The 124,137-nt window shown below is 41.3% G+C and overlaps 3 protein-coding genes across 4 annotated transcripts; 1 reads left to right on the top strand and 2 right to left on the bottom strand.

Annotated features, from left to right (window-relative positions):
- Nucleotides 1-6,648: 6,648 nt before the first annotated feature.
- On the bottom strand, nt 6,649-18,333 carry LOC119655504 (pre-mRNA-splicing factor syf1 homolog). The gene is made up of 3 exons (XM_038061407.1): nt 18,187-18,333; nt 17,423-18,120; nt 6,649-8,491 (listed from the first exon to the last, which is right to left on the bottom strand). The coding sequence occupies exons 1-3, from the start codon at nt 18,232-18,234 to the stop codon at nt 6,670-6,672; spliced, it is 2,568 nt and encodes an 855-aa protein (XP_037917335.1). The 5' UTR covers nt 18,235-18,333; the 3' UTR covers nt 6,649-6,669.
- Nucleotides 18,334-18,968: 635 nt separating this feature from the next.
- On the top strand, nt 18,969-105,746 carry LOC119654390 (CDK5 and ABL1 enzyme substrate 2). 2 transcript variants are annotated; one of them, XM_038059763.1, is made up of 9 exons: nt 18,969-20,053; nt 82,743-83,072; nt 83,138-83,258; nt 83,327-83,460; nt 94,133-94,168; nt 94,731-94,842; nt 94,911-95,095; nt 104,836-105,040; nt 105,103-105,746. In XM_038059763.1, the coding sequence occupies exons 1-9, from the start codon at nt 19,644-19,646 to the stop codon at nt 105,241-105,243; spliced, it is 1,674 nt and encodes a 557-aa protein (XP_037915691.1). In that variant the 5' UTR covers nt 18,969-19,643; the 3' UTR covers nt 105,244-105,746. The 2 variants fall into 2 exon arrangements, with proteins under 2 accessions (XP_037915691.1, XP_037915692.1); XM_038059764.1 differs by lacking the exon at nt 94,133-94,168.
- A 6,840-nt stretch (nt 105,747-112,586) lies between these two features.
- Nucleotides 112,587-114,120, bottom strand: LOC119655712 (dynactin subunit 2). The gene is made up of 3 exons (XM_038061745.1): nt 113,963-114,120; nt 112,968-113,889; nt 112,587-112,906 (listed from the first exon to the last, which is right to left on the bottom strand). The coding sequence occupies exons 1-3, from the start codon at nt 113,996-113,998 to the stop codon at nt 112,719-112,721; spliced, it is 1,146 nt and encodes a 381-aa protein (XP_037917673.1). The 5' UTR covers nt 113,999-114,120; the 3' UTR covers nt 112,587-112,718.
- Between the last annotated feature and the right edge of the window lie 10,017 nt (nt 114,121-124,137).

Below are 124,137 nucleotides of genomic sequence, written 5' to 3'. Positions count from 1 at the left end.
GAAGAAGAATGATCTTTTACGATGAAAGATCCATAAGACCGAGAGGTTGTGTCCTGATGTCAAGACGGTTACAGGCAACCTGCTGAGGCAGTTCTCTTCCCAGGATTTAGTTAGGGGTATCTTACAATACCAGATGAATGGCGGGAGGGATAATATCATAGTTGCCTCTGCTTACTACAAAATGATTCTTTGTGTCCTCCAACGACACAAGAACTAAAGGATCTGGTAGCGTATGCAGAATCAAGTAATCTCGTGCAGAGCATTGGAAGAGTTATTCGCAGAACTGAATCCAATTCTTACAATACCTTCTGGTTATCGGATCACCGTATATCTGTTTGGTAGAAGATATGAAGTTATCCTGAAACAGAGATTAAACTGGGAATTCTCAGAGGAATCCGTATCGGAATATATGGAGCTCTTCCACACCGCTAGCTCAAAAACAGAACAGGGTTCTGGAGCCAGAGTTTACCTCTAAAATAAAAACGAAAAGTAAGTTTTTCCTTTAAGACAATATGCAACGGTTATTCAAGCTGAAGTATATGCGGTCCTAAGTGCAGCAACCTGGATGATAGACGAGCGGTTGAAGGGTAGTGCATCGCAATCTGCAGCGATAGCCAGGCTGCATTGAGGACGTTGAGTAGCCCTTTGATCACCCCGAAAAATTTTCTTCTAGATTCAATACGGTGGTGCTACTCTGGGTATCTGATCAATGCGGCGCAGAGGAAAATCTGGGATGCCTTAGTAAAGGGTGCCAGTAGCATTCGCTAAGGCTTCTTCCATAAAATGAGAACAGGCTTCCCATAATGATAGGTGGCAGAGCGTACATGTTGCTAGGCATACCAAACTGTTCCTGTCAGAACCTATCAAACACACTGCAAAGTTTATCCTGTCGAAAATCAGGAAGACTTGCAGAGGTATTGTATTCAGAATATGAATTGTAAAAGACCCCTCCATGTGTCCCTCCTGTAATGTGTAAGCAGAATCCGCAGAGCATTTTCTATGTGAATGTCCTGCCTATGGACACATCTGATATTTGGTGCTGATGTGTTCCAATTACAACGAGTACCATCACATCCACTAATAGAAATCTTTTGATACATAAGCGAATCCGGGATACTCTGTTAGACTCAGAAGGTATGCTTCTCCCTCACCACAAACACAACAACTCGCCACCGAACGCATTGGGGTGGTTTGTGGACCCTACATCGGGTACATTCTTACCACCAGGTGTAATCATACAGATAAAAACATATACTTTTACGTGGAGAAGACCAAATTACCACAAGCCACCCCACTTCGTTTTAGCCGCAAACTAAACAAACCCTGAGAGATTATAATTTGTTTAATATGATCACATTTTAGTGTTTCTTGTTTACTCCTTGGTGGAGTATAAGGCACAGTCAGATTGTGCTTCAATTTCATACCATCACACTTAACGCTGTCCATGTTATAAGCTCACAGCAGCGAGACAAACACAAGACGAACACAAATACCCATGACGACTGGGATTCCAACCCAGAGCAGCGAGATTGGGAGGCTGACGCTCTACCCCATCAACTATCGCGCGGTCTATTTCTTATTTTCGCTTTTTTTAAAGATTTTCTGTGAAACAAAATCTTATTAAGTTCACCCCAAGCTGAGGTCGAAAAGTAACTAACTAAACTTGCCCAGGTTTTGCTTTTGAAAATGTAAATTAAGGAAGTGCAGTGAAAGAGGAGACTGCAGAGTCGGAGAAGGATACCTTCTACGAGGCAGTAGAACGAACCCTGGAAGCCTGTCCCAGATATGATATCAAAATCATCATCATCATCAACGGCGCAACAACCGGTACCCGGTCTAGGCCTGCCTTAATAAGGAACTCCAGATATCCCGGTTTTGTGCCGAGGTCCACCAATTCGATATCCCTAAAAGCTGTCTGGCGTCCTGACCTACGCCATCCCTCCATCTTAGGCAGGGTCTGCCTCGTCTTTTTCTACCATAGATATTGCCCTTATAGACTTTCCGGGTGGGATCATCCTCATCCATACGGATTAAGTAAGCCGCCCACCGTAACCTATTGAGCCGGATTTTATCCACAACCGGTCGGTCATGGTATCGCTCATAGATTTCGTCATTGTGTAGGCTACGGAATCGTCCATCCTCATGTAGGGGGCCAAAATCAAAATCATACTTGGGAATTTTAACAGCCAAGTAGGGAAGGAGCCCGTATTCAGGCGAAACGTTGGCTCCCATAGCTTACACGAAAATACAAATGATAACGGACTGCGGATTATTCAATTAGCAGGGTCACACAAAATGGTTGTTGGAAGTACATGGTTTGCGCGGAAAGCGGTCCACAAACATACGTGGGCCTCTCCAGACGGGACTACTTTCAACCAAATTGACCACGTGCTGATCGAACGCCGCCACCTCTCAGCCTTGATGAATGTCAGAACATATAGGGGGGCCAATATAGACTCGGATCACTATCTCGTTGGCATGGTGCTCCGAGTTCGAATAACAATACCATCTAGAATCCCCTCTGACAATCAGGTGAGAGTTAACACTGAAGCCATCCACAACACAGCCCTCCGCGACACCTATAAGAGGGAAATGGATGCCGCAGTAACCGCGTTCAGCAGAGGACCTGGAGATGAAGCATCAACAAATGATCTTCACAACCACCTGAAGAACGTTATCATGGATACGGCCACAAACATACTTGGCCCCAGCCGCAAAAGGAGTCGGAACGGCTGGTTTGACGATGAATGTAAGCTAGCAACGGAACGGAAGAATGCCGCATATCGAGTAATGTTGCATTCTCAAAGAACGCCGGCACGTGCAGAGACTTATCACGAACTCCGTCGAGCGGAGAAGCGACTTCACAGACGGAGGAAAAAGGAAGCCTGGGAGAACCAACAAGTCTGTGAACTAGAAAAGAACAGGGAGCAACCACACCAGGCGCGCAAGTTTTACCAACAAGTCGGCAGGCTGAAGCCTTATACACCTCGATGCTCATCCTGCCGAGACAAAGAAGGAAATCTGATTTCCGACAGAATGGGCATATTGGAGCGATGGGTTGAGTACTTTGATGAACTACTGAACAACCAGAACATCGGCGAGTTGGAGGTCCCGCCAACTGAAGACGACGGACAAATACTGTCACCAGCAAGTTTAGGAGAAACAGTCCGTGCAATTCATCGGCTAAAAAATCATAAGTCGCCAGGAGCCGATGGAATTACAGCCGAATTGGTTAAATATGGAGGCAACCAGTTACTCTAAGTGGTTCATCAACTTGTGCTCAAGGTATGGGACAGCGAATCAATGCCTGACGACTGGCAACGAGGCATTATCTGTCTCATAAATAAAAAGGGAGATATCACACAGTGCAGCAATTATAGAGGTATTACGTTGCTGAGTACCATCTATAAGATATTCTTCACTATCTTGCTAGGCCGGTTAGCCCCATACGCCCCCAACAGATCAGATTTTCTCTCTGCGGCAAGCGGTGAAAAAACTATTGGAATATGGACAACAGTTGCACCATCTATTCATCGACTTTAAAGCCGCCTATGATAGCATAATAATAATAATAATCGTTGGCGCAACAATCCATATTGGATCTAGGCCTTGAAGTGTGTTAGAGCACTTCATTCAAGACCGTAACGGTACACTACAGTAGACTGTAGGAAGCAATGTGGTCAGCATTGCGCTCGCCCGATATTATTACCCTGATTTGACTCAGGTACTCATTCACAGCTGAGTCGACTGGTATCCGACGTCAAATCACGATATAAATTCCACTCTCACCAGTGAGATTTGAACCGCGATCTTCCGTACGGTAGCCTAGTGCTCTAACCACTCAGCTACCCGGACACTATGATAGCATAGCCAGGGTAAAACTTTACACGGCCATGAGAGAATTCGGTATCCCGACGAAACTAATAAGACTGACTAGGCTGACCCTGACCAATGTGCGAGGCCAGATAAAAGCAGCAGGATCACTCTCAAGACCATTCGACATCAACAACAGTCTACGACAAGGGTATGCCCTATCATGCGTCCTCTTTAACCTGGCCCTCGAGAAAGTGATCCGTGATGCTGTGGTAAATGCAAGAGGTACGATCCTCTTTAAGTCCACCCAACTACTGGCCTATGCTGACGATATCGACATCATGGGAAGAACCACCCGAGACGTACAAACTGCCTTCATCCAGATCGAGCAGACGGCAATTGACGCGAGATCTTGGGCTGCACATCAATGAAGGCAAGACAAAATATATGGTGGCAAAATCAGCACCGAAAACCAACCAGCCAACATCAAACCGCACTGGTCAAACAGGAAGAATAAGGATAGGAGAATACAACTTTGAGACCGTTGACAATTTCTCCTATCTAGGGTCGAAAATCACAACCGATAACAGCTACGATGATGAAATCCGCGCACGGTTGTTGTCAGTCAACAGAGCCTATTTCAGCTTACAAAGACTGTTCCGCTCGAAACGTCTCACCATAGGGTCAAAGCTCTTACTGTACAAGACTATGATCTTGCCAGTCCTCATGTATTCCTCGGAGACTTGGGTTCTTAGCAAGAAGAATTGCGAACTCTTGGCCGCGTTCGAGAGAAGAATCCTCCGAAGAATTTTTGGCCCCCTACATGAGGATGGACGATTCCGTAGCCTACACAATGACGAAATCTATGAGCGATACCATGACCGTCCGGTTGTGGATAAAATCCGCCTCAATAGGTTACGGTGGGCGGATCACTTAATCCGTATGGATGAGGATGATCCCACCCGGAAAGTCTATAAGGGCAATATCTATGGTAGAAAAAGACGAGGCAGACCCTGCCTAAGATGGAGCGATGGCATAAGTCAGGACGCCAGACAGCTTTTAGGGATATCGAATTGGTGGACCTCAGCACAAAACCGGGATGTCTGGAGTTCCTTATTAAGGCAGGCCTAGACCGGATACCGGTTGTTGCGCCGTTGATGATGGTAATGAGTGAAAGATTCAAATAATTGAAATTCCAAGATTTTTATTCATCTTTTGATATAGCACAATCATCTGCCCTTTTCTCATTTACATTGTCATAAGTTGGAGTAGCCTTTTGCCATCCCTTGAAGTATCCGCCTATCATCCATTGTTACGCATTCCATCCATTCATTGTTATGCATTCCATCCATGAGAAAATTCTGATTAGAACCACATTCAATTCGAATTTATGTATATAAAAATGATACTTAATGATTATATTCATTAAATAATATTTACAAAAGTGAATGAATCCCAGCACTGAATAACGCGACCGTCTGTCGTGCAAATATCAAATTTCAACTCCATTGCAAACGCATGCAGCGTTAGTAGCTTCATCATAATTGAATTCCCCCCTCCTTGGGGTATATTGGTTCGTTATTCGATATTCGCCAAGTGGAATAAAAATTTAGTGTTTAATCGCAAGCATTACATTACTTGCAGCATGAAAATGGATAGAGTTTACAACAATCGGCTCCCAAGAGAATTTTTATGGCAAATGTTTACACAAAAGTGAATAATATTTTTGTTTAATTCTTTTTTTTTAACTGAACAGGCATTTAAGAGTATGGAAGGGAACGTAAAATGATACTCTCCGAGTTGCAGCCAATTTGTTACACACTCAACGATGCTTTAATTAGCTTAAAAGCCTGTCGTTGTCGTAATCCTTCGGCGCTCTCATCACCGTCGTCATAGACGAGTGGAATTTGCCCGTGGATACTCCAGCTACTATTGAGGCTCGTATATATGCGCTCATTTATTCCCGTTCATAGTCACATTTCCACTTTACCAAAACATTGTTTTCAAGAGTTTAGGATGTAAAAAAATAATAATGATAACAACGAAAACAGTAAGAAGTCACCTAGGGAAGATGATGTTGACAAGTTGGATGAGATTGCCATGTTGGTGGCATGTTGAGTAGGTTTGTCTATGACTCATAGGAGGTATGGACTAACTTCCTGGAACGAGTTTCCAATTTACAGTTCGTGGAGTAATAAAAAGGATTTTTACTCCGGTAGAAGCCAGAATCACCGATAGTCAACTCACCTAGACTTCTATGAATCACCAAAACGTATGTTGACGACGCGCATTATTTTCAAACCTTGCGTGCCAACTTTCAAAGCGAGGAAGCGGAATCACCACAAATAATTTCTTCAAACGTAATTACTCAGTCGAAACTGAAACCTGTTCCAATAATAAGCGCATCTAATGTACCTGCAATATGTCGCGTGGCCAGAGACAGGACATGAACTTGAAGAGGCTATTCATGCGAAGCAATCGCGTCATCATGAGTGCATAAGATGTTTACGATTGCAGTGAAGAATGTCATTCTAACTCGTCCTTTTGTTCGCATCCAGTTGCAGGAAGCTAAACAAGTGAAATGTTTACACTGGGTTCGTAGTTAATTAGCTCTTAAAAAATATATATCGTGAAAATGACGAAGAGATAAAAACACTGCACGCAGATTGGAAGTTTTTACAGCGCTTTTACCCTCTTTGAGAAAGCATTCATAATGTATGAAGAAGGTGCTTCTACATTTGTCGCGCACACATCAACCTGAATGAATTGAATGTGCTTTCAAACGACCCCAAATATACAATGAAATATAATAAAAGATAATGAAAGCAAGTGAACTTACATTGGATACAAATAACTTTATTCTTCTTCATCCACAACACTCTTCAGACTACCGAAAACCTTAGCGGGTATAGATTGTTTCTCGATCGGTACATTCTTCATAACATCAACATCTCCCTCATCCTCTTCTTCTTCATCACTCTCATCGCCAATATCAATCTCATCCGGATTAACAACTTTATCCTTTTCTCCAATACCTTGAGTCTCGCCACGAACAAACATGATATTACTATTCTGTTGCGCCTTTTGAGCTTGTTGTTTGGACAATTCTGCAGCCTTAGCCTCAAGCAATCGCATACCATCCTTAACTCCCGGAGCGAGGTCAGCAACAGTTCCAGCCGTTGAGTTAACCATTTGAGCTGCCATCATATTAACCTGCGTATTATAAGTGGCCTGGACACTGCGTTTAATTCGTAACATTTCACGCATCGTATCTTCGTTGCCGTGACGAACTTCAAACTCCTTCCAGGTTTGCCAGAACTCGGCGGTAATTCGCGGGTCACAAAATTGACTGCAATGAGCATATATCGCTCGGGCTCTATCGATTTCACCCAATTTAGTCTCCATTTCAGCGAATCTCGTACACATTTCTCTTGCATTGTCCTCGGGAAGGATTTCTATGGCCTTCTCGTAAATCTGCCGCGTTCTGGGCAGACCATATATTTCCGCCGCCTTTTTCAGATAAATATTAAACATGTTAAACATTTCCTCACTTCGAACTGCAGTTGTTGCGCGTTCATATACAGCCATGGCGTGACGAGCTAAACCGTGTTCCTCCTCTAGTTTCGCATACAACAAATAGAAATTCTTTGCATATTCCGGCGGGCAACTTTCCAGACATTGTTCGAATAAATCTCGAGCTCGCTCTAGCTTGGTACCACCGTAACGTTTCAGGAATTTGGTCAAGTATGAATTCCAAATGTCATAAACGTTTGGCCATTTGAATAACGAGATCCCTTTTTCATACGCACGGAATGCCTCTTCAAAATAATTGTGTTCTTCCAAGAAAAGACCATAATTGATGATAATTTGAGGTGTACAAATTTTCAAATCAATTATCCGATCGTAAACAGCCTTGCATGTCTTTAATGATCCAAAACTCTCTTCCAGATCGGCGTACATTGACCATAATTTCAAAGATTTGTAGACTCTCATCTGAACAGGCTCGGTATCGTCATGATATGCAACTTTTCTCTTCGGCAAAACCGTCGCTTTTTGCATAAGTTTCAAGGCATTTTCATACTTCCTCTGTCGAATCTCCATTTCAGCCCATTCACACCAAACTGAAGCCAATTCATCAACTTTCACGTATTCCACTTGGGTTGCCTTTTCAAAAACAACTCTGGCATCATCAACTTGTCCATTTTTCTCGTAAAACTTTGCGAATTCCACCCATAATGTGTGCAGTTTTCCAACAGCTAATCGAGGTTGCACGGTTTGTACAGCTTCTGTGTATGTATTGATGATTTCTTCAGGTTTTGATTCGTACAATGTCACTCGTTTATGCCATTCATGAACATTGTGTGGATTCTGACGAAGCAGGACACTGTTTAGGAGAAGTAGACGCCGCTCCATTAAATACTCGAATCTAGATAAACGCAACTCGATGTCTATATCGTCTTCTTCGGTTGAATCGGGGTCATTGGCGACATCTTCCATTCTCTTACTCAGACTTAACTCTTCGAATTGAGCGTAAGCATCGAAAACTTGTGTAAAATCTCGGACAGTTGTCACTGTTTGTATGGCTTCCTCGTAGATATCCCGAGCTCGATCAAACAAACCGCTGCGGACGTAGTAGTCGGCTAGAGAGTTCCACAAGTGACCTAGCTGGTCGGTATATCTGGAAGAAAGATAGAAAAGGTTTTTATTGGTGTAAGATTTTACGTGTACTTAGAGTAACTCTTCATCCGGCACAACTTTAGATGCATTTGCAGATCTACATACATACAAGGCGCCGCAATGAGAGCAGCTCATAGACTAATTCACTTAGATCCATGGAGAAGCAACAGAATTGAGGGCCTTAACTGCCTTTCAATTCTCCGGTACCCTTACATCTCTTTGGTAGAAGATATGAAGTTATCCTAAAACGTAGAGAAAACTGAGCGGTCTCAGAATAATGCGGGACGGGATACACGGAAACATCCTACACGGATGGCTCAAAAACAGAACAGAGTTTTGAAGCAGGAGTCTACCTCGGGAGTAAAAATGACAGTTGGGCCATTGGGATGAGTATGAGGGTGAAAACCTGGGTGATTGATGAGCGGTTGAAGGATAGTTGCGTCGTAGTTTGCAGCGACAACCACCTGCACTGAGGCCGTTGGGTAGTCCTTTCATCACCTCAAAAATCATTCAAGAATGTAGAAGCCGATTGAACTCTATTTCTAGATTCAATGCGGTGGAGCTTCTCTGGTCTCTCTGGTCATTATGATGTAGAAGCAAATGAAATCTCGCATGCCTTACCGAAAGAGGGTTCAATTGCACCAATGCTGCTGGGCACACCAAGCTTTTCCTTCAGAACCTAACAAACATGCTGCAACGACAGGATAATCTAAAAGCAGACGTTTTATAGGCATTCTGACTGGCCATAAGTCACTATTTGGACATATGTTCAGAATAGGAATCGTACAAGATGGTAGGCGTCCCTCCTATAATAAGGAAGTGGACGCAAGTTGCAGCGGGTAGCATCACATCCACTATTGGAAATTCCGTGATACATCATGTATCTGCGATATTTCGTTAGACGGGGGAGTCGGGTACAATGCGCCACCATGAATGCTCAGAGGATATGCCTCTTCTTCACCTCATATACACACACACAAGTCCTTATTTGATTAAAGCGATGGAGCCTTCAGTTCGTGACCACTAGATGACATACCACTTTATTCAAACTGATTAAAATGCACAGCTGAAGATAAAGCGCCTTTCTCCGGTTACTTCAAAGTACGTTTAGCTATAAATCTTGAGAGCCTTCAATTAAGGCGATAGGTCTTCAAGCTTAAAAATAACTGAGGGAATGCCCAGGGCCGACGGGGTATGGTTATCTGGGGTATACTATAGAACCCATGAAGAAAATCCGAAGAACGAAAATACATGCAAAACCACAAAAAAAATGATATAATGCCTTTTGTTTCCGAGTTATCACAATCTCGGCAGATGCCGGATTTTACCTAATACTAGCACTAAGTGCCAAGCATTTAGGCTCGGACGATCCTACCTACTTAAAAACTAAAAGGGGCACTGGTGGTGGTGGCCGGTGGTAGGTCAGTGGGAGAATCCGTCGAGTACTCCCCGCAACATCGACCACGTATGCAGAATGGTGTACTTTTGCATGGTTTGAACCAGACTGTGCGAAAGTCCCAGGACATCAAGGGAAGCCGTCAGAGATTTAGGTACAATACCTGTAGCTGACAATATTATGGGAACTACAACCACCCACTCGAGACGCCAAATTTCTTTGATTTCACGAGCCAATGGCTCATAGTTCACCTTCTTCTCCACGTATTTCCGTTCAATGTTGCTGTTATGGGGGATAGCAACATCAATAATATACGCGGAGCGACCCGTCTTGTCAACTAGCAGTACGTCAGGCTTATTGTGTGCGGTATGGCGATCAGTCAGAACTTGCCGCTCCCAATACATGCTGTAAGCAGAACTATCAAGTACTGCTTGCGGCTCATATCGGTAAACCGGGCATGTTCCCGTGATCAGCCTATGCTTGTATGCAAGGTTTTGATGGATAACCTTACATACAGCATTATGCCTGGTGATGTATTGCACCGGTGCCATAACAGTACAGCCAGAAATGAGTTGGTCCAATGTCTCTAACGCCGAACCACACATTCTGCACTGGTCGTTCTCCACCCGTTCTTTCATGATGAGCTTTTTATAAGCTCGGGTGGCGACCACGCCATCCTGAATGGCACATATGAACCCCTCCGTCTCAGCAAAGAGCTCCTCAGCACACAGCCATCTGTTCGACAGATGCAAATCGACAAATGCCTGCCAAAGACAATTCACGTGTTTACCGTGCATTGCCTTCGACTTCCATTCATCGATCCGCTCTTGGTCCGACTTCACCCCACTCAGAGGATTGAAGGATCGATCCTTCAAGTTAAGTGGAGTCAGTCCACAGTCTGCCTTACAGACAGCCGCATGCAAAGGACTCGCCTGCTCTTTGCTGTAAAAATAAGCGCGCAGCGAGTCGACTTGGCGATGATGTTGTGCCACCACGTCAACCACGCCTCTACCTCCGATGTCACGAGGCAGGTTCATCCGCTCCACGGCAGACTTTGGGTGATGCATTCGGAATTTGGACATAGTTGTCCGTATCCGCCGCTGGACGTTTTCCAGATCGGTCTTCGTCCACGGCAATATTCCGAATGCATAAGCCAGTGAAGGGATAGCGAATACATTCAACGCGCTTATTTTATTTCAGCACCAGCTTTACACGTCGCAGGAATTCGGACAGCAGGGCTTCTTTCAGATCACCAACTCGAGCATGGGTTCCTTGCAGAATTCCTAGGTACTTGTAGAAGTCTGTCTCGATCATAGCTTCGATGTGGAGGTCACCAATGCTATGTCCGGCATGTGGCTCGTGATGACCTTTGCGGATGGCTTGAATTCGACACTTGTCTAATCCAAACTCCATCCGAATATCACGGCTGAACATGTCTATTATTCGCAACAGACTTCTAAGATGGTTGTCAGTACCAGCATACAGCTTGATATCATCTAAGTACATCAAGTGTGTCAGTTCGCACTTAGCACGTAGGCCATACTTTATTGCAAAACCATGCCCTCTAGCATCATTCAGTAGCCATGAAAGGGGGTTCAGTGCCATACAAAACCAAAGGGGACTCAATGAATCCCCCCTGGAAAATGCCCCTCCGTATACGGATGGGCTCTGAGGTATTAGCACCCTCAGATGTACGGACTGATAAGGTGGTATGCCACCCTTCCATGACTGTCGCCAAAAACTTTATTAGTTTCGGATAAATGCGATACAGATGTAGGATATCGATCAGCCAGGTATGCGGAACGCTGTCGAAAGTTTTGGTAATGCCTTTTGTTATTTGTGACAGTTTTTATTGAATTCCTGGTTTAATTTTTACCCTGAATCTATCATAGTTACTGATCTATTTCAATTGTGGGTCTAGCGAAAGCTAACGTGTAACAGTCGTTGAGCTGCGCTAATGAATACGACCGATATTGTTCAAACGGTTGGTTTCAAACGTGCAGGTGTTCACAGAGTCGTGGAACGTTTCACAGCAACTTGAGGGACTCCAAACGGTCCTCGTTCAACCAACTCTACTATTTCTGAAAACAACCATAAAAATCGTTATGGAATTCAATGAAATCCGGCGCTTTTGGTGCGCAAAATGGCAGAGGAGCTTAGAATCGAACCCAAACATAGTAACAAAAAGCCGAAGATACGCAGCTACAAAATCGTCGGTGTTCACTTGCTTAATGAAACGATGAAAGCGAAACGGCTTGCGAAACCTCGTCGAATGATTCGATTAATGCTAACTTGTTGAAGGTGTCTTTAATCGATGAGACGATTTTTACGACCGAACCACTGCACAATCACCAGAATCGGCCAATTACCCAAGAAGAACCAGTAAAAGACTGCGACTACAAAAACCTTCGGTTGAAATTATTTCCAAAGATGCCGCTGGTCCTCATCGAAAGAAACATGAAGATCTAAGCCTCCCGAATTTCAACAGCGATTCTGGCCGGTATCCCGAACTACCAGACATCGCATATATCAAAATGGATCGAAAATTCCTGCGACTACTACTCCATCTTTTCTAAGTATGAGGTAACCCTTCCTGCTTTCCTATGGACATAATCCAATGGTTCTTTGAAAATCAGCCCGGCATCGACTACTTTCCAAAAGTATTGTATGTTATTTTTTTTTGCCGATGGTAGCAAGAACTAGATCTAGGTTGACCATTCATGATTGGCCATGACTGGATGCTATGATGATATGGTTGATACTTCATATATTACGTTCCAAAAATCCCACCTTAAACATTGCGTTACTCCTGCCATAACAATATAATCCTCTGAGCATACGTCCCTTTCCTACCCGCCTTTCCTAGCCGGCCTGTGAAACTATGGTCACAACATTCCAGCCCACATTCTTAGATTAAAAGCATTTTTGAAGTTCAGCGTCGGTACCGCGGAACACTTGCCGGAGCTTGTCGTATCCCGAACTAGATCCAAAACCAAATCCAGTTGCTTGGCTTGCTTACGATTGACAGTTCTTTCCTCCGCATAAGTCTCTTCTTTCGCCTAATCAGTTTCCCTGCGAAGCTGCCACTAATCCTGTTCTAATCGGCTATGGCCAGGATGTCTCTCTTTCCATTTTTTACCTTTTTGTTTCATTAAACAGAGAGATATAAATTCAAAAGATCATGGATGGAATTGAAGACGGCTACAGGCGGCTGTCGAACTTCCATTTTCATGGTACATCCTCGCGAGTGTTGTTGAGGAGAGGATTCTGCTTTTTGTGAACTGATAAGGACAAGAAAATTGTCTACAAATTTTACTTCAAACATTCGAACATTCTTCATGAAAACTTGTAATGACATAGGAGCTTTCCCATGCGACTATTGAAGTCCGCTTGCAAAGCCTCCCCCTAAAATTGAATCCATTCTCTTCTTGAGGAATTCCTTTTCTAGATGATACAGCACTTTCTTTTTACCGGGAACCTAGAGAAAAATATTTTTATATCAAAAGACACTCATATCTCCCCATTGGATATCTCCATCTTCATTTCCGGCATTCTTTGCTATTGCTCATTGCGTTTCAGCCCATTAGATTTTACCAGCTACCACTTCCCTGCATCTAATGAGCACGCGGAGATGATTTTAAGAGATAGTGCAATGAGTTTGGTAAAAGGCCAAAGCGATGCCTCCTCACAGTCTTTCAAACCGACTGCTACAGCGGCAACAGACTTCGCGGTCGAGATTGGCGGAGCAGCTCTTTTCTGCAATGAAAATGTGTCCCATAAATTTTTGTTTATTCTGATTTTCCCCATGCCTGCAGAGCCTTACGAGGGACAAAGGTTTCATAAGCGGCAAAAATCCATGAAATTTTATTTACTAGGGGTACTGCTACATTTGAATAGGTAGATATCAGTGGCCGCTCCGAAGAAACCAATCAGCGCTGTTTTGTACCATTTGGATGCCACAAACTCCTACGGCCATGACTGCTATGCAAGGGGAGCAGAATCCAGCCAGCTCAGATTTTCAGAGCCAGCCGGTAGCATTTACGAAGGACAGCAGCTCTCCTCGGTACAACTACAAATGTTTTTGAGGTTTTCAATGTCCACAGCCTGGCTCTAGCTAAAGCTAAGAAATTACAAAGGATTTACCCATCCTCCCCGTAACTTCGGCAATGTCAATTGTAGGGTACTCCGAGTCTAGGAACATAGTCCTCTACAGACCAATATTTCTTACAAACCGGCTTAATTCCGTCCGCCTTTCCTCTCAGAGGTCGTCAGCGACTTTTAACCGGTCGTTTACGATACGGAGTGTGACGTCCCCGAGGTGCCCGAGTAAGTACTTCTGACCCACTAGCTGACAATATACCTGCATCCTAGCTAGTAGCCTTGAGAAACCCTCTCGGTGAAGAGCGAACCGCGAATGACCGAGTTTTAAACACCGGATCCACGTCAACGTTTCGGCGCCAAGCTGTGAAGGAACACACAACACTTTTACGTTGGAATCTCTGGCACCATCGGAGGACGAATTTCGAGTCCTAGAAGACTTCTCGGCAAGTGATCACCAGTACATCGCGTTCGAAGTGGTTGACGCTACTTGCCGGCGAGCAACAATCCGGGACATCGGAAAGTTCGTCGAAACTCTTAGAGAAGGCAAAGCCGCGCTGGAGGGCGCTCCGTGGGTGTTAGCTCTAGCATCGCTGACACCGTCGTAAATTCAGTGATGAACCTAATAACGACGTCGTCTGAGGCTTTCATACCCCGGAGGAGCCCCAGCCGCGTCAAGCCTTCTATGTACTGGTGGACGGAAGAAATTGCCGACCTACGGTGGGAGTCATTAGTTCTGCCGTTTGGCACAACGTTTACACGCCAACAATGAGGCATACGCCATAAAGGAGAAGTATAGATCAGCAAAAAGGAGACTCCGCAGGGCGATAAGCAAAAGCAAAAGAAGTGAATGGGGACCCGTGGAGCTTGGCTATCAGTTTGTCACTCGGAAAATCGGGGTTGTGCGGAAGCCCTGCATTCTAAGTACCGACCAGATGGATTGCATTGTAAGGGCATTATACCCCAGACACCCTGTACGGGTTGATGCCAATAGCGCGGAAAGCGATTGCCCCGTTTTCAATAAGAGAGCTCGAAGAAGCGGTTCTCACTGTGAAAAAGAAGAAGGCACGAGGTCCTGATGGCATCCCGGGGGAAGATTACAAACTGGTGTTCCGCCAACGACCAGACTTGCTGCTTGGGACGTTCAACGCTTGCTTGAAGGAGGGCATTTTTCCTTGTCGCTGGAAGGTGACCAGACTCGCGCTGATCAGTAAGAGAAAAGAAGACCCGGAGCTCCCGTCTGCATTCCAACCGATGTGTATGCTTGACCCGGCCGGGAAAGTGTTCGAGTAGCACATCAGGAGTAGACTCGCTCAAGCGATCCGCGCTACCGGGGACTTATCCCCAAGGCAGTTCGGGTTCAGAACAGGGAGATCCACAGTGGATGCTGTTATGGAGGTCGTAGATGCGATTCATCGAGCCGAGGCACATATCCGATCTCGAGGGATAGTGCTCCTCATAACGCTTGATATCAAAAATGCCTTCAACTTCGTAAGATGAACAGATATACTAGGCACATTAGAAGTCTCATTCCAGGTGCTCTAGCAGATATTGAGGGATTATCTGAAAGATCGCTCCTTGCTCTATGAGAAGCTAGAGAGCCAGCAGAGGATGGAAATCACGTCGGGACAGGGATCCATCCAAGGCCGGACCTTTGGAAAACTTCCTACGATAGTCTGCTGAGACTCGATCTGCCTGAAGAGTCGCGTCTGGTCGGTTATGCAGACAACATTGCGGCACTTGTTGCCAGACGCACTGTTGAACTTGGCATAATGATACAACGGGTAAGCGAATGCGCGAAGTGGTCATCTTGACCAAAGAGAGAAACCCGACCCTGCGTCCCATATCGATCAGCGAGTTGACTATAGAGTCAAAACTAGCAGTTAAATGCCTTGGTTTAATGCTCGACTCAAAGATGAGCTTCTTCGAGCAAATCGCAGCAGCACCGGTCAGGGCTGCAGCTGGTTCGAGTCGGCTAATGGCAAATGTTGGGGGCCCTACGTCTACTAGGAGACGTCTCCTTATGGAAAGAACGCAGTCGTTTCTGCTCTATGGCGCGTAGGTATGGGCTGATGCCTTTGACCAGGAGGAGCATCGTAAACGCCTTGATCAAGTTCAGAGACGGGGAGCTTCGCGAGTGGCGTCTGCTTATCGCACTGTCCCAAAACTGGCAGTGATGGTGATCGTGGGAGTGATCCCCATTGTTCTCCTTGCCAAGGAGCGTAAAGCTATCTACCGCCGTAAGGGCGAAAACTTAAGAGAGGTGATTGCCCGGGAAGAACGTCAACGCACCCTTACTGAGTGACAACTCTGTTGGAAAAAGGAGCCAAGGGGCAGATGGACTGCGCGGCTCATCGACAATTTTGATCCGGGGCCGAACCGAACGCCTGCTGAGATTGATTACTTCCTTACCCAACTTCCAAGCGGGCATGGAGATTTTCAGTCTTACTTGCACAAGATTAGGAAGGTGCGATCTCTTGATTGTGTGCTCTGCAATGGAGTGGTGGACGACGCTGAACACACCTTTTCCCTTGCGAAAGGTGCGACGGGTTTCGTCAGCAGCTTCATGCAGACACAGGGGAGCGCTTTCCAGACAACATTGTCAGAGAGATGCTGAAGAACGCTGGCAGCTGGAATCGTATTGCGCATTATGTTCGGGCTCTTCTTACTACGAAGAAGATTGAACTCGACCGGCAGAGAGATCGGATGGCAAGGGATTCCCTGAACTAACAACCCTTCCGTTGGTGAAAGAGATTCCCTGACTTGAAGGCTCCCAAAGCCGGAAGAGCGGGAAGGTTGGTCCGAAGGAGTTTATCAAATCGTTCCAGGCTAGTTCTATGATGACAGAGAGGTGTTTAATTGGTAGTCCGACAACGTACTGTTGCAGGAGTCCAACACTGTGCGTAATCGCATTCAAGTACCCTCTCTTTACTCATTTGGTAGGAAGACAACATCCTCTTTGGCTTGGCGCAGCACCACAGCCATCGACAGATTTCCATATTGTCAGTAACTTCGCGTGGATTGCACAGCCGAATCCTGCAAGACTAGGACTCGCATCAGTATCAAACCCAGCACCAGAGAGATGACCCCTGGGACGACATTCTGCTTAAAGCTCTGCGGTTCTTCTGGTTAGAGCCTCTGTAATGATAAGAGTGGAAATAGGAGATCAGGTCGATCATCCTGAGTGGCCGAAAACGACCTAGAGGGCATAGCTATTCCAAAAATCTAAACAAATTGGCTAAATGGACCGTGAAGGTCCGCCCACAGAGATTGAAGCTCCATCAAAGTGCTCGGTCGACACGTTCTTGCACGCCTCTGTGCTAGCCAGGCTCGGGAATGTGGGGGGGTCCTTTGATCGCTTTGATCCCTCACGCATCGGAATAGACACGTTGTTTTGAGTAATGAAGAGAGAAATTGAAAGAATTGACTTGTCCCTACCTTCTTAGCCCTCCTCGAATGATGGCGTCTACATTCAGTGAATGTACTTTATCTGGATTTTTCGATATCAGCTCACAGAGTTCATTCCACAACTGATGATTAGATTTCCCGTGCTTGGAGACAAAGTTCTCATTGTCCACGATATTCGCCAACTGTTGCGCCGCCTCATCCAGTCGCCCCACCGAGCTCAGGTAGTCCACATAGTCCTCAGCATCCTCCGGAAACAACTTCAAGTATCTCCTGTAAACCCTCACCGCGGTCTCAGTGATATCGAACTTCTTCAAAAAGTCAATGTAAAGCGGCCAAATGCGATGATGTTGTGTGATCGGAAGCGCCCTCAGAGCCCGGTCGAAGACATGTCGCGTGCGAGTGATTTTACATTGTCCCGTCATGAACACGCCATAGTCCATCCATATCCGTGGCATTTTATGCATGAAGACCAGCGCGCGTTCGAAGCAATTGTTGATTTCCTCGTACATTGGATCCGTCAGACATTTCCCGCGCACTTGCTTCCGGCGAGTCCTTAAGTAGTTGTACCAAATTTTGTAGGAGCCCGGCAGCTCCTTGAGGGCTCGTTCAAAGACTATATTCACACCATTGTTGGGCGCTTTGGATTTGTGGTCAATGTAGCGTAGCCAGTGCTTCACGGAGTAGGCATTTCGAAGGATTTCCTCTTCATAAGGGACGTCCTCCTCGGGCTGTCAATGGAGAGATTTAGGTTAGTGAAATGAAATTTCAGATTTTGTAGGAAATGAGTTGCTTACGAAGTCAATGTCCATATTCATGGATTCAGAAGCTTTGTCGACGGTCATTTTGTATATTTGCACAAATAATAATGAAACAAACGAACTTAATTCATGAGAAACGGCCCCAAAACGTCCACAAGACGTACCGCACAATTACAAACTTTGCAGATTTTTCCAAACGTCAAATTTGCCCAGGGTTGTCCAAATGGCCGGTTGCGTGAATACTGCGAGGTATTCCGCACTCATCACTGCATACCTCGATTGCTAAGAAAAAGCAACCAAAAAAGTGACTGCAATTCCATTTGTGTTTTATTCTTGTTTTCTGAATTTTCGGGTAATTCGTAGAATATATCTGAATCAGTTTTATGTGTTCATAACATTGCATTTCCCCAAAACCCAGATTGGAAAATTAAAATTCGCAGGAAATGACCTAGTCAGTGGCTTACATCTGGCAACGTGGCAGTCATGGGATGGGAGTTAGCAGCTGAGAAGCCGAAACCAAAATCCAAGCAAATCCTCTTATTATCTAAGATTCAACCCATCTTATGGTTCCCTCACGAAAGGTGAAGAAACTTCCGCCGAAGAAACCAATCCTCGCGCAAAACACCAGTCGGACATGCTTTTGTAAACAATTACCAACGCCATCTCGCGAACAGACACGGATTGACCTTTTGTAAACAAACAGCCCGTCTGTTCAACTCGGTCTGCAAATGTTTACGATTCTGATTGGTCGATGACATCACAGCCCCCTCCGTTGGCAAATTGTCATAAATTTGAAGTTTTCCACTGACATTTCTCACTTCACCGTGGTCTTTTCAGTGTCGCTGTTGTGCGATTTTCCTCGTAACGGGTCACTTAGTGTATGGATTTTTCCGTGGAATAGTTTGACCAATCTTGCGAATCTGCTGTTGCCAGGTTGAGCGTTGCACGTTTGATAGTTGATCGTGTCAATAGTCTACGTCAAGTGCCTTGAAAACGTCGCGAAAATGGTTCGTCTAAAATTATTGTGATATTTGTTGTTGTGGCTGCTTGCGGCTCGCGGAAATTTTCTAGAAAGGACCCCGTCGTGTGTTTGTTGTTTCTTTGCCGGCTTCCAGTGACACGAAAAATCGATAAAAATGACTACTACAGAGATTTTAGTTTGTCCCGCTGAGTCCATTTGATGATGGTCCACTGAAGTGCTTGCATTGTGTCTCGTGCTCACGGACGATACTCGCTTTTTTCACCTTTCAGTTGTTCCGGTTAAAACCAGATCTTTGAAATCTACGCACATTGCGCGACCACTCGCCCGACTGCAAGCCCCGCTTGACTGCTGAACAGTTGGCCGTCGCGACTGAATTTTGAAGACGTTACCCGCGCGGGAGGTGGTTCGCTGGCTGATTCTGGGAGAACAGACGAAAATCCTTGGGAAGCAAGCGAAGACCAGGAACTACTCGTGTCCAACATATTTTCCACAATTCGCCGCTCTGGCCTAAATGGCAAGTTCCCTCAATAAGACGAGACACAGGCGCAGATTGGCTGCGATCTCGTTTCTATCGAATATTTCTTTGGATGGCACGCATCGGGATACCAAACTCGGAACCACAATCGGACTGTGCTCCAACTGTCCGCCCCAACAGACCCAAAATGGCACGATCGGAGGCTGCGGAACCGATAATTGCCTTGAGATGGCTGAAACGGATGATGTTGACGGTAATTTTAGTGAAATTGAGAATATGGGTCCACACTTGATAGCGGTGGATAACCACAAGAAACGGGTCAACAAGAGACCGGTCGGAAAAAGTCCTGACAAACTGTCCGAGAGTTCGGATTCGGACAGTGCCAAGATCCCCGTGAAAATTAGCAGCGGCGGCGGTGGTGGTATTGGCGGACCGATACGAGACAGGTATGTGCACAAATCGATGTTTATTATGCACCTGGAAGTCAGCAATGGCTCTCTGGGGTTGAAGTGTTTGTTTTTAGGAATTGGGTGTCCCAAAACCCAAATGAAATTGCTGACCATGAAGGTGCGATGCCAATTGTCTGCAAAAAGGTTATTCCACCTTTCATTTCTGGTATCATATCAAATATAACAGAATGAAATGTGTTTAAGCCTAGGGCGATTTTGCTTCTGAGGTTTGTCGTCAGCAGATATTTACAGCCATCACTTCTTGATGGAAGCGCACAATTCCAACATTAGGCCATGATACCAACTGCTTCGAGGAAAAAACAATTTTCTCGATAGCATGACGTGTCCTACTGGAAGAAAGACGTCAGCCTGTCTAAGAAGACCGCCTTGAGCTTGCCACCGACGTTCAAACTGAACACGAGCTCCCCATGCTCGAGGACCTTATAGGGACCCTCGTATGGTGGCTGTAGCGGCCTCTGGTTGGCATCAGTCCTCATCAGAATATGAGAATAGCATTCAACCTCCCCAGGGTTCGGAGGCGCCTTCAATCTCAGAACGGCCTCCCGTAGGAGACAACAATTCAGTCTCTCCAAGTCCGTCTTTCTTGCCGAGGACCAGGTCGCCAGGTAATCATAGGTCCTAGATAGGACATGCGTAAAGGATTCGAGATCCCTGGTCACGTCAGCCATGGTTTTCGCGTAGTTGGTGAATCGGCATCGCGTCCTTGAGCAAACGGACCAGACCGGGAACGTTGTGTCCCAACCTGATGTCGAGAACAGGCTCTTTGGGGAGTCTCAGATTCCCCCTGTGTACCAGTTCCGCGGGACTTGCGGCAAATTCTTTGCGATTGGTTGTTCGGAGGCCAAGTAGAACGAGTGGCAGGACCTGCGACCAAGAAGGATGATCTTGGGTCGTTATAGCAGCCTTCCGCGTCCTGCACCACCTTTCAAGATTCCCTTGGACGCGGTACTCGGTTGTTCGGTCCGAGGAGTTTGCCTGACTCTGAGGAAAGAGAGGACTCAAACTGCATTCCCTGGTCAGTGATTATAATTGGCGGCACACCAAAGCGTGGGATCCATTCTCGACAGAGGGCCTCTGCACAAGGTTGTGCCGTAATGTCTTTCAGAAGTATCGTGTCAGGCCACCGCGTGAACCTATCGATGATTTTGGGGCAACACTCGAAACCGCGCGAGTCTCAGCAAAAGGCCAATTTAATCGAGGTGGATTGTGTGGAAACGCTTGGTGGACCGAGGGAACACTCCTACCTCTTTCCTCACATGCATTGTAGTCTTGCACTTCTGGCATGCGATGCACTGCCTGGCCCAAGAATTACCGTGCTTATTCATGGACGACCAGAAATACCTTCCGGTAACGAACCGATTCGTTGTCCGAATGTCTTGGTGCGTCTGATCGTGAACGGCGTGGAATGCTTCCCTTCGAAAATTGTCTGAGGTCTCGCAGTATATACTGGATGTTGAGCCGAAGATAGGAACTTTGAAATTGGTCCACAAGCTCTGAAACACTTCGTTTTCTTTCTACGCCCCGGCGATGGCCGGAAATCGGAAACGACGGTGACGAAGATCTTGACCTTTGCAACACGTGACAAAGCGTCAGCAACCACATTATCTTTTCCAGACACGTATTGAATGTTGGAAGTGTACTGGCTAATAATGCTCAAGCGCCGAAGTTGGCGAGGGTACGCTTAAACGGGCTTTTGTTCCAAAGCAAAAGTGCCTTCAAGGGAATATCAGAAATATTTAATTGCGAGATACGCTGCAAATAACTCACAATCATAAATGCTGAGGTTCCGTTGAACGGGATTAACCTGTTTGGAGAAGAAGCTCAACGGCTGCTCGATTTGATTCACTTTTTGGTGAAGAGCAGCACCTACGGCAACGTCTGAAGCATCGAGGAATACGGCTAGGGGAGCATCTTGCTGAGGGAATGCCAGAATTGAGAATCCACCAGCTGTTGTTTGGTCATCACAAACACCTGAACAGCCTCTGTGAACCACACAATCAGACGGGAGTTTTTGATCCAGCAGAGTTTTTGATCCAGAAGATTGGCCCATACCAAAGAGGCTTCACTCCAGGCAAATCAGCAACAGATCAGATTTTCTCTCTGCGGCAGGCGATGGAAAAACTGTTGGAATATGGACAACAGTTGCACCATCTGTTCATCGACTTTAAAGCCGCCTATGATAGCATAGCCAGGGTAAAACTGTACACGGCCATGAGAGAATTCGGTATCCCGACGAAATTAATAAGACTGACTAGGCTGACCCTGACCAATGTGCGAGGCCAGATAAAAGCAGCAGGATCACTCTCAAGACCATTCGACATCAACAACGGTCTACGACAAGGGGATGCGCTATCATGCGTCCTCTTTAACCTGGCCCTCGAGAAGGTGATCCGTGATGCTGAGGTGAATGCAAGAGGTACGATCCTCTTCAAGTCCACCCAACTACTGGCCTATGCTGACGATATCGACATCATGGGAAGAACCACCCGAGACGTTCAAACTGCCTTCATCCAGATCGAGCAGGCGGCGCGAGATCTTGGGCTGCACATCAATGAAGGCAAGACAAAATACATGGTGGCAACGTCAGCACCGAAGACGAATCAACCAACAACATCAAACCGCACTGGTCAAACACGAAGAAGAATAAGGATAGGAGAATACAACTTTGAGACCGTTGACAATTTATCCTATCTGGGGTCGAAAATCACAATCGATAACAACTACGATGATGAAATCCGCGCACGGTTGTTGTCAGCCAACAGAGCCTACTTCAGCTTACAAAGACTGTTCCGCTCGAAACGTCTCACCATAGGGTCAAAGCTCTTACTGTACAAGACTATGATCTTGCCAGTCCTCATGTATTCCTCGGAAACTTGGGTTCTTAGCAAGAAAAATTGCGAACTCTTGGCCGCGTTCGAGAGAAGAATCCTCCGAAGAATTTTTGGCCCCCTACATGACGATGGACGATTCCGTAGCCTACACAATGACGAAATCTATGAGCGATACCATGACCGTCCGGTTGTGTATAAAATCCGGCTCAATAGGTTACGGTGGGCGGGTCACTTAATCCGTATGGATGAAGATGATCCCACCCGGAAAGTCTATAAGGGCAATATCTATGGTAGGAAAAGAAGGCGAGGCAGACCCTGCCTAAGATGGAGCTGTGGCGCGGCAGGATCTGCAGCATTCGAAATTTATTTCGGATGTTGCGGATGCGGACGGGTAGATGGCGCTGAACGTGGAAACTCTCCACTCACGCGTTTTCAGAACGCACCGGGGAAGTGGAGAGCCAGCGGTAAAAAAGTGCCGTTGGTTGGGACAGTAAGGACCGCATGGAAATAAGTCGGTCTCTTCTGTTCCCAACCGCGACACGGAACACTTCAGCGCGATCATTAAAAAAATATTATAATCAAAAAATCTCGACTTTTCTATTTACTGTCCTCGACACCCGAAAGTTACAACGAAAATTCCCCGGGCATCTCACAAGAGCCAGCTTGTCGTGCGAACGGACAATTTTCGATTCCGCCTCGTGAAGTGTGAAAAATTCTGTTTGATAAAAGTTTGAAGAGTTTCAGGGCTCCATCGGTCAGTCTCCTACAAGTGCGGAAAAAGACTATTACTAAAGAGCGATGGCGTGGGCCAGGACGCCAGACAGCTTTTAGGGATATCGAATTGGTGGACCTCGGCGCAAAACCGGGATGTCTGGAGTTCCTTTTTAAGGCAGGCCTAGACCGGATACCGGTTGTTGCGCCGTTGATGATGATGATGAAAGAAGGCATTACGGATCGATTGATGGTTGCCGCTTTCGGCAATAACCGACGATAGAAGTTTAACATGCCCAATCACCTCCTTAAATCCTTAACAGTTTTCGGAAGCAGGAAGCCCAAAATTGCTTGCACTGCTTACACTGGGCCAAGTTGGATGCCTTCAGATATAATCAGGTTGCCTAGGAATATAAGCTGCGATTGTAGGGATTTGTACTTTTCAACGTTAAGTACTAGGCCGGCCTCAATGACATGTTGAAAATGTACTCGAGGTGTTCCAAATGCTCTAAATGCTCGGGCTCAGAGGAAAACGCGACCAGAACATCATCCAAATATACGAAACAGAAGTGGAGGTTTCGCAGCACAGAGTACATAGTTGCATAGTCCAAAAGTCATCTTAGTCAACTCAAAGAGTCCGAAAGATGTGTATATTGCTGTTTTCGGTAAGTCTTCGGAATCTACAGGAATTTGATGGTATGCCTTAACTAAGTCCACGGCAGTTTGTGATAGAGTGCGCAAAATCCTTGATGAGGTATCGATTTGGCATCCTCTAAGCATTTAGACGTCTGTAGTCGCCACAAGGTCTCCATTCGCCATTTTCGAACTCCCTCCGCGCAACTACGAGCTTCTGCGTTGCTAATGGGCGCACCTTTGAAAATATCGGAGAGCCAGTAGTGTTCATGTGGTGCTGAACATCATTCTTAACGGGCTATTTTTGAAGAATTGCACGAATACGTACGTCGGCAACGGCTTCAAAAACAATGGAAAGAGTGTTGGGTGAGCAGGATGAGATTTTTCCTGATAACCTAAGGGAAGTTATGGAGTCATTGAGGGATCAGTTATGTGGCACAAGAAATCCGCGCCTAAGATGGGTATGCTGATCTCCGCGATAATGAAGTGCTAAGAAAACGCCTAAACTCAAGCCTACTTCCCTGTAGCCTTACGTGAAGATCGACGAAGAATTTGCTGCCGTGAATTTTAACGATTGCAGTATTAAATTATAATGCTGGGATACGGAAAGAACCGAAACTTCAGGACCTGTATGGACCAGGTAGTTGAGGCGGCTCAAGGAGTCGTAAATTGTGAGGCGACGTGGTGCTGCCTCCCGGGAAGTCTTGATTTTTCTCGGTGCAAAATTGCAGGGGTTGGTACATTTCTTTGTTTTTTCAGCGAACCTAGGATGGTACTGTAATCCCGTAGTGGACCGTTACAGACTTGAATGAACACAAACAACTAACACAATTCAAGGCCCTGATCCAATTGGATTATTGCGCTAACGATTATTATTAGGTTGTTGCAAATGAAATGTCGGATATTTGAGTAAAATTTCAAAAAACTATAACTTTTATGAAAATTAATTTTATTAGTCAAAATAAGAACCAGCAGCTTCAATGCACTTCTCCCAACGAGATACAAGGGCATTTATTCCAGTTTCGTAAAAGTCTGGGTTTCTAGAGCTAAGAAATTCTTCAAAGGCACTTTTGACAGCTACTTCATTGCTGAATTGTTTCCCCGCCAAAAAGTGATCCAAATGCTTAAAAAAGTGGTAGTCGGTTGGCGAGAGGTCGGGTGAATATGGTGGATGAGGACGAGTCTCATATCGTAATTCATTTAGTTTTTGGACCGTCATTCTGGAAACATGAAGTCGGGCGTTATCATGGAGCAGTATCACTCCATCTCTGTTGACCAATCTAGGCCGCTGAACACGTAATTTCTCGTGCATTTCATCAAGTTGGGCACAATATTTCTCTGCATTAATTGTTTCACCACGCTCCAAAAACGAATAATGAATAATTCCAGATGCAGACCACCAAACAGTTACCATTACCTTCTTCGGGTGAAGGCTCGGTTTTGGCATGTGTTGTGGAGGCTGATCGGCATGTAGCCATTGCGCTGATCTGCGACGGTTGTCGTACAATATCCACTTTTCATCGCATGTCACTATTCTGCGCAAAAAGGGATTGTTCCTGTTGCGGTTGAGTAGAGAACTGGATATTTCCATTCGCAGCGCCATGTTTTGCTCGTTGAGTTCATGCGGAACCCACTTATCAAGCTTCTTCACCTTTCCAAGCTGTTGTAAGTGCCGAGATACTGTTGAATAGTGTACGCATATTTTGTCTGCAATGTCACGAATCGATGATCGGGGATCAGATTCCACTATCAAACGCAACTCGTCGTTGTCGATCGATGGTCCTGGGTGTCCACGAGGTTCACTTTGGAGGGTCATGTCGCCTGATCGGAATTTTTCGAACCACCGCTGTGTCGTTCGTTCGTTTGCTGCGTCAGCTCCAAATGCTCTGCAAATGTTTCTGGTTGCCTCCGCTGCGTTGTGACCAAGTTTAAATTCATATAGAAAAAGTATACGTTTTTGACTCCCTTCCATGCTTTTTTCTTTGAGTTTTACTTGGAACTTCAATGACGATTGAAACTGAAATGACTCCTTGATCGAACGAACGACTATTTATACTCAATTATCCCATACCACCAGAGTCACCTTGCGGCAGTTTTAAACATTAAAATCATAACTAACTTCACTTCATTGAAAAATCCGACATTTCATTTGCAACAACCTAATATTACGATGGTACCAACATGCCCCGGTACTTGCCGAAGGTCCCGACAACCTACTATCCAATCGCCCATTTCCAGAGGCTGATCTAGTCATATTTCCCGAACGCAAGGCACGAGAGAGTCTCTGCCAACTCAGAGACGGTGGTTGGTAACGCTGCCATTATCTGTTGCAGCTGAGCCACCTGCTTGAGTTCTCACCAGACACTTCGTCAACAATGGGTCGCACGTAGACCTCATGAATTTTGTCCGCGGTGACGGCTAACATGTCCAAAGTCTCAGACTCCGCATGTGCTAGAATGGCCTGTGTGCCACAAAGACTGTAACAGCTCGGTATCGACTTTGTCAAAACCCAACTGCCTCATTTCACGCAGCAGCTGGCTTGGCGCACGGTCACCTAGCGTTAGCTCTGTCAGTAAGTGATAAATTTTATCCGTCTCATTTACTGACAGACGTTTTATGAGCTGGTCTTTTAGTCGCTAATAAGAACAGTCCGCGAGAACGTGGGAGACAAACTGAATCGCCGGTTAATCTTTCCAGGATTTAAATTGTTTCATCTTCTCATTTTTATTAGTTCATTTTATATCTAACTGTCGGGTGTGGTGAAAGCTTCTTCGGTGAATAATTTGCAAGACCACGAAGTTCCCTTGAGACGCTGCGGGGACCTACTGAAGCTATCCGCTGAGACTGGCTACGAAGGAGTTTATTACTTTATTAATATGAACCTCAAATACCTCTGGAGTTTGAATAAAATCAGACGATGAAGTCATCAGATAAATTCTCCTTCCGATAAATTTTTTTCAATATGAAATCTTTTGATTAGGTTACATCAGAAAGTTATCAGTATGTCGTTATTCAACTTCCTCACAATTACAGTTTCGATTCAAACAAACTTATCGTTACCTTCTCCTTATCAAAGTGTTCTTAAAATATTTCTTTATCTGGAAAACACCAAACAGTTGGCCCTTAATGTGGCTCCTTCACGTGACATTAAATGCGTTCACATCTGTTAAGTTGTTTACGAAAACTACACTCGATTGTACAATTGCGCATAAATCTTGATTGTGAGCTTATCGATAACATTTCAATTTTGATTAGAACCATTTAAAATTCATATATGTCAACTTTATTACCGTGCGTTTTTCTAGTCACCAAACAAAGAAAAGTGCAAGACTGATAAGAGGGTTCGGTTATAGTGTGTGTATATCAAGGTCCATTTTTTGGGGTCTTAGAATTTCGAGCGTCTATTGAAAATTGGGGAAAAAAGGACAGCATGAATCAGGAAGCACAGGACCTTGTTCGCCAATGTCGAACCCAATTTTAAATTTAGTATATAAACAAGAATGGTTTGCAGATGACATTGAATTCCATCGTTTCACAAAGATCGCATACTGTTCTATTAGAAGATAGCTCCTTATCGAAGAAGCGATCAGGTTGAGGTGTGTAAAATTCAACATCGTTTCTGCAGCTATTTTGAACCAACTTGCAATTGCCGATATTTCCGATAAACAATTCAATGACCTTTGATGATAACTGCGTTTTTGAGTTGACATTGAAGTGGAAATTCCTCAAATCGACGATGTGAAATCACCTTTTTGGTTAGAAATCTATTTGATTTTTTAACAAAATTTCTTTCAAGAAATAGGTTCCCTAACATATTCAAGCCCTTCGTAGAAATACAACAAATTTAGCCTTCATTCGTCCTCTTACTTTTTAATTCGAGTAAAACTTACTTTTCTGAAGGCATCAAATGAATAGTAATCACCAGTGACCGGATTCGGAGAGTAAAGGGGATCGAAAAACAATTCTTTCCCTATTCCTTGTTATTTTGCAGTTAGTTCTGTGTTCTTACGTTCGGCATCCTGAACAACTTTTTTCTTGGTCTCTTTTTTTAAGGGTTCTGTGAAAAACCAAGCCTTATTGAAGTCGGTTAACTGTCCAGCTGTCTGCCTTTTTTTGTAAGGAGGTAGAAATCTTCAAAAGACTTTGGACTGGACACGCCAGAGTGTGGGATTTTTATCCACTGAAACCACCCCCGACTCCTCCACTTGGGCGAATTGTTCAATTTGAACCTGTAGAGGTACTGGCGATACCCCTCTTTCCCCGTCAGAAACTGAATGAGATTATAATTAATCTCCCCATGTTGTCCCCCCAGCCAATCCTTGATAGTAGGGATCAGCCCGTGTGTCCACTGGCCCTTTTCCGAGTGATCCCAATGCTCCTGCCATCTGTTTACAGATCTCCATTGGATTTTGTAACATCACATCAGTCAGACTCATGGCAAAGTATCTCCATGTACAAGTTTGCATGTCCTGAATTTAGGATATCGGACATTGGCAGATACTTGTATGGATTGGTTTGGTCACTCCTTTCCAATGTGTCACAATGGTTTAGTAACATCCTGTTGGCATATGGAAATATGATTCCTTCACATGTTTGTGCACCTTCGGATGCATAAGGGAGAGAAGGGTTAGTGTGCATCTGTTCAGATATTTGAAAATTAAAGATTATTGCAAGAAATTTTAATGATGGATTGGGCACTAACGTTTCTTGCGCGTGGTCTTGTTTGATCTGAATTGCTGAATGATAGCTACTCGCCCCGAGGAGTAGGTACGGAGGGTACACTATGCATAGTATATACTATAAACCCCAATGAGGCAGCGAGCTCGTTCACTTAAGAAATTAAGCTAAAATACGTCGTAGGACTTAATTGAAAATGCAGTATTTTGTGATCCAGCAATCTGCGATTGTCGAAATGGTGAACATCACACTTGTTTTGCTAATGAAATGTTATTCGCACTTCATGAGCACAGAGTTTTAATCCCAATGTTGGGCTGCGGCATTTCCTTCTCTAGTTTTAGCCATTGTTCCCTTCGATGGCGGACTCTGTCTGTCTGGATCAGTTTGACCATTTTTGTCGACCGAAAAGTTAGTCTGGGTAGAGCTACAGAGGTTTTAAAGTCGATCATCCACTTGGAGGTTCAGGCCGATTTTAAGCTTTAATTTCAACGCTGATGACATTACAATTCTATCCAAGGCACTTCTCTCCGAACTTCTCGGCGAAGGTGGTGATGCCGTTCTGACCGACAAGCTGATTTTGGACGTGGTTTGCTTGATCACCTCAATAGATGTGGGGAAGCTTTATTGGACGACTTGCTTTCGGTAGCTTTTGATAGGACAACAAAAACAAAAAAAAAAACAGAAAAAAACAGCTCCATTCAAATTTTAAAATAGAGTTACCAAACGTTTGAACAAATAAGGATGCCAACAGCCCTGTCTTTACACGAGTCCAATGGAAGATTCCATTTTTAAGCGTGATTATGGGGTGAGATTCCAAAAGGGATTTCTCTTTCGAGTAAGTAATGGAAATTTGTACTTTCGTACGTTTTTATCAGTAAACACCAGACTTTTCCGCTCGGAACGTCTCAACATAGAATGAAAGGTCTTATTTTGCGAGGGAATATAGAGGCTTAGATTCCTAACAAGAAAAATTGCGAACTCTTAGCCCATTTCGAACGAAGAATCCTCTGAATTTTTGACCTTTTGGTCGTGAATAAAATCCGGTCCAATAGGCTCCCATGGGCGATATCGAATCAGCGGATCTCAGCACAAAATCGAGATATCTGCACGTCTGGAAATCCTCACTAAGGCAGGGCCAGATCGGAAACAAATCGTTGCAACAATCGATACTAATTACGGCAGCCGCCAAACGCCTTCTTATATACTTGGCGTTGAGTTTTGATACCAGCCTGATCGCAAGTTTCCAGACGAAGGATAGATTATATCCTATGAGATTCTATTGCCAGGAAATGATCTAGAAGTATTATTGTGATCGTAACGTAAACTCTACGGAGAATTTGGACAGCATTCGTTTGCAGTCGATAAGGGATTTTGACAGCATCAAAATGATAGTGATACGTATGCAAACTTTGCCAACTTACATCTTTTCATTATTGACAGAGAAGCTACCATCATATTCGCAAACCGATATTTTTTGATGAGAGTGGAGCAGAAGTCTTTCATTTATGAGGAATTAACGATGATCCCAATGAAATTAGAGACTGCTCTGCAATCGAGACCACTAACTCTGCTATCACATGACCCCAGTACTTTGGTAGCATTCACACCAGGAAACATTTTCACACTTATAATCAACTCAACTTAACAAAATTGCTGTTGGAAATTACATAATTGCACGAAACTAAGCGATTTAAGTATCTCGCATCGATACTCTCGACCAATGGCGAATTTCTCTATGGAATTGCTTCATGCATTAGGGAACCTGCATGTCTGGCGTTCCATAGCTAGTACTCTTTACGATTGCCACATCAACGACATTCTCACATTCACAATCTACCTTAGCGTTGTTTAGCCAGTGATACTGATGGAATCGGGAAACAAGGAGAGACAGCAGTCCAATGGTCTACACGGAAGATAGTCTATATCAGTGTAATTAGCCAATTTTAGGTCCCCTTTTGGTGTTTTCAATCGATCCAAAGTGCCTGCTCTCTCAATACAATCAGAAGCCAATATTAATGGGTCTCCAAATAAGTTTCAAATCCGACACGCCAACGGGCGTAAGAATCAAAAGGCTTGAACGTAGCTTCCAAGGACCGCTTATGGTCTACCAGTACTTAATTTGCCATTCCATCCCTTGGATACCTCATCAAACACGGTATACAGTACATCTGCATACAAGGAACCAAGGAACCTCATCATCATCAACGGTGCAACAACCCGTATCTGGTCTAGACCTGTCTCAGTAAGGAACTGCAGACATCCCGAAATCCACCAATTTGATATCCCTAAAAACAATCTGGATCTCCCGTTCGGTGTTGGTCGTCTGCGACAAAGGAAAGATAGACTTCAGATTGTATATATTCGACACCCCATCTGCCAAGATGTCAATTGGCATCATTCCGGAGGTGACGATTGCAGTCTTATCTAGGCGGTTCTGAAGGCAAAACACACCCTTAGCGCTGTCTTCCAAAAATACTACACTCAGCTTATGCGCATTACATAATGTGAAAAATGCCTTTCCCCAAATAGAGGTGGCATAAGGCAAGACCACCACCCTATAAGGTTCCAATTGGCCGAACTAAATGCATGCAGTAATCGGAGTAGTCTGTTGTAAATTACTCGCTCCAACATTTTCCCCATGATTTACCAGCCTTAGGCAGTAGTACCAGCTTCTGCCGCTTCCATGCTGTAGAAAACATCCCTTCAGACATGCACGCTACGAATACTTCCAGTCTAGATTTTCGGAATGCCGTCCATGCCCGGAGCTTTTCTTTTCGTTATGCTGCAGACCTGCAACAGCTCATCCGTGGCTACTGCAGGAATTGCCATCACATTCAAAGATATCTGAAATATGTCAATGCCCCTCTCTTGCTGACGGAATAACGCATCGGTGATTTCCAACAAGAAAGTAGGGCACGTGATCTGTGGGATAACCGGCCCCTCAACCGTCTCGCCGCAACTCTATACGCTTTCCCCCACTTCATTCACTTCCGGTCAGAGTTCTTTAAAACATTGCCTCTTGCTCCGCTGGATGACAAGCTTAAGCTACCTTGTAAACAGGCTCCTTTTATCCCTGATCACTCCTACCTATCGCCCTCTGAGCCGCTCGTTTGGCTCAGTGGCAGGCTGATCGAAGGCTGGCCAATTCACTGTTCCACCAGTAACTTGGTCTTTTACTGGGGAATGGACGCGTCACGTGCCTTGGCGATACATTGTGTAGCATGGAGAGCTAGCCTAGCCACACTTCCAAGAAGCTTCCCTCCTCCAATGCTTCAATGTTCCTAGCCGGTGGCTCCCTCCTCAGTTCAAAAATGATTGCCTGGTGATCGCTGTTGATGTAGTCCTCGCTAACGTGCCAGGACATACCACGTATCAGTGTAGGGCTGACAAAGGTCAGGTCTAGGATTAAGGAAGACCCCCCGACTTTCATTGGCCAAAACTAAATCCAACTGGATAAAAGCCTCTAATAGAATTCGGTGGTGCTGCTCTCTCTGTTTTCCCACTCGAACGCTCCCCACTCCACCAGTCGAGTCTGTGACCCATACATCACCATCACGGCTCTTTAGGGTTCACTTATGATGGCAATTTCTATCTGAGATTTATAAGTGGTCTGCTCAAGTAAGTCCTGAGCGACCCTGCAATTATTAAGGTTTACTTGAATAAACCTCATTTTTTCATTGCAATCAACGCCTTCATGAATTCTGAGTTCTGGTTATCCCTTCCTTTGTTTTCTTCATATAATAGGCATTTGGGGTCCCTATTGCATTCTTTGGCAATATGTCCTTTCTCCCCACACATTGGATCAATCAATGCCGCTGGGGTATACCTTCGCGAAGTGTCCGAACATGAGGCACTGTAGATTTCATGCTTTTGGGCTCGAACTTTAACACTCTCCCCGAGCGAGTTTTTGACTTGGGTGCGAAAGCCTTCGATTTTGCACAAGCTGCATTTTTTCAGCTGAAACAGGAGAGCGTCTTTCTGAGTCCTCCGGATCTTGCTGACATTTCCACCCAGATCTTTTAGGTCAGGATCATACTTCACTTTTTTAGAATCTCCGCGTACGACAAATTGCTCTTACTGGATATAATAATTACCTCTAGGCGAATTGGTACTTTTGTTCCTTACGCCTTTTTATTAACGACCTCTAACCATTCATTATTTTCGTTCGCCTCAGGTTTTCCTCCGGTTGCTGATACTGCACTTCGGGCACAGGTTTTTTACCTTCGGTGCTTTTAGTTCCATTCTTCGGAATCGCTAGTGTACTTTTTTTCTTTTAGGCGCCTGCTGATTCCCTAGAAGATTACCGTCTTTCTCTCGGACCCTTTTATCTGCTGGCAATTCGCTAACAGTATGGTTCGGTGTCAGTTGGGAAGGCTGTGACACTGTTGGAACTTGGACAATTATTTTTGCTCCAAGCTACTTAAACGGTAGTTTCTCCGTGTCAGATCTCTGTTCTCTATGAGTCTAAGCCGGATTACTCCCTCTAAACGCACCTTTACTCATTGCTTTTAACGCGCTTTCCTGCGTTTTATTTTTTGCCATCTGGCATTGGTGAAGATCAAGGAATTGAGGCGCTTCTTCTCAATGGGTCAATTTTTTGGTCTCGGAGTACCTTCTGTAGACATTGCTCTTGGACAAATGCGGTGGTTGTCAAAACCGCCTTAGTCGGGCAGCGATCTCCTTTCAACCCATCATTTTTGCCTTCTTGAGTGGTGTTCTTGGCAAGGTCTTGCTTCACTTGAACACCTCCTTCTCAAACTCCAAATAACTTGTAGTATTACATGCCATGGCGATCAAATTGTCTGCCACCGAAGCACTGCGGTCCAGGGATATCAACAATCGGGATCCCACTTTTCGTCAACCGTGGTCGTGGTGTCGGGTCGGTTTTTGTTGACCCATACTGCGACATGTTAGCTATTGTACGTATGTAAAGTTAACTTATGTGAAAAGTCTCACTCTAATTGCGAGCCTAAGGAGAAAATTCACTAGGTACACCTAATCGAGGCCTGGTGGTATGTGATTCCATCGCGAGGACGCGGAACAGTCGAATAAAATGTGGAAGGTTACATCCTCCTCTTCATTCCAAAGTCTACTTAATGAGTCTTTAATATAGATACCCTTTGTGTGCAGATGATTTCGTAGAGGACAGTGATCTGTGTAGTGATCAGTTATTCTAATCCCCCATTTCTGGAAAAGCTAAAGAAGAGAATGCTGCCATTAAAGCTTGGTTGACGCGCTAGGCTCCATTTAGTGGTAAATGGCAGCCATATGCAGGGATTCGGTTGCACCTAACAAAACAAACACACGCGAACCAAACTTGAAAAATTAAAAAAGAGGGCTCGACCGCGCGCGTGGAGCCCTAAAACTCCGAACCTTTGTGCCGCGATCGAAAAGGAGGATTCACAACGGATCACATCCTCAATTCTCAGATGTTCCTCCTTTTTCTTGACATCTTCAGGCCATGATTTTGGAGGATGTATTTATTTGTATTGATAATTTTATGGGGGTCACGGAGGAAAAGGGAAGAAGTGATAAATAGATAAATAAAACTGAGAGAGATCTCTCCGAAAAAAGTAAGTAATAAAAAATAAAAATAAATATAAAATGAATACCTCACCCAGAGCTCTGGTGATCACATTTTCTTTTCCTAATAAGTTTCCTTAATTACTACTACAGCTAATGAGTCGAAAATGTTCAATAATCAAATGAAAGAAAAAAAATATTAAATCTTGAATCCACCTAAACTTGCTAAACTTAGAAATTTATTCTGTAACGCTATGGTTACACTCTCGCAGGCTGCTTCAATATTTCTTTAACTTTCTAGTTTATGCGCATCTTGAATTCTTTAAAAATTTGAATTCAGCACGATACACGTCAAAAAACCCAAATTTTCAGTGACTATCAGGACAAAGTGGGTAGTTCCGAGACAGTCTAACTAGTAACATAATTGCATGGGGTTATCGGGACTAGCCGGTTCTTCGCGAGTCCTTCCGTGCTGGTGATTTCTGCAATCAATGCGCAGGTAGCTAGGTTGCGTTACTTGTGGCTGTCCTAAGTAAATACACATGGGATTAGGAAGGAATTGAAGGTAAACTTCCGTCGAACGCCTACTGTTTTGGTTCTAGACGGAACCGAAGGAGATTATCCTGGGCATAGAATAGCACTTCAAATATAATACAAGTGGACGAAGGTACAACCTTTACCAACTGCACACTCTCCAGTGTGGGAAAACTAAACAAATTTTTTTACTTTTAATTTGCGTTAAATTCTTTAGTGAAAAAAAAGAAGTCCATACTGACACGTAAAACCGTAACGCACTCAATCCCTTTCAATGGCCCCCCTCGCTTCACATCTGATGTTCCCCAACATAAAATGAAACTGAAATGCAATCCAGCGAACTGAAAATTATTTTTCATTTATACAGCACTCCGACATGCTATTAACATAGTATGCTGGTCCCAAGCTCAGGTAAAGGAGGAGGGTTTGAGGCAACGTCCTCTATACTATCCTCAGTAAAACAAAAATAAAATGCTGAGATCAGGGAAAGAGATGAATAGAGTATAGTTGGAGTTATTCTACTATGCTGAATCCTACCTGATCTCTCTTGGTGACAGGCCCCGCGACAGGTAGACCAAGAAAATGCATAGAATGTCGTTACAAACATGATGATCGGATTGAGTCACAAGCCTCGGAGAAATGCTAGGGCGTCCACCTCAGTCGACGCGGCAGGACGGGCCCCGGTCCTGTCGAGAAATGGGCAAGGGTTCTTGACGCATGGACGGCGTCAGGACGTAAGCAAGTTAGTCCGCACACAACGAACAAAACAAATACGTGTCTGCACGTTAAATGTTGGTACCCTAACTGGAAAGACCGAGGAACTCGCAAGAGTCCTTCGGAAAAGGCGCATTGACATCTGCGTTCTGCAAGAAACCCGATGGCCTGGTGCCAAAAGCTGCGATATTGAACGCGAACGCGGTAAAAATGGCTACAAACTTCTCTATTTTGGTAACCCACACACTCAATATGGTGTTGGCATTGCCATCTCAGAGGGTTTCCGTGATGCCATTAAAGAAGTCGAACGATTTGATGATCGGCTGATGAAGCTCACCATTATATCAGCTGATCGCACTATTCACTTCTTCACCGCGTATGCACCACAGACAGGTCGACCTGATGCCGAGAAAGATGCCTTCTGGCAACTTCTCGATGAAAAGACTTGTCACGTGCCTGCTGACGATTACATAATCATTGGCGGCGACCTTAATGGTCATGTGGGTGAAAAGGCAGACGGTAACAGGTGCCATGGGGGAAAGGGGTTCGGAGCGCGCAATGAAGGTGGCGAGCGTATAATCGATTTTGCGGACACCCATGACCTTGTGCTTATGAATACATGGTTCATCAAACGATTGTCTCATCTTCCCACATTTTATAGTGGGAACAATAAATCGACTATATTCTCATAAGACGCCAACATTTTACCACTGTCACTGATTGCAAAGTCGTTCCCTATGAGACCATCGCACCTCAACATCGGCCGTTGATTGCCGTCCTGCGAATTAAGCCACCGATAAAACAGCGTGAGGAACGCACTGGTCCGCCGCGCATTAAATGGTGGCGATTTGATGAGAAGAAAAAAGAAACGGTCTCACTCATACGAATGCCAACCATTACGAATGTGGAAGAATCATGGAACCAAATGAAAGACACGATCCACAAAACGGCCTCTGTAACCCTCGGGGTCACCAAGCCGGGTAAGCGGTACATCAACCGAGATACTTGACTTTGGAATGATGTTGAAATGAAGGTCCGTGAAAAGAAACGCCTCTACCACAAATTTCTCGACGATAAAACGCCTGCTAATGGGCAAATTTATAAGAATGCCAACCGAGAATCAAAGAAAGCGGTCGCTGTCACCCGAGGATAGACGGCGAGAATACTTCGAGCAGATTTCAACTGAAGAATTTGCTCATCCTCCACTTCCACAATCATTGCCGACATTTGGAGCAGTTCCATCAGTCAGCGCAACTGAAGTCGAGGAGGCAATAAAACAAATGAAATCGGGGAAAGCAACAGGACCTGACGACATCGCAGCTGAGTTCTGGAAAGCGAAGAGCTCGAACCCAACACTGTGGCTCAGTGAATTCTTTAACCGGGTTATTCAGGAAGGAAGAACACCATCTGACTGGCAAGAAAGTACCATTGTTCCAATATGGAAAAAGAAAGCTAGCCCAGCAGAATGTTCAAATTACCGTCCGATCCGGTTACTTTCCCATACCATGGAGATTTTTGAACACATTCTTGACAACCGTATTCGCGAAATCGTTGAAATAACCGTGAATCAAGCCGGATTTGTCAAGAACTGCGGAACTACTGACGCAATACACGCTGCGCGGTTACTCATGGAGAAACACCGTGAGAAGCATCGCCCTCTTTACATTGCCTTTCTGGATCTAGAGAAAGCGTTTGACCGTGTACCACACGAACTCATCTGGTATGCTTTACGACAACACTTCGTGCCAGAAGAACTCGTGCGCTGGGTTCAATTGCTCTACCACGATCCGAAAAATAAAGTTCGAAGTATGGCGGGTGTATCAAAACCGCTTCGTGTCTCTGTTGGAGTTCATCAAGGAAGTGCCCTCTCACCACTCCTCTTTGTCCTTGTTATGGACACTGTGACACGGGATATCCAACGTCCAGCGCCCTACACACTGCTTTATGCAGATGATGTTTTCCTAGCATCTGATAGGAAAAATGATCTCGAGCAACTTGTTCAAAAATGGAATGATCGCCTCATGCAACACGGCCTCAGATTGAATTTAAACAAAACTGAATTTTTGACGACCGATCCCCATGAAACAGGCACAATCACTGTCAGCGGCAGTGATCTGCCCAGAACTGAGCGATTTAAATACCTCGGGTCAACGCTATCAGCCAACGGAGAACTGCGTTATGAAATTGCTTCACGCATTAACGCAACCTGGATGAAGTGGCGTTCCACGACTGGTGTCCTTTGTGACCGATGTATCAACGAACGTCTCAAATCTAAAATTTACCGCAATGTCGTCCGTCCAGTCGCTCTCTATGGTTCTGAGTGTTGGCCGACCATAAAAGACAATGAACGGCGTCTTGCGGTAATGGAGACGAAGATGCTACGTTGGACTAGTGGCGTCACACGTTTAGATCACATCCGAAATGAGGATATCCGCGATCGCTATGGGGTTGCACCGATCGTGGAAAAGTTGCGAGAGAGGCGTCTTCGATGGTATGCTCACGCAATTTGTGCAAACGAGAATTCAATTGCCAAAATTGGTCTGAACATCGAAGTCGATGGTAAACGACCAAAAGGCAAACCTAAACAACGGTGGCTTGATACGCTGGATGGGGATTTGAAAGCCTCGAGATTGCACCCAGATCAGGCATTTGATAGAGCCAAATGGCGAAGCCGATCACGACGAGCCGACCCCGCTTGTGAACGGGACAAAGGCTGAAGAAGAAGAAGACAGCACAAGCTCACGACTCTGTAATTCGCAATTTTCTTGACTCCCTCTGAAGACAATTTCCTCATCTGATAATCGCCTACAAATTCAAGCCTTGAATATGAACAATTTCCCTCACCTTGATTCGGGGATTTATTTTCATAAAATTACCAATTTATCGAAAGATACACACTCTTTCTTTGAAGAAACCACTCCACCTGGTAAGACCCGGTCCAGTCCATCATCTGTTCCTTCAATCAGCCGTTCCCCAGTTCCGCTAGTCTGTGCAACAAAAATGCATCAATTCGCCCCAACCAGACTAATCGTTAGGTCTGCATTCCGAAATATATGAAACGGTCAAGTTTAAATACATGGTCGATGTTCACGGGGAAGGGAAAGAGGAAATTTGGAGAAGCATATTGCGAAAAATATTGGAAAAATTGAAAGAAAAGTCGAGAATATTGTGTACTATCCGATGCATTCCCTTTTTGGTTGTCTCTGAAAAAAAGCGAAGGATGGACTGCACCTGTTGTACGGACACTACACAGTCTATGAATAGGGAAACGCGGTTGAATGTTCAGGATTATCAGCGCAAATGACATGACTGTACCACCGAACGTGCTTCTCTGTCAACTTTTCTAAGCTTTGCGCGAAGTCACATGGATTACGAATGTCGTCATTTCGGACGTGATCATAGCGAGTTATGTCACTAATCTAGCGTAGCATCTGCGACTCCATAACCGCGAGGCGGCGTTTATTAACTTTGGTGGCTGGTCAGCACTCGAAACAAAGATACTTTCGCTAATGCATCTATCGTAAAGGACGCTAATTATGGGACGTCATTTCACTCACTTTAGATTGTTAAAATTCTACATATTTCATAAGTAATTATTTAATTTTTTTATTGGAGTTTCAAACGCAGATCTGACCGGCCAAATGATTGCAGATCATCTTTACGTGAGGTGCAATTTTGAGCAACCTATTGTGAAGAGAACTGGATCGGCATTTTGTTCATCTAAAAATGTGAGCGCACTTTTAGTAAAATATCGCTCAGATTTTATTTGATTTGCCAGTGTATTTGGTTGTGATTCCAAATTGCGCTTAATTAACTCTAATGAAGAACTTTTGAGTTTAACAGAAAGCTTCGTTTGGCGCTTGCTTCAAGCAGTGTTGTCGGCAATAAATAAAAATTAATCAATTACTATTCTTGCCAAAACTAATATATTATTTGTCTGCATCTTGAGGTTTCTAGCTCTTGCATCGTGATCTGTTGCATGTTGCGCACACGGAGATTATTATTTATAGTAGAAACAATAAAAATAATTGCATCTAAACACATTCATAGAGAATTTTCGTGACATTCACAATGTTAGTGCTGAAAACATCGAGCACATGTTTGTTACAGAAAAAATAGAAGAAATGAATTTGTTCAAGTTTCTAGCCCATTCCTTTCGATTTCTCGCAACTTTGCTTTCTCTAAAAATAGGTTTTGTTGCAATTAGCGTGTCACCGAATTTTGGCTAGGCCCAATAAAATGTTCTAACTTACTTGTCTAGTACGGGTAGCGATCCATTCAATAATAGAAACAAAAACAATGGAAGCAATTTTGCTCTTATAAAATTCCTAGACTCACCGGTAAAGCTGTATAGAATCGATTTATGACTTGCATTTGGTTGGTCCCTTTATCGAGGTGAAGCTAACGATGAAAAATCAAGCGTGAGAAGGGAAGAGAAATGTTTAATGATATATTTAGATTCAGCCCTGATTCTTTTTTGAAGCCATGGGGAAATATAAATTTTCTTGATGATATAATGGTTCATGTTGAATATTCAACAGCAGAAAATTAGTGAACATGCAAAGCTGCCCGCCCCCTTGGAAGAATTCATTCATTAGAGTAAAATATCAGAGCCAAACCAAGTTTGACCTACAAACAGTTTTCTACACCAACTGTTCACTCTTAGAACCAAATCCTACCCATCTTCAAATAAGATTGAAATATTTATATCTTGTTTGATTTTGTCTAGCGTTCGTAGTGATGAAAATGATATGTACAATGGCTACAACTCTACACTAAAGTAAAGAAGAGACGGGAAAGGCTTAACTCAACAAAAAACTGTTTTGCTTAGAAAATGTTCAGTGCGTTGTCCCCTTAAACTATGTAATCACAAACGCGACTGTAGATATGTTTATATTTTAAGATTGTTCCTTCAACACTGCCCGGTAGCTGGTGGTGATAACAATTGCTCTTTTTATGTTTTTTAATCGCATTCAGATGAAATTACTCAGCTTATCGCACGGGGGTACGGGAGCGAAAAATATAAAATAATATTGGAAAAATACTTTGTTCCTTGGTCACTTCAAAACTTGGGCCAGATTATATCACATTAGCAAAAACCGTCTTTTATTCGACATTCATGAAACTCAGATGACATATCCACATTCATATTTCATCTTCCCCAAACAACAAACACGACCCAGAAACATTAGTAAATAACTAACGTGTAAATCATGTAATATACAATATTTATATGACCTACTACTCTTCCAAATACGATGATGTTCTGATTTATAATATTCAGTTTATCATGAGCCTTGAATTCTTTGGACAATACTGGAAAACAGAATGGAAACGTTTGAAAGTGATAACCAAAGTTGACATGTCTTACCGATTGGCGATGAGTCAGTAGTTTTCGGAAGTAATTACTAAATTTTCTAAATCTGTGAAATTTTACATTATCTTGGGTAATTACACAATGATTCATTGTTGAACAGGTGCACAAGAAGCATCTCATGGTCTAAATTAGGAAGTGATTGGGGAAAAACCTTATCAATTTATAATTTGTGTCGTTCAAACCTTTATGACCTTTTTTTTCCTGAAAGTTCTTTCTGAATACAGGTCTCGCAGAAGAAGTAACTAAATGAAAGTTAGATTTAGCAGTTATCGATCAGCAATTTTAAAGTTTTCCGAAGGGTCTTTCTTGTCACCTGGGAAGACAACTTTGCTCAGTGAACAAGGTCATCCAGCCTCTCAGTGTTATTTAAAGGCTTAGAGGACAGAAACTGTTGCTATGGTAGGTAGGTAGGTATCAGTGGCCGCTCCGAGGAGCCCAATTAGCGCTTTGGTGCGCCGTTTTAATGCCACAAACTCCTAAGACCATGACTGTTGTTATAGGAACAGGGAAGCGGAGTCCACCTGGCTCGGATCTTCAGAGCCAGCCCGTAGCATTCACGAAGGAAAGCAGCTCTCCGACCCTGTAACTAGAAATCTCACTGAGGTCCCCAAAGAATGGTTTACCCAGTGTCCGCAGCCTGACTCGAGCCAGAGCCGGGCAATCGCAGAGAAAGTGCATGAGGGTTTCCCTTCCTTCTCCGCAGCTTCGGCAATGCGAGTTGTAGGATAAGCCGAGCCTAGCGGCATGGTCCCCTATGGGCCAGTGCCCCGTGCAGACCGCCGTAATCTTGAATGCATTTGCACGCGTCTGGCACAGGAGTTCTCGTGATCGGGCTATGTTATAAGCGGGCCAAATTCTCCTTGATTTGGCACAGCTTGTAAGCCTTCGCCATCTCAGGCCCGCGGCTGCTAGGTAGTGCGAGTAGACTCGGCCCCCGACAGCCGCCAGCGGAACACCGACTGTGTTCCCCGAGGGACTGCCAAGAGCAGAGCCTTACCTGGCCAATCCGTCAGCCCGCTCATTCCCTTCTATGTTCCTATGCCCGGGAACCCAGAGGAGAGTGATCTTGAACGTGCCGCCCAGATGGTTGAGCGTGTCTCTGCACTGCCCCACCAACCGGGAAGATGTCGTCGTTGAGTACAAGGCCTTGATGGCCGCTTGGCTGTCGGTCAGAATGGCTATGTTACGCTTGGGACTCGAATCACGCTCCAGCCATCGACAGACTTCCAATATCGCCAGTACTTCCGCCTGGAATACACTGGCGAAACCTGGGAGACCATACGACTTGGATATACCGTGTGTATTCGAGAAAACCCCCGCGCCGACTCCATAGGCCATCTTTCATCCGTCCGTAAAGAATACCGTGTCATAGTCTTGCAACACGCCGCCGGTCTTCCACTTTGCCCTGGTTGGAAGGTCCACAGCAAAGTTTCTCGTGAAGTTCAGCTTGCGTGTGACATAGTCCGTGGGGGATGCCCAGATTTCTCGAGGTATTTCATCTAGAATGTTGCTGTGGCCGTAGGACTTCGCTGCCCAGCATCCGGACTCACGCAGTCTTACGGCACTGCACGCTGCAACATATTTGATGTGGAGGTCAAGGGGGAGGAGATGCAGGAGTACATTGAGAGCATCTGCCGGGCAAGACTGGAGAGCCCCCGTAGCACCCGCACACGCGGTTCTTTGAATCCTATTAAGCTTCGTTCTATTGTATTTCTTCTTCAAAACCTGCCACCATACAATAGATCCGTACGTCAGGATCGGACGCACTACAGCGGTGTACATCCAGAGAACCATCCTCGGCCGGAGACCCCATTTCTTGGCAAAGGTTCTCTTACAGGCATAGAAGGCTATACAGACCTTCTTAACCCTCAGTTCTATGTTCAACCTCCAATTTAGCTTAGGATCCAGGATTACACCCAAATACTTCACATTAGAGGAAAGAACCAATCTTTGTTCATTCAGCCGTGGTAGATGGAATTCAGGTATCCTTGTTTTGGTGGTGCATAGCATCAGTTGCGTTTTGGTTGGGTTTATGCTGAGTCCGCATCTTGCGGCCCATAGGCACACCTTTCGCAACGCTCCTTCCATGATGTCGCTCATAATGGACAGAAACATCCCAGATACTAGTATCACCAAGTCGTCGGCATACGCCACCACCTTCACCCCGCTGCTGTCTAATGTACGTAAAATTTTGTCCATTACTATTAACCAGAGCACCGGTGAGATAGCACCACCCTGGGGCGTGCCTCTGTTCACAGCTCTGGTCAAGTGGTTCCCTCCCAGATCGGATTGGATTATCCTGGTACTCAGCATGGATATAATCCAATGCGTGAGATACCCCTCCAATCCAATACCGGTCAAGGCTTCCTTGATGGCGTTGGTACTGACGTTGTTGAAGGCTCCTTCTATATCCAAGAAGGTAGCAAGGGTATACTGCTTGTACTGCAGCGACCGCTCAACCGTGCCAATTACCTCGTGGAGGGCGGTTTCTGTGGATTTTTCTTTGAGGTAGGCGTGCTGGGACTTAGAGAAAGGCGTTCTCTCCATAATCGTCCTTAAGTGAATGTCCAGGACGCGTTCTAGGGTCTTCAGCACGAAAGAGGTCAGGCTGATTGGTCGAAAATCCTTCGCGGACTCATGACCGCGTCTGCCCGCTTTCGGTATGAAAACCACCCGTGCGCGCCTCCAGGACTGCGGTACGTATCCTAAAGTGATGCAGCTCCGGTAAATCACAACAAGCCACGGCACAACCCTTTCCTGCTGCTTCTGTAGCATGACTGGCATTATGCCATCTGGGCCCGGAGATTTGTATGCGGAGAAGCTGTTTATAGCCCAGCCGATCCTATCCCCGGTAATTACCGATTTGATAGTCTCGCACAGCTGGGGTTGCCGCAAACCCTCCAAGCGAGGTTCTGACTCACAGTCCTCCTCGCTGGAGGGAAAGTGCGTTTGCACCAGCAGCTCCAAGGTTTCACTAGAAGATTCCGTCCAGGAGCCTTCCGACTTTTTAAGGAAGGATGGACTCTTATGTTCCTTGGACAGAATCTTATTGAGCCTCGCGGATTCACTAGTGCTTTCAATGTTCTGACAATAGTCTAGCCAAGACCGCCTCTTGGCGGTCCTGATGGCCGACTTGTACTTCTTTAGGCAGTCCTTGTATGGCTGCCAGTATTTTTGCCTGTAGCAGATGTTGAAGATTTCTCTGGTCAACTTCCTGAGACTAGAGAGATCTTCGTTCCACCACGATGGCAGGGTCTTTTTGCTGTACTTAGCAGGGCACGAGACTTTGAAGGCGGTATCAAAAGCCTTCTCCAGAGCCCCGACCTTTGACTCCAGTTCGTCTGTCGTGCCAATCCTACCAATTTGCGCGCACCGGAGAGTTTGTTCTTAATTAGCTGACCAAACTTTCTCCAGTCGATCCTCCTGGGGTCTCTAAAGGGCTTGGAGACCTCTGCGGCGAGATCTAGACTGAAGAGTATCCAACTGTGGTCAGAGAAGGATCTCTGGTCAGACACTCTCCAGTCCTCCACCCTAAGAATCCCGTTGTCGGTTATTAGGGTGATATCAAGGACCTCTTCCCAACCGTCACAGTTCTCCGAGCAGGGAAAATGAAAGGTTGGTGTACTGCCCCTGTTACACACCGATAAATTTGAAGTAATAATAAAATCAAAGAATGACTCACCCCTTTCGTTGATTTCAGAGCTGCCCCAAAGCGTATGCCTTGCATTTGCGTCGCAGCCTATCAGCAGGTTGGCTTTCTTTGGTGTTATGGTGTTCGTCAGATGTTGTAGTTCTTGTGGCGGAGCTGATCGGTCGTGAGCCATGTACGCCGAGGAAATATACACGTTCTCTGCCCCCACCTGCTCCAGCTTGACCACAACTAGGTCACTGGAACTCAGGTCCGGGCACAGAAAAGCGTGCAGACTCTTCCTCGCAAGAATACATGCTCTAGGTTTAGCCTGATCAGCGTCTCCTGTGCTGTGGAATAGATTAAAATATTTGTTTTGGAGCCCTTTGATGGTTCGGTCGCTTCCGACCCAGGGCTCCTGTATTAATGCGATGTCGATGTCTTCCTCTAAGAGGAAGACGAGCAGATTAGCCGCATGGGATTAGCCAACAATCGCCTGGTATTTAGCGAGGTCTTTTTCATCCCGCTCGTCGACAGTACCGGCCTCCTTATTCTTGGCAATCTTGCCGAGAATATGCATGGCCTTCTGGTACTGACTCTTGAGCAGGACACCCGTGGACCTTCGCTTCTTAGCCGGTGTCCGGCGATTCTTGTCGGTTTTCGCTTTCGAGGGATCCCCCGACGCTGAGGACTTCGGGTCAGGAGTACTATGTCTGGTACTCGCTACACCCAGCCTGACGGCAGTGGGTTCCAGGCTAGAAGCCACTAGTCCGTCTGACGCCTCGCTCCGGGAGGTCCCTGCGGTTGGTTTCAGCATAACGGTGCTACGGCTGGCACCGAGTGTACTGCTCTCGACGGCCACTGCCTCCTGGCTGGAGGCCAGCAAGCAGCTCGTCCTCCGATGATGCGCCTGGCATCATCGCCTCCTCTTCTATCGTCGTTTTGGTTTTTTTATTAATTGAGACCATGTCTTGGTCCCACGAGTAGTCCGGGAAGAATGTCCACCCTGGCTGGCCCGGCCACCAGGGTAAGGGTCTTATTTGAAACTGAAGGTGCCCAAGGTATTCAGAGTTCGCATACTAAAGACCAAGCTCCCCATTGGCCACGCAGCCCTCGGCGTATGCTGTTCCACCTTGGCTTGGGGTCCTATTAACACCTTCTCCGGTGCAGGGAGGACGATCCCCGGGCTGTTACTTCAGTCCATCCCCCCGCCAGATCTACTTGCCCCTAACACATGACCAGCAGACAAGCAGATCCTCGTCAGTTGGATGAGCCTACTCCCAGCCCGGCCCTACACACTCTTGGCCCGCCCGAAGACGGTTTCCAGCGGCCACCACGCGGAGGTCGTGTGAGGACTTGCCTAATTATGCAACTTTAACCTGAAGCATAATCAGACCAGGCCGCTATACTCTCTATTGTTATTGTACCGCCACTATGCAATTTGGGACCTCTTTCCCGAAGTTTAAGGTTTCTCTACCTTATATACTTGTACGGATAGTCCCAGTCTCATCTGGGTTTTACTTCGCACATTGTCACTGCTCCTAAACCAAATTAAGAGAATAACGTTACCAAGAAGATAGTTCTTTAATAATTTTTTTTATTATGTACAACCAAAGTTGTTAGAGTTGATTACACACTGGCGAGTGCTAGACGAAATCTCATTGTCAAATCACCGATATCTAGAATTCAATCTGACTATTGCGGGCGAACAGTCTGCAGTACAAAGACAGAACCTTAGGAAAACGGATTGGACAAAGTTCAATGAAATTCTTGGCAATAAAGTACAGTTCCCTAGGCAACTGAGGACTCCTTTGGCGCAGGAAGATGAATTGAAAACTCTGAACTGCACACTTTTAGAGTGCTGTGAAGAGGCTTGTCCTATTACTCGAAGACAAAGCGGTAAGACGGTTCCTTGGTGGAACCAGGAACTGCATAAACTTAGGAAATCAACCAGACAGCTTCTAAACCAAAAGTAATAAGAAGGAAGACTGGTTTAATTTCAGGAACTCAGAGCGTGAATATAAGAGGCTCGTTCGGTGTTCGAAACGATTCTCCTTTAGAGCGCACTGTGAGGAACTGGAAGGCGAAAGAGAGACTTCAAGGCTGTGCAGAGTCCTCAAAAGGGATGAGTGGGCCAAGTTGGACTCTCTTAGAAAACCTGACGGTACTTTCAGGAGCTCCAGACTGGATTCAGTACAGACCCTTCTGGAAGTACACCTTCCGGGAGAACGGGTAAGAGAAGTGCCAGGGGGAGAGTTGACTGTTCTTGCAACCCCTTCAGCACGCAAGTGCTGAAAGGGGAACTGGAATATTGCGAAAGCGGTTGTTACCCATGAAAAGGTGAGAGCTACCATACTGTCCTTTGAACATTTCAAAGCACCTGGTATGGATGGCATCTATCCGGCAATGCTAAAGGAGGGTATGGAGCACTTAGGGCGATCTCTAAGAAATATTTTTCGAGGATGTCTTGCTCTGGGCTACGTGCCTTCCTCTTGGTAAAAGGTTAAGAAAGAACTTCAGACAGATCAGTTTGACTTCATTCTTGCTGACAGGTTTGGAGAGCGTCACATTCGTGGAAACGCATTGTGGTAAGTATGTTGGTTTGCTGACCACATTGCCTCCTAGTGTACCGTTACGGTCTTGAATGAAGTGCTCTAACACACTTCAAGGCCCTGATCCAACATGGATTGTTGCGCCAACGATTATTATTATTAACATACTTACCAGCGTGGAAAATCCTGTGAGTCTGCTCTTCATTCTTTGGTCACGAAGATAGAGGATGCAACTTTGAATGGTGAGTACGCGATGGGAGTGTTCGTGAACATTGAAGGGGCTTTTGACTGTGCGCCTTTTTAAAAACTTTCTGATGCCGCCAGAGTGCATGGTGTTGATGATGCTTTAATTAAATGGACTCATGCTATGAGGTGAGTGTCGATCGCTGCCCCCAAGAAGGTGTGCTTTCGCCACTTCTGTGGAGTATGCTGATCGACTCATTACTATGCGACATGGGGACTCAGGCCGCTGCCATCATTAGGCCGATTTTCGTATATGCATCCGTAGTGTGGTGGGTTAAGGTGAGACAAAAAGGTTTCCACCGTAAACTAGTCACACTGCAAAGAACTGTATGTCTTTGTATCACTGTTGCCATGAGCACGAAATCCGACGCAACTCTACATGCACTACTCAATTTGCAGCCCCTGGATATATTTATTCAAAGCACTGCAATAAGAGAGAGAGAGACTAATTCGATTAGATCTATGGGGAAATAATGGATGTGGGGGGGGGGGGCAGAGCATTGGAAGAATTACTGGGAGGACTGAGTCCAGTTCTTACAATGCCTTCCGATTTTCGTGTCCACATACATCTGTTTGGTAGAAGATATGAAGTTACCCTGAAGGGTAGAGAGAGCTAGGAAATCCCAGAGGAATACGTGGCGGGATATACGGAAGTCTTCTACATCGATGGCTCAAAAACAGAAGAGGGTTCTGGAGCCGGAGTCTACCTCTTGAATAAAAACGAGAAGTGGTCTTTTCCTTTGGGAGAATATGCAACGGTTTTTCAAGCCGAAGTTTATGCAATCCTAAGGGCGGCCAACTGGGTGATTGACGAGCGGTTGAAGGGCAGGCGTATCACAATCTGCAGTGATAGCCAAGTTGCATTGAGAGCGTTAATCACCTCGAAAATCATTCAGGAATGCAGAAACCGTTTGAACTCTATCTTTAGATTCAATACGATGGGACTACTCTGGGTACCTGGTCACTGTGGCGTAGAGGGAAATGAAATCTCGGAGGCTTTAGGTCAATCTCCTCTATGCCGGGACCGGAACCAGCAATTGGAGTATCAGTAGCATTGGCTAAGTTTGTTTTCAAAAACTGTGGAACAAGCTTCTTACAATGACAGGTGGCAGAGCCTAAATGCTGCTCGACACACCAAACTTTCCCTGCCGAAACCGAACATGCGTACCGCAAAGTTTACCCTGTCGAAAAGCAGGAGGACGTGCGGGTGTATTGTGGGCATTCTGACAGGCCATAATTTACTAGCTGGGCATATATTCGGAATACTAATCACTCAAGATGATACGTATCCCTCCTGTAATGAGGATGCGAAATCCACACATGTACAATCAAAACCTATGATTACATATAGATTTGTACAAGCTGCAGTTTCAGGCCAAAATCTTACTGTGGATTGTCCTAAAACTCAGGCTGATAAGCACAAAAAGTCCATTGCACGAGAGCGCATCAACTACCCTCGACTCAGGGCCAACTGGAGTTTGCTACGCTTTTTCTAATGAAGAGTTTCCGGCATGAAACCAGCAAAACTCTATCCTAAAGAGTGTCAGAATCAGCTTGGAGCCAACTAGTGATCTACCTGTTTAGCGTAGGAACTTAGATAGGCCCTTTCCCTATCCTCGACTCGACTTTTATTTCAACTTTGTGTTTGCTAGGATCAGGAAAAATCCAAATTTGTCGATTCTGCGATTGAGTACGGAAAATTCAGACATCAACCTTCCATCAGTATTTTGTATGTTTTCATGATCCCCTGATGTCCTCCCTTGGGTAGGTCATGGTAATCATGTAAGACGGTAGGATCAGTCAACACTTCTACTTAGTGTCCCCTTTGGTCTCTGTCGCTTGTTTAAGTCACTTTTACTTCCTGGCCGTTATCTACACAACTTTCCTTTTCCTCGAGTTGCTCTTGTTGCTGACGAACTCTGACTCACGTCATTATGCAATGTCCGAGCCTTTTCACAATTTCTCCCTCGTGGGATTGTGTTGGAACCTCTGATCTACTGTTTCTACACTTGTGGGGAATCTACCAAGGACGTGCGCATTGGTGTTGTACTTGTCAGGTTGGTATTCTAGTAGTCGTAATCAGATAGTTTGTGGTGGAATCTGACCAATCTTGTGGTCAGATCCAGTATGTTAAAGATCCCTTTTAACGGCTTATGATACCATGAACTTCCTACCCTGCAGATAGTACCTGAAGTTCTTCATGGCCCAGACTATAGCCAAAAGTTCTCTTTCAATAGTCGAGTAATTCAGTTCTGCCTTTTTCAGTGTCCTACTAGCATAGGCTATCGAATGATCTATTCCTATAGGTCCTTGTGACAGCATTGCTTCTATTGCTTCGCCATTTGCGTCCGCTGTCACATTAAACAGAGTTGACAAGTCCCGATAGCACAATATTGGAGGTGAAATTAGTAGTCTTTTAACGGTATTAAATGCCAGCTCGCACTTGTCTGCCCACATGAAGTTAACATCCTCGCGGAGCAAGTTTGTAACTGGTCGGATCGTTTTTGAGAAGTCCGGAATGAACTTCCGATAATAGTTTTGCTACTAACATGGGATCTGGTCTTGCTCCTTCTTTTGTGCGGAATTGTCCTAGTTACACTACTTCTTTACACAGGAATTTACATTTCTGAGGCTGTAATTTCAAGTTATTTTCTCTCAATTTGTCGAATACAGTTCGTAACTTCTGATTTTGGTCTTCTAGGTTTTTTCCTTAAATTACCATGTCATCTAGATAGACGAAACGGCATACGTTCAAATTCGTAATGCCCGTAATCCGTACTGAAAGTCCAGTTTTTCGCGGGCACTAATGCTTGAAGATATCTGCTAGCTACGTCCAGTGTGGATAAATTCCGTAAATGTCCTAACTGGTTCACTATGTCCTCAATTCGGAGAAAGGGAAACAGTGCCCTATAATCTTCTCATTTAATTTCCGGAAATCGACCACTACTCTCCATTTCTTTTCTCTGTTAGGCGCGGATTTTTTCGGAACCATCAATAGTGGTGAATTCCAAAGGCTCTTACTTGGTCGGACTATTCCATTTTCTAACATTTCACCCAATTTGTCGTCTATAGGTCATAGCCAACATACCTGCGGGAATCGAGAAAGTTTTTGGTTAATGGATGCCTGATCCTGCACCAAAGGTATTTGATGGGTGATCTCCCTTGTATAGGTTAACCTTCCTCCCTTCAAGTGGAATATTTCATGATATTCGTTACATAATTCTCTAATCGAAATTTCCTCCTCTTTACTCAACTGGTCCCCTAAGTTCAACTCGTTTCTTACCTGGGCCAACCTGCCTTTTTCTGCGTTCTGTCGGAGGCCATCAACTGTGAATAATTGACCAAGGTGGACTACAGGGTCGTCACAAGCGAGTCAGTTAGTATTACTAACTGACTGAACTGAAAGTTTTATAATTTTTTTATTTTAATTTAAACTATTTATTTTTAAGGGAAAACTTGTCTGGTGCAAGCAACTAGACTAGAAATTGTCCAACCGATCGGCTCTCAGCCTCTTACACGGTAATGTTTGACCACATCCCATCAAAGCGACCATGGCAAAACTACAGGAGTCGGAATTGGGAACTCTCGGTCACCCACTATAATCGCCAGCATATGCATCCACTGCCTACCATTTCTTTGGAAATTTGGAAAACTTTTTGGAAGGGAGAAAATTCAATTCTCTGACTGATCCTGGACTGTGAAAATGGTCTTTAAGGAATTAATCGACCAAGGGTGAATTGCCATTAATATGATAGAAGTGTCCAAGGTCCAGTCCAGGGTCAGTCAGGGAATTCCATTTTCGCCCGCCAAAAACTTTTCCAAATTCTGAAAGACATGATAAGCGGTGGATGCATATGCTGGCGATTATAGTGGGCGACCGAAAGTTTCCAACTTCGACTCCTGTAGTTTTGCCACGGTCGCTTTGACGTGATGTGGTCAAACATTACCGTGTAAGGGGATAAGAGCCGATCGATTGGACAATTTCTAGTCTAGTTGCTTGCGAGCTGTAGTCAATGACACCCGAACCAGACCACCATCAGCTTCTTTGTGTAAATGTCCCATTTCAGGCTGTATTTGGTTGGTCCATTTTGGTCTAATCATTGCCATGAATACCTGCGATTACCGTACGTGATCCATTTTTCATCACTCATAACAATCCGATTTAAAAATGGTTCATTTTTGCTGCGATTCAGGAGAAAAGCAGGCGTCGAGTCATGCTTGTTTCTGCGCATCTACTTGTAGAGTTTTCCATTTTGCCTACTTGCAACGCAAGATTGTTTTCTTAGAAACACCAAGCACTAGTGATAACGAATATGCACTTTCCCCAAGATCTGCTTCTACTGGAGCCTTCAGCGCATCGTTATTCACTTGAGCCTCAGTTCGGCCACTTGGCTCATTTGATAAGCTGGAGTGGGAAGCAGAAAAGCAAACTTTTTAAACCAACAACTTACCGTAAAAAATGACCAGTACCAAACAGACTGTTAATATTCTGGGCTGTATTGGACGGTGTGGTTTCACGGCTCGTATTTTATTAATACTCAAATGTCTGACTTTTCCGTTTTTACACTGAAACCGTCATAAAAAATACAAATACCAAAATAAAGACCAAATATGCTTTTAAAAGAAGAGACACATACCTTTCGAACAAAATTCAGTTTATGATTAAACGTCACTTCGCTACGAAGTTACGTTCTATTTATTTAATTGATAGCGACCCTATAATATGTGAGGTATGACTCGTCAGCCATACCTAAGAATCATTGCCGCCGGTTCCTGGCAATGTAGTTCATCTCGGACTACAATTTTCCGGGAATCTTGCACTCTTCCCCCACTGTTTTTCGCCGCGTAGTTTCAGAGAGACCCATTTATCGGTCATGTTGAAATAGTTATTGTTCCATTACATGACATAACCCGCCATATAGTTATCGCTCTTACCAAAGTTATGATCTAACCAATGCTTCTTATGTCTTCTGATCAAGACATCCAGGGGTATCTGGCCTGCACGTCTCAAGTGAGAGTACCCCGATGACTTGATCCAAACATGAATTGATGAAATCATGGAAATTTCGATTAATAATGGCGGACATTTAATATATGCCACTCCCAGCAGAAGAGAGAGAAAATATCGTTGACAAAATGCAACCCTGTCAGACTCCACTTTTGACTCTGAGATTTTACCTCGATACAACACGTGACATTTTCCACAATCATATGTCGCTCTACTAATAGCTGTCAGTTTTTCCGGAATGTCAGAAAACACACTGATCGTTAACGCTGTCGAAAGCTTTCTCAAAGTCGATTATGAGCAGGTGAAGTGGTGATCTAAACTCCGCACACTATTCCACAATGATCCAAAGGATATTAATTTTATCGGCATATAAAACTTCAGAACAGAAACCAGTTTGCTCTCTCATGATTAAGCGTTCGAGGTGTTCCTGGATGCGCCCTTGGATGATTTTAGTGGGTATTTTCGCGACAACAGGAAGCGCACAAATGCCCCTGTGGCGCGGCAGGATTCGCGGCATTCGAAATTTATTTCGAATGTCGCGAATACCAGCGGACAGATGACGTCACCGGCGCTCCACTCAGTTCAGACCTCGAGTGAAGAACAGAGTAGGTGACAAGAAACGTCAGATAAAAAAAATATTAATAATAAGTAGAAGAAGATAGTTGGCAGTCATTGTGAAAAGAACGAGTTTTGTGCAGAAAGAAAATAGTTACGGACGGAAATCAGTATAATTTCTAATATCCCTGAATTAAAATATAATAGGAGTACTTTTTTGAAATTGTGTATTGAAGCTCCTAAATTGGTGACCCCGACGTGATACATCGCAGCAAGGAGCCAGCGTGTCCAACCCCGCTCCGCAGTCTATAACGCAAATTGTCAACGTGAACCAATCAAGCGGGCAGATCATCGCACAAAACGTGAACGTTGCCTCCTCCGCGACTATCGTTCCACTGACTATTCCATCGCAAACTCCAAATATGATTACCGGCACAATCAAGGTAGCGGCAGCGGCCATCACTGTGCCGCCCGTGGCGAAAATGATGCCCCAACAACAACAGCAGCAGCCGCAACAGTCGCAGCAACACCACCAGCAGAGTCAGGGCACGCACTTGTTCAGCCAAAGTGCCAGTGACCAACAGAGCAGCGACAACTCGACATCTGTGCACCCGCATCACCAGCCGACAAGCGTCTATATCCACACCGCCGCCGTCACTGCAGCCCCCACCCTCAAGACCAGCGTCATCGCCGCAGGATTCGAAGCTGCCGCCGTCACTGTAGCCCCCGCCGTCAAGACCAGCGTCATCGCCGCAGGATTCGAAGTCGCCGCCGTCACTGCAGCCCCCGCCGTCAAGAACAGCGTCATCGCCGCAGGGTTCGAAGCCGCCGCTACAACCATCAACAAAACACACCGCCGCGTTATTATTATTTATAATTTTATTCAAATTTGGTTGTTTTAAAAAAAGTGGTAAGAATAAAAACAAAATCGTCGCAAGAGACGGTGTCGAGGCGTTTGCATCGTCATCTTTTCGCTTGCTCTCCGCTCTTTTAGCGAGTTTTTTGCTTTGGGGTGCGTCGTTGGTGTCGCTTTATTTATACCTCGCTTTGGCGTCCCTGCAATGGTCATCACTGACCAGGGAATGCAATTTGAGTCCACCCTTTTCTCGGAGTTAGGTAAACTCCTAGGGTTTAAATGCCAGCGGACTACTGCATACCACCCGCAATCCAATGGGATGCTAGAACGTTGGCACCGGACGCTGAAAGCCGCCATTATGGCACACGACGATCCGTCCTGGATCCAAGTCTTGCCTCTCGTCCTACTCGGCCTACGTACAACCCGCCGAGAGGAATTTGCTGCCAGCCCCGCGGAGCTGGTATACGGGGAGAACCCAAGACTTCCAAGTGATCCGGTTTTCGACAAGAGATCGGGTCTCACAGAATCGGAGTTGGTGCGTCTGCTGAGAGACAATCTCCGACGCATCAAGGCCACTCCTTCCACCCAACACTCGTCCGCACCTGTCTGTGCGCCTAAGGAACTGGACACGTGTACGCACGTCCTGGTCAGGACGGATGCCGTCCGGAAACCGCTGCAGCCTCCTTACGAAGGCCCGTACCGCGTTCTCGAGCGGGGAGAACATTTCTTCCAGCTCGAGATCGGCGGTCTCCCTGTACAGGCTGAAGCCCGTGTGCAACCCTAAACAACGGCGCGTTCGCTTCAAGGACTGATGGGGAATCTTAACAATCATCGCAAGCTCTTTGGTGATGTGGTAAACAGTTGGAAAGTCATTGCTATTTGCGGCTGCTTCTCTCAGAAATGCCTTTCATTGGTCAGGCGAAACCCAACTGACCTTGTAGCAGTCATATTCGAACCGTGTGCGGCTTATGACGTGGTGATGAAAGCTGCAAAGGTCTACAAACATTTCACCGTTTTTGTCACGATCACAGAATTGTTCTGGTCACAATAGATTGAACAATTAACTACAAGCTATAACAAATTGATAAAAATCCAAAACCATCTCAAAAAAAATTAGTAATCAGAGTGTGTTAAGCCAGAATGAGCAACAAACTTTGTTTCTATCTCTTGGATAGTTGAATGATACTGAAGATTTAATATTTTAATAATCATGAACTCTACGTTTCCACAGTCCTCCAGTTTCTGTTAGATAAGACCAAACCACCATATCTTTTGTGCCTAAATACATCAGATACTTGTCAAGAAAGATCGACTTTCAGTCTGGCGACTCCCTTAGTCATACTAGTGAAAATGACTACCGGTCTCAGTTGCCATTCAAATAATTGCGTTGGAGTAACCCATAAGCCACTTAAAGCAAACCAACAACACATTTCATCAAACACTCAGATGAACAGGCGAATGACCATCTCATCTAAATTATGAAACGTTTAGTCGTCTTTCACCTTGAACATTCTTCACTTTTCTCACTTAGTGAGCAGATACACACGCTTACAATGTTTACGCCTAGATTCCCGATTAATGCAATCATCTGAGACGAAAAAGTTGTAAAAATTTCAATGGAGATATTAACGCGCTTGTTTCAAATAAACAAACTATACATTTACATATGCATTTAAATTAAATGAAATACTGTCATATCTGGGTTTACATTTTTATTTTGTTACATTCCGGATTGTTCCTAAAAAGAGAAGATGAGTCCTGAAGATTCATTAAAGCTAATTCCCACATAGATACTAAGAAAAGATACGCAACATGTAAAGCTCAGCTGATCAATTATTATAATTATTTAATTTGTCTAATTCCTCCTTGGGAAAGGTAGTTTCATAAAACAATGCTCGATTGCAAACTCAATGTTTTTCCAACAATTGTCAATTGGAACAAATGACGTTTTCGTTATGAAACATTGATAGACCAGGCATAATTCACTCCTTCATATCACTCACATTTGATAAGCCCGTGAATAAGAAAATGATTCTTGAAGAGTTACTAATTCGTTGTGGTTTCAATCGTAATAAAGATGACTTCATAAGACTGAGACAATAAGTTGGTTGCTACGCTTATCTCAAGTTATAATATTTGCGTCTATTGTCAAATTTCGCGTAGATAAAAATCGTAACTTTGCGCTAGCTGACGGTAGCTTCTATTGTTATGTGAATAATTTAAGAAAATCTTTTGAAAGTAATCAGTATGGATGATAAGCTCGTTTACAAAGATAAGAAAGAATGGAGCTTGGGCAAAATTTCCAATTGCATCAACATTTTTTATTCTCCAGCGAAAACAGCCTATGCAGGCGTGACATAGCTGCTACATTTGTCTATAATTTATAAACGGAATGTTTTGAATCGAATTAAATTTGTTCCGATCTTTTTTTAAAAAAGTTTGTCATGGAGCTTTAATTGTGCCTGATTTATTTCTCTAAAATTGTCTAATATCGTCGTCAATATGCTCAAATCTGTCAAAGGTTTGAACTCGGTATTCAAAATTAGTCTTTGGTAATTCTTTCAATCTAAAAATTTCAGATTTAGGGTCAAAATATTGCAACAATTTTCTCTAAACTTACTTCCATGAAAAGTTTCGCTTTTTCAAAAGCTAAATCGGACAAAACCAGAATAATAGTTCGGACTGGTCTTATCACAGAATATACACGAGCTTCCGTATTTTCAGCCTGTAGTGTTTTTTCTATTACAAAACTGCACGATAACTTGGTAGGCAAATGTATCTGCTTGGGTAGACTTGAGTAATTTATTTCAGCTTTAAGCTTGAAAATCAAGTTTTCAGTTCAATAGACCACTCCAATCCTTAATTCCTTTAATATTTACCGTCACTAACAGATAACTATTGACCATTCAACTGGGGTATCCCGCCATGCGGAAGGGTACTTAAAATTTTATAAAATGATTACTTTAAGTGTATTTAGATTACTATTTCATAAAGTTGATAAAATGGGGGAGTTCGAACTCTAGTTGCGTCATAGATGTTTCGTCATCGTGGTCTTATCACTTGCACAGAAAAAGGATGATCATAATGAAACTAAAGCACACCAAGAAAGGAGTGAACGTTTCCTGTTGTATACTGCTACGTACTTGCTTTACGTAGGGTCGTATCACCAGATTTCGCGGCACTAGACAAAATCCCGTTCTATAACTTTAATATAAGCGTTTATTTTAGACTAAATGCTGCAAAATTAATAATATAACAATTCCTCCATCTGATATAATTCGAGGCATATTTTTAACCGACGCGATCTGTTCTAACTTTAGAACTGGACTGCTTCCATGGCCCCCGCGGAACATTCCAGAAAGGAATGCATCCACTTTACTAGAAAACTACGTTGCGCCTTTGACAAGATCTCCTTGCTGGCATTAGAGTCATCTGTTAACAATTATTCTAACTAAATAGTCGCCCTACTGTTATATAATTTTGTGTCTTAGCTAATTGTAATTTATATTGACGTCACACATAATTTTCCCTAAAGTGATTTTCGTCACACTGCCCACCACCACAACTTGTTCGTGAACAAGAATCATCACTATCAGCCGAATCGTGCCTGTCATTCTAGGTACTCCAATTCCATGCTCACCCGGCTTTTATCCATTTGGGCTAATTCAGTTAACAGCGTCGTTAATTTCCCAACAAATTCTTTCGAATTTCGATTGCATTTTAGTTTTTTCCCCGTCTTGTACTGTAAATCCTGGAGCAACACCAATTGATCCTCGAAAGAACCAGCAGAACCGAGTCCAATATCAAATCTTGCTTGTTTCCTATTTCCTTACCGCTCTCTGATCACGGCTTTACTTCAATCATAAAACTCCTTCTGAATGTAGTTCCAATCTCGCATAGGAACATGTACTTACATCTTCGTCTATTCAGTCCTTTTGCAAAATCATGTTCTTCACATCATTTCACGCGATCTGATCCAAAGCTTGTAGTCCAATAAAGCCGCCGTTTACGCTTCGTTATAGTTTCGGTGACATCTAAATTCTCACTGCTTACTTCTTCATGATACTCAAAAAAAATGCCCCTTATCGTCACTTCTAACACAATCATCATCATTTGTACGACTCTACGATCTTCATTTTCCGAAATATTGAACACGTATCTACTCACTTGCAGAAGATTCTGCCGTTGTGCCGCATAAATCTTAGCTACGATACTTTTAACCGTTAAATCATCCCATAATGATTGCCACTTTTCCAGAGGCTGCCTATACTTGCTCGAAAGTCAACTCTTTCTCTGCTGTAACACTCAAAGGATAAACACTACTGGATCGCTCCAAGCTACTCACTCATATATCCTCGGTACTTTTCATTTTTCTTCTATTTGTCACTTCGCTTTCTTCACAGTAATTATCCCAAAACTGTTGCCTTATCCGTATCTACATACCCATTCCTTCTGATTCCTTCCACTTTCTGCGACGCTTCGTATAACTCCGTGTTACGTACCTTCCTCTACTCCAATCATGGCACTGGTTTCTAAAAACGCGCATAAATGTTACGCTGATCAGCTTTACAATTTGGCGAATCATTGCCTTCAAGTCGCTGAGCGAGTTGTACACTGCTGTAAGATTCCTTGACGTCCAGCATATGCCTATTGCTACCTCTGTTCTTAAAGGTCTCAAGTTCTTATCGTTCGCTTCTCGCCACTTTACAATTTCCGTCTACCGACTGATCACCTCTTGAATAGTCATTTCCTCCGGCCGGACCTGGCAGGTATGCTCACTCCGCCTACAAATTTCTTCCTCCTGTTTTCCACCTTGTCGCATGGCCTCCTTCTGCCATTTTACACCTTCACCTATGACCTCCCTTTCAAGGTCTACTGCTTCTTGGTAGTTTTGCTCCTGCTCTTTAGTCACCTCCTAAGTGAACACTTCTTGTGATTTCCGAATATCCTGACTGGTACTCTCAGTGTAGACTCACATTCCTCACGTTCCTCGACATTTATACCTCGCGACTCCAAAGCTTCGCGAAGTCTCCTCTGTAATTCTACGTCAGTTCGTAGTAAGCTGTAACACTGACTCCTTTTAAGCTGCTCCACTTTCAAGCCCTCGAATTTAACCATTCTGGCTTACGCAACCCCACTGCTGTCACCAATTGTTAAGTACTTGCTTTACGTAGATTCGTGTCATGTTTTGTGTTCTGTTTAATTGTCATTACTAGGACGCTGACGTCACACATAATTTTCCGGAAGTGATTTTGGTCACAATACAATATGTTCTATAATTGACGATGATCGATTTTTTCTCTTCTTTCTAACTAATGTAGTTTTACCGTATCTGATACATTTAAAGTTTGACCGCAGATGTCGCTGCAAGAGCACTTGACGCAGAACAATAGACGAGGAATGTGGGCATCTCGGGAAGTCTGAAAAGAGCTAAAGCGCATTTTAGCGAACCACAAACAATGAAGCATAGCTGTAATTGACGCACTATATCCCTAAATGGCAATCATATATATGGGTTGAGTGATCCGTATCTGTGTGGAGACAGAAAGCGTCACCGAAGAGTGTGTGCAAGTTAGTTCAGCGGTAGTTGTTTGATGTTGTGCTGCGTGTTCAATTCTAATTCCGTTGATTTGTCCGCTTCGCTCCTCCTGCACTATTCTACGACCACCCACTCGCCGACCATCCTAGGATAGGGGTTTCTATTACATGGCATAACTCACACTGGGGCTGTCGCCCTTTTTTAATATGTGACCTATCCACTGCTATTCTATTTGACATTCCAAAAACAAGCCAATAGAGGAAGAAGGAATGTTCGGGAGCTATAGTACGATGGGCGGTAGGAACTGCAATGGATGACATTTTCCTCGCTACTAAGAAGGGCGTAGGAATCATGTTAGGATCCTCCTAAAGGTGGTAACAGCAGTACAGCTTTGGAATATATATCAAATCAAAAAAGCCTATATTCCAAAAACGGACAAAAATATTCCTATTCACTCTAAATTTATCAGATCAATTCGCCTGACATCGTTTGTTCACAATACAGTGCCTAAGTCTTAAACAACTACATTAGAGCTAATGTTCTAATGCGTTACCTCCCACATCCATTTAAACAGGACGATCAACTGAACCTGCCCTGTATCATCTGCTGGATGTATTACAAAATGCTATAGAAATTAGAGAAATAGTACTGTGTGCACTTTCGAATGTCGAAGGAGCTTTCGATAATATAACGCATGCAAAGATACGAAATACCGTAACCCTAGATTTTGGATGGGCAGGATGTTTGAGACCAGCGAAGAGAATTGCCATAGATACAAACTGTATTGTAATGAACATTATTCAAGGTGGTCCACAAGATAGGGTACTATCACCGCTAATCAGGAATATAGTAGTTGATGAACTCCTGGGAGAGGTCTAATACAGGGTTACCCTGTCGACATTCAATAATACTACTGCCTCGTGATGAACACGTCCATGAATATCTGGGAGCGTGACTTTTCCAACCAGCGCAGAGTGAAAGACGCGCTGCAAGCTTAGGACAAAATCTGGTGGTGGAGCTGATATGGAGATTTCAGCGGATATAAACGCTTTAACTGGGTCACACGGTCTCCCAAGATTTGTCACTGAATTCCAAGCAGAATTACTAGCTGAGGTATGATCTAATCCCCAAGCGTAATATGTGGCGACATCCTTCAAACTGGTTGCGCAGTGTAGGCGTGCGCTTAACAGCCGCGGCACGCTTATAGTCTCTCTCCCCTGGGTTTCCGATCCAGGAACATAGAAAGATAGCGGATTGTCCCCGTAGAGCTCTACTCTTGGCAATCCTTCAGTGAACGCAGTCCCACTGACGACTACCAACGGTGGAATCTACCCGAACTATGAATATTTTAACAGCCGGCTGGACTCAGATAGTGAAGGCTTGACCACCTGCGCTAAGTCAAGGCGAATTTCGCCTATAACGAGGCCCGATCGCGTGAGTCTTTGGGCCAGAAGTGGGCAAATTCGTACAGGATTACGACGGTTGGCATAGGGAACCATATGGCCAGCTTACCCTACAATTCGCATTGCCGAAGCTGTGGTGAGGAGGGAGAAACCCGCGGGCATTTCCTTCGTGATTCCTCAGCTCTAGCTAGAGTCAGGCTGTGGATACTAGGTAAACAATTCTTTGAGGCACTTCAAAACGGTCTCTAGTTACAGGGTTCGGGGAGCTGCGGCTGAACTCTGCTTCCCTTGCAGTACCCACAGGAGTCTGTGGCATCAAAGCGGCACACCACAGCTCTCTCTGGGCACCTCGGAGCAGCTACTGGTACCTAGCTACCCCTACGACAATTATGTATATACTATGTATATGGACATCAAAAAAATAAATAAATATTCTAATATTCTATTATGTTATAAATATAAATAAATAAATATTCTAATATGTTTTTTGTATTATAATTTATTAATAAAGTCGTCTGATGATAAGATTTTTCTTATTACTGCGCCTGTACATAATTTAGTGTTCAAATATTCGATTTCATTCACAAGAAGTTGTTTCACTTACTATTATTCAGTGCTCATTAAACAATGGAAATTTTGTAAACAACCATATGGAAACATGTGCAAAAAATAAAATAATATATTCTTTTTCGTTCTCATTTCAACACTCGCTGTCACACTTTCAGCTACAAACAATCCAATAAATTTATCATAATTGTCTGAGCTGCGGTATCTTCTGTAAATTTATCCAGTTCAGATTTAATAACATCGTAATATATTTCAAACAAGGAGCTCGTTATCACTTCCAACAAACACATAGAGAGGTGAGGCTTTCTGTTTCCTGTCAGCTCTCGTATCACTAACAAAGCCGCGTTTTTGCAATTCATAATATGTCATACAAAAATACAAAAACACATTCCGATATCGAATTTTGATATTTCGAGCATGTGAGAACGCATAAATGTATCTTTGTGCATTCGATACACTTGTAGTACTCATATGTACTTAGCTACAGCACATGGCTGCTAGCTGGATAACGCACAAATATGACTAACTTTTTCCAAAAAAAAAATAAAAAAAAATAATATCTCAATATAGTCATTGCAAATTGTACGATTTTCGCATCAGATACGGATTCAGATGTATTATAAAATGATTGAAATCGGTAAGGATAGCACATGTCGCAGAACATCTGCGGTCCTCGCTTATGGTATGTCGCAGAGAAACAGCCGGATCTGGGATTCTGAACGTCGACAACATTCTCCAATTATCATAAAACAAAAGCATAATCTTATAGTTTAATTTATTTATAATATTGAACTTTATTCTGTGTTATATGATTCAATTTTTAAATAAGTAAATGAGTAGCATCAAAAGGCAGTAATAATATTGATTGACTGAAAATCTAATTGGACGTTATTTTGGAATCAAGATAGTAAAAAAAGCAGCATTTTACAACAAAAAACCTAATGCCTAAACAAATTTCAACATGACAGCAAATAAGGGTAAATGGAAATATTAGAGGAAAAGCTTTCGAGTTGTTCTGGAAAATGCAAATTTATATGCAGAAAAGTTTACAATTGGATACATCTATCTTGACCCAAGATTTCCAATACTCTATGATTTTATTTATCCTTTTTCATTTTACACTTTGGTAAATCTGAAAACTTTAATATACCCTTGGAAGTTTTTCAGTGTCCTGTTCCACTTTCATGTGTCGATGCCAATATCTGCACGCAACCTTCATGTAAATGTTCTATTTACTGCATCGTGAAAGTTTAGCTAAACATTTGACCAACATAAACAACAAATAATATTCACCAATAAGTCAACGTACCCAAATGGCAGTGAAACAAGTTCTAAGCGCAGTTAATAAACATCAGATTGGATGTCAACAGTTTTATCTATCCTTCAACGCGTTCAAGTGTCTCAATAGAAAATTAACAAACATTCTATTGCAAAAGACCGTTCTATGCGAAGGTACAACAGATACAATGTTCCTCTAGCGAAACCAATCGTAAATGTGCATTAACTTTACGCTCTTAGACTAATTAGCTTCGAACGAGCCAAGAATTTGTTTACTTCGATCGCTTACGTGCTATTGTATAAGAACGGAGGTGCACGGCCTGCCTTGAACTAGAATAAGTTCCAACTTAATGAAATTAACGAAAGATGCAGTCAGCTAGATAAGCCACACTATGATTCACGCTGCACTTTTTTGCATACTTGCATATGCGTCTATTTTGCGGCTAATTGCAAATCACAATAACAATAACCATGGAGCAGTGCATGCTTCGCGCTAGCTTTTAAACGCAGACATTATGGCTTATCACTTGGCTAAGCGTATAAGGATTGGTACAACAAGACAAAATGGGATAGGAAGTGATTGTTGACTTTGAATGTCAGAATATCATGAGGGAGATGTGACTTACATGACAATGATAGTTAGTAAAATATCCGTAGTTTCAAACTAGAACATGGAGTTGTCGAGCGTATTTCAAAACCCAATTGGCTTCTCTCTTAAAGTGATCTCCACGCTCTAAAGTTCAGTAGCGGTTTAGACGCTTCATATTAATCAAGTTCCTACACCTGAAGTTTCAGTAGAGCGACAGTGAGTCCTGTTCACCCCTGCTACCAGGTGTATTGGTTACCATAACATATAGCAGTCGCTGTCCAATTGCAATTATTATAATACTCGTAAATACGGTTCCGATGAATTACTACTCAAATAATTTCAAAAAAGAATGTAGGTACGTCTAAAGTATTTGCCTTAGTGAAACTTTATTTAAGCCGATGGGAATTGACTGCTCATTGCTATTTTACGTGATTTTTATGCATCTTTTCACTGTGTATTATGGGATAGTGGTTTTGAATGGTAATAGGTTTATTCAGTGTTCAGTGAAAACTCGGTGCTTTCGTTACTCTTTCAAACAAGGAATTTCTCTGTAATACGATAATTGGTGCTAAAAGTTACAATTTTACCTTTTCTTTGTTGGATTAAAGTGCCTTAGATTACCTTTAGAAATTGAAACAAGTCGGGATACCGGAAGCTGGACGCTTCGGGTAAAAGGTTTTGTGTTCATCTTATGTAAGGAACTCGCTTTGGGCATTTATCCATTCTGGCATAACAAAAAAATGCAAAATATTCCTTCATTAATTGCTAAAAGATAGATTTACATATGTTCATAGATATCAAAGACATTAATATTGTGCCAATCCTAAATAAACGAACGTTGCCCATCCAAACTGATCTAACGCATTTCCACTTTACTCCTCGCACAAAGCATATGTTTATGTACTTAAAGTTAATACCACTGGTGCCAACGTGCACACATGTCTACCATTTTGAAGGTTACCCGCAAACTTTATTAGTACATACATATGTAATACGAGAAAGCAGGGATATTTTAAGACATTATTCATTTTTGAAGCTTGGTGAAAAACAAGGCCTGATTGAAATTGATTCACTGCTAAACCCCCTATACTTTCTCCACACTCTCCCCGCGGGACTACTGCTTCTATTAATCACTGGTGCGTCCGTTTCATTTTGCCACTACAATATTCCATGCCCTATCCGATTCCACTATATAACTTACGGATTAAAAGGCACTTTATCTCAGTCTCGAGACTTCTCCTTGAGCCTTCAAATCTGGATAAGGGGAAGAAAACTTGTTCACTGCACTCCCGCACGTTAGACAATGTGGCAATTCGTCCAAGCCAAACCAATAGAGATACTTCGTATAATCCACGGGCATTCAAGATAATCTTGTGTGTCCACCACTCATTATTCGCATGGTCCCATGCTATTTTCCACACAGCCAATAGCCACATGCCCTGCTTCTCATACAAATGGTTTGCGTCATCGCCAAAATATCCACTGGGAGCATTCCCCCAATTAAGTATGTTGCCTCATACGATTTACTAGCGATGCGTATGAAATTCTCCCTCACTGTTTAAATGGTTTGTGCGGTGATCGTCGGCCAGACGTATTAACACACACACGGACAGGTTTGCCTAATCTCCTTCCCGGCCTAATCGAGCACCGACCGCCTAAACAGTCCAAACTGACAGCCCAGCCGGATTCCAGTCACACCGCGGTTAACAGCGGAATGTTCAAGCGTAATTGGCAGGGCTGCCAAATCGTGGATGGCAAGCATAAGAGTACACAACTGACAATTCGCGATAGAAGTAATCGTCGGTTGTGTTTCGGGCGACATACTTGCTAATGTTGAGCTTATGGTCGCCGTTTTCTGCCTAATATGGTTTAAAGACAAGCTGCGAACCGAAAGTTACTGCTTGGTATTTCAGTGACGACTGAAGGCGAAGAACTTATGCGCCAAATTTAAATTTCCATTCTGCTTGGTAAGATCCCTTTTATTTGTGCGTTCTAGCTACTGGCTTCAGCGCCTAGTTAGCGATTCCAATAATATCGGCGCTGCCTCATCTGAGGCTCTTTTCGCTGCATCCAGGACGAAGGACTTAGTCTTCAGCTATTGCCCGAATTCGCAGCACTTCATCTGCGTAGCCCGCAAATGACCCATCCGATACACACTTTTCCCGCAAATAGAACTTCTTCAGATGATTCCATAGATATAGTTAGTGAAATGGTTAGAACTATTAGCCCCCATGCTGGCAGTGAATCGTTAATTTTCATAGAAGAAAGGCCCGCATACATGCAAAAGGTGTCAAGTTTTGTGAGGGGTCGAATAAAATGCCTTCTTACTACTTTTATGTCTCAGGCACATCCTAGTTTTAACATCAGTGGCGAATTTGTAGATTGGGGAGCTAGAAAGTGATTCCTTATTTCAAGGGCCCATTCCAGAAACTACTCATCCAAAGATTCTGAAAAAAAATTAAGGTGTTGTCTGTATACGACAGGCCCAAAATTCTCCTCATTCTGATATCTTCTCAAATAAAGTTCTTAGCAACATACAGTGTCGACAGAAAGGATTTTTTAAGGTTTTGTGTAAAACAACACTGTCTGTCACACGTACTTTTCTCCAAAACGGCTACTCTACACTGCTATACATCCAGATCCTTTGGTTTAGTGAAACATCGATTTTTCATTGGTTTACTTTACAATCGAACTCCTGCTTTAACAGCTCCATTGGATTGAAAAAGGGCAATTATGATGAGGATTTTATCATTTCCAGTACACCTTCGAATTTTTTCGATTCCAAAGAGTTTGTACAAAGTTTCAAGTTGTGCTTGAGATCGCTGTTGTGTTAATCAATTCTTTATGTAATGGCGATTTATTGAAGAATGCTATGGTATTGTCCTTTGCGCTTTACTTAAGAATGCTCTAATGCGCTCTAATGGCCTCCTTCGAACGAATTGGCGGCTCTCTGTACCCGCCAGCAGTTTACACTCGTCGCTAAATGCTACCTAATTGGAACAAAAGAAAACACGTTTTTTTTTAAATATGCGTTTTAGAAAAAAATAAACAGAAATGTGCAAATCAAAGGGCAAATATCATTTTGCATTCTTCAAAGGTATAACGCCGATAGGCCTTGTAAACACCTGCTTAACTTTCTTTATTTTCGCGGTCAGCGTTGGGTTTTTCCCTGGTCTTCTCGATCTTAAATTTTCTTCGTATAATCTACTTCTTAATACTATTTCCCAAATGTGTATTCCCTCTTCTTGAAGTCCCTGATGACGCGTCCTTAAAATAGAAAAATGTTCCTCACAAGCCTGTGCAATAATTCCGCGATCCTTTCCAGGAGTCCTTTTCCTTTTGCCACGCCAACTTTGTTTTTTTTGCGGACTTATCCTTTGTCATTGATGCTCACTGTTTGATGAGAGATCTTATACTTCCTTGCGATATCTCGAAAGAAAAACGTGTTGATCCTTAATAAAGCCAGTACCAGTCTCCTTTTTTCAGAACTAATGTCCTCACACCTTCCCGTCTTGAAATTTCAACAAGTTACAGAAAAAAATTCACTTTTACAAATTAAACACTTTTGTCCTCAAAACCACAACTTTTCTGTACCTTTAAACAACTTCGCACAACTCTTCAGTATATTACCAATAATTACTCTCTAAATATTTATAAGAAGATGATGAATAATGGTCCTTTTAATTACTTTAAATACCTTTATGGGAATCTAAAAAATAGGCAGAAGGGATGTGAGATAATAAAACTGTCCCCGGGAAGGGTTAAGTGGTATGGGATTTTCCTGATTTCTTTTGCTATCGTTATAGTTATAGCGCAAAATTTAATAACACTTCTAGAATGTCACAGATAAAGTTCTCAGATAATTGTAAAAAAAAATTGACTGCTCCTAATTAAATGAACAGGGGCTGTACTTTGTAAATTTATTGCAACCCTTCACCTTCTCCCTAAATTACCATTAAATTTTTCAATAACGTAGATCATAATATAAGGCATAATATTGGCGACTTCGGTTGAAATCCTACTATTATGAACAAAGTTATAGTAGGTCAAATTTGCCTATTTCATTAGAAATTACTGCACCCTACGCATGGTACGAAGTTGAAACAGATACAAGCGATGTATAAATGGAACCACATCGTGAAGCCAAATACTCATCTATAAAAAAATATCACAGAACCTTTCACATCTGAAATGCCAAGCTTCCGATTGTTACATATTTGGAACTCGCATTATTTCGTATTCGATTTCAGAATAGAAGAACATCTAAACTGGCATGAACTTTACCAACGATAATGTTGCAATCAACCAGCCATTAAACATCAAGTAGTGTTCGCAGTGTTTGCTTCTATACTAAAGAACATCTTTTTGAACGAGGAAGACTGACTGATTGCTCTATCCAACACCGAATCTGGGTCATAATATTGTGATGATAGAATGTATCTTATCTCAATGTTGGAAATGAGATAATTTTTCCATCAATCATTAAAAACCATTTCTGATCAATTTTTCTACATGAATTTTAGTAAAAAGTTTTTCATTTAAACAATTTAGCAAAATGCAGCTGTTATTTCGTTTAAAGGTAAAAAATTGGTCCAGGTTGCCCTTATCATCTCTTGTTCCTACAGTGAAAATTCATTATAAATTCTTCTCTGTAAACCTTGAGAATCTGTTCCCTTACCAGACAAATTATAAAAATCCATTCATATTCCCAGAATATGTACACACAAGTGGATTTTTGCAGCGCAGAAGCTTAGGGCCGGATTTGGAAACTGATTATCAAAACAATCAGGATTCATTTCTACACAAACAGTATAGTGTTTCACGATTTACATATTTCATACTAAATTTACCTTCCTTCTTAGAAATATGTACTTCATATAGACCTCACATATGTATGTACATTCGTACGTATGAATGAATTATTTCCTTCCCGATCAATTTGCATTGCTTTGAAATACGACACCTACATCCCAGCGAGCATTTATTTTTCTTATTAAACAAAGTAGTATTTCCTGCCAGAAGCAAAACAGAAAACGCACACTCGAAATAAGAGAGAAAAAAACTCTTCCACCATTCAAATTGTGCTTACAGGCATTCCCTGCATAATCTAACGACGCAATTTAACTTCCTCACGGATTTTGTTTACGAATCGTTCTTTATAAATTCCTTGGGTCACCTTCATTCTTTTCGTTGTTTTCATTGAGGTTGGCCAAGAGTGGTCAAATACACACGTAACTAATGAGCCCTTCAATTATATCTTATCGTCATCACCAACGTGGACGGGAATGGCGCAACCGGTACCTGTTTTGAAATAGGATCTTATTATATTATTTTTCATAACAACAGATGAATCGCAAGGGTTGAGAAGTTTGCAAGAGGAAAGAACGTATATACAGAGCGGAAACCCTTCTTGCTAATCATCAGCATTTTTGATTCGGATATAAGGAAAAACTGCGATAAATTGTTGGTTGTCGTGTTTGCACGGAATGGAATGTAAAATTGGAGTCTGCTTATTTTAAATTTATTTAGATCATCATCATCATCAACGGCGCAACAACCGGTATCCGGTCTAGGCCTGCCCTAACAGGGAACTCCAAACATCCCGGTTTTGTGCCGAGGTCCACCAATTCGATATCCCTAAAAGCTGTTTGGCGTCCTGACCTACGCCATCGCTCCATCTAAGGCAGGGTCTGCCTCGTCTTCTTTTTCTACCATAGATATTGCCCTTATAAACTTTCCGGGCTGGATCATCCTCATCCATACGGATTAAGTGACCCGCCCACCGTAACCTATTGAGCCGGATCTTATCCACAACCGGACGGTCATGGTATCGCTCATAGATTTCGTCGTTATGCAGGCTACGGAATCGTCTATCCTAATGTAGGGGGCCAAACATTCTTCGGAGGATTCTTCTCTCAAACGCGGCCAAGAGTTCGCAATTCTTCTTGCTAAGAACACAAGTCTCCGAGGAATACATGAGGACTGGCAAGATCATAGTCTTGTACAGTAAGAGCTTTGACCCTATGGTGAGACGTTTCGAGCGGAACAGTTTTTATAAGCTGAAATAGGCAGTGGAATTTTTTGGATCGGTCAGTCGCTACATAATCGCAAGAATCGGTATCGTGGTTGATGGGATTCACTACTTTTCTCGGTCATAGACTTGATCCGGGTGGAGTCGAGAGGCTTTCACGTTAGCATCAGGTGTATCAAGCCATCGTTGTTTCGATCGGCCTTCTAGTTGTTTCCCATAGACTTCTATCTTCAAATCCGTCTAAGCTAGTGGACTCTAGACAGCGCGAACTACATGGCCGCCCCATCAAAGAAACCTCTCACAATTTTTCCACAACAGGTAGAACCCAATCTCGATCGTGGATGTCCTCGTTTCGGAAGTAATCGTAACGTGTCACGCCACTGACCCAACGCAACATCTTCGTCTCCATTATCACGAGGCAGTGTCCATTGTATTTGGTAGTAGGCCAGAATTTAGAACCATAGTGGTAGCCTCAAACATAAACTTTGGATTTTAATGTCAAATGTCTCTCATATTTCAAATATTCCAAAAGAGAATCTGAAGAGCTTTGGTATAGTTCACCAATCGAACTCAAGTCTTAGGATTACTAAGACTCAATCTGCCAGAGATTTATCGGAAGCAGAAGTGAAAGTTACCTAACATCATTACAATTAGACCAGACCTTGGTTCTTTCAAGAGGAAGTCTCAAACATAAAAAATAATCACTTTTCACAACCTTCTACTAATACTATACTATACAATACTAATCAATCAACTCAACGCCAGGTTCAGTGCTTTGACTTCTTTAGTAGACTGATTGCTCTATCCAACACCGAATCTGCTGGCCTGATATATGTACTATCATCAGATGATGTCTATTCTCGACCTGTGACATATCTACTTTAGTTAGGACCTCCACGACGGTAATTAGTATGGAATGGGCTATTGAAAAAACCTCCTAAGCCCGTACTTCTTCGCCTGCTATTCTTAGACAACGAACAGCTTTAAAAGTTAATTTTCTGATCTTCAAAGCACTTATCACTTAACAGCCTACAGTGAATGCTCCTCCGGACTATTGAATGAATATTTTTGGCCTGGGCAAGAATTCTTACTGACTTTTTTTGAACTTTACGCAGATCTTCGATTTGCTGGTGTCGCCCCTCACAATGAGTAGCCACTTCTTGAAATCGTCTTACATTTTCGAGTTATTATAGTCGGGATGAATCAATAATTTCGCGTCGAATATTATATCAAAAAAAATGCTTGGTTTCATCTACTATCAATCATTCCAAATTCACGAACGATAGGTAATCACATCTGGATAATCGCTTGGCAGAAGGATTTACAGTCCCTTTCACATATGTAATGAACCCTACCCTTAAACCCAGTACAAACTTGTACCAGTCGTTGAATACAAACTGTTTGACAGATTGTTTGAGATGAGTGCCTTTACCAACCGATAAGCAAAAAAAGATGAAGATTTGAGCCTTGATATCAGTGCTCAAAGAGATTCGTAATTGTCTCATCAATTGGTACCCCTCAAAACTGTTGACGCCAATATTAAAATTGTCCTGATTTTCTTGGACGAAAAAAAGACGTACTTCGTACAGGTCATCTGAATGTTCAGTTTAAGGTACAAGATTTCATTAAACGATACACCAAAGCTTTCCGGCTTGAACATTGGTACATGAAATAGTATGGCTACTGAACACACGTTACATGAACTATCAACTTGGGGTTTAAAAACTGGCGGAAAAAAAATTTCCTCTCCTCCTGAAATGAATAAAGACCATCCGAACCAAGTATGGAGCAAACACCGATCATCCACATTTTATTATGGAATACGGAGATTCACCAGGCTTATCTCTTCAGCTAACAGGCGAATTGCGAAACGAAAATGACACCCTGTAATTCTCAGAGACCGGGAGCGGGGATAGATGGAAATTTGATGGCCGATCACAACCTTCCGTATCGCAGCGAAACCCTCTACTATACGGACTAATTGAGCTGCATTTATCAACAAACAGAAGTCATTAATCAGGGCATTGAAACGACTCCTGGAGACTACAGATGCAGCATCTCGCTCCGAAATCTATCTGCAACACAAAATCATGGCAGTCAAAAGATATTCAACACAGCTAAAGGCATTCCACTGAAGCATCTGGTCGGTAGTAAATGACAGATGCATTGAAACCCTATAATGTCGATAGTTATTTGACTAGCAACAGAGCCCTTAATGAAAATCATCTTTGTCGGAGCGCCACATTTCAAACTTTAGCCTTTCGGTTGCGGTAGAGCAATGCAACAAACTTCCTCCTTAGGGAATAGGTTCGTATTTAGTTGTCCGTTGATTGTCGTTCAGTCTCTATTAATAATAGCACGATTCTCACTAAATTTTCTAGTATGGTGCTCCATATTATGGTCTCTATTACTCCAGCTAATTTTATGATTCTAGAAAGAACTTTACGGAATTTGCAGTAAATTTACAAAAATAGTTTAGTAGACTATTACAGACTGGCTAATTTCAAATTCCAGCCGTTTTAATACGACGAAAATAGGCGCACTTCAGAAGAATTTCATACAAGATTAATTGTACAACTGTATTTATTCAAAAAACTTCCATTGTATAAAGTTATATGGAAAGTAAATCACAAAGATCACTTGGTATCTTCGAGGCATATTTTCCAATATATATATATATTCCAAACCATTCTGCAAAAATATTTCTAGTCATCTAGGAATATTGTGATGCCTAGTCAAGACAATTATGGCAAAAGGTTTCAGCTTATATGTTTCATTGACAAGACGACATTGGTACGCACCAATTTAGAAGTATTGAGTCTTTTTGTATATACCCTCTGATTACCGATTATTTTTTTTAAGCTTGTATGATCTTAGCTGACATACCTTTCAATATTTTGCCGGCAATGCATCATTAGTATCTGCCTGGCGTCTATTGACATTCAAAAAGTGAGTGAAATGGTGCTCGAAAATTGTCATACCAGCCTGCGAGAGATTGCTAGTGAACTAGCCATTGCATATGAAACCGTTTAGCACATTGTGGTTAGGTTGATTTACGTGAGTATCTGTCTGGTGAACTTAATCCCACGGTCTTCTTAAGACACGAAGTGATTTTGTGACCCCAATTAGAGCCCCGACAAACACAACAGTATCAGTCTATATTGAGTGCATGGCTCAGCATTCATACTGGTGGATGCAAGGCCTACCTAAATCTCTACCGAACAATGGAGTATGGCATTCGTGTTGAAACGTGAAACCACGTTTGAGGCCCATCTCTATTCACTTGAACGTAACCACAGCCCCCATGAACTTTCCACTAGGGGGCCAAACGCAACAATCGAGTTGAATGGACAGGAAACTGGAATTCTTTTGAAACATGCGGGGGCTATCTCGGTTTTCATGGTGCCAGTATACCCCTGGTAGGATTTCGTGACCTACTGCCACTTCAAATGAGTCCCCGTACAGACTCGGGTCTGATCGCCCTAAATAGGCCTTTGGATTCGCCTACTGCATCACAGCCAGCAAACCAAAGTAATACAGCGTCTCCCGATGCCATTACTTTGGAGGTTCTCCTCAGCCACTTGGTTTTGTTTGGCCAACTACTTGCTTGTGATGGATATTTCGCTTATGAGACATGCCGCATCCCGGTTCGTCCCAACGAACCTAAATGAAAGACCATTGCGGCGACATAATTCCTAAAGCGAATAATAACTCCACTTCGTAAAAAGCATCACTACTGGTGATGGGTCGGGGGGCTACGGGTTTAACATAGAGGCAATCAACAATTGTCTGAGTGACGCTTCAAAGACGAGCCGAAGTCGAAAAAAACAGAATGCGGCGAGAGATCCTCCGTGTTTTTTTTTTTTTGTCTTGAACCCTTTGTTAAATGGAGAAACAGCAAAAACGTTGCCAGCTAGGTTTTTGCAGCAAAACATGAGCGTCCACAAACCAAATCGCAATTTATCATTTTGAAGTCAACCATCGCTAACATGGAAAGCAATTTCCAGGATTTGGTCTTGTAAAATTGTGATTCCTGTTTCTTTATGGATATTGAGAAACCATTCAACTGTTGATATCCTGCATTATGCAATGCTTTCTTCATTTATGGCATATATGGAATTGTTAATTTTTGAATAATTAATTCTTCCTTTTTCCAAATTATGAAACAAACGGTGGTGCCACTCAATATTCACGTAATCGCCTCTTAGTCGATATGCTCCTCCTAATGTTTTCTATTGTCTCGGTTTTCTTAGATAACGTTAACGTTGTCTTCTGGACACGGCAGACATTTTAATGTAGCTTTCATTTTAATCCGATCTAATTCCACTTTACTTGCATTCAATGTAATTAATTTTATTGAAATGCGACAATTCCCGTCAACATAGAACCACTTATTGTAATTTCGGAACGGCGCATACATGTAACTTTATTTGTATAGATATTGGTGCGAAACGTATCCTAACTTACAGATTTTTCGGCTAGGAATGGGTTCTTGATATAAGTGATTATTTTAAAGTCCGCTCTACTCCACTCCCCCTTGAAATTTATGTCAAATAATCGACAACTTTCAGTTGATACCCTGCAAACCCACATGCAGTGAAAACAAGTTGGGAAACCGGAAACTGAACGCTTCAGGTATGAAAGGGTTTTGTGTATTGCTTTTATAAAAACATTTGAGTGGACATTTGTCCCATTAGTACCTAGCACGTAATATATGCATATATATATACACGTAATATATGCATATATATAGGTTGTTACACATGAAGTGGTCAATTTGGTACTAAAATTTCAAACGACTGTAAAGCTTACAAAAATTTATTTAATTAATCAAAGTAGGTGCCAGTCGATTCAAAACACTTCTCGCAGCGAGATACAAAAGCATATATGCCAGTTTCGTAGAAGTCCAATTTTCGGGTGTTGATAGACTCGAGACTCGTCGAAGGCGATTTTGATGGCCTCTTCATTCCTAAATTGTTTTTTCGCCAAAAAATGATCCAAATGCTTAAAAAAAAGTGGTAGTCAGTTGGCGGAAGGTCCGGTAAATATGGTGGTTGAGGCAGCGCCTCGTACTGCAATTCGTTCAACTTTTGAACCGTTGTTCTGGATACATTAGGTCGTGCATTGTCGTGAATGAGTATCACATCATCTCTGTTCTAATCTCGGCCGTTGAATACTCAATTTTTGGTGCATTTCCTCGAGTTGGGCACAGTAGTTCTGTGAATTTATCGTTTCTCCTGGTACCAAAAAAGAATAGTGGATAATTCCAGCTGTAGACCACCAAACAGTGACCATTACCTTCTTCGGACGGAGGCTCAGTTTTGACATATGCTTCGGTGGCTCATCAGCATCTATCTAAGGGATCGCTTCTGTTGTGGGAGATTAAAAATCTGCAAATTTCCATTCGAAGCGCTCCCTAAGGGCATGCTGAACCCATTTGTCGAGCTTTTTCACCTTTCCAAGTTGTTGCATGTGCCGAAAAACTGTCGAATAATGTACGCCCAGAGTTTCTCTGCATTGTCTCTCACAGACTGACGTGCGTCGGATTCGACTAGCAAACGCAGCTCGTCGTTGTCAATCGATGGTCCTGGATGTCCACGTGGCTCACTTTGAAGGTTTATGCCGCCTGACCGGAATTTTTTGAACCACCGCCGTGTGGTTTGTTCGCTTACCGTATCAGCTCCAATTGCGCTGTTAATATTCCTGGTCGCCTCCGTTGCTTTATGGCCGAGTTTGAACTCATACAGAAAAAGTATACGTTCTTGACTCTTTTCCATTCTTTTTTCCTTTTTATTCACTGAAATGACTCTGGATTAAATGTAGGAATATTTATACTTCATTATCCGACACCAAAAGCGCCAACTGGTGGTGGTTTTATACAGCAAAATCCCAAATAATTTCACTTGATTGCCAAATCGGCCATTTTATGTGCAACAACCTAATATTATGTGAGAATATCCACTTTCACGTAATACTGACATTCAAAGTCTTGAAGTTGAACAGAAGCGACAACCTTGACCTATTATAACTTTGTTAATAATAGTGCGATTTACACCAAACTTGGTAGGATTATGCTCTATGTTATACCCTCTCCCCTTTTTCATGTATGGGGACCCCCCTTAAATTTGACGTAGAATGATGTAACTCACTGTATGCATTCACATACAGCGTTCACAATTCTCATCTTTCCATCAAATTTGGTGTCAATCGCTATAACCATTTCCGATGAAAAATGCGTGTGACAGACAGACAAACAGTAAACCGATTTTAAAAAAGTTTTTGTTTTACACTAAACCAAAAAGACATCTCGCCTCGCATCTCGATAGCATCCTGCGTAGGAAATTTTCCAAACCCAGAGATGACACGAAAATGGCTTTCATCAACTTCACCCCTTCCATAAGTCCAGAACTCTATGCAATTGGAAGAATGAAACAGTTTTCTCTTTGGTGAAAATTCCCATTGATCGATAAGAACCTAATAAACCTCAATAGGGCTTAAAAAATTCCAAAGTAGCGGATCGAAAATAGATATAATTTTTATACTAATTCAATAGAACAATAAAGATGATATTTTCATTTAAATAAAATTAATTTTCTTGACCTAACACTTTGTGCGAACCAAGTCAGCATCTATCGTGCACGTTTGCATCGCCCTCTCCATTCAAATGGTCCCATACGACCACGAAAATCTGAAACCCTGTTGAATGGACCTTTTTTAAATTCGCCAAGACATAAATCTTATTTCTTGCTCCCAAATTAAATCGTAAAAGGCTACCATAGCAACCATGCAAAATTCTTAATAAATCCCTCTTAATGTGCCTATGACGTAAGTTATTCTATAGATGCCTAAATAAAGGTCCAACCAAACATGTAGCTTAACAAAAAAATATCAGATGCAAAAGATGCAAATCAAACGGATATTTGGAAGGTTCTGGTATTATGTAAGGATGAAAAAACTCAAGGACAACCTGATGATGATAGGTTTTTATAAACTTGTTTTATTGTACGTTTTTCCGTTCGCTACTTTGTTAGGAAGTGATTTACAGCGATGCGTGTGAAGGTACGGCTGCTGGAATATCAGGCCATATGACCCTAATGGTATCGCTCTAATAACAACTTGACGTTTTATTAGAAATCTTGATTTGGTTATAAGCAACGTTTTTACTGGTATAGAACTTTGAAAGTGGAATATATCGGTCTTAGGTATGCTTTAAGAAGGGGAAGGATACCTGGACCATAAAAGAGCAAGGGATCAAGAATCAGAAGATTTAGATTATGTTGAGTTTATCTAATCATGCATTCATTTGAATTGTTAAAATCTAGATTGTTTTGGGTCGACATTTAGCCATTTATGAAAATTCTTAATTCATCCGGAAACTCTTGGTTGATTAAACATCTTCGCTATTGCATATACGCTCTTATTAAACATACAAATTTACATCACACCCCTCAGTAAAAACGTGTAGAAATAGGCTGCAGCTATCGCCCTGAAATTAAACAATTACTCAATACTATTAAGGCTTCAAGCTGAATCGAATGCACGGAATACTTTCTAATCAGAAGCCAATAAGTATCTACTTAAATTGAATTACATATAGCATGTGCGTTGCAGTCAATTAGGTTATTAAATTATCCTTCTTTGGTTCTAGTAATCAATTTCTCACCGCCAATAAATTGTCAACAAACAATGAAATTCCTGTTCCCCTTTGCCGTGATTCCTATCTATATAGAAATGTACAACTCAACGCAAAAGAGAGCGTGTAAATAAGATTGTCATCGATTTTCCTTTTTACATCCGAAAAAAAAATATATTCATTGCGGCTCATCAAGAATTCTTGAAAATGAGTTTGACCTTGTACGACGGTGGGTACACGATATTGCGTTTTAGAAATCCTCCTGTTGGTGCGTGAAAATCGATATCTTGAGGATTTCTTTTATGCGTTGTATGGTGACTTTAATATAACCTGATATATATATTTCCTCGTTGCCGGCTGTAATTAATGTTAAAGGAACTTAGGTGCGGGAGAAAGTATTGAAAGAACAGGTGTGGAGACCTAGATTGTGGATATATCATTTTGATGGAATCAGGAGATTTAAGAGCTTATGTTTTATGTACATTAAGGCAGAGAAGTAATAGCAGTTTATATTTCCACATGGGGGAATTGATATGTAGCTTGGAAGTGATAGTGTCTTAATCTAAGATCGAGCAGCAACAAGCTATGATTTAAGGTACTTCTTGAGTGTCGAAGCCGCCCTTGCCCTCGGTAACTTAAAACCCTTTTAGTCTCACGCTTGCAATTCTCGTAATCCAACTCAATCTCTCCCTTCTTCTATCAGCTTCGCTGACTCCACTGTCAACTCCCCACAACAATCCTGCGACCTTCTCTGCACCTACTTCTATTCAGTGTTTTCTCCATCGAGCCCTCCACCCTCTTCATCTTTCATAACTGCAGACTCCTCCGAATCTCTAGCCATTCCCCTCCTTCTTTGGTTGAGTTCCTCATTGGTAATCTTGACCCCAATGTCGGACCTGGTCCCGATGGGCTTCCTAATCTCTTCCTCCTTAACTGTAGGAAACACATTTCCCTCCCCCTGAGTATAATCAACAACAAAATTCTAGATGAATGTCACTTTCCCCGTCCCTGGAAAGAGGCCCTTATCATTCCTATCCTCAAGACCGGCGACCCTTCCCTTGCTGTGAACTATCGCCCCATTTCTCTTCTCTCCTCTTGCTCCAAAATCCTCGAAAGATATACGTCAACGACTGGTTGGCCGCGCACTTCGGTCACCTCATTGTCAAAGAGCAGCATGGTTTCGTGAAACATAGGATGCAAATCGTCTGGTCATTACCAACTTTGTTGCTAAATGCTTGAATTCACGACAGAAGGTACATGCTATTTATACCGATTTCTCCAAAGCCTTTGATATCGTTGACCATAGCATTCTCCTCTCTAAACTTTCATTACTAGACTTCCCTCCCTCAGTCATCTCCTGGTTTTCCTCCTATCTCTCATACCGTTCCTACAAAGTTTCTTTTCATGGTCACTCATCTGGTTCCTTCTCTCTTTCCTCTGATGTTCGCCAAGGCTCTATACTTGGCCTGTTTTTAAGGTTTTGTATAAACACAAAACCTTATTAAAATCGGTTTACTGTCTGTCTGTCTGTCCGTCTGTCTGTTTTTTTTTTTTTATACGTTGGAAGGTGGAAAGGTGCAAAACCTACCGCTGGCTCCTGCCATACGGTTATGTGAGACTTTTACTCACTAAAACCACCTCCTTCTCCTTCGCTTACCCCGCGGGACTGCCATTTCAGTATTACATCGCGGGTCAGGATCAGTTATGAACTGCGGCTTCTGTCGTTATTTGTAACTTTCCTCCGAAGCTCCTCCCTCCTTAGCAGATTTGTGGATCGCCTTCATTAATTTTTTCACCGCCCTCCAAGATGTTTCAGAGGCTAGTATGTGGTCCACGATATTCTCGGGTGTCAACCGTGTCTCGGCGTCAATTTCCGCCTCCGCTCTGTTTGCAGCGAACCGCGGACAGTTAAAAACAACATGCTCCGCATCTTCCGGAATCATCACGCATGTCGGGCAATACGGGGAGTTGTCACGCCCGAAGCGATAAAGATATGCACGGTACCCTCCGTGTCCGCTTAGGAATTGAGTTAGGTGGTAACTAACCTCACCGTGCCTTCGCTTGATCCATTTAGAGACATCTGGAATAATCCTGTATGTCTAGCGTCCTTTGGGTGAATCATCCCACCTTTTTTGCCATTCCAAAATAGAATCACTTCGTGCCAATTGCCGACGATTGGTATAGGACTCACCGATTGATATGGGGGTAGAGGCGTCGGCCCTGGTTTGCCAAGATGTCGATAGGGAGCATGCCGGCTATCACACAAGCTGCTTCATCTGAAGTTGTACGGTAAGCGCATGACATACGTAATGCGCTCAATCGGTATGGGGCTGCGATTTTTCTTCTATTTGCTTCCACTTTCAAAGACGATGCCCAGACTGAAGCTGCATAAAGCAAGATGGAGCTAACAACACTCGATATCAGGAGCCGACGGCTTTACCTAGGACCACCTATATTTGGCAACATTTTTTCCAACAATGTAGCCACTCCGGAAGCCTTGGTTGCTAAATTTTCAAGATGAGACTTGAATTTCAGTCTTTGGTCAACCATGACTCCTAGGTACTTAAGCGTTGGCTGCGACTGTATTATGTGCTCTCCAATCCTGATCTTTATCGACGTCTGCTTCCTTCGCTTTGTAATCAAAACTGCCTCGGTTTTATGCTCCGCGAGTGTCAGACCAGCTTCCTCTAGCCAAGACCTGATTTCAAAAATTGCCTCGTTTGTGAGTACCTCGATCTCATCAATGTCTTTTGAGACGATAGTTACTCCGATATCGTCTGCGAAGCCAATGATTGTCACTCCTTTGGGTAGTTGCAACTTTAAAATTCCGTCATACATTATTATCCACAGGAGAGGACCGAGGACTGATCCTTGTGGAACCCCGCAGGTTGTTGTATACGTCTTCGGTCCATCGTCCGAATCGTAACACAATATCCTCTCCCGGAGAAATTCCATGACTATGTGCACCAGATATTTAGGAGCGCCCAATTTGACTAAAGTCGCAATTATTTTACTCCACTTTGCCGTATTAAAGGCATTCTTCACGTCTAGAGTAACTACCGCACAAGATTTATTGGCCTCCATTGCTTTTTCCGCAATTTCCGTCACCGTGGTGATTGCATTGACAGTAGATCTTGCCTTTCGGAATCCGAACTGCCTGTCTGAGAGACCACCCCCCCTTTCTGTGATTGGTACAAGCCTATTGAAGATGACCCGTTCGAAAAGTTTGCCGATGTCGTTTAGCAGGCATATAGGTCTATAAGACGAAGGATCACCCAAAGGTTTATTTGGCTTCGGGATTAGCACAAGCTTCTGTTTCCGCCACTCTTCCGGGAAAATCTCATCTATGATGCACGTCGTAAATGTTTCAGAGAACCACCTTGGAACTGTCTCGACGGCCACTGCCAGTGCTTTATTCAGAATGCCGTCTAAATCTGGGGCTTTATTTTCGGCAATCTTCTTCGGCGAGGCATGGAAACGTAACAAGCGTTTTGTAACTTTTCAAGGACTTGCGCCACCTTTTCTTGTGCATTTCCCACCGGCATCGCTTTCTGCAGAAGTATTTCCTCGAACATTTCTTCATCAAGTTTTTTGGATGTCCAACCCGATACTGCAGTGTCCTTGACTCGCTTTCCTCCTGTCGTACGCTCTATATGGAAGATGATAGCCTGATGGTCACTGTGCGTATATTCCTCGCTCACCTGCCATTTGAGATCCTTAGATAATGAATCGCTAACAAAGGTGAGGTCTATTACCGATCCCATATCCCGTCTCCGAAAAGTATTGACGCCGCCAGTATTTATCAGAACAACGTTCAGACGTGAGAATACTTCGAACAATATGCGGCCTCTAGCATTTGTTTCGCGACTTCCCCAATGTTCGGCCCAAGCGTTAAAATCGTTAGCTATTATTATTGGGTTGTGGCGGGTTGCTTCGGAAGCTAATTTTTCCAACATCAATGCGAATTCATCTAGCGTGAGGCTCGGCGCAGTGTAGCAGCTGAATATGTGAATGCCGCCTACCTTAGCTCGGGTGAATCCGTCTTCTATCCGTCTGTCTGTCTGTTCGTCACACGCAATTTTCTCGGAGGCGGTTATAGCGATTGACACCAAATTTGGTAGAAAGATGGAAACTGTAAACGCTCACGCATATAGTGAGTTACATCCTTTTACGTCGATTTTAAGGGGGTAGTCCCCATACATGCAAAAGGGAGGTGTAAATTGTTTTTTCATCAAATATAGTCATGTGGGGTATCAAATTAAAGGTCTCGATTAGTACTTTTCGAAGCCAGTCTTAGTTTTGACATTTGTTAGAAAGGTGGGGAGTGCGGGGGGTTCAAATTGATCGTTTTTTTGACGAACTCATTCTCAGAAACTACTCAACCGGAAAATCTGAAAAAATCAGGGGGCTACATACTAATTGGGCAAATGCACACTCAAATCTCTATATAAAAGAAATACACAAAACCCTTCATACCTGAAGCGTCTAGCTTCCGGTTTCCCGACTTGTTGTTTATCAATGACCTCGCCTCCATCCTCACCTGCCCGTATTTGCTTTACACAGACCACCTTAAATTTTTGGTTCTGTTTCGTCTCCGTTGGATTGTGCTCTCTTACAGTCCAACCTTGATAATTTAGTCCGTTGGTGTTCGGTCAACAAGCTAATACTGAATGTCAACAAGTGCCACTGGATGCGCTATTCCCTTAAACCCTCCCCAACATCTTTTTCCTATTCTCTCAGTGGACAATCCCTTTCACTACTGACCTCCGTCAAAGAACTGGGTGTAATATTCGACGATAAATTTCGTTTCAATTCCCACTTCGTTGACATCATCAATAGAGCTTCCAAAATGTCTGGTTTTATCCTACATTCCTCCTCCGAATTTACCTCAATTCAGCCCTCCTTAACACTTTTCAATTCCCTTGTCAGAAACATCCTTGAATATTGCTGTCTAGTCTGGTCCCCCTACCCCATCCGTGACTACCGCGCTCTTGAAGCTGTACAACGCAAATTCATTCGGACCCTCTTTTACAAAGAGAACCTTCTACGGGTTGATTATCCGTCACGACTCCGCACCCTCAATCTTCCCTCCTTACAGGAACGCCGTATCTTCCTTGATATGTGTACTCTTTTCAAACTTTGCAATTGTCTGATGGATTGCTCTGCCAACTCGGATATTACTTGCCGTATCGCCTCGTCTCATAACACACGTAGTGCGGGCATTTTTGATGTACCCTTCGCGGAGCTCGAGATTCACTTTCACCCTCCAATCCCGAGGCTTTTCCGGTCCTACAATGCCCTACAGATTAGGTCCTTTGACTCTATTTCCCTCTCTAGCTTTAAGCGTAAAATAAGCCATTCACTTGCTCCTCCCTCTGAGGACAATATGTAATAAGGAATTTGCTTTCTGTGTATTGTCCTCATTAAATAAATAAATAAATAAATTCGCATAGAAAACATCTGAAGGAAAATTTCTGGTTTAAACTGATTCAAAAATCGACAATCTATAAATTGCGAGAGAAATAGAACAAACACTTGATAAGAATCTGCTACAAGACCTTCCTTATCGCCTTGTGTCGAAATTTTCGCACTATGTTACTGTTGGGAACAAACATAGTGATCATTACAATCAAGGTTACAAATTTCTTCCTATCTTTCCTGACATTGAACAGAAATCGTGTATGCACTCTTACATAACATAGCCAATGAATATCTAACTTGACAATTATTTCTTTTCTAATTACGTTTATTAAACGGACATTTTCCACACATTATTTTTTCAGAGCCTCGAGCAATGTGAGCGAAGCAATTTGTATACCAGAGCGTCGTGCACGTCTCAATACGGCCCCGATTCGTGGTAGTGTGGGATCAGCTACTAAACGGCCACATTTGATCAATACGGATGATAAATGGCCTCATAATAGTAGTACTGAGAGTTTAACCCCGGGACGCGGTAAAAATGTACAAATTACCGATCCAAAAGATATCAAATTTATATCAACATCGAATCGTAAAACGCATCACTTTAAGGATGAACGGATAGTGTTGGTATCGCAGAAGGTTCCATTCTTCATATTTTCCGCATTGCCCTATTATAAAGGAAAGAATGGAAGGTTAGTTGCATTAAATGATATTTATTAGGTTGTTGATTGTATATTTTCTTCATTTTTTCATTTAGAACTGAACTACGAAAGGAAGGTCGACGTCGAAACACGTCTGGTCCACGGCCTCTTTCATCGATCAGTGACTCGCCGTTTGATCCTTTCGATCTATTGGGAATGAAAGGCGAAAATGGCCAGGTATGGGACAACAATTTTCATTCAAAATAAGCCATAATAATCAACTTATTCTCTACTTCGAAATACAGGAAGTATCGTATGGGCATTTGCTTGTACCATCAAGACCAACAAGCAAGGATAAGAAGCACACAAACTCCTTCAACATAGAAAACAACTTTGAAATTACAAGCACAACTGCTCTGAAGAATCATGGAATTGCAAGGTAATTGTTGGAAGTGTTTATTGAATTTACATTTAAGCGCTAAGAAGAATGTCGTACGCGTTAAATTCTATAAAAACCATAAATGCAAATTGTGCACTTTCTTCGGAATTATTTCACCAGATTATTCCAGTAAAAAAATCATCAAGAGTAACTGAACTTGAACTTGTTGAAAGCGAACGTTGTACGTTTTAAACAGCCTTTAATATTTGTATTTATGGTTTTATATGAATTAATGGAACCCAACTAGGAGCTACACTGTAATTCTAACTTCTTTAATTATTTAGTTTTTTAAGTTATTCAGTAAGGTTGCTTTTTGATGCTTTGCTATTTTATTTTTGATTTTTATGGCATTAAAAACAATCTAATTTGTCCTTCATTGGTTCATTAATATTACCTGTAATTGTTTCAGAGATACCATTTTAGTGTTATATTAAAAATTGATTTATCTGTTCATATCTCCAATGAAAAACCTCTCCGGAATCTTGTCTATTTTGTTTAAGTAAATAAATATATTTTGTTAACCAATCTGAGTCTAAATTGACATAATTAATGAATTACATGTCAACCATGTCCCCATCAAAGTGCGCAGTTACTATTTATATCTGCACAAAGATACCGATAACCCCCTATCTTGTTTGATTGAAATTAAAACGTGAAGATTACATGGTAAAAGTGTCTATCGCTGAAAATAAAATAATTGTTCGACTCTGTTTTTTTTTATATGATGATAACAGCATCGAATAACAGACGCTTGTGAAAAATTCGAGTAATATTGAGTTGGGGAAAAAGAAATGTCGTATTTGGTCAATATATGGCGACACTTAAACATATCTTGTTTTGCACTTATTGCATCGGGTCATACTATATGGCGATTTGAAGACGACAATCTGTGCTACAAGTGTCTCTTTGACAGTGTTGTGATCGTACGTTTCAGTCTCAAGTTATAGCGCGTCAAAAATGGAGTCCACCAAGCAAGAAATTTGTCATATTTCACGTTTTTACTAAAAATTAGGTAAAAATTCAACGAAAGCAGCCGAAAAAATTTGTGAAGTTTATGGGCCCGATACTGTAACGATTCTCACAGCAGGATACCGAAGATACACCCCGTAATGGTAGGCCAATCGTCGTAGAAACCGATAAAATCGTCGAAATCATCCAAGTAGATCGGCATGTGAGCATTTGCTGGATTGGCCAGGAACTGTGTATAGACCGTAAAACCATTTGGAACCATTTGCAGAAGATTGGATTCCAAAAAAGCTGAATGTTTGGGTGCCACACGAGTTGACGCAAAAAATCTCTTGGACCGAATCAACGCCTGGGATGCACTGCTGAAACGGAACGAATTCGAGCCATTTTTGAAGTGGATGGTGACTTGTGATGAAAAGTGGATCACGTACTGCAACCTCAAGCGAAAAAGATCGTGGTCGAAGCGCGGCGAGCCGGCCCGAACCATCGCCAAGCCCGGATTGACGGCCAGGAAGGTTTTGCTTTGTGTTTGTTGGGATTGGAAGGGAGTCATCCACTATGAGCTGCTCAACTATGGCAAGACCCTCAATTCGGTCCTCTACTGTGAGCAACTCGACCGTTTGAAACAGGCGATTGACCAGAAGCGGCCAGAATTGGTCAACAGGAATGATGTTGTGTTCCACCAGGACAACGTTCGGCCTCACATATTTTTGATGATCCGCCACCAGCTACGGGAGCACGGATGGGATGTCCTATCAGACCCACCGTATAGTCCGAATCTGGCACCAAGTGGTTATCATCTCTTCCGGTCCATGTAAAACGTTCTTGGTGCTAGTAAGTTAGCCTCAAAAGAGGGTTGCGAAAACTGGCTGTCTGAGTTTTTTGCAAATAAGGAGGGGGGGGGGGGGGGGGGATAATGAAGTGGCCTTCTAAATGGCAATAAGTTTGCGAACAAAACGGCGCGTATTTGACTTAAATCGGATAATTCTAAGTATGTTAAATAAAGCGTCAAATTTCGATCACAAATACATTACTTTTTCCCTAACCCAATATTTTCGTAGATTTTCAGGTTGTGTTGAGTTAGGGCGGATCATATGAATGTATTTATACACACGTATTCGAAATGGTGATAAACATATTTTGGTGTTAGAAGCATTATACGTGATTTGGAAACAAACTTGTAATGCGGTTAAAGAATGACAACAACAATTCATTTCTATAAAAATCTAAAGCCTGATTACCAATGAATACGAAGTGGAAAGTAATAAGGACCTGCTTGCTTGCCGGCTTCCACACCACAGTTGTAGCTATGTTTCAAATCCTCTTTAATTCATGGTGGTATTTTAGTCCACCAAATTAGTAGGTAAGAAAGGAAGCTTCCTAATAGTAGAGTCAGATATTCTCACAGAGATAGCTTTCACCGCTTTGAATTTAGTATTTTATATAGCAAGGATCTTATGCGAAAATGTATTTCATCCAATGTATTTTCAGGCCAACAACGCCTTAGTGCTCAGAAGGTGTAGCTTCTCCCCCACCACACACAAACACATACATGGGTTCCATTGCAATGGAATTCCTCCTTAAAATATGACCTACTCGCTGCCACTTTCGCTGCCTTCCGATAACATTGGCCAAAGAAACTGACCTCTGCGAAGACCAAGTCCTTTTTTTCGAAATAGTTTTTGTTCCTGCATACGATATAGAATTAAAAATTATTTGATAGATTGGCAGTTGGCAGGATTTTTTTTTTCTTTTTGGAATGTTTTAAAGTATCTACGCAATTTTCTTTTGTTTTTTTTATTTAGAAATACTAAAAGATTGGCTCGTGGGAGGAGGCTGAACTGACTCAAATAACACATCGTTCAATAAGTCCCGGGACTAACTATGAAAACAACATTTTATCGGCAAAATTCTTTATTATTCATCAACATAATCTCCTACAAGGGTAATACAATCATCATTCCAACGACGCTTCTCTAACTTTTCAATGCCATGTTTGTAGAACGATTTGTCTTTTAACTCAAAATGAGCCTCAGTAGCAGCGATCACCTCCTCATTTGAGCCAAATATTTTTCCCTGGAGCATCTTTTTGAGATCCGCAAAGAGCCAATAGTCGTTGGGGGCCAGATCCGGCGAGTACGGAGGATGAGGAAGCAGTTGGAGGCCTAATTCGTTGAATTTGGTCATCGTTTTTATTGACTTGTGGCACGGTGCGTTGTCTTGATGAAAGATGACTTTCTTCTTCTTCATGTGTGGGCGTTTTTTTCGCTATTTCGGCCTTCAAACGATCCAATAACACCATGTAGTAGTCGCTATTGATGGTTTTTCCTTTTTCGAGGTAGTCAATGAAAATTATACCATTCGCATCCCAGAATACGGACGCCATCACTTTGGTGGCCGACTGTTGTGGTTTTGCACGCTTCGGGCGGCTTTAACCGGTCGTACGCCATTCAGCTGACTGCCGACTTAACTCCGGAGTGAAATGGTGAATCCATGTTTCGTCCACTGTCACATATCGACGCAAAAAATCCTGTTTATTGCGAGTAAACAGTACCAAACAGCTCTCCGAATCGTTGATACGTTGTTGCTTTTGTTCCATTGAGAGCAAACGCGGCACCCATTTGAAAAACCTTTTTCATAGCCAATTTTTGGTGCAAAATAGTAAATGCACTACCAGTTGATATGTTCACCATCTTAGGTATGTCGCGCACTTTCATTTTGCGGTCACCCATCACGATTTTCAATACTTGCTGGGTGTTTTCGGGAGTTAGTACCTCATTTGGCCGACCCGAACGTTCCGCATCATTCGTATCAGCACGACCGCGTTTAAGTCAGCATACCACCGACAAATGGTTGTTTTCGACGGAGTAGAGTTCGGATAACGTTTTTCAAGCCATTGCTGAGCTTGAACTGTGTTTTTTCCCCATTAGAAAACAATATTTTATCAACACACGAAACTCGTTTTGGTCCATTTTTTTTTCACGATTGCAAAGGTAGCGTCACTTTAACCACTATAGCTTTCTTGGTTATGTTTCGAATTACATCAAATTTTGACATATCTTATCTGAAGGTTGGTACTTCTGAACCTTGGTATATAAATGGAAATATTAGCGCCATCTCTACGCTAGTCCCAGGACTTATTGAACGATGTGTTAATTTTCACACATTCAATAGCAGAGGTCAATAAATACATTTTTCTTTTCTGTCGATGGAAAGTAGAGGGTTTTAAAAGTTACAACTTGCTCCTGCTAGGCTGTTATGTGGGACTCTTACCTATTAAAATCACCTCCTTCCTCCTCCACTCTCACTGCGGGACTCCCATAAGGTATTATGTCGCGGGGCTGGATCAGAATTTATTCTGCACTCGTGTTTACGTTTGCACTCCTCTTTCGTTCATTCTTTCTGCCTAAGCTTCTTATGGATGACTTCGATGATATTTTTGGCTTCAAATACTCCCCGATTGTTGTAAGCTGCTTACAATGTAGCCCTCCGAACTGCAAATTTCATGAAATAAATTCGCGAAATTCATGAATTAAAATATGTTCTGCATCCTTCGAAATATTCAGATACTTTGGGCAATATGGCGAATCGTTGTGCCCGAATCGATAGAGTTGGTAATCTTCGTGTCTGCTCAAAAGGTGTGTTGATCGAAACGTATTTCGCCGTATGGTTGTTCGACCGATTTCCGAATATCCCATTTGATTCTATAGGTCCAGCGGCCTTTTTCTGATTCGTCCCAATTCACCCTTTTCTCGTCAGAATATCGATTGGGATCATTCCTGCTGTCACGGAGACTGCTTCATCGGATATTGTTCTATTAACGCCACATGTTCAGAGTGCACTTATGCGATATGCAGCTCCAATTTTTCTTTTCTTTGTTGTATTTTTCGATCGAACTGACTAGCCTCGAAATAAGGAGTGGGCGGCGCGGCCTGGGGCCACCTATATTTGATAGCATTCTTTTAATCAGTGCTTCGATGTCCGATAAGCACATAATCTACAAAAGAAAAACGAGAAGTGGCAATTTATTTCTGAACATAGTCTCCTCTTAGCTTGATGTGCGATGCTCTAACTTTTTTAACCCGTCTGAAAAATATGTTTTTTCGAAGTCTGCAAAATATGCCTCCGTGGCATCGATGACCTCCTCATTCGACTAAAATTTCTGCCCGGTTGTGATTTTCTAAAGTTTGGAAAGAAAAAGAAATCCCACGGAGCCAAATCTGGAGAATACGCTCGATGGGGTAGCCGTTTGTAGCCCAATTCGACCAATTTGGACGTGGCGACGGAGGTGATGTGAGTAGGTGCGTTGTCATGGTGGAAGAGCACTTTTTTCTTCACCAAATGAGGCCCGATAATTCGGCATAGTGAAGCTCTGTGACCCTCTTGCCCTTCTACAGGTTGTCGATTCATATCATACCTTGTGAATCCCAGAAAACAGTAGCCATCACCTTTCCGGCCGATAGGGGAATCTTCACCATCCTGGGAGCACATTCGTCAGGTGAAGTCCACGGTTTCCACTGTTCTTTGGTCTCCGGTGAACCAGTGCATCCATGTTTTGTCGACGGTCATGAAATAACGTAGACTCCTTCGGATTGTGCTTAGACAAAACCAAACGCTGCTCTGAAGTGGTTTCACGGTTGCACTTGTTTTCCGGAGTGAGCAAATACGGCACCCATCGGGCCTAAAGATTTCTCAAGCAGGATTTGACCCACACGGTCTTTTAAAATGGCTACTGCCTCAGCTATCTCGCGCACCTTCAATCGGCGGTCTGTCAATACGAGATCCTAGATTTTTGTCATGTTATCCTCCGTGGTAGCCGTTTTCGGGGCATGGGTCATCAAAAACCGACGTGCGACCACGTTGCAACCTGTTAAACCAATTTTTTACGGTCGACATTTCGTTCTATTTATTTATTTATTTAATTAACGGACGATAAACAGAGTAAACTCCAGTTACTTATTACACTTAGGAGGAGGAGAAGGCAATAATCTTAAACTATTCTTAAAACTACTTAAAGAAGAGACGTTTAAACCTCCACCAAACTGTTGTATAACAAAGTCTGGAAATGATGGAATGGAAATAGAGTTCGAGTTCTGCGAAGTGCACGTTGAAAATGTCGATGTGTTGCGTGTATTATAAGACAGAGGACGTAAGTGATATCGTTAGAGGTGGAGCAGTCAATCAGACCCAAGAAAAGTTTAAAAAAGTGCATAAATCCAGATACGGTGTTGTGGGCAGAGAAGGTTCAGAAAGTGGAGGCGGGAGGGATGGACCGGGTGAATTTACATTGCACATTCTCAAGGGTAAGACAATCACAGTTACCAGATCACGGAGCAGTACTCGAGGGTACCCTTCACGAGGGAATTGAAGAGAGCTGAGCAGGATTTGATAGAGTCAAAATTGGAAAAAGAGCGAAGTATAAGCCCGGACTCCGAGATCTTGAGTAGAATTTAGGTATGATAAAGAATGATCGTTAAGAGAATAAGAGATAGAAATGAGGATTTAAGCGAGTATCACATAGAGTCATACTTTCTGATGTTTAGCACTAAACCATTAGTAGAGCACCAACGAAACAGAGTATCTAGGTTAGATTGAAGTGAAACACAGTCCATAGGCGATGATATAGCGGAAAACATGTTAAGGTCGTCGTCATAAAGCAAACAGGGACAAGTGAGGAGGGGCGGAAAGTTGTTGGTAAAAAGTAAAAATAATAGAGGACCCAAAATAGATCCCTGTTGGGCGCTAGAGGAGGGGAGAAGGAGCGGGGAGGTACAGCCGTCAAAAGAGATGCGGCAGTATTTACGTTCTGCGAGCAATAGATCAGCATTCTCGAACCAGGACTTAATGACACAAACTGCTTCATTCGCATAAAGCTCGACTTCCTCTAGAAGGGGTGCAACACGAGGGGGGAGGTTTAGCGTCAATGCTCCATTATACATACATAAAAATACACAGGACGCACTCTGCATGTCGTTCGGTATGATTTTATTCCGTCACCGTAACGCCTAAGTTTATTAGGAACTCAAGTATTTTGCTCCACCTCGCCTAATTGAAGGCATTCTTCACATCGAATATTTCACTGCATAGCATTTATCCTCAAGTCAAGTGCAACCTTAGCTGTGTTAGCTACCAGGTTAAGGTAGACTTCCCCTTTTTGAAAAGCAAATTTATTCTCAGAGAGACCACCTTCCTTCTCGGCAATCCTTATAAATTTTTTCCAATTTTATTTAAAAGACATATCGGCCTATGGTATGAAGCTTCATTCAAAGGTTGGTTTCGCTTAGGGATTAGTATTAGTTTCTGCTTCTTCCATTGTTTAGAAAAGGCTCCTTCTGAATTAAATGCCTCAGCAAACATATTTGGCACTACTTTGACTGCTGCCTTGAGAAATTTGTTGAGGATGCTATCCATGTCAGGCGCTTTATTTCCACCATTTTTGCAGCTTCTAGGATCTCTTCCTCACTTAGCGAGCGAAATTCGGCGGTGTCTATCTCGCCAGTGGAAAAGTTAGCGGTATTCGGTATTCGTTACGCAGGTTAGAGTAAGAAATTGATGGAGACCGTTTGCCTTCGATTGTTGACATCATTTTCTTGTAGGCGCCATCGCACACAGTCGCTTAAAGTGTTCATTCCTACTTTCTACAATAGCCACATGTACTTTCTTTCGAGCCTCTTTATACTCCCACATTTTATAGTGGGAACAATAAAACGCAAATCGACTATATTCTCATAAGACGCCAACATTTTACCACTGTCACTGATTGCAAAGTCGTTCCCTATGAGACCATCGCACCTCAACATCGGCCGTTGATTGCCGTCCTGCGATTTAAGCCACCGATAAAACACCGTGAGGAACGCACTGGCCCGCCGCGCATTAAATGGTGGCGATTTGGTGAGAAGAAAGAAGAAACGGTCTCAGTCATACGATTGCCGACCATTACGAATGTGGAAGAATCATGGAACCAAATGAAAGACACGATCCACAAAGCGGCCTCTGCAACCCTCGGGGTCACCAAGCCAGGTAAGCGGTACATTAACCGAGATACTTGGCTTTGGAATGATGATGTTGAAATGAAGGTCCGTGAAAAGAAACGCCTCTACCACAAATTTCTCGACGATAAAACGCCTGCTAATTGGCAAATTTATAAGAATGGCAACCGGGAAGCAAAGAAAGGGGTCGCTGTCACCCGAGCGAACCATTTCAAAAATCTTTACGATTAACTTGACACTCGGGATGGCGAGAGAGATCTGTATCGACTTGCTAAAAGCCGTGATGAACGCACACAGGATATCGAACACTTCTGTTGTGTTAATGACAAAAACGGTACTTTGCTTACCAACCGTCGAGCCGCAACGGATAGATGGCGAGAATACTTCGAGCAGATTTCAATTGAAGAATTTGCTCATCCTCCACTTCCACAATCATTGCCGACATTTGGAGCAGTTCCACCAGTCAGCGCAACTGAAGTCGCTGTGGCTCAGTGAATTCTTTAACCGGGTTATTCAGGAAGGAAGAACACCATCTGACTGGCAAGAAAGTACATACCACTGTTCCAATATTGAAAAAGAAAGGTAGCCCAGCAAAATGTTCAAATTACCGTCCGATCCGGTTACTTTCCCATACCATGAAGATTTTTGAACGCATTCTTGACAACCGTATTCGCGAAATCGTTGAAATAACCGTAAATCAAACCGGATTTGTCAAGAACTGCGGAACTACTGACGCAATACACGCTACGCGGTTACTCATGAAGAAACACCGTGAAAAGCATCGCCCTCTTTACATTGCCTTTCTGGATCTAGAGAAAGCGTTTGACCGTGTACCACACGAACTCATCTGATATGCTTGACGACAACACTTCGTGCCAGAAGAACTCGTGCGCTGGATTCAATTGCTCTACCACGATCCGAAAAGTACATAAAGTTCGAAGTATGGCGGGTGTATCAAAACCGCTTCGTGTCTCTGTTGGTGTTCATCAAGGAAGCGCCCTCTCACCACTCCTCTTTGTTCTTGTTATGGACACCGTCACACGGGATATCCAACGTCCAGCGCCCTATACACTGCTTTATGCAGATGATGTTTTCCTTGCATCTGATAGCAAAAATGATCGCCTCATGCAACACGGTCTCAGATTGAATTTAAACAAAACTGAATTTTTGACGACCGATCCCCATGAAACAGGCACAATCACTGTCAGCGGCAGTGATCTGCCCAGAACTGAGCGATTTAAATACCTCGGGTCAACGCTATCATCCAATGGAGAACTGCGTTATGAAATTGCTTCACGCATTAACGCAACCTGGATGAAGTGGCGTTCCACAACTGGTGTCCTTTGTGATCGACGTATCAACGAACGTCTCAAATGTAAAATTTACCGCAATGTCGTCCGTCCAGTCGCTCTCTATGGTTCTGAGTGTTGGCCGAACATAAAAGACAATGAATGGCGTCTTGCGGTAATGGAGACGAAGATGCTACGTTGGACTAGCGGCGTCACACGTTTAGATCACATCCGAAATGAGGATATCCGCGATCGTTATGGGGTTGTACCGATCGTGGAAAAGTTGCGAGAGAGGCGTCTTCGATGGTATGGTCACGCAATTCGTGCAAACGAGAATTCACTTGCCAAAATTGGTCTGAACATCGAAGTCGATGGTAAACGACCAAAAAGCAGACCTAAGCAACGGTGGCTTGATACGGTGGATGGGGATTTGAAAGCCTCGAAACTGCACCTAGATCAGGCATTCGATAGAGCCAAATGGCGAAGCCGATCACGACGAGCCGACCCCGCTTGTGAACGGGACAAAGGCTGAAGAAAAAAGATGTAGCTGCTCGTATCCAGATCGGTTTTTGTTTCGCTTCCTGTGTCTTCTAATCTTAAGGCAGGCTTTGCGGCATTCTCTGATTTCAGAGTGCCATAAAAAGTTCGGTACTCATCTTTGTGATAAAATACAGCTTGGCATGGATGCGTCACATGCTCGCCGATCTATAAGGTCTTATTGTCTGCACTTCCTTCGAGTGCTGTGTTTTGTTTCAAATCTTCTCGTCAAACTTATTGCCTGGCCAATTTCAACTATCTTCCGGGGCTAATTGATTCTTGTACGCTGTATTGTTTCAAAAATGATGGCCTGGTGGTCGCTACTGAAATACCACTAAAGATCCTTAGCTATCATATCGCTAACAATTGTAACATCTATCAAAGACCCCATTTCTCTCTTTCGAAGAATATCGACGTATCCATTGTTTGCAAGTACAAGATTCAGACGAGAAAGTGCTTCGAGTAGTGGAATCAAGGCAGTTGAACATAAAATATAGTTTCAGCAAGAGGAATAGAGGTAGATGCGCAGCTTCGTAATAACATTTTGGTGATTGATGATTATTTTCAGATGTAGAGGCTCCGTAAAGTTTCGGAGTAACTGGAAAGTAACAACTTTGAGATTAAAGCTGCGCACATTGTAAATTTGAGAATTGAATAACGTTGATATGATTTGGAAATTGGAGAGGAAATTGAGTTCTGAATTTTTAATGTAATTCTCTTTCTTCTTCCATTCGATTTTTTGTTCGCCAATTACTTGGAACCTCAATTATTCTTGGTATACTTTGTGGAGCAAAATTGATAATCATTATATTTCAAATATGACATCGAAACTATATGCGATTCTAAAACGATTAAACAGCTATTTCAAATTTCATATCCACATCATTTCAGGACAAAAGTTATAACTTGGCAAAAGGGTAAAAAATGGTAATCCCCATCTCTTTATGCATCTTAATTACCTTTGGTGTGTGTGCTTATAACCTATAAACTTTCCAAAAATTGTCTACTAAAAACGAAATTCTTCTCTAACAATCTGGAACTATCTTTTCATATATAAATATCTAAAATATTTCTGTTCAATGTTATTAAGTGCAGTCGCTTTGCTTACTAAATATCACAACACATTTTATACTCGCGTCACGTGGTTAATGAATTCTAACAAAACAGAATAATCGATTACTTTGAAAATATTCTTTTAAGACTAATTTGCATGTTCTATCCATAACAGAATGCTATTTGGCAATAATATTCATGCTAACCACTCATAGATAGTCATAGTTAAGTTTGTGTTAGAACTTGGAAGTAAAAGGCGACAGAATCTCCTTAAAAATGATAATAATTAAAACCATAGAACTAGTCGTAAACTATTCGTAGATATAATTATTATATTAGCATCGTGATGTATATGTATTTGTTTAACTTACTCTTATTTAAGAAAGTGGTGCTTGAAACTACGAATGACATCCTTTTCCGATAATTTCTTTATTAGGTGTTTCACGTACGATAATCCCAATAATCGCAATGCGGCCTCAAGCCCATTAACTGTGGCAAGTGACCCGAAGCAAATGGATGCAGATGACAACGAAAATCGGCCTTTTCAGGTTAGTTGCAGGAATACCCATGAAATAAAAACCAAAAGATGAACAGTAATTTCTCTTTTCTTCTCTAGTATTCCGCAAATATGTTAGATGATCCAGAGTTGATTGCCGGCAAACATAGAACCTTGCTCACATTTACTTCGTATATGACTTCGGTTATTGATTACGTTCGGCCATCGGACTTGAAAAAGGAACTTAATGACAAGTTTAAGGAGAAATTCCCTAATATACAGCTGACCTTGAGTAAATTGAGGAGGTAAGTGTTTGTTTCTTGTTAAAATTGCTTTAACCAAAACATATACAGCGGCCCAAAAAATTATTCGACATGTGACCACTGTTGCAAATGTCCTACAAAATATTAAGAACTAACACATCGTTCAATAAGTCCCGGGACTAACTATGAAAACAACATTTTATCGGCAAAATTCTTTATTATTCATCAACATAATCTCCTTCAAGGGTTATACAATCATTCCAACGCTTCTCTAACTTTTCAATGCCATGTTTGTAGAACGATTTGTCTTTTGACTCAAAATGAGCCTCAGTAGCAGCGATCATCTCCTCATTTGAGCCAAATCTTTTTCCCTGGAGCATCTTTTTGAGATCCGCAAAGAGCCAGTAGTCGCTGGGGGCCAGATCCGGCGAGTACGGAGGATGAGGAAGCAGTTGGAGGCCTAATTCGTTGAATTTGGTCATCGTTTTTATTGACTTGTGGCACGGTGCGTTGTCTTGATGAAAGATGATTTTCTTCTTCTTCATGTGTGGGCGTTGTTTCGCTATTTCGGCCTTCAAACGATCCAATAACACTATGTAGTAGTCGCTATTGATGGTTTTTCCTTTTTCGAGGTAGTCAATGAAAATTATACCATTCGCATCCCAGAATACGGACGCCATCACTTTGGTGGCCGACTGTTGTGTTTTTGCACGCTTCGGGCGGCTTTCACCGGTCGTACGCCATTCAGCTGACTGCCGACTTGACTCCGAAGTGAAATGGTGAATCCATGTTTCGTCCACTGTCGCATATCGACGCAAAAAATCCTGTTTATTGCGAGTAAACAGTGCCAAACAGCTCTCCGAATCATTGATACGTTGTTGCTTTTGTTCCATTGAGAGCAAACGCGGCACCCATTTGGAAAAAACCTTTTTCGTAGCCAATTTTTGGTGCAAAATAGTAAATGCACTACCAGTTGATATGTTCACCATCTTAGGTATCTCGCGCACTTTCATTTTGCGGTCACCCATCACGATTTTCAATACTTGCTTGGTGTTTTCGGGAGTTACTACCTCATTTGGCCGACCCGAACGTTCCGCATCATTTGTATCAGCACGACCGCGTTTCTCGTCGAAAAACACCGACAAATGGTTGTTTTCGACGGAGTAGAGTCCGGATAACGTTTTTCAAGCCATTGCTGAGCTTGAACAGTGTTTTCTTCCCATTAGAAAACAATGTTTTATCAACACACGAAATTCGTTTTCACGATTGCAAAGGTAGCGTCAGTTTAACCACTATAGCTTTCTTGGTTATGTTTCGAATTACATCAAATTTTGACACGTCTTATCTGAAGGTTGGTACTTCTGAACCTTGGTATATAAATGGCATTATTAGCGCCATTTCTACGCTAGTCCCGGGACTTATTGAGCGATGTGTTAAATTCACCAAAGAAATAATTTTTGATATTTTGAAATATAAACAAAAACAAAGTAAATTACCAACAAGTCGGGAAATCGGAAGCTGGACGCTTCAGGTATGATAGGTTTTGTGTATTTCTTTTATAAAGACATTTTAGTTTGATTTTGTCCCATTAACGTAACACGCATATATTATGTGAGAATATCAACTTTCCGGTGATATTGGCATTCAAAATCTTGAATTGAAATCCAAAGAAGTGACAAATTTGACCTATTATAACTTATTTATTTATTTATTTAATTAACGGACAAGAAACAGAAAATTCCAATTAATTATTGTCCTCAGGAGGAGGAGAAAGAAAAAAACTTATCCTACGTTTAAAACTACTTAAGGTAGGGAAGTTAAAAGGACCAAGCTGTTTTGCATTATAATTTCGGCAAAGCCTGGGAATCGGGGAATGAAAATAGACTTCGAGCTCCGCGAAGGGCACGTTGAAAATGTCTGCGTTACGTGTGTTATAAGACGCAGGACGTCAGGTGATCTCGTCAGCGGCGGAGCACTCTATCAGACCCGAGGAAAGTTTAAAGAATGTGCATAGATCCAGATAGGATCTACGCTGTTGTAGGAAGGGAAGGTTCAGAAAGTGGAGGCGGGAGGGGTAATCCACACGAGGGAAGCTTTTCTTAAAGAAGAGGGAATGGATGAATTTACGTTGCACATTTTCAAGGGCAAGACAATCACAATTACGGGAGGGTGATCAGATCACGGTGCAATACTCGAGGGTATTCCTCACGAGGGAATTGAAGAGAGCTAAGGAGGTTTGGATGGAGTCAAAATCAGAGAAGGAGCGAAGAATAAAGCCTGACAATTTTGCTGCTCGATTGATGACATCGAGGCAATGGATGTCAAAGCGGAGCTTATTGTCAAAAGTGACTCCGAGGTCTTGAGTGAAATTTAAGCAGGATAAGGAATGTCCGTCAAGCGAGTAGGAGAAAGAAGTGGGTGAGGATTTTAGGGAGTAGCACATAGAGTGACACTTTCTGACGTTTAGCGCTAAACCATTAGCCGAGCACCAACGAACCAGAGTGTCCAGGTTATTCTGAAGGGAAACACAGTCCATAGGCGACGATATAGCGGAAAACAGCTTAAGGTCGTCTGCATAGAGCAAACAGGAACAAGTAAGGAGGGGAGGAAGGTCGTTAATAAAAAATAAAAATAGCAAAGGACCCAGAATAGACCCCTGTGGGACGCCAGAAAAGGGGGAGAAGGAGCGGGAAGTACAGCCGTCAAAAGAGACGCGGCAGGATCGGTTGGAAAGGTAAGAGGCAAGCCGTAAAACAAGTGGTATGGGAACGTTTAGGGACGAGAGTTTGAATAGAAGTATCTTGTGATTTACAGTGTCGAAGGCTTTCGCGAAGTCAGTGTAAATGGTATGCACTTCTTGCCGTGAATTTAGACATTTGGCGACCAAGTTGGTAAAGTCAAGCAGGTTGGAGGCAGTGGACCTACGTTTAACGAAGCCGTGTTGCTCTTTCACTATGTGTTGGCCAAAGTGGGCGGACAACCAGTCGCTGACATATCTTTCCAGGATTTTGGAACAGGAGGAGAGGAGGGAAATGGGACGGTAATTCTCGGCAAGCGAACGATCGCCACTTTTGTGAATGGGGATAATGAGAGCCTCTTTCCACAAGCTGGGAAAATGATTCTCTTCGAGGCTTTTGTCGAAAATAAGAAATAGGGGAAGGGAGACGGACTTACCAGTTTTGAGCAAAAAGAGGTTTGGAAGACCATCGTAGCCAGGTCCGACCTTGGCATCAAGTTCGCTAATGAGGTATTCGACAAGGATAGGGGTAAGAAGGGGAATGGTAGGCGATGCGGGGTAGGCTACATCTACTATCGGGAGGGATTCGGAGGAAGGGGGAGGAACATAGACTGACGAAAAGTAGCAGCAGTGTAAATCACAAGATAGTTGGGGGGAGTTAGCTGAGAAGCCAGAGAATTTAATGGCCGGAGGGGATAACTGGGCGGGGCAGCGGGAGTTGCGAATGTGGGACCAGAAAGGTTTCAGATTCCCGCGCTTTAGTGAGTCTTCCACGCTGGACAAATATTCGTTTCTGGACTTACGTATTAAGGATTTGACCGAGGAACGAAGGGATTTGAAAAAAACTAAGTCAGCAACGTTTCTAGAAGACATGAACTTCTTTCTCGCAGTCTGTTTTTGACGTAGTTTTTTGTGAATTTCAGTGGTGAACCAGACGGGGTAAGAGCGTAAGCACTTAGAAGAGGAGGGAACGTAACAAGGAAGAAGATCAGATAAAATGGTATAGAAAGTGTTGAGTGTTTGGTCACATGTAAATGGAGAGAGCAGGGGGACCCAGTTGATTGACGCCAATTGTTAGTAATAGTGCGATCCCCACCAAAATTGGTAGGATAGCCTAGGTATTATAGCCTACATTGCTGCAAAATTCCGGTGCTTCGGTGGTAGGATGAATTTAAGGGGGGTTCTGCAGCCAATTAGTAAAAATTATAGTAATATACTATTACTAACTTTCTTTGGAGGGAAGGTATTTCGGAGCCTAGCCACCATATAGTGGCAGCCTCTTGATTTTTGTCAGATTTTTCGGTTTAGCAGTTTCTGAGAATGGCCCCGTTAAATAAATGATCACTTTCAACTCTCCGCACTCCCCACCTTTCCAACAAATGTCAAAACGAAGACCAGCTTCGGAAAGTACTAATCGAGACCTTTCATTTGATACCCCATACGACTAAATTTGATGAAAAAAAAGTTTATATCCTCCTTTTGCATGCATAGGGACCTAAAACTCGACGTAACAGGATGTAACTCACAGTATGCGTTCATAGTTCCCACCTTTCCACCAAATTTGGTGTAAATCGCTGCTACAGTCTCCAAGAAGAATGCGTGTGACAGACAGACATACAGTGAATCGATTTTAATAAGGTTCTCCTAGATCTGGTTAACATGATTGAAGGGGCGGTCTCTTAACCTTTTTTTCAAAATACATGCCCAATTGAGTTGAGATCAGGGCGGCTTCGGCCTGGTATTTTAATTAAATTTGGGCAATTGTGAAGAAGCCAAAACTTTGTATTGTGAGCTGTGTGCTTTGGGTCGTTATCCTGATAAAATTTATAGCTTTGTTCGATTCCGAGTTTCCTGGCCCTGGCACACAAATTTTCTTTTAAAATGTTAATATAGTATCAGTGGTCCATAGTCCCTTTGATTGGCACTATATTTAGCACCCTCGACGCCGCCATACACCCCCAAACCATCAAACCACCTCCGCCATGCCAGTGGAAACCATATTTCGTTCTTCCAACTCAGTGTTTAGCTTTCTGTACACAATCACTCTTCCATCGTATCCAAAGAGGTTATATTTGCTTTCGTCCGCAAAAATAAAATCAAACCAAACCCCTGCGGGCCTGTTTACGTATTCCCGAGCAAATTGAAGCCTTTTCTTGCGGGTCTTTTGGATATATATGACTTTTTTCGAGCTGATCTGAAAATAGATAATTTCTGATGGTTTGGGGTGTAACTTCTATCTCTAAATGTTCCTTGGTAGCTTTTGCCAATTTTACGGGATTCATCTGCAGTCTCACTGAATTTTTTTGGTGGATATTTTAGAGGATATTTGCAAACACGATAATATATCGAATACTTTTTTGGGCCGCTGTATGTACACTCAACCTTGATTGAAAACATGCTTGCATACAAATAATATCAACAAATCGCAAAATTTCTGCAATCAGTATTTCGGATTAATACTGAAACACCCATATATGAGCAAAAACTGGCTTTTAGTTTGTCGATTAGAGGGAAAAGGAACGAATGCATGAACATGGGTGATAAGAAGTATGAAATTCAATAAAAGGCATAGCTTGGATCAGCAGATTTCACACGTGAATCTGCAAATCTAATCTAAAAATAGAACATCTTTGGTGTGTCTTTTTTCCGCTACTCGATTATGCATTTAGCGTCAATATCAACAATTATGGAGTCAGACAGTTATTATTACTATTGGCCCGGTTCGAGGTCGAGATCATTAAATTAAATCGGCAGGAGCTTTGGCAGTAGTAAAAATTAATTTTGACTGAATATATACAATATTCAATGGCCAAATTGCAATTGCAGATTTTTATATCAGTGACTCCGATTTACTACCTGCGATATAACAATGACTGCAAGAATTTGATGAAATGACAATTCACAAATTAATTGAGCCAACAATATAGTTTCAAAACAAAGCAAGTTCGCCGAGAGAAACAAAAATATTTCAACTATCCATTGCTAAAAGGCAAAGACTCCCAACGTGAATCCCATAAAAAATTCCAGCGACCATTAGCACGTAGGATTTATGGCAATGATATTTAATGCGATATCGAACTTACTAAATAATTGTAGAAGCATTTAGGAGAGTTGATTGAATTATCGGATAAAAATAGCTCATTCTTAACCCTTCAATTCCTATACATAAAATCTACAAAGCAATTTTACTTATAAGATGAAAACTGGCACCATCAATTTAAGGAAAATCATGATCCATTGAGTATTCTCTGCTTTTAATTAAATGCGACAAGAAAGGATACACATTTACGGGCTAGAAGCATTGATTGATTGATTGCAGATAGTCATATGCTTTTGGTACGCAAATACTAAATTCGCCTGGGGTAGGGACTGACGTCGCGTCTAAGAGTTTGATTTGAAGCGATTAGTATAGAAAAGAATGAATTTCTCCACAGGTCGATCATTAAAAACCAGAGCACTGGGATTAACTTCTGACTAGTATGTGTTCTTGGCATGAACACTCATGGTAAACGTGATGGACCCGTAGATTTAAAATGTTATGCCCTAGGGCGTCAGACCAGGCGCATGCTGGGGAAAGCTTTTAACGAGCATTTAGGTTTAGTTTTCCAATAAAAAAATGTCGAAATACATTATATTTTTACCAATTCAAGGCAAGATAGTACTTGGAGTTTCCTCTAGGTTTCTCTTTTACGCTGAGTGTTCCGCGACCCCTTTGCAGTTTCGACAACCAGTTAAAGCATACAATTTAAACCTGTACAAAACTGGGTGAGAATTATAATCGACCCACACATGCTTTCTTTCCAACCAATCCCCGATGTTAGATATCAACATATGTGCCCAACCATCCTTTTTAAGGAGTCTCAACGCGGTTACCACCTATTTATAGATCTCTCTCTTTCGATTATTTCAGCTGCAATATAGGAGACTTGTATGTGACGTTATATATATTAGCTATCTTGTCTGCCAAAATGTCAATCGATATCATTCTCAAGATGAAGGTCGTATCATCTGAAATAGTCCTGAAGACAGAACGCACCATTAAGGCCGTTCTTCTGTAGACCGGATTCAGTCCATGTATGTTACATAAAACATGCAGCGCTATTCCCCAAACTGGAATTGCATACACAAAAATGAAACTCACCACACTGGCTATGAATAGCCTACAAACATGCCCCGACCCTCCTACAATCGACATCATTGTTTCTAGAGAAGAAAATAGAGCTATAGTCGTGATGAATATTTTTTCGTAAGTATACACTACTACCTGCTTTAAATTGAGTTTTACATCTATCATTACCCCCACAGTATACTGTAGTGTACCGTTTCTGTCTTGAATGGAGTGCTCTAACACACTTCAAGGCCCTGATCCAATATGGATTGCTGTGCCAACGATTATTATTATTATTTGATGGACGACTTGAAAGTGGTGATATGACTTCCAATTCTAATGTAATATCTCTTACGGTGCTTTGTGCTGAGGACGGCTTCCTTTTTTATCTCCGTAAATGGCCGTTTAACGTTCTCTAAAGCCTTAACACTCATTGCTTCGCATAAGTAAAAATCTTCGACATACTATGCGACCACAACCAGTTCAACGACGTCGGCGTAACTCACAACCGTGACCTTGGAAACCGGAAGAAGTATAAGTGAACACCCGGGGACTTCCGTACAAGGCTTTTCTTTTGCTCTGCTGGATGGCCAATTAGAGATTTTTTTGGCCTTCCTACAGGCATGCTTATTTGCCCCTGATCAATCCTATCGCCCTCTGAGCCATTCGTTTGACCCGCTGGAAAGTCGATCGAAGGCTGACTAGTTCACTATTTCATCAGTAGTTGGGCCTTCGACTGGGTGCTTTGCGTTACATGGATAACCCCATCCGTATTTTCTCGCCTTATTAGACTGATTTAATTACACCTTCTTGAATGTTTGCTCAACCAACGCTTTTGCAAACAAACCTAACATTCTCTTCGATTTGGCGTGCGTTCTCGGCTTTTGGCGTGCAGATTTTCTGTTGCTCGCTATACGTGAAATCATCGGTAACTTGCCAGGGCGCATATTACGCGCCAGCGCAGGGCTCACAGAAGTCAAATCTACAATTGAACCGTGAACTCCTTTTTCCGATAGATCTTTACATCACAAAGCGGTCAGTATCAAATCTAACTGCCTCTAATAAACTGCACTCCCACGTTGGTTTTTTGCACCTTTGGACTTCATCCCCTTTCGTGGAGAGCAAGATTATCTAACAAGCATTCAAATTCATGAGTACATCGCTGATTTTTGCACACACAAAGCCACTACCCGACTGATGATATATTGTAAAGCTTGCTGATCGCCCCGATCGCACGTTCATATCGTCGCTCCCCTAATCGAATCTGTGACAAATACACCACCGTCAAGGTTTCTGTATGGTTCACTTTTGATCACAATCTCCGTTTCGAGTTCGTATGTTGTCTGCGCAACCAAATCCTAAACGACCCTGCAATGTTTGATATTTATTTGAATTAACTTGATTTTTTCATTTATTCATTGATCGTCGTGAGCTGGAATTCCGATACCAGCCCATTCTTGTTCGGTATAGTCATGAAGGAGAACTAATTTAGTCAGTTTTTCTCCTCAAAATTGATACTATTATCAGCATAGTCATTCTCTCTATTTTTCTTCTTTCGCTCTCGTATGTTTGGGTGTGTCTTTGGACTTCGTAAACACGCTCTTCTTCAACCTGCATCACACATTTTCTATAGGATTCAAATGGAGAAAGTTGCCAGGCCGATCTGTCAAAACATTCGCGAAGTGCTCATAAATATTTAAGTTAAAAGTAGTCAAAATTGTAATTCGGGCGAGCTCCATCCTGCATCGCTTCATCTCTGCCTATAAATTGATAGACATAATCGAAGCATTTGGTAAACACTGGGAGGATATTTCCTCTCATAATATTCTCCAATAACGGGCGCTACTTCCTCGACAAAAAGTAACTGGCTTTTTCCGCGACTATTCACTCCGCCAATTATCATGACCTTTACGTCGAATATCAGGCAGTGTATTGTGGGAATGCTCATCTGATCGCTCGTTCTCACTGCTCTGTTTTGTTAATTAGGCGTCGGATATAGGTATGATCACAAGAAGTTTACAAACCGGGCTCTACTACGGGCGTCATCATCAGCTAGGTTAAGGTTTTGGAATTCCTGGCAGAAGTTCAGGCGATTGCCGATATTTGTTGCAAAAGCCCAGTCGCCCCCATCTGGTTGATCGAATGTACTGTTGTACTGTTCGCCTCAGCACTTGGTTACCAAGTCTTACGAATGCATTTCATCTATGTCGTCACTGTTCGCGTGCCTGATTCTGACTTATTTTATCCTCTACACTTGCTTTTCCTAAGAAAATCCACTCTTTTTCACGCCGTACTTTTGAGCCCCCCAATATTTTAGAGATGTGTCGACAGCTCAGTGTGATCTTGCTCGAAAACGGCTTGAGGATTTCAAGTAAGCATATCATGTCTATATAACTACAGAGCTGATGCCGAAGAATTGGAACCATTTTATCAGACTCCTTTCTTACTACCTTCAATCTTATGAAAAGAGATGGAGATAATCAGTAAGAGTTCCGCAAACATCCAATTTCATGAGGGTCTTGAATATGAACGGACAAAGGTATACTTTAAATAGTAGAGTGAATTTTGAGACGCCACAAATGCATAGGGGCCGAAACTACATATGGGACATCCGATAGCCTTCAAACGAGATTCCTATCGTTTTGTTTTCAGCAATCAATTTTACATCTTTTCAAAGTACAGTTTCTTGCTAGTAAATTAAATCCTGCTGATGACCTCCCGGCGTTATATCATTTCAAAAACATTGTCAGCTCTATAAATACAAAGCAAAACCGGATTATACCACTTTCAGCAAAGATAACCCAGAATTTGGTTTCCCATTCGTTCCAAATGATTACATTCTGCTTGCGTCCGCGAAGTAAATTTGTTTTCAAACAAAGAACCATCTGATGTTTAGTGCTAAATTTTCACATGCTCTTATCTCTTTCCATGCAACAGTATCAAACGTGAGATGCGCCGGATCAACAAATTGGATAGCCGAATTGATTTGGTAACAATCTCCCAGGCGTATGTTTATTTCGAGAAACTGATACTGGCCAACTTGATAAACAAGAGCAACCGTAAACTTTGTGCTGGAGCTTGCTTACTACTTAGCGCTAAGATGAATGATGTCAAAGGCGATTTACTTAAAAGTTTGATTGAGGTGAGTACGATTTTCAGGATGAATGCTGAGATGGTTGTAATAATTGGACTTTTCCATTACAGAAAACTGAAGGCGTGTTTCGATTGAATCGAAAAGAATTGATATCAACGGAATTCGCTGTTCTTGTAGCGTTAGAATTCAATCTACACGTGCCAATGCATGAAATATTCCCCCATTATCAAAGGCTGATTTATGAATCGTGAATGAAGTAAAAATCGAGCATGACTTTGTGTGTGAAAGTCTGAGCATGGTATCACCGAATAAAGTGATTAAGCACTTGAACGTTCGCAACAAAACATGTAAACAAAAGGCATTCTATTTATAACTAAATTAAATGATACCGTAATAAAGAATAAAACAACAACAAAAACTTTTTCGATAGTGATACACGAATATACTTATAGTGGTGAACTTTTTGTATTCCTCTCGTATTTTGTTTATTCAAATTTTATTTGTTTTTTATTTAATGTTAGTAGAGTTTTGTATAATGTACATTAGAGAATTAGAATCAGAATAATGAGAAAGCAAATCTCTTCTAGACTTAATAGACAATAGGATTCTTAATCGGTAAAGTTAACAAACGATAAATGTTTTTATAGAGCATGATTTATTGGGATTAGGGGAAAACTTAAGCGATTGCTGGTACTTAATTATATAACTGTTACATAATCCAATCAATAAATACCTACTTTCGTTACTGCCTTAATATGTCTTTTATTCTACAAACTTATATATAAGGCCTACAAATAAGTTCTGTCGGTTTTTTCTTTAAATTTGAAGCTTTATTGTGAAAAATTATTTATACGTTCATTGTTCAAAGTATTGCCCATCGCTAGCCACAACTTTCTTTCATCTTTCAGCCAATTCATAGATACCATCGCGCCAAAAATTGGCCGGCTTGGCCGCTATCCACTCATCGAGTCATTTTTTGAGTTCGTCGTAATTGGAGGAGTGCTGGTCAGCCAAGCCATGCTGCATCGACCGGAACAAATGGTAATCAGAAGGAGCAATGTCTGGAGAGTACGGCGGGTGGGGTAGGACTTCCCATTTCAACGTTTCTAGATATGTTTTAACGGGCTGTGCAACATGTGGACGAGCATGGTCATGTTGCAAAATAACTTTATCATGCCTTTGCTGGTATTGTGGCCATTTTTTCTTGAGTTCACGGCTCAAACGCATTATTTGACGTCGGTAGAGTTTGGCCGTGACCGTTTCGTTCGGTTTTAGCAGCTCATAGTATACCACACCCAGCTGGTCCCACTATATACACAGCATGATCTTCTCACCATGAATATTCACTTTGGCCGTCGATGATGAGGCATGGCCGGGGTATCCCCACGTTGCCCGACGCTTGGGATTATCGTAATGGATCCACTTTTCATTGCCAGTAACTATTCGATGCAGAAAACCCTTCCTTTCTTGTCGTTGGAGCAGTTGTTCGCACGTGAAAAAACGGCGTTCGACGTCTCTTGGCTTCAGTTCATACGAAACCCAATTTCCGACCTTTCGGATCATTCCCGTTGCTTTTAAACGGTTGGAAATGGCTTGCTGAGTGACTCCAAGTGTTTTTCCAAGTTCTTCCTGCGTTTGCGATGGATCTTGGTCGAGCAATGCCTCTAATTCTTCAAGCCGTCCGGCGCGCTCTTCGTCTTCCAAGTCAAAATTGCCACTTTTAAACCGTCCAAACCAACTCTGACACGTTCGCTCAGATAGAGCATGGTCACCATAAACTTCCACCAAAATGCGATGACTTTCGGTTATTGAAATAATGAAGTAGAACTCCCCGCAAAAACACAATATTTGGTACAAAATTTGGCCATTTTCGTTGATGAAAAAAGTATTGTTGTTTACACTTCAATTAAATAATTTATACTGACGTTTGTGCCTATTGACAGTAGCTTTCCGATGAATGTTTGGAAATGTGGATTAATGGAATAAAAAACAAGCTACGCCATCTATTGTGAAAACCGACAGAACTTATTTGTAGACCTTATACTTATGTCTGCATTGCTGATAAAATCTAACAAAATCAGCTTTGAAATGAGATTTAGGTCAAACAGCAAGTACTTGACGAAAGGGTCAGATCACTGAGAAGCCTAGGTTAAGGAAAGTTCAATAAACTAATCGAACCCTGGCATTCTGGGTTGAAGGAATCAATCGATAGCCACATTAATGATGCAGTTAAGATACAACTTGTTCCAGACCTCAAGCGATCTTCTTGTCCTTTACTTGATACTACAGTTTACATCGTATTATAATGTGGTTGCAAATCCGCTGTTGGTTCCGCTTTATTGATCGTATCCGCGAGACGCATTGGACAAGTTTCCTGCTATGTCGTAGCTTGTTAGCCTTTCTGTTTTGCCTACAAGCACCTTTAGAGGCTAATCCCACTGACATGAAGCAGGTCATTTTCACGACCTTTTTAAAGTGCATATAATGAATAACTTTGAGTATCTAAGTGCAATCCTGCGGTGTTTCTAGCGATTAAATTATTCGAAAAAATTAAGAGTTGTTGTTCTCTATTCGCTAATGATGTTTAGCTTGCAAATACCGATATTTCGGGAATTATTTGTTCCCTTCATCAGTGCTAAGACTTGTTACAAATGGAACAAGTGATTCCCGAAATATCGGTATTTGCAAGCTTAATAAATATCACTAACGACTAGAAAAAAAACGAGTCTTATTTTTTTCAAATAACTTTCAGTAATTTTTTTATTGACAAATATTTCAGTTATATCACAAATGGTCGTCAAAAAAATGTATTGATATTAATTCTGTTCCTGTTGTGGACGTCGTCTTGAACCAGAATCATTCGTTTTACATCAGTCAAATTTACTGAGCACCATATTCAAGGATACATTCATGAAAAAGCACAGGTATCAACCCGCCTTTCTTGTTTCCATCGACTTGGCATTTTTAGGGTGATATGCGTCCGTCACTAGACTTTAAAATTTGGCCTTCAAGTGTGGACTGGTCTGTTATTCGAATCAATTGTACCTTGTAGGCTGTCCGCAATGTCTGATGCTGCACAGTGTATCAATATTTTTTGAAAACCTACTCAATCGCCCAATTAATTACATACAGTTGTCCACATTGGCCTCAGTTTTGTGAAAAGGGGCGAAATCACATTACTTTTTACTGTGATGTGTTCGTAACACATTCATCCTACTCATCACATTCGTGGCTTCAATAAAAAACGCCAATTCGTTTATCACCAGAACCTCAATATATTTCCTTCATGGGCATTTCACGGGAAAACTAATAACCCGCCTTGCTGTGACCACGGATGTTACCAAATTCAACTGTTTAGGGATTTTTTTTCTTTTGGCTACTTTTAAAAGAAACCCTACACCGAAAGTCTAATACTACGATTTTTGGTAACCTTAAAAGCCAGCTGTGTTTGTAGCCCCCCATGCAGTCCCTCATTTGGAATTTACGAGGGAAATAAACGCTTTACTGCTTAACTTTTCGTTTCGAAAAACTTTCTAGTTAGTTTCCTTGACGAAGCCCGAGAACTGTTCATGTGAGCTATTTATTAATTAATTTATTTGTTGTCAGTAGCAAGTAGGTATTTTTTTCCAACATATAGTACATCTGTCTGCATCCAGCATTGGGCCTTTCCTTTCCTTCTCTTTTGTCTTTTCCAGCTGAGGTTAGTGCCAAATAACACACCTAAATATTTAACCGTTTTCTTGAATACTGCCCACTTTGTTTCCCATTTGTGACGCTGGAAAAGCGATATTTCTTCCCCATTCTTTCCAGGCCTAGCATCATAAAAGGGAAATGATCGAGTATTATGTTTTCATTTTTAATAAGGATGTATCTTTCTAAAGCTCAGTACATTGTGTATAAAATAATATCATTAGTTGTTTTGTCACATCAGTCGACCAATATATAGGCTTGTTACTGGAATGAAAATTTCACTTTTCTACTCGTCCTGCTTCAAATAAGGCTCTGCCCTTGGATGTTGTTAGTCTGACTCCCCAAAATCCATTTTTTGCTTTTAAGTGGGATCATAAAATGAAGAGTCTTCCAAGAAAGGAAATCTTTCTCTCGTTTGGATATGTTGTGCGATTTGAGCGCACACTATGGATTTACTAGTTCTTGTGAGATGATTTTCTTATTTATTATCTTGTTTACTTATTATGACCTTATGTTCATGACATCTTCTAAACATTTCACTTCCAGTACTGTAAGTTAGTAGTCAAGATTCTTTTCCAGAGTTAATTTTCAGTTCAGTCTTAATATGTTGAAACAGTATCAATAGTGGCACTGAGCCTTAGATGGCTGGCAAAGTGATCCAGTCCACACTTCCTTGCTCGTCGTCGAAGCTCTACAGTCTATTTCGGGCCTTGACCTTGAGGATTGCCTTCCTCCAGTCATCTCGGTTCATCGATTGCGTCCTCCAATTTCAAATTTCGAGCAGTGATGCCCTGTCTTTGTCAACAGAATCTGCCCAGCGCTTTCAGGGTTTTCCTATCAGTTTCCGCCTTTCCATTCTCCCTTCCAATAAGTTTTTACCTATCCGAGTGGCGTATAAAGGTTGAACGTGAACGCCCCATTACAGCTTCCGAATTTTGATTATTTTGGAAACTTTAGAATCGAAAAATATTTGATGCGACTAATGGCTGTATCTAATACGCCACTGGTCGCCTTCTCCCCTCCCCTCGAAGATATTCACCAGTTTCCACATCCATAGCATAGCATATGTCTCATGATCGTTTCATATACTCCAAACTTTGCTTTCCTGTGTATGCAGCTTACTTTTAAAAAACAGGACTGAGTAGAAGGGTCCGTTTATGATCTAAATTTGGTGTTTTATTTCATGCCCTTCATTCCATCTTTCGTAGAACTAAGTATATGAGGTTATCAGCATTTTCCAAATTATATTCGTCAATCGTTATATTTTATCTGGTGGACGTAATTTTTCTTTTTTGCGTCATAATTTTCGTCTTGTTTTCGTTAAAACAGAGCTTATACTATTTATCACCACAAGATACGCAAATTCCACCAATCGCGGCTAAATGGACAACAATTGGCACTTTCTTCTAATGTAAAATATATGAATGTGATCCTGTTTCCTAAATTTAATTGGAAATTAAACGTAGAACATGGTTAAGAAGCCCTGCGTAGTCTTTTACATCTACAAAAATACCTTCGTCAAGAAATGAGGTCCCCGGCACTCAAAAGGTATATTATCTTCACGAGTATCCCTCAGGCCTGCGTACTGCACCCAATATTGTGGAATATCATATACGACGTGGTTACCAAGCATCTTGAGAGTGTCGAATTGCACTCAAGTAAAGGCAAACTTGTAAGAGAAATTAAATTTTCATTAACATTGGGAGCCATGTTGTTAACATTTAGGTTCACTAATATGAATAATGAACATACAGCGACAGTATAACCTAAGCTAGAATGATGACTCAGAAGGTGAGCATTATATTTGTTGGTGATGTCCTAAAAGAAGGGGAAATTCCCTCGGTCCTAATTTTTTTTTCAAAGGGCCGAAATAAGAACATAAAACGGAATAGCTGAAGTTAAAGGAATAACAAAGAGACCAGCATAATTTTCACCAAGGACCCGAACTTTCTCTTCGTGACCCTGCGTAACACTTATTCTGACCGACAGTCAAGCCTTCATTTAGTCCTTATCGTCCAGGCTGGTTAGTATTGCAGACATGCATTGAATAGCCTAGACGACACACGTCACCAGCCTCTAGATTCGCGGGCATAGGAACAAAGAGGGGAATGAACGGGCCAACGGCTGGCGGAGCTCCACTTTTGACAGTCCTTCGAGGGCTGCAGTGTTCCTCCCGCTGGTGAGTGTAAAAGGTGCAATCTAGACGCACTACTTGGCAATTGATGGCTTCAAATAGCGAAGCCTCACGACCTGCGCTAAGTCAAGGACGATATTGCCTTCCTACCACAAAACCTATTCATAAGAGCTTGACCCGCGCAAAATCGTATAGAATTACGGCTTATTGAGGACCGACAAACTTGATATACCCTACAATTCGCATTGGTGAAGTAGCGAAAAGAGATCCTCAGGCACTTTCATTGTGATTGCCATGCAATCAATTCTCTGTGGAGCTCAAAGAAATCAGTGGCTCTCTTGGAGAAGCTGCTATTCTCTGTAGACACTACGGACTAACTCTGAAGACCTGAGTCAGCTAAATTCTACTGCCTTTATCTTCTCACAGTCAGGATTTTAGAAGTTTTTAGCATTAAAACGGCCCAACACAGCGTTAATGAAGTTCCTCGGAGCCGTCAATTATAAACACTCATCTTTGCCCGATTTACTTTTCGTAAAAAAGAAGCTTTTCTAAAATGTGCGGTGATGAAAAATTTTATTGTCAAAAGGGTAGGGTTTAATTTTAAAGTCCATCCTCGCATGGACAGAGGAGGGTATTAAGAGGGAGGCGGGAAGTCCTCTCTGTCAAGCTCCGTTAAAAAATCGCGGCGGTCACCTTCCTTAAAAGAATATAGCGCTTCAAATGGGAAGAGGGGGGGACAGGCTTAGTTAGTTTAGTTTGCTGGGGGGAACCGCAGCTCCGAGCACTCAGGCCATTGTTAGACTCATTGCACTATCCCCGTAAATCGCCTATTGAATGGCCTTGCCGCCTACGGCATTCACAGGCTTTAGCAAATCTGAGAACATTCTCCAGAGGTAGAGTGTACAGATTCTTCATTGAAGAAAACCTTGCCAAGATGTCTTCATCTGAGATCTCGGGAGGCTGGGCAGCTGCATAAAAAGTGCAGGGTCGTGTCTTCCTCCTCCTCACATTGGCTACACATAGCCGAAACCGCCACCCCAATCTTTTCCATATGGTAGTTTAAGAAGCAATGTCCCGTTAGAAGCCCTACTAGGGTTTTCATGTCTCACTTCTTAAGGGATACCAAAAATGCCGCTCTGTTACAAGGATTTTCGTCTGCCGGCAATAGTTCAAATTGCTCCACTCGGCTTCGTGAACCCTTGCAATTTCACTCTTCAGAGTGGACTTGACAGTGGATGGCTGGACTCCAAAAGTTGGTTCTGGCCCCACCATTGTGGATCCAGACTCTCGGCGTGCCAGTCTGTCAGCCTCCTCATTACCAGCGATGTTAGAGTGCCCCAGCACCCACTCAGGAATGGGGACTATTTTCCTATTCATTGATAAGCTTATTATAAGGCAATCGTCGTCGCAATTTGTAACGGGTGGTTACAGAGTGGTTACACGCGGGTGCAGATAGAGAGGACAAATAGTTCCTTTCGGGGCGCTGTAGCTTTTTAAGTGACAGTTTTTCAACGGAGATAGAAAGACCGGATCTTATTCTTCCTCCTGCATACTTTGTTTGCCCCCATCGTATTTGGGGTTACAGTTAGCAAATGAAACACAACTTTTTAAGGAGGTGACCGCAACGAGTATTCCTCGGAGTTAAAGATAAGAGAGAGGAGAGGGAATGCGAAGTTCTCGGTACTAAAGGTCCGCCGAACTTACTGAAATATTTGCGAGGTCGAGTTACTGAAAACAATCTCCGATTTTTACCAATAAATTATTCCGAAATTCTGGTTAATATTGTATATAATTTATTTTTAGAAATCACATTAATTCTCCATTGGATTTATATAAATTTAAATAATTTCTTTAATGTTGCGTTGCATAGTGATACCAACACCTAACGAACGGGGCCACTCCTCACTTCTTCGCTGCCGAAAGCTCACTGATTCGCTTCTCCAACTTAGCCACCTCCTTGTTAACATTCTCAAGATTTTGTGCGAACGCTTCCTGTACGCCTTGAAGCAAAGACTTATTATTCGCAATTCCCGACGCGATTGCCTTTTGAGTTGCTTCTAATTCGGCTATAACCTTCGTGAAATTCGTAGCTAGAAATGGATAAAAAAATTGTTAATTATGCTCAGCCTGGAGTGCTCTTAGTAAATTTACCGTATTTATGTAGAGATTCGAGTGCTTGCATCCTTTCTAAAATCCCCGGAAGCACTTGGGTGATGGGCTCTGTTCGCTTAGCTATTTCGTGAAGTTCTACAATTTTCTGGTCACGTTGAGTGTCTTGATTTGGTCCGCTCGCCTTCTCGGCAATTTGATCCATTTTCGCCGCCAAATTGTTGAGACGGGCCTCGATCAAGTCCAATTGGTTGGGTTGCAAAAGAGCAGCTTTTGTGCTGAGCTGCTGCACTGCTTCCAAAAGGTTACTGGTCCCCGTTGAGGATGAAAGCCGGGATAATTTCTCAGGTTGCGCCCCGACAGTTGCTTCGATTTCACGCAACCGGTGCTCCAAAGTGGCCATTCTTGAGGAATACTCCAAATCCGCAGGCCGGGCTGGGATCGGTGTTAGGACGCCGCTTTTCTTGAACTCCTCGACCTGAGTGATTAGATTCTTCACTTCTTTCTCTGATGAAGTGGAAACTTCCTCCTTGCCAATAACTTGCTCCAAGCGCAGACTGTCCAGGACTTTCTTCGCGGTGTTGACGATGGTGGCCACAGCTTCGTATGACTCCTTGTCCTCCTGTGAGACTTGTTTATCGGCTTGAAGTGTTGTTATCTCCTGCATCAATTCGTTCATTTCGCATTGAAGGCGTCGGCACTTTTCCACGGGCGTTTCTTTCTCGCCTTCGGCTGCCAACTCATAACAGGAAAAGGCGTCGTAGCCGTTCCGGACTTTTCTGCCCAAACGATCAGAGAAGTCCACATTGCCAATCAAATACTTGCCTTTGAATTTTCCAAATGAATCTTTCGTATTTATGTTCAGCTTCTCGATTGACTCATTTTCTGCTTCCTCTTCATAGTAATCGGAAGTTTCGGGCTCCGGAACGTCTGGAGTCTCGTAGACATCGGGCTGGTCGTAGGCCTGTAAATGTGAATTCTTGTACATGCGAACACCAAACCGGGCAGCGAATAATCACATCACGTTGGGTACTTACAATGCCAGGTAGATTTGCGAATTTGGGATCAGCCATGGTGATAATTTCAATGAAAAACCGGAAAAATCAGAACTTTTGAAACGTCTTTAGCGTTTGACAGTGCACAAGATGACAGCTGACGTAATTTCTTGAAAACGACTGCACCGCCGCAAATGCCCATTGTGGGAGATTGAAAGTGTGACTCATTTTCCTAGACGCATACCTCATGTTGGTTACAGTTTGAGAAGCGCTCTCAAATATTCAGCAACGGAAATTGGAAGCCATAACCGTCGATGGGAATTAATTCGCTCCACCGACAAAGCCACTGAAATGTGTTTATATAAAGAATAATGCTTTGATCACGCTGCAACTTACCCACGTTTGTGAATCCCGTTCAGAGCAGACTGTTGTTGTTGTGACTACTTAAAGGCTTTAAGCTGAAAAGTTTGCAAGTGCATAAACTCGCTTGCAAAAGGAGGCAAGGTCACTGTATTATTTGCTTGCCAGGGAGCCAACAAGTAAAAAGCTAATGTAAGGTTTTCCCGCCTTAAAAATGGAAGAGTACTCAAAAAGAATCGACTAATTTTGTAATAATCTCAAGAGGCTTGAACTGCAACCTCGCAGAGTATTTTGAATGACGTGAGAGACACTGGTTTTGAGCTATCCCATCTTACAGTAGGCAGGCGTCTCTATAAAAAAGGGTTGCTCGGAGAAGAAAGAGTGAACATTTCCATGAAGCCTGTATGGTTAAAAACATTAAATATTTATCAGTAGGAATGATTTGTAGCTGCATTCCTGAAGAAGTGGTGGTCAAAGGGTGGTATAGGTCCCAGGGCGCGGATTGGTACCCACGATGGAGCATAAAACCTGAGAAACGCCTGCTGAACCGACGCCACAAGCTCTACTACCAAACCCTATCTCCACCTCCACGCGGTAATGGCTGGGAGTTCTTTCTTAATGAAAAACTACAGATGGAGGATGAAGGAGAGTCTCCCGCACCTAAAAACAGGATAGATTGTATCAACTGGTCCTCCAGGTTGGGTAGGGCTGACAACCCTACACGGAAAACCGATGTTACGGAGCCCCAAAGCCTCGGACAGGATGGATCATATTTTCAGTTCAGTCGTAGCAGCGGCCGCGTGCAAACGTGGCACTCCGAACCTGAAGGTTGAAATTATCTCGGATTACAGATTACAAATTACAGATTACAGATTACAAATTACAGAATACAAATTACAAATTACAGATTACAAATTACAAATTACAGATTACAGATTACAAATTACAAATTACAGATTACAAATTACAGATTACAAATTACAGATTACAGGATACAAATTACAGATTACAGATTACAAATTACAGATTACAGATTACAGATTACAAATTACAGATTACAAATTACAGATTACAGATTACAAATTACAGATTACAGATTACAAATTACAGATTACAGATTACAAATTACAGATTGCAGATTACAAATTACAGATTACAGATTACAGATTACAAATTACAAATTACAAATTACAGATTACAGATTACAGATTACAAATTACAGATTACAGATTACAAATTACAGATTACAGATTACAGATTACAAATTACAGATTGCAGATTACAAATTACAGATTACAAATTACAGATTACAGATTACAAATTACAGATTACAGATTGCAGATTACAAATTACAGATTACAAATTACAGATTACAGATTACAAATTACAGATTACAGATTACAAATTACAGATTACAGATTACAGATTACAAATTACAGATTGCAGATTACAAATTACAGATTACAAATTACAGATTACAGATTACAAATTACAGATTACAGATTACAGATTACAAATTACAGATTACAGATTGCAGATTACAAATTACAGATTACAAATTACAGATTACAGATTACAGATTACAGATTACAAATTGCAGATTACAGGATACAAATTACAGATTACAAATTACAGATTACAGATTACAGATTACAAATTGCAGATTACAGGATACAAATTACAGATTACAAATTACAGATTACAGATTACAAATTACAGATTACAAATTACAGATTACAGATTACAAATTACAGATTACAGATTACAGATTACAAATTGCAGATTACAGGATACAAATTACAGATTACAGATTACAGATTACAAATTACAGATTACAGATTGCAGATTACAAATTACAGATTACAAATTACAGATTACAGATTACAAATTACAGATTACAGATTACAGATTACAAATTGCAGATTACAGGATACAAATTACAGATTACAGATTACAGATTACAAATTACAGATTACAGATTGCAGATTACAAATTACAGATTACAAATTACAGATTACAGATTACAAATTACAGATTACAGATTACAGATTACAAATTGCAGATTACAGGATACAAATTACAGATTACAAATTACAGATTACAAATTACAGATTACAAATTACAGATTACAAATTGCAGATTACAGGATACAAATTACAGATTACAGATTACAAATTACAGATTACAGATTACAGATTACAAATTACAGATTACAGATTACAAATTACAGATTACAGATTACAGGATACAAATTACAGATTACAAATTACAGAATACAAATTACAAATTACAGATTACAAATTACAGATTACATATTACAGATTACAGATTACAAATTACAGATTACAGATTACAAATTACAGATTACAAATTACAGATTACAGATTACAAATTACAGATTACAGATTACAGATTACAAATTACAGATTACAGATTACAAATTACAGATTACAGATTGCAGATTACAAATTACAGATTACAAATTACAGATTACAGATTACAAATTACAGATTACAGATTACAAATTGCAGATTACAGGATACAAATTACAGATTACAAATTACAGATTACAGATTACAGATTACAAATTGCAGATTACAGGATACAAATTACAGATTACAAATTACAGATTACAGATTACAAATTACAGATTACAAATTACAGATTACAGATTACAAATTACAGATTACAGATTACAAATTACAGATTACAGATTACAGATTACAAATTACAGATTACAGATTGCAGATTACAAATTACAAATTACAAATTACAGATTACAGATTACAGATTACAAATTGCAGATTACAGGATACAAATTACAGATTACAAATTACAGATTACAGATTACAAATTACAGATTACAGATTACAAATTACAGATTACAGATTACAGATTACAAATTACAGATTACAGATTACAAATTGCAGATTACAGGATACAAATTACAGATTACAAATTACAGATTACAGATTACAAATTGCAGATACAAATTACAGATTACAAATTACAGATTACAGATTACAAATTACAGATTACAAATTACAGATTACAAATTACAGATTACAGATTACAAATTACAAATTACAGATTACAGATTACAAATTACAGATTACAAATTACAAATTACAAATTACAGATTACAAATTACAGATTACAGATTACAGATTACAAATTGCAGATTACAGGATACAAATTACAGATTACAGATTACAGATTACAAATTACAGATTACAGATTACAAATTACAGATTACAGATTACAAATTACAGATTACAGATTGCAGATTACAAATTACAGATTACAAATTACAGATTACAGATTACAAATTACAGATTACAGATTACAGATTACAGATTACAAATTGCAGATTACAGGATACAAATTACAGATTACAAATTACAGATTACAGATTACAAATTACAGATTACAGATTGCAGATTACAAATTACAGATTACAGATTACAAATTACAGATTACAGATTACAAATTACAGATTACAGATTACAAATTACAGATTACAGATTACAGATTACAGATTACAAATTACAGATTACAGATTACAAATTACAGATTACAGATTACAGATTACAAATTACAGATTACAGATTACAAATTACAGATTACAGATTACAAATTACAGATTACAGATTACAGATTACAAATTACAGATTACAGATTACAGATTACAGATTACAAATTACAGATTACAGATTACAGATTACAAATTGCAGATTACAGGATACAAATTACAGATTACAAATTACAGATTACAGATTACAGATTACAAATTGCAGATACAAATTACAGATTACAAATTACAGATTACAGATTACAAATTACAGATTACAGATTGCAGATTACAAATTACAGATTACAAATTACAGATTACAGATTACAAATTACAGATTACAAATTACAGATTACAGATTACAAATTACAGATTACAGATTACAGATTACAAATTACAGATTACAAATTACAGATTACAGATTACAAATTACAGATTACAGATTACAAATTCCAGATTACAGGATACAAATTACAGATTACAGATTACAGATTACAAATTACAGATTACAGATTACAAATTGCAGATTACAGGATACAAATTACAGATTACAAATTACAGATTACAGATTACAAATTACAGATTACAGATTACAAATTACAGATTACAGATTACAGATTACAAATTACAGATTACAGATTACAAATTACAGATTACAAATTACAGATTACAGATTACAAATTACAGATTACAAATTACAGATTACAAATTACAGATTACAAATTACAAATTACAAATTACAGATTACAAATTACAGATTACAGATTACAGATTACAAATTGCAGATTACAGGATACAAATTACAGATTACAAATTACAGATTACAGATTACAAATTACAGATTACAAATTACAGATTACAAATTACAGATTACAGATTACAGATTACAGATTACAAATTGCAGATTACAGGATACAAATTACAGATTACAAATTACAGATTACAGATTACAAATTACAGATTACAGATTGCAGATTACAAATTACAGATTACAAATTACAGATTACAGATTACAAATTACAGATTACAGATTACAGATTACAAATTACAGATTACAGATTACAGATTACAAATTACAGATTACAGATTACAAATTACAGATTACAGATTACAAATTACAGATTACAGATTACAGATTACAAATTGCAGATTACAGGATACAAATTACAGATTACAAATTACAGATTACAGATTACAGATTACAGATTACAAATTACAGATTACAGATTACAGATTACAAATTGCAGATTACAGGATACAAATTACAGATTACAGATTACAGATTACAAATTACAGATTACAAATTACAGATTACAGATTACAAATTACAGATTACAGATTACAAATTACAAATTACAGATTACAGATTACAAATTACAGATTACAGATTGCAGATTACAAATTACAAATTACAAATTACAGATTACAGATTACAGATTACAAATTGCAGATTACAGGATACAAATTACAGATTACAAATTACAGATTACAGATTACAAATTACAGATTACAGATTACAAATTACAGATTACAGATTACAGATTACAAATTACAGATTACAGATTACAAATTGCAGATTACAGGATACAAATTACAGATTACAAATTACAGATTACAGATTACAAATTGCAGATACAAATTACAGATTACAAATTACAGATTACAGATTACAAATTACAGATTACAAATTACAGATTACAAATTACAGATTACAGATTACAAATTACAAATTACAGATTACAGATTACAAATTACAGATTACAAATTACAAATTACAAATTACAGATTACAAATTACAGATTACAGATTACAGATTACAAATTGCAGATTACAGGATACAAATTACAGATTACAGATTACAGATTACAAATTACAGATTACAGATTACAAATTACAGATTACAGATTACAAATTACAGATTACAGATTGCAGATTACAAATTACAGATTACAAATTACAGATTACAGATTACAAATTACAGATTACAGATTACAGATTACAGATTACAAATTGCAGATTACAGGATACAAATTACAGATTACAAATTACAGATTACAGATTACAAATTACAGATTACAGATTGCAGATTACAAATTACAGATTACAGATTACAAATTACAGATTACAGATTACAAATTACAGATTACAGATTACAAATTACAGATTACAGATTACAGATTACAGATTACAAATTACAGATTACAGATTACAAATTACAGATTACAGATTACAGATTACAAATTACAGATTACAGATTACAAATTACAGATTACAGATTACAAATTACAGATTACAGATTACAGATTACAAATTACAGATTACAGATTACAGATTACAGATTACAAATTACAGATTACAGATTACAGATTACAAATTGCAGATTACAGGATACAAATTACAGATTACAAATTACAGATTACAGATTACAGATTACAAATTGCAGATACAAATTACAGATTACAAATTACAGATTACAGATTACAAATTACAGATTACAGATTGCAGATTACAAATTACAGATTACAAATTACAGATTACAGATTACAAATTACAGATTACAAATTACAGATTACAGATTACAAATTACAGATTACAGATTACAGATTACAAATTACAGATTACAAATTACAGATTACAGATTACAAATTACAGATTACAGATTACAAATTCCAGATTACAGGATACAAATTACAGATTACAGATTACAGATTACAAATTACAGATTACAGATTACAAATTGCAGATTACAGGATACAAATTACAGATTACAAATTACAGATTACAGATTACAAATTACAGATTACAGATTACAAATTACAGATTACAGATTACAGATTACAAATTACAGATTACAGATTACAAATTACAGATTACAAATTACAGATTACAGATTACAAATTACAGATTACAAATTACAGATTACAAATTACAGATTACAAATTACAAATTACAAATTACAGATTACAAATTACAGATTACAGATTACAGATTACAAATTGCAGATTACAGGATACAAATTACAGATTACAAATTACAGATTACAGATTACAAATTACAGATTACAAATTACAGATTACAAATTACAGATTACAGATTACAGATTACAGATTACAAATTGCAGATTACAGGATACAAATTACAGATTACAAATTACAGATTACAGATTACAAATTACAGATTACAGATTACAGATTACAAATTACAGATTACAGATTACAAATTACAGATTACAGATTACAAATTACAGATTACAGATTGCAGATTACAAATTACAGATTACAAATTACAGATTACAGATTACAAATTACAGATTACAGATTACAGATTACAAATTACAGATTACAGATTACAGATTACAAATTACAGATTACAGATTACAAATTACAGATTACAGATTACAAATTACAGATTACAGATTACAGATTACAAATTGCAGATTACAGGATACAAATTACAGATTACAAATTACAGATTACAGATTACAGATTACAGATTACAAATTACAGATTACAGATTACAGATTACAAATTGCAGATTACAGGATACAAATTACAGATTACAGATTACAGATTACAAATTACAGATTACAAATTACAGATTACAGATTACAAATTACAGATTACAGATTACAAATTACAAATTACAGATTACAGATTACAAATTACAGATTACAGATTACAAATTACAAATTACAGATTACAAATTACAGATTACAGATTACAAATTACAGATTACAGATTACAAATTACAAATTACAGATTACAGATTACAAATTACAGATTACAGATTACAGATTACAAATTACAGATTACAGATTGCAGATTACAAATTACAGATTACAAATTACAGATTACAGATTACAAATTACAGATTACAGATTACAAATTACAGATTACAGATTACAAATTACAGATTACAAATTACAAATTACAAATTACAGATTACAAATTACAGATTACAGATTACAGATTACAAATTACAGATTACAGATTACAAATTACAGATTACAGATTACAAATTACAGATTACAGATTACAAATTACAGATTACAAATTACAGATTACAGATTACAGATTACAAATTACAGATTACAGATTACAAATTACAGATTACAAATTACAGATTACAGATTACAAATTACAGATTACAGATTACAGATTACAAATTGCAGATTACAGGATACAAATTACAGATTACAAATTACAGATTACAGATTACAAATTACAGATTACAGATTACAGATTACAGATTACAGATTACAAATTACAGATTACAGATTACAAATTACAGATTACAGATTACAAATTACAGATTACAGATTACAAATTACAGATTACAGATTACAGATTACAAATTACAAATTACAGATTACAAATTACAGATTACAGATTACAAATTACAGATTACAGATTACAGATTACAAATTACAGATTACAGATTACAAATTACAGATTACAGATTACAGATTACAAATTGCAGATTACAGGATACAAATTACAGATTACAGATTACAGATTACAAATTACAGATTACAAATTACAGATTACAGATTACAAATTACAGATTACAGATTACAAATTACAAATTACAGATTACAGATTACAAATTACAGATTACAGATTACAAATTACAAATTACAGATTACAGATTACAAATTACAGATTACAGATTACAGATTACAAATTACAGATTACAGATTGCAGATTACAAATTACAGATTACAAATTACAGATTACAAATTACAGAATACAAATTACAAATTACAGATTACAAATTACAGATTACAAATTACAGATTACAGATTACAAATTGCAGATTACAGGATACAAATTACAGATTACAGATTACAGATTACAAATTACAGATTACAAATTACAGATTACAGATTACAAATTACAGATTACAGATTACAAATTACAAATTACAGATTACAGATTACAAATTACAGATTACAGATTACAAATTACAAATTACAGATTACAGATTACAAATTACAAATTACAGATTACAGATTACAAATTACAGATTACAGATTACAAATTACAAATTACAGATTACAGATTACAAATTACAGATTACAGATTACAAATTACAGATTACAGATTACAAATTACAAATTACAGATTACAGATTACAAATTACAGATTACAGATTACAGATTACAAATTACAGATTACAGATTACAAATTACAGATTACAGATTACAAATTACAGATTACAAATTACAGAATACAAATTACAAATTACAGATTACAAATTACAGATTACAAATTACAGATTACAGATTACAAATTACAAATTACAGATTACAAATTACAGATTACAGATTACAGATTGCAGATTACAGGATACAAATTACAGATTACAAATTACAGATTACAGATTACAAATTACAGATTACAGATTACAAATTACAGATTACAAATTACAGATTACAAATTACAGATTACAAATTGCAGATTACAAATTACAGATTACAGATTACAAATTACAGATTACAAATTACAGATTACAGATTGCAGATTACAAATTACAGATTACAAATTACAGATTACAGATTACAAATTACAGATACAGATACAAATTACAAATTACAGATTACAAATTACAGATTACAAATTACAGAATACAAATTACAAATTACAGATTACAAATTACAGATTACAGATTACAGGATACAAATTACAGATTACAAATTACAGAATACAAATACAGAATACAGAATACAGAATACAGAATTAATGATTAATGATTAATGATTAATGATTAATGATTAATGATTACAGAATACAAATTACAGATTACAAATTACAGATTACATATTACAAATTACAGATTACAGATTGCAGATTACAAATTACAAATTACAGATTACAAATTACAGATTACAAATTACAGATTACAGATTACAAATTACAGATTACAGAATACAAATTACAAATTACAGATTACAAATTACAAATTACAGAATTAATGATTAATGATTAATGATTAATGATTACAGAATACAAATTACAGATTACAAATTACAGATTACATATTACATATTACATATTACATATTACAAATTACAAATTACAAATTACAAATTACAAATTACAAATTACAAATTACAAATTACAAATTACAAATTACAAATTACAAATTACAAATTACAAATTACAAATTACAAATTACAAATTACAAATTACAAATTACAAATTACAAATTACAAATTACAAATTACAAATTACAAATTACAAATTACAAATTACAAATTACAAATTACAAATTACAAATTACAAAT

Source organism: Hermetia illucens, chromosome 4 (genome assembly GCF_905115235.1).
Source record: "Hermetia illucens chromosome 4, iHerIll2.2.curated.20191125, whole genome shotgun sequence".
NCBI classification, from domain to species: Eukaryota; Metazoa; Arthropoda; class Insecta; order Diptera; family Stratiomyidae; genus Hermetia; species Hermetia illucens.
Note: the sequence above shows the minus strand (reverse complement) of the source record. Positions and strands in the feature narration are given on the sequence as shown.

Excerpts from the sequence above, each read along its gene's own strand:
- LOC119655504 (XM_038061407.1), bottom strand. The coding sequence starts at position 18,234 with ATGACCGTCGACAAAGCTTCTGAATCCATGAATATGGACATTGACTTC. Across the intron at positions 18,121-18,186 it reads TGAATATGGACATTGACTTC|CCCGAGGAGGACGTCCCTTA; the intron begins GTAAGCAACTCA and ends CTCCATTGACAG. Across the intron at positions 8,492-17,422 it reads ATTCGAGGAGGGCTAAGAAG|ATATACCGACCAGCTAGGTC; the intron begins GTAGGGACAAGT and ends TCTTTCTTCCAG.
- LOC119654390 (XM_038059763.1), top strand. The coding sequence starts at position 19,644 with ATGGCAAGTTCCCTCAATAAGACGAGACACAGGCGCAGATTGGCTGCG. Across the intron at positions 20,054-82,742 it reads GGCGGACCGATACGAGACAG|AGCCTCGAGCAATGTGAGCG; the intron begins GTATGTGCACAA and ends TTATTTTTTCAG. Across the intron at positions 83,073-83,137 it reads TATAAAGGAAAGAATGGAAG|AACTGAACTACGAAAGGAAG; the intron begins GTTAGTTGCATT and ends TTTTTCATTTAG.
- LOC119655712 (XM_038061745.1), bottom strand. The coding sequence starts at position 113,998 with ATGGCTGATCCCAAATTCGCAAATCTACCTGGCATT. Across the intron at positions 113,890-113,962 it reads TCGCAAATCTACCTGGCATT|GCCTACGACCAGCCCGATGT; the intron begins GTAAGTACCCAA and ends TCACATTTACAG. Across the intron at positions 112,907-112,967 it reads CGAATCTCTACATAAATACG|CTACGAATTTCACGAAGGTT; the intron begins GTAAATTTACTA and ends ATCCATTTCTAG.